Genomic DNA, 122,814 nt, shown 5'->3' with positions numbered 1-122,814 from the left:
CTTGCTCTCTCCACAAGGAGATAGTTATATCCAATCAAGCGTGTTATGTACAGTGGGATGCACAAGTATTTGCAAATTGGCCATGACTAATTTCATTAAATTTTCTCTTGTGTCCTGTGTATTTTTAAGGACTAGATTTTACGAAGGCTGGGTAGGGGCTGTCAGCAGCTTGTTTGGCGTTTTGCTTCAATTTTTAAAGCCCTGACTGCGTAAAGCGAAGGCCATAAGCATGGTAATACATAATTGGCTTGGTAATATTACTGTACTTATGCATCCCACTGTACGATCGGCTGCAGAATATAAACCCGCTTAGTACCGATATTTCATGAAAAACTCAGCTATGAATAATATCATTAACTATCTCATGTTGATTACTACTGGATATTTTTCTGCTTTCCTGGTATACTTCAGTCACTCAAAGCGACTGTTGGGACGGTGTCTTTATCGAAAGCCACGACATTTCCCTCCTGTTTTCCTAATGTTTTCGTGTCTCCTTGATGGCTTAGTGCTAACGCTATCATACTGTAATCAAGGGGTCCAGGGTTCTAGCAACGGTGGGGGAATATAGTGATTCCAATCCCACTTTACACTGACTGTTCAATCCCAATTAGCATACGTATTTGGGCATAAGGAGAAATTAAACAAACTTTGTTTTTTTTCTCTGCGTTGTCCTATGGTCTTTTTCCGTAGCGGTTAACAAATAAGTGACATATAGGCCTATATATTTCCATAATCTAAATAAACTATTCCTCAGCAAACGTATGAGCTTGAACGACAAACGTTAACGCTTCAAATATACATTCATATTGTGCAACTAGCTTCTTTCGTTGGAATACAACATAAGCGATGGTCATGAAATAGTTCATTTTTATCACATACTTTGCATTTAATCTGTAACAGACTTAGATTTTGATGCCAAGTCTTCATGTAATTTCGTGTTACATTCGAACAAAGAGCGTATACGCCCTTTGCTTTCGAAGTAATGATTGCCGTCTGTTCAACTGATCGAGAGGTGGCGTTCCTGTCTTATCAACAGCAGTGCCATCTACAATCTTGAAATGTTTTGCCACTGTAAGAAGTACAGAGTGTCCGAAAAGTCACGCAACCCGGTGTTTACGACCGTATAACGGAATAGCGAAACGGAATGAGAAGAAACTCTTTCTGCCAAGAGAATGCCCTGTATATTGGGAAAATTTAGAGAGACAAACATATGTAAGAACATGCATGTTTTAATAACAAATAAGCAAAGTGTTGCCAAAGGCGGAAAAAAAATATTTGCAAATCGTGTGTATTGATGCACAGAACTCATTGAAGTAAATTATTGCAACATTTCACAATACCAACGAACAATTTGGATGGCCATCTATTGAATTTGACAGAAAAAGAACTTTGACGAAGTTTCAAAAACATTGCAGAAGGGAATAAATGGGCTGTTCCAAAAATCGATGTTTTCACAATATTACGAGGGACACTGGCAACACTGTTGGTGTCACGTGTCACTAACAGACGTGTTTCACCTCAGGCTATCACACTAAGGCACTTTTAACGACAAAGAAGAAAGTTGGTTATTCTCGAACATATGCAATAAATTACATACACCTTGCAACCCTGAAATGTGGGACCGTTCGCGGCAAACAGCAACCACCTAAGGCACAGAAAACATAACAATTGATGCACGTTCTTCTGTACCCACATTTCAGGGTTGCAAGGTGTATGTAATTTATTGCATATGTTCGAGAATAACCAACTTTCTTCTTTGTCGTTAAAAGTGCCTTAGTGTGATAGCCTGAGGTGAAACACGTCTGTTAGTGACACGTGACACCAACAGTGTTGCCAGTGTCCCTCGTAATATTGTGAAAACATCGATTTTTGGAACAGCCCATTTATTCCCTTCTGCAATGTTTTTGAAACTTCGTCAAAGTTCTTTTTCTGTCAAATTCAATAGATGGCCATGCAAATTGTTCGTTGGTATTGTGAAATGTTGCAATAATTTACCTCAATGAGTTCTGTGCATCAATACACACGATTTGCAAATATTTTTTTTCCGCCTTTGGCAACACTTTTCTTATTTGTTACTAAAACATGCATGTTCTTACATATGTTTGTCTCTCTAAATTTTCCCAATATACAGGGCATTCTCTTGGCAGAAAGAGTTTCTTCTCATTCCGTTTCGCTATTCCGTTATACGGTCGTAAACACCGGGTTGCGTGACTTTTCGGACACTCTGTATTTCGAAGTTTTCTCGGCTGTGAAAAATTGGGCCATGATTTGATTCCGGTTATTGCGTTTTCACATACAAAAGACAATACTTGAGTGTTATTAACTATACAGTATTCTGATAGTGTGTCCCAGCTACGATGTGAAAGCAAAAAAGGGTTGAAGTTGCAAAGAAGAAATCTTGTACAATCATGACGATCTGACCTCGACCTGTACTACCATTGCCTAGTTGAGCCGATAAGGTAAGAACCAGCATTATTTCCAGGTATTGATGCAGTGTAGAAAGCTATACGCTCGTAAAACTTATGTACATGCTAGTAGTTTTGTAATCAGAATAACACGAAATTTTGTCTTGTTTAATAATCGTTAAATATCGATACCAGGTCGATTAGGAATGAAGCAATTATCAATTGAATACACTGCATGATGAAATATTTACTGTCACTTAGAGTACGATATGGAACTTTACATTGCTGAATCTTGACATACTTTAAAAATGTAACACGTACGCTGTGAAGAATGACTGGCCCTTAACCGTGCTTTTGCATTGCTTCTGTATTTAAAAAATCTTTTTAGTCCTAACGAATTGTGCTTGACGGTTTACATTTAGTTTCTTTATGCCGTATTTCACTCTACCAAGGGTACCTTTGATCCTCTATACCTCTTCTAAAAAGTGAAAAAAATTGCATGGTTTATGAAGATTTAAATTGTTTATGACGTTTATGTTGTTTTTAGTTTGAGGAGATGTGTTATTGTGAGGTGCCTCTGCTACCTTAGCCTGAAGCACCTTCTTCACCATGTGTCACTACCGCCATCTTAAGGCGATTTTGGACAATTGTACTGAAGGAATGTATCAGATAACATCCGATAAGATCCCGCATGAAAATAATTTCTTCCTCCTATTTACATATAGTATATATAAATAAATAGGTCCTTCGCAAATATTAACACACAAGACAACACAAAACTCTTCCTCCTATTCACTATTGTAAATAGGTCCTTCGCGTTATGATAGGGACAAACACAGCACACACGTCCGACCCGTACCGAAGCACCAAACCAAAAATCTTAGCCTGAAGCAGCCCAGCCCGAAAGCTTCGCACAAGTGAATGTAGCACCCAACACGACAATATAAAACAACAACAGACGGAACGTTATCTACCCCTTCATAGACACAAAATATTAATGACGAAAGTCAATAAATTTACAATAAATATTAATTACTTTGCATTGAAATGTATTGTAAAGTAAATCAAACACGGAGAACTAAAAGCGAACAAAAGCAAAACTCTCGCTAGTAGTGTTAGATTTATTGATGTTTATAATTTTACGTTGTTGAGTGTGTTGGGTTTGACGCTGATAGCAATTTTCGACGTTTTCGTTAAGTTAGTAAGTAGTGCTAAGTTTGAGGAGGCCGTTATATTTTTGTGTGCATATTTCGATTAAAAACTGGCGAAAGTACTCCTAGATATGTTTTACTTACGGGGGCCATATTTTCAGATGAAATATCTCTTGTTATTTGTGATTTCCGCACCATGAAACACACAAATATCACATTGTTTGCGATAAAACTCTTACAGGTTTCGTCTCAAATTGAAAATAATAAAGTAATTGTTCATATATTTATTAACATTTGTGGATCTTTCGAAAACGCAGGTCCATTTCTTACTTCCATGATATCTGAAGTGGTGTAGCCTAGCCAGAAATTTCATGAGGGATACGAAGGCGCAAGTTTCTTATGTTAGATGAACTTTCTTCAAATATATGCTATTGTTTGTTCTATATATGAATTCGATCCATACTTTTATCAAAAGTGTTCTTTAAGTCGCTTTAGATTAGGTTACATACGCCTCAAATTTCCGCTGTTTTAAAGAAATCGTGTTTAACCGAATAGTACAGAAAATTAGCAACATTGGTTAAATCATGATATTCACACATAGGGTTATGAACATAATTTTGTGTATGCATTCCCTCGTTAAGATAATATAACACTACTTGAAAAAAAAATCATAAAACTTTATTATGTTCGGATAAATTAACTTGTTCATTTCGAAAATGAATCACTACGACTATTGCAAACTAATAAATTTTAGCATATACATACATTTAACAATAAGATACTACAAATTCAGAACCTCCAAAACACTAGAAATGACAGATAACTGTTAATCTTTTATAACGATATTTATTATAATTGTACTATAATCACATACATTATGTACAACAAATATTATTGGAATGCATGGCATGGTATGCTTGTTAGTGAGTTTTACAATAATTATCAGTTGGTTAGTTTAAATTACCTCTCATTATTAATTTATTGCACATGTACATAGCACACTCCAACCGGTAGACTTACACAAAAAAATTACAATTTTTTTTATCCATTTCTGAAATTCTTTTCAATTGCACTGCAAGGGAAAATAATTATTAGTTTTACAAAAAGGGGAAAGAAATATATATATTTTCTTGTTAAATAACTTGTCAATAGCACCTAGTTAGTTTACACGCCCCTAACATACGTTTTATTGAGTAAAGTCTCTGCTAAGTTAACTGTTTGTTAAAAGTTAAGAATGTCATTTGTTGTTCTTCTCGTGTTCTATAAAGTAACTTTTTTTTTCTTTTTTTAGTACAAAAAGAGGCTGTTTTGAAGATGTGAAATGGCAGTATAAATGCCCAGAATCACTTCTTTTTTTCTTTTTTTTCATTAACACTACACATACTATGAACAGATAAACTGCTACATGTGTAGAACTTTTTTTTTCTTCTCCTTAAATACTGGTGTTCTGTACAAATGTTCATGATAGCTTATATTTTCAGCTGCACACGTAGATTTTTTTTTTCAAAAATTCATTCATATTTTATATCCTTTTGTATTATAACTCAGAAGTAGATCTATGCTTTCAAATATCATATCTCTCCTCTTCCTCCTCGTCTAATGTGCTTGCCGTTCTGTTTTAATAGCTGCAGCTAGACAACAAGCTAAAATTATCCCAACAATCTGTAAATATAATAAATGCATAATTAGATTATGTAAATCATAGGCTAATTACAAACATGGACGTACATCGTCATTCGAATGAAACAACCAGGTAACAAAGAGTTACAATTAATTTTATTTTTATTTCACAGTCAAAACCACTACGGTTGTCGAGAGAACATACAGAAGTTCGAAATTTGTTTGCATAACATGTTCAAAGTATCCACGGTGTCTGTTCAACTCTTTCCGTGTTGGAATTAATGATGGCTAAATTCGAATAAAATTGTATCCGGATATCGGATAATTTTCTTTCCGAATTTGAAATATCTGGATATCGGATATTCTGATATATGGATTATCTGGATATTGAGTATTCTGATATACGGATATGCAAAATATTTGAATGTGTGCATTATCCAGACAGCTTGATCGTTTATCCGTTTTATTATTTTGTTCACGGTCGTATATCTACTGTACTGTACTATATAAGTCTGATGTCCAGATTATTCTGATATCTGCATTGTTTAGATATCCGGATATCCATTATCCGGATTTTGTGACCATCCGTCTCGAATGCACATGTTGTCAAAAACTCGATTCAGAGTTTCACAGTGACTGTTCCAGCACGTTGTTGAATCTTCAATCTCAGTTCGCCTAGTGTCCTTGCTGCTTGTTTAAGGACTTCTTGCTTTGAAAAGTGGCAAGTAGAAATAACCTTGGTCACAGTATCAACGGTTGTCCAGCATATCGGGTTGCTGTTTGATCAAGTTGGAAAATTCGTTTACGAAGAGTTTGCGTTTTTGTTTCGCAAAGTTTGTCAATGCCTGATGCACCTGAATTTTGTATTCAAACATGCGTAAATCGTGTCACAAAATAAGGCACAGTGTTGCCACCGGCATGCCAGCCTCAACTGATAGTAAATATATATTTCGTGGGCTGTTCACGACAGCTTGCCGCACTGCTGCAACACGAGCCGATGTTCTGACTGCTGGTTGCACGCGATGTTCAGGATGACCTTGCACATTACCTGTCTCGTTAAACTGCTTCGCATATCGCCTCATTGATTTTGGATCTGGTGCCTATGCACATTGATACGTTGCACCGTGTCGTTAAACAACAAATTTTGAACTGTGTTCTTTCGATAACTGTAGTAGTTTCTCCTGTTGGAGGCAAATAACATTTACTTGAATTTTTGTTATCGGGACGTTTCATTTGAAAGGCCCCGTACAATCAGCAGCAAAAGAGTAGAAGTAGGCAAATTGCCCGTCCCTATTTTCTCTATTTTTCTTTTTAACTAGGGAATGGAATTGTGGTTGTGCTAGAGCAGAGCATTGTCCTGTGCTGCTTTGTGTTTTAATTGTTGAAAGCCACATTTCGGAAAATATAATGAACGAATATGGTAGACAATTTGCTTACTATTTATTACATCTGCCGTTGGCTGTATCCACACATATAAACCGAAAGGCACACAAACACATAACGTTACGCTTAAACATAGTCCAAACAGTATATATTAACGATAATTTCAGCTGAATTATTATTAATAGGGTACATATCATAATTTTTGTTCCTGTGCCTTACTTTCTTGTCATTTTATGCACACACGTTACTTAGTTTGGGGAGTCACATTTTTAATTCTCATTATTTAGTACATGAAATTTTAAGTTTTTTTAAAAGTAACAATTTAGGAGGAGGCATCAATTTTAGATGGCAACTTGTTCCGAAAGCCTGCTGAGGTAACAGTAAAATAATTTCCACAGAAGTTGGATTTGTAGAGAGGAATGGACAGCAGAGGCCTTTCGCGCGATCTGGTGTTGCGGCTATGAAAGTCAGAAAGATATTGAAATCAGCGACAGAGATAAAGTTTTGTACAGCAAAACTAGTTTGTGAAAACTATCGTTTAATTTAGCAGTTTGTTTCTTTACAGCGTATTTTCAAAAGATACAATTCAACTTAATTTTGGATTACAACAAGGCAACCTTCGGACACTATATTTTTGATTCTTATTATCCAGTACGAACTGAGGTCACCCTTCTCAATACCTTTCCAGTGATCCCTTCAGACTGTCCGGACCTTCAATCATCTGTGAAACTTCGTTAATTCTTAGACCTTAGAAACACTGGATAAATTTCACCCACACAGCGCTCATACGTTTCAGCTGGGTATTTCATTTTCTATTTTTTATCAGTTGCCTAACACAATACAAAATGTTCACACTTAAACTTAGTTTAATCAATAAAGACATTGTTATTTATATAGTTTAAAACAATTATAATTTGGATCAAAGAAGTAATTTTGCTTGTGAGTAATATTTACCCAGCGCGCTTCCTGTCGGGCTGATGACGAGAAAAGCTTCAATGAGGGCGTATAGTCAACGGTAATAATAATAATAGGACACCTATATCCTGAAATGCTCGCTTCCCTGCAAGGCGTTATGTGCGTTGCCTAACTCTGCGGTGAAAAGTGGATTTAAATAGCAAAATTTCAATGGCAACTTCTACCACCTCCGTAGAGTGAGGCAACACACATAACGCCTTGCAGGGAATATAGGTGTCCCATTTTTATTGCCGTTGACTGTACAAGGAGTGAAAAATAAGTACATCAATATACAATATGTACTTCTTACCTTATGCACGACGTCGCTCCACCGACACCTAAGTTAGACTGCACGTTACATTTTCCCTATTGGCTGAGTTTCCAAACGGAAAAGGAACCGTACCCTTTACTCGATATATTTCTGGTTCAAAGGTGCCAATTTTAAATTATGTGTATGTCTATGTGCCATAACGTCGTTGCCTTGCAATCAATGGGTCCCAGGTTTGATACCCGGTGGAGGCGCATTGAACAGTGGTTCGGATATCAGTTTAAACTGTAGGTCCAGTCTGGATTAGCCTTTCTGTGCATTAAATGGACTTATAACAACAATTCAATCAATCATCGCTGTAGTGTTCAGAAAAAAAATGCACCATGTTAACGAAAGGAATGCGTCTTGGTTTTTGATTGATTTGAATTATTTTCCTTCGCTTTTATGCCACTTTTTCTAATCGCATAGATGAGGATGGGTGATAATTTGATTAAATTTGATGAAAGAACATTCACAAAGAACACCCATGCCCAGTTCCGGATTCGAACCCGGGACCCGTAGCTAACGTCATGGAAGTCGGCGTCATCTTGATTTTAACTTCCCCCTTAGAAAAGTTTATGCAACTTGTTTGCAGTGTATCAATATTTCTTCGCTATGATGAGCTTAGCTAAGCCCGACTTGAGTGAAGGTGGTGCTACCGGCCCTAAGAAATGAGAGAAACTTCAGAATAATTTAAACATTCTCTCACCTTAACAAAGGCAAGTCCAATGCCGATTCCTCCAAGCAGAAGTCCAGAGTCTGAGAGAAGGTCTTCCAGCTTTTCCAGGCAACCGTGTTCATACGCGTCGGTGGTCGTGCAAGCTTCCTTCACCTCTTTGTCACAACAAGATGGCGGTGTCTTATCCATTTTGCTCCAATCCTCCGGTCCGCGAGCACCACAGCACTTCAACTGAAACAAAGACAAAACAAAGTGACGACAAGAAAAAAGAAACATTTTTCTTAACATTTACGCCATGACCAAAATGCTACGTGAAAAATCTTATGATTAGGGCTGGGAATTTGATTACCTTAAAATTGCCAAAAACTGACCTTTAAAAAATGTATTTATGACCTAATACATGCAAGAAAATGCCCTATAAACTTAGAAAAATTACCTAAAAATTCTGAAAGATTTGTAGAACAAATTTATAAACTACCAAGAGAAATTCAAATTACAAATTAACATTACAGTATCTATCACATGTTCACTGTGTATGGTAGTACAAGTAAGAAAGTTCACTTTTTGTCATCTTTTACACTTTTAAGTACCGAGTTGCAGTACACAACGAAAATCATATGAAAATTTTCAAAAGTGAATGACTGTCGGTTGTCGGACAAGAGAGCCTTGTACAGGAAAAAGTTTTCTCGACTTCCACCGACACAAGAGGAGCGTATTTGAAATGAACAATATCACTTGCTGTTAAGTCACTTTCAATTTCATGGAATGCAACGATAGAGGAATTTTGAAGAATAATCCGTTCGGCGACAATGTATTTACTGATAGAGGGGGAAATCAAATTGTTTGAGCTGAATTGTTACTCAACAGCTTGTGTTAACAATACCGCACAGAAATTCTTTGTTTCTTCAAACACAGTCGTTCAGACCTGCGCTGAACGAAAGTCGGGAACCTCTCTCCTTCAAAGGGTTACATTTGCATGTAAAATGTTCCTTCTTTCACCAAAATGTAGAAAAATGCATAAAATGGCTTTTAAAAGGCCGAAAAATGACTTAAACGGTTTAAAAAGTTTAAATAATTACCTTTACGCCAAAAAGGGTAAAAAAATGCAAAAAAATGCCCTAACAAAGGCATCCCAATTAATTCACTTACGTGTAAAATACGTTTCTATCTACTTATGCAATGTTTCTGACTTACCAAAAAAAGATGCATTTGCATCAAAATCCTAGCCCTACTTATGATATTTCAGATGCCATGGCATATTTCATGGCATTTTTTCAAGAATAGAATAGATCCTATTTCCGTAGAATTTTTAGTAGTATAACCAATCAGAAGCGATCCCTAGGTCACGAGTGCAGATGTAATGGCGGCCGAGTAAGATGTAAACAATGTGCCACTTCACATTTTTAATAGCCCATAACTTTTGAACGGAGAGGAATAACGTTTCCTATAAAAAGGTATTAGGTACAAATCAATGGCACTGCTTAAATACATACTTTATAGCCTACACAGCACACGTATGGAAGGATAAATTAGTTGTTTTAATTGTAAAAGCTGGGCACTGGCTCTCCTCGTATGCCTTTCGTGCTGTAGGTATTATCTAACGTTCTCTGAACGCTTCACATCGCAAATGCTAACCGGAATATTCACGAAATGTTTCCGTTTAAAGTATTGTCTGCTATAAAAACGCTATAACATTTTTGGAAGCATTTATGCTACCACAAAGGGAAATGCTTCAGTCTAAAGCGGGTCTTATTTAAGGTTCTGTATTTAGGTTAATGATGTAATTCTACCTTGTTATAATGTAGCGAATATTGGATTAGTGGATAGATTTAAACGGACACCACTTACATTTTTATCTTATCAGTTTGTGTATTTTATACAGCATCATTGGCGTACGCAGAATTTTATTTTTGGAGGGGGCTGGAATTGTAATGGTGGATATTACATAGCTACGTTCTAAGAGGGGAGTACACAAATTCAAAATTTCCTAATTACCATTTGTAACAGCTTTAAAAGCTGTTCCAAAGGGGAAGGGGGGAATCTAACCATGCTTACAACGCGTAAGTGGATCTTAACAGGATGTGCAGAGAACATTTTTTGCAGTGGGGTTTGGCAGAGTGCCACTTTAGAGACATAGGTTATATTCCCGGCTGGGGAATCTCTGGTTGAACTTTTCCAACAGTGTCTCTGCGGCTCTAATCCAGTGTACCTTGGGTGTCACCCTCTGGAGTAAAAGCGGCCTGAGCGTGGCGCTGATCACATCATCTCCAACATGACCTAGATTAAGTATGCGTACAGCTTTTCCTCGACATCCTCTATATGTCTTCACAGCACGGTGCTATGCCGTTGGTGCATTCGAAATGTATTTTATTTAGGGATTGTGTCACAATACTGAAATATTCTCCCTGCGATGTGTTTGATAGTATGACTATTAGTTTTTATGTAACTCAATACTCGATTAACTCATATGCGGATATGGTCGACTCAATAGGGGCATTCCAACGTGTGTGACATTCACACATAAAACGTAAGGTTCTAGACATGCGATTGGATGAAAACATTCACAATGAACTGATTTCATAGAATTATGAAGTTCCTGGCGCTGACTACTATGAGTATGATGGCACACAACACGCAGTGTGCGAATTAACGGGGGATGCCGGAGATTTCCCCCTCATAAAAAATATATCGGATTGTTTAACTATGTAATAAATACATTTCTTAACTATGTAAGCAACACAATTGAAAAATCATTCCGTGTCCATTAATGATGCAGTCATCAAAGATATCCCTGCCAAAAAGTATGCAGCCCTGGATTTGATACCCGGTGCAGCCACATGGCACATTGGTTCGAATCCCACTTAAAACTGTAGGTCCATTTCCGATTAGCCTTTCTGTGCATAAAGTGAACTTAAAAACAAAAAAAAATCAATCAATGAATCAAGTATGCAGCCGTGTGGATTGAAGAAAGACACTATTCTGAAACTGACCAACCTAATCTAGCCGAGGCAATAGCAAACTCTTTTCCACATAAGTTTTCATAGCATAGTGCTGATATTTTACTAGTATTCAAGTACTCACAAAAAAATTGTAAACAAGTTAGATGGACATTAAGTTTGAACTTGGCAATGGAAATTTGGTTAAGTTTTCGGCGTTACAAGTTCGATAGCTCTTTTTCAGTATGAGTTTGGGGTTTTCTTAGAGTGTAAATAAACTATTTCTGAATTACGTGTAAATGTTATAAGTTACGTAAGGTACCTAACAAGGTACGTACTGTACTGACTTGTAACATATACATACATACATGTGCATACTCAAAAAAGCCCAGCTCCCAAAATGAAACGAGAAATACGGACTGGGTGGGCATCCCCATCCAAAGTCAGAAGCTTTGATGGCACAACCTGAAAAGTATTAACGAAAATGTGTTAAGTGTGTGACGCTTTAAAAATCTAGCCAGGTGTGACTTCATTTGTCTGTGAAGCTAAAAAAAATTGTTGGTGAAATATGCAAATTATATGCATTCACAAGCACAATGCAATTAAAACATTAATTATTTCCAGATTGATTCATTTTTTTTATTTACATGGAGTAGGACCCCTTTCGTGGACTGCCCCAATAGTTACTAATTGCCTTTGTAACGTGGCAGTTTGGGTTAAATGGTGTAAACGGGTGGAAGCTACAGGTGGAAACCGCGGATCGAAAATTACCCCCCCCCCCCCAAATTAACCACATACAAGTCTTTCAGTCGAAGGCTAATTCCACACTGTTATATGGCGCCTTAAATCTCTTTTGAGAATCAGCAACTATTACAAGTTGATTAAACTAAACTAAATCAGTAGTAGAATCCACAACATAATAACTGCAATTAATCGTAAGCAACAAGATTGAGAAAGGGGCAATTAACCCAATCATTCAAAGAAACGCAAAGCTCTTCCAAAATACACAATCCTGTAATATAAGTACATAATTATCAATACCTCTAACTACGTTTGTCACTACCAACGTGCAATCGAACAAAAAGGGCTTCTGGCACCTACTGCGCTAAGAATAGTTTTAGAATTTCACAAAGTCATTATTTTCACACGCATGTATTTACTGTCTGACCAAATATTTCCGAGTTGTTAAAAAAAAGGATCGTTGTCACCATTTTCTAACATGGCGGATTTTCCTCTTTTAGAATATTACACTTTTATTGAGCTTTCAGATCAATTGGACACGGGTCATTTGGAAACGAACCTTCAGAAATAAGTGCAACCTTCCGCACCAAGCTCACACAACAACCCACTTGTTGCTAAATTCGATGTCAATTCTTTCTCATCAACCGGGACTCACAGGTCGCCGCCCCCCGACGCCTCCACGAGTGTAGAGAGGAAGGCCCTACCAGGCCCACAATAGGAATATTATTTTTTGCGGGTTGTGAACATTAAAAAGGGTACAATCCCAATATTATGTCTATTTATATTAATGGTAATAGACATTGGAGCAATTGGAGGGTTAAATCAAACTTCGTTACGAAAAATTATAGCCTTTTCATCAATTAACCACATATCGTGAATCATCAAGTGGCGTCTAAGAAACTTTGAAAATCATTATCACTCCTGCTTTTTCAAAGCGCTGATATGTTTGCAAGAAATCATCTAACAGCATCTAACACATCTAGATTATTGTTTTGAAGACATTTTCTCGTTACATTACGTGAAGTAAAAAGTCATACCAGATAATTGGTGATCAAAGGAATGTAAAGTCACGCAACTGGTTTGCAATACACTGAGCCTCATACGCGACCATTCGGACAGTTTTATTGTCGCCAATTATTTGAAGGAGCGCATCATAGACCTCTCCACTTGATATATCAACGGAGTTAAGGCATCGAATCTGCTTTCCCTCGTTGTGGCACTCAGTGGTTTTGAAGTGAGACTTCTGATATGTTCCTTCAAAACGGTGGCTTGGCATGTATTAACTCCCAAGTTATAATATTGTATATAATATTGTAACTTCCAAGTTATATAATATAATATTACAGCTTTCAAGTTTTCAATATTCTTATTTTTTTTCTTCTCTTCAAATTTTGCCACCCTGTAAATTTACCGCTCTGGGCGGTGGCACAGTTCGCTCCCCCCCCCCCCCTTCTTCCGCCGGCCTTGAATTATACCAATCCTCTTGTTCCTGCCGTAATTCAAGGAGCAAATTGCCATGTGAGAATTTACCCCTCTTAAGTAGCCACTCTCGAGACCACCGTGAGTTATGTGCAAGTTTCAATGTTTCAATCTCATCGCGCACCCTGAAATTATACTTATCAAATACTGCTTCATCCATGGTGTTTTTGGAATGACTAAAGAAAAGACAGAGTAAGCATAAATAGTGTAGCTGCGTGTTTTGTGTCAGTCTTATCTGTTCAAACTTATCTTATCATGCAAGACTCACGACAAAACATTACGTGTGGACCAGGCTTCAATGGACATTCTGCCACAACAATCATTCGAGTTGCACTCTACAGTTATATAAGCTTGAGTTTTGAAAGACAAAGAGGAAAGATCTATTGTATACATACGCTCTCCTGTACAGAGTCCCAGGTCCTCTTCTGCTCGTTCGTCGTGTATTTTGTTGGCGAGGTGTCCAGCTTTCGACTGAGCTCCTCCACCAGGTTTCTCAGGGCCAGGATCATGGCAATTCCCAAGGCCAGTTGCAACACGAACAGAATGAAAAGGAGAACGGAGAACTGAGAAGAAAAATGGAACGCAACGTTAGAAAGACTACATCAAACATAAATACCAGGACACGGAAGTTGAGAACCTAAAAATTCTCAAACATTGACCTTAAAATTTTGAGAAACTGGCCTACCAAATTACCTCTGATATTAAAAATGTATGCTTGATTCTTTTGCATTAAAAGCAAGAAGAAAAATAATATTTGTAAAGGTATTCGAAAATTCTACACATAGTCTGATGTTTGGGTGTTTAAAATATAGATGTGGTCAGGTGTCTGTGGAACAACGAATACAATTTATCTGCGGAAGTAGTGACTCGACTCAAGTGAGAGCTCGACCAATGGATTAGCCAAAAGTGGCAGAAAATATCATAAAATGAAGAAAACCAATCAACAAACCGCAGGTGTCATGTCTTAAACCGTTGGTTCTCAATGTTCGTAAGACCGCGACCTGGTATATTCTTTTCTTAAATGTGGATGCCTTGATTCGAACAATTTTACTCGTAACTATACCGTGTCCCAGCTAACTGTGGAGCAAGGCCGCAAATAGCGTCAGAGAAGCGAAGGAAATCTATTGGCCAGAGCGAAGGCTACTGCGAAGGCTGGTAATTGCAGTCGCTTTCCCCCACTCCACGCAATTCCGTTCCTCTTGCGTGTTCATTGGTGGAGCCGTCTCGCGTCACTACTTGCGCAGAGACTTGTTTTCGTTTGCCTGCTCCACAGTTAGCTGGGACAGAGTATACTTTCCTATTTTTCTTTTAGCTTTACACATTAATATCTAACTTTGAAACTAAAGTAGTAGATTAATGGTGGAATAATCATAAAGAGCATTAGTTCGATTATGTGAAAGTTTTTTTGACAAATATAAATGTGGTGTAAATCACTTGTCGACCATTGGATATAATGAAATCTTGGAGTTTCCTCAGGCCAACATCATTAAATTAATTTGATCGGCGATTTTCACGTTTTTCATGTTGAACGCAGAAAAAAATCCTATTAATATTAATTTGGGAACCGATTAGTATACTATTATAACTGGTAACTATATTATTAATTTGGCCTAAATGATATTGATTGGAGAAAGAAAACTGTTTCAGAAGAACCTTTCGCGGCTCGGTAATCATTTTTTGTCTCCCTTCCTGTCGTTTTCAATCATACTCCTTGAACCAAAGTGAATAATGAAATTTGCGTTAGATTTTCAGGAGACCCAAATACAACTAAAATGCACATGAAGCAGCCAAATGCAGTTAAGAAAACTAAAAAGTAATTAAAAATTCAATCAAAACTGCAAATAACTAGCGAAAAGCCACAAATAAGCAAGAAAATTTAAAATGAAAACATAGGCGTCGCCAGAAATTTTTCTACGGGGGTCAGGCCATAAAACTTGATTAGTAGAAATAATAACGACAATAATAAATAATTCTCCGGTTATAATTGTTATTTTACAATAATTATTATAAACTAAAAATTATTAACAATTATTATTATTATTATTATTACATGAAGGGCGATACTTCGCTACACGATCCACTTTATAAGTGAATATCCAGCACAACTGATTGCTGTTATTAGCTGGTTCAAGGAAAGTCTTTAAAAATTGTGGAAATTTTATTCATAAAGTTTATTGTGTGTGATCGCTCAAATAAAACTATAATTTTTGGAATTTTGGAAACTGTGAAGCCATTCATTATTTAGATTCAATGGTAGAAGAAGAAAGTGTAACCTGGTTGGTTCTTGTATTTTACACTAAATTATTTCGATCTAATGCAGTTTTTACTTTGGCTATAAAATGAACTTTATTTCTGTTATTGACAATAAAAATAAGAAGCTTCTGCTTTTTTGTAACTTGGCGCCCATGAATGAAAACAACGTCTAACGGTTCTAGCTGAAGGAAACTGACTACTATTGCGTTTAGAATTGGCTTCAAGGCTTTGAAAAAGAAGAAAGATAAGGCTTCCTGCTCCTGGCTATTACTACCTTATCTTCTTGTCTTATTAATGGAAGAATCCAAAAGGGGGGAGGGATTTGGTGGAGCACACTGGATATTTTGTAGTGTGTGAGGGTGTTGACATGGGCTCCCGCAGGGAGGAGATTTCTGAATTCGAATGGTGAAATTGCAGAGAGATTTAATAACGAAAATTATTGTTTTCTGTGACAGTGACAGCAACTACTATTATTATTTTTTTATTATTTGAAATAAGGTTACATTTAAACTTACAGTCTATTTTACACTGATTATCTCACTATAAGAAACAGCTTTTTGTCCTACATGAATAAATGTTATAAGTATACTGTTATGTAAATTGTATATAGATATACAGAATATGGAAATTACAAATGTATGTAATTTTAAAGAAAACATAACTAGTAGTAGTAGTAATAGCAATGTAATAATAATAATAACAATAATAATAATAACATCAACAAAAATAATAGCAGTAATAATAGCAATAGTAGTAGTAGTGGTAGTGGTAGTATTAAGAGTTTCTGTGCCTCTGCTCGCCTTGAGAAAAATCCTGCGAGTGCCTATGGGTGTTGACATAAAATTTATCATTATTACTAGTAGTTGCAGCAGGTGGAGAAATCAGAAACAATAAAATAGTAATATTTTACAATTTAACACAAAAGGCTTCCCGATGGCGCGGTGGTAGCGTCGTCGCCTTGTAATAAAGAGGTCCCGGGTTCGATACCGGTGGAGATACATAGTGGTTCGTGTCCAACTTTAAACTGTAGGTCCAGTCTCAATTAGCCTTACTGTGCATAAAGTGGACTTAAAACATCAACTCAATCAATGTAACACAAAATATTAAATTCAAATTTGTGCATGCTAGTTCTTACAATTATATCTTTACAAATTCTACAAATGTTAATTTATTTTCGTGCTGGTTTTAGTGTACGCAAGATTGTTCTTTGGAGGAGGCTGACATTGTAAAAGTGGATATCATATAGCTGCGGCCTAAGTATGATGGCATACAATACGAGATAAAATATTTCGTAATTATAATTTTTAAACTTCGTTTGCAAGTTGCTCGAAAACAAAGGGGTAATCGGGAGTAATTTTAAGCAGAGTTTGTATTTACCACTTATGTGTCTCCCCGATGGCGTAATGGAGACGTTGTTGACTTGCAGAGCTGCGATTAGGGGGGGCGAGGGGTGCTACCCCACTTGTGGTCCTCCAGTATGCTAAACCTTATCTACCAAGGGAAAGTAAACTGTCCTTGCCCCCAGTTTTGGCACCTTGCCCCCTAGTTTTGGAACCCAATCGCCGCCACTGTTGACTTATAATCAAGGGGCCCCGAGTTCGATACACTGTGGAGACGCATAGTGGTTCGGATCACACTTCAAACTGTAGGTCCAGTAAAGTGGACTTGAAAAGCAACACTTTCGTCTTTCCCAAGTTTCTTTACTGCTGTCATTTGAAAATTTTGATATTGTCAAAATTTCGGAAAGGGCGGTAAGCACCATCATCTCCCTCCAGCTCACGCTAGTGGGTTCTGTAAATAGTCACGTTTTATGTACATGAGAATATCCTACGAGGATTATTTTAGTTTTGGTAAGGGGCTGTACCCCATATATCGTGGAGGGTGCAAATTAGCCTAGCCTATGTGCTGACGCACCCAAAATTTTAAATTCAGATTCAAATTAAATTCAAATTATGATGCTAACGATAACTTTTCATGTGCATTTCAATTTTTGGTTCACTATAAAGGGAATTTGTAATGTATTTGGGTCTGTACAGTGGGATGCACAAGTATCGCCCATGGTTATTTTTATTATTTTTTTCTGTTTTATGTATGCTGGTGCAGAAGTTGTCTGCTGGTTCTTTGTTTTAATTTTTGACGCTCTCACTGGGTAAAATAAAGTGCATGAACATGTGATAGACAATTTGATTGGTAATATTTATGCATCCCACTGTACTATTGATTAAGATCCATTATAGCGAATTGTTCACTACACCCAGAGTTGACTGTAAGTTGAAATATATAGAGGTGAACCCCTCAGAGCCAGTAATTTTCGACTTTTTTCGGTAGTGACGTAATTCAGAGGGTACCATAGTTCTCCTCGAAAATCTTCAACTGTATGTCTAATAATTCTAAAAAATACAAAAGGTTTTTTTTTATTTTAGAACTTACTATGAACAACATGATCCTATTCTGGAGTATGGCAGCTCCAAGACCAAATGTTGCCACCGTTATAATTATGGATCCAACGACGATGTAGACAATTGGTGGTAAAGAGATCTTGATTTCCATGAAGTCTTCTATCTTACCTAGGTCATTGTATGTTGACGCCCCAACTGCTACCATAATAGCACCACTTATCTGAAAACAGCAAGAAAAAATGAATATTAGCCAAGAATTTATATACAATTTAAAAAAAAAAGAAAGGAGTTATTTGAAGCACCATTTAGATTCTAGAATCATTCTTTAGGAAAGTTAGAGGTGACAATTCAAGGAAAGTCAGAGTATTTCGTGTTCTCTCATTGGCTCTAACATACGTAACGTCACAGCTAAGAACACCTATCCAACTTACTCAGATAGGCATTTTTCCAACCGGAAGTACGTAATTGTCATCAGGTTTTGGAAAGTGACTTTCTAAACTTAACTTTGCTCGAAAAGTAACTCCGCTACACTTACCGTTACTTTTAGTTACTGTAACTCGTGGACGTCATCGCCTTGTAATCGAAGGATCCCGGGTTCGATACCAGGTAGAGCAGGTATGGTTCGGATCGCACTTTAAACTGTAGGTCCAGTCCCGATTAGCCTATCTGTGCATAAAGTGTACTTAAACAGCGCCAACTCGTGGAAACTGTTGCGTGAAATTCGTGCATGTGTAATGTTTACTCAGATCCATTTATATCTTTATTTTAATATGTAAACATATGAGGATTATTTTCACTTCATGCAAAATGGTGAGAAAACTCCCTAAACAGTTCAAAACTGGAATGCCATCTACAGGTTAAAATGATCTACTCAATGTAATGGAAAAAAATTACAAATATAATATAATATTGCGATCCTCCGACACAGAAAGCCCCTGAACCAAAGCGTAAGAAGGGGAATTGGTGAGGCTGCAGTCACAGACGTATTTAGGGGGGGGGTCCGGACCCCCCCCCCCCGAAAGACTTACAAAGTACCTAAATTAACAAAAAAAATATATAATTGTTTAGCATTTTTTACATAATCGATGGTTATTTATTTACTCTGAACTTATAATATGCATAAAATATTAATCAGCACGTCAACTGTAATAGGCAATTAAAAGTGATCACAGTACAAATATATTTGCCTAGTACAATTGGATGTAACTCCTTTTTTGTTTTTCAATAAATATTAAATTCTTTATTTGACCTTAATTTCCTTGCCAGGGCACTCATTTTCATACAAATTTTCGCGATCTTAACTACACTTAAGTTAGATAATGAATACATCTCGTATATCTATTATTTTACCACCTCTTTACCAATTCATGTAATAATAACAATACAACGTTAATCAGTTTACGTATTTAATTAATATTATTTTAATTTAATATAATTCTAATTATGTTGTTATTATTATTTATTATTGAGACACTTGGTCGGACCCCCCCCCCCCTCGAAAATGTATTTCTAGATACGTGCTTGGCTGCAGTCCCTCCAAAATAAGACGATGTGGATAAAAATATCCAAACTGTGATAAAGTATTTTGAAGAGCATTAAAAATAAATTCACGGAAGGTCATTTTATGAAGTAGCCAATCTTAATTTCTATAACAAATACTTGAGTAAACAATCAATTTTCACTGCCATCAAGTCGTAAAAATGGCTATGACCGTATGTAATGGCATCGACGGCCATTACATTCAGTTTTTAAAAATATACATACGGTGCATTTACTGTAACTTATAATCATTATCTATATTATCCAAATTTAAATAAGAATCGGTTACCTCCAGTTTTCATATTACTACACAGTATTGTAAACTGACTGTAACTTCTAGGATTGTATTTGCATTACTACACTAGTGTTAATTCAATACTTTTTACATATTAATTAATACAAGAACAAAGGAAAATGCCATTGAAAGAAACAATTGGATAACATTAATATTAGAACAATTCCAGAGGTACATATACACGGACACTAGAAAAAGTTTTATTTATAATTTATTTGTTTGTATTTGATTCGTCAAACATATTATGAAAAAATATAACGCAGGAAATTTACAAGTTGTAGTCTTTATTCTTCCATACCAAAATTTCCTCCTATGTATTCTGCCATCACTACATAAAAGTAAATAAATAATTAAATTCCAGACTGACACAATTGGTAAAGTATCAATCTGGATTTTCTGAATCAAATTTAGTGGAATAGTAAAAGATGAGGCATTTTTTTACAGACAAATTTTAGAGTTTAGAGAAACATGTATTGCATATTCGCATTCTGAAGATGTTCTAGTTTATAACATTGGTCTTCACTGACATACATATAATTGTGACCATCAAAGTTGGCATTTTTGTGAGATTCCTAATTATTTCAGTGAATTTTGAATTGCAAATTTAATAGCACATTTGCCCAGTTGAATTCCTCTGAATTTTCGCACAAGGAATGTAAAAGCGAAAGATCCGACCCTTCCAAAATAAAACATTGCCCTTCTTCTTTGTTTTAACGTTTCGCCGAATTGTAACTTCCATTTCTCGAAATTTATCATTAACTTACCCTTCCTCACAGATCTTTAGGAGAGTGACGCATAGTTTCTTGCAGCTGCGCTTCCAACAAGGGTAATATCGAATTTGCTCGCGTGGGCGGCGTAGGACAATGGGCATGGAGGGGAAATGGGGCTTGAGTTCCCATTTCTGGAAAGATAAATTGTTGGTTGCGCGAGTAAATTTTCTGGAATAGCCCAACCCTCTTCCTTCCCCAAGAATGGACACTCATTGTCCCTCGTTTCACAGGGCAGAGGGGTCGAGAAGAATTGTGAAGAAACTCTCAAGGGTTGCATTGCTATTCGGGCAGTGGCGGATTAATGGCCTTTTCTCGTCGGGGGGCGGATGGCCCATTGTCGCTCGCTAGGTTTAGTCATCTCAGGGATAACCACTTCATTTAAACACTATTTATTCCTACTCACCATTATGTTAAAGGTAAAGATAGGTATTGTTCCCTCTGCAAATTGCACCATGCAATGAAGGCACATTTAGGGGTTAGGGGTACTGTGATCAGCGCCACGCTCCTGCCCCCAGGGACTTATTTATTTGAGGCTGGCTGAACCCCAGAGCCACCCTAATGTTGCCTGGTGATTTATTGCTAGTTTTTGACAGTGACTGGAAGTCACGGGGTAACAATAACGGAGCTCGAATAACATATAGTTCAGATACGTACAACACGGGTTAAATTTTAACTGTTAAAACAAAATAGCTTAGTAATTTAAATGTAATAGGCTTTTAGAGTTGACGAGCTATATCTTTGTGGGTGCCTTGGCTACTCCGCGCAGAGTGTGAGAGAGATACGTTTATGTAGTTGCCACCTAATCACCCTTTGGGTGGTCGACAGCAAGGATAGAACGCAAGGATAATGACGCGCAGCCGGTAGCTCCTCCCCCTTGCTACTGCGCAGCCGGGCTTGGGCAGGGTTCACCCGCAAAGATACAGCTCGTCAACTCTAAGACACAGTAAATAAATATTCGAGCCCGACTTCGTGACCCAACAAACACCCTCTCGGGACCCAACAGTGGGTCGCGCCCCACAGATTGAGAGACGACGTTCTAGGGGATTGAAGGCACATCTAAGAAACTCCTAAATACCACACAAAAAAATTCGTATTTAGGTTAAAGAAGCATTTGTTTTTAAATTGTAATTAGACCATTTATTTATGTACGTCCCGGGTTCGATACACAGTTCGGATCCCACTTTAAACTGTAGGTCCAGTCTCAATTAACCTTTCTGTGCATAAAGTGGACTTAAAACACCAATTCAATCAATTTATGTACGTAGTTATTCTAATTTTACTAGAGATCAGTAAGCAAGCGCGCACCCTGCCCCTCTGCTCCATTTAGTGACGTCACTGCCTCCCTATCGATTTGAAAGTGTTAAAGCTTGCCTATAAATATATTTTCTACGCAAGACCTTGTGCTATTTTGTGCGGGATTAGATTTTTAGATGATTTTTACTAAGTTTGCACATACTTTTTTTGTGCGCTATGCTGAACTCTTCTCCTCTGCTCTCCAGATTGAAATTTCCATCTCGTTTTCGAAATAGGTTGCCATTTGCATCTAATTTTCTGGACAACTTTCACTTTCCGGGCTCTGACGTCATCCTCAAATCGTAACGATTTGTCTTCTTTGGAAAAAAAAAAAAAAAAAAAAAACAGGCCAAGAATGACCACCAGAGGCATTCTTTAGCTTGATTCAATATATCCCTCGTCTTGCGGAACTTTCAGCCCACGCCGCAAGATGGAACCACCATCGCAAGTGCTACACACCGCATCCTCGGTTTTGTAAATAGTATAGCCGCTGCTTAGCCTGCGCCCACGCTTGTAACAAATTGTCTCTTTGGGCTCCAGAATCCATAAATCTTTGGCTCTTCTTTCGCGCGTTTGGTCGTTTCCATGCAAAACGCGCGTTTTTGTTCTTTTTTTTTTGTCATGATCCTCGTATCAGGCCAAGAAACTTCCAAAAGCGCAGAACGATAATCTCCGCATTGTCGTCTGGCGGTAACCTTTGTCGTATGCGGGAAGTCAATTTCCTTACGTCTGGCAACACTGCGGCAATCATCGATCGATCCGTCTTATCAGCAGAAGCCAATGGAGAAAGACAGTCGGTTCCTACGAAGAAAGGCGAATTATACGAGGGTGTGTGTGTGTGTGTGTGTGTGTATGTGTGAGTGTGTGTGTGTGTGCTTCGTAGCCTTTCGGGAAGTATTCCAGGAAAGAGCGGGTTTATGATAGCCCGCGGGAGGGAACGTGAGCAAGAAGGGGGAACTTAACAGAGAATCCAGCAAATAAGAAGCTCCTGGGGATTTGCAGGAGAAAGAAAGGGAAGGGACAGACAAGTTAGGGATTCTTTTCTCATCAAACTTTAACGGTACGCCATTGAACTGCCGGGCTCAAAATTCTGCATCGTTCCGCGAAAGGTGCTTCCTGTTCTGATATTCCCCGAAAATGGCGTAACAAGGCAGAAGCAGACGGGGTGGGGAGGGGTGGGGGGTGTTTGAAGAGAAGGCCTTTAAATTAAGAGTGGCAAGGAGCTTTATGAAAGTTAACGTCCAAAAGTGGTTAAACTAAAATGGACCTTCGCACATTTTTCATGGTTATAACGTTCCACGATATGGTTTTTTAAGAAAGCCGTACAATAGACGTTAAGACAGCGCTTCAATCTACGGTTACAGCCTAAACACGAACAGTTCAAATGTACAAAATTGGCGGAGTTCCGATTTCTGCCGGTAGATGTCTCCCAGAAAGGCAGCACGAAAGTAAATACGCGAAGACATTTTGTAGAAGCGTAGTCGAAAATGATGATTGTGAAGAGGACTAACGCAATACCTATTACTCCTAAGCAACGCCTATAGTCTGCTATTTTTTTTCAAAATACAGCATTAGAATCATATACACGGTTTGCAACGCTGATTCCCACATAACATTTTCTTCTTGCGCGTAGGAAACCCTGGGAGTTTGAATGTAATCTGGCTGGAATGGTGAAAAGGGGTACAAATTGTTATTTTCTCTATGGATTCATCGTTGATTCCAATAGTATATACGCTAAATTGCACTTGATTATACAGAGATATAAGAATATACATCGTGATTCATGTCTGTGAAACATTTCAGAAATTGGCCACAGAATGATAAACTATGCAACAGATCGGCAAACACTCCACGTTTTTGTAAAGAACAGCACGAGAATTTGTTTACCATGGATTGTCGCTAGGAGGCAGTGGTAGCAGTAGTGGTAAATTTGGCGCTAAATAAACGTGAGAAGGCATTTTGTGTGTTGGAGGAATACGCAAGAACCTTGTTCGCTCTGACTGTGGAACGACGATTTGGAGCAGAATTTTAGAAAGAGCCCCCATTTCCCGCCATCTCCAGAAACTTCGCAACTGTATCACTGCAGCAGTGGCACTGATCGACCGAGATATGCCTGCGTGTGGGGACGAAATGCACTATCGGTTAGATATCTCACACATCAGCAAAGGTGGACACATAGGGCATTTGTGAAATGTGTACAAGAAGCTTAGAGTGTTTATTGTTCTATCGGCATCAGAATTACCACTGTTATTTGTATCGTTTATCTGTAGTAAATTTCTAAGATGTTTGAGACTCATGAATCCCCTGTATTATCGACACGTGTACTCTTAACGTGAAAAGAACTCTAAATTTACAAATTTAAAATTTGGATTGAGGGAAGAACACACAAAGCTTGTCCGTCATGTGCATCAGTTCCATAACGACACTAGCCAAATCGAGCTTTAACGGCTTATCGTTTTAGCGGTATAAAGATTATAGTATATTGAATTTTGCTCTGAAGATGATTCTTTCTGATGCATGCCGTAAGTCATGTATTTCACAAGATTATTCACATTCTTTTCTCCGTAAAGTACTAAAACAGACCAGCGAGGCTCTGGCGACTGTCGCATCTGTTGTGTGAGAACGTAAGTGCAACATATAGATAGATACATAGAGAGGGGGGAGGAGAAGGATGTTAAAAAAGGGGGGAGAGAGAAATGTGGACAGAGGGGGGGAAAGTAGAAATAGCCAGTGAGGTAGGGAGAGAGGCAAGACGGAATAGTAAACAAAACAACCAAGTACACTATAATTCTTAGGGTCTTTAGGTGTAAGTGCAAAATAACAAATCCTTCAATACAACGATTTATTATATTTATATTGTTATATTTGTATAACATTTTTTACAGTTAAAGCAAGCTTTTCTGTACGATGATTCAACAGTTCTTTTGCCATTGTTGCATCTTTATTAAATACTGAATACATATTGATTCTATGCAAGCACAAATGTTATTGTATAACCAGGGGAAGGGTACGAAATTCAAAATAAAATCTGTATTATTAATAGTAATGCAACGTTGTAACACTTTTCCCACAAAAATATATTTTGAAATGTAAAAAAGAATGAACTGTTTACTTAAATTATAACAATTCCTATAATTGTACAATAAGTAAGTTACTTGTCTAATTCTACATCTAAGTTTCATCTACAAACATCGATATCACATTATGCAATCAAAGAGTAGAAGATTTATGTATGTATTGAATTTAAAATATGTAAATGAAATTGGTATACAAATCGTTATGAAGGTATAAATAGGTGTAATCTATACAAATAGGTTTATTACGACTGAGAATTTATAGTGACAGTCATGGTGTAAAGAGAAGCCGTATGGAATGAAATGCAATTAAAATCACACTTATAAAAAACTTATTAAAATTTGGAAGATAAACTAAGATTCTGCTATGCGCAATTGAGGGAAAGAATTGAAAATCTGTCTATTTATTGAACATTCGTAGGCGTTAATGTATGCCAGGGTCGCCGTTAGGGGCGTGCAAAGCGTGCCACCGCATAGGGACTCGTGCTTCCATAATACATACAATGTTATCGAAGTGCTTCTTCATTTATTTCTTATGTAAACGCGATTACGTTTGAAAGGAAGAAAAGAAACATACATTAGTGATACAGCGTCATTTGTAGTATGTACACTAGTACAGCCGTTTTCTCCAATGTCAGTCGCTCTTATTTATAATCTGTGAACTTTACCTTTTACAAACATGTTGTATAAAGAAGGATTGCGGTATAGTCGACGCGTTAGCTACGTTAACGACCGGCTGGCTTTGAAGCCCACGGAGCGCGCCCACTAGCTGCAACAATCATATTCAACGCACAGTGTTGCCACACATCTACTCTACGCCACCTTGTCCCTCCGCGCACAAACACCTTCCCACGGTCTCCACATTGAAGTTGCAAAGTACGACAACAGCGTATCCGCAGTCATGTGACTGAGACTTCACGTGGAGTGGACGAGCAGAATGACGGCTGCGCCCATTGGCTGAAGGTTGAGTGTGATTGGACGAAAACAAATCTCGCCCGCTATTTATCCCCTCCCACGTTCGTGGCGGCGGCTTTCTTCAGTTCTTCGACGTTAACGAAGTAAATGCCTGGACTGTACTACTAAGTGTACTACAGAGAAAAGGAAACCGTGTTTTCAAACAATAACCACAAGAAATGGCAATAATCAAATACACAATATTGCTGCGAAAATATGTTCTGAAAGGAAACCACCTTAACACAGTTGAATTCTTCTTAACGACAATATGTGTCAATCAAAATACTGCTTTCACTGTGATGCTAAATTGTGCTTGAGCTTACTATTATTATTATTTGATGGCTGTTTCAATGTAAAATGCTGTTTCAACTGTGAATTAAGGAGAGACCTAATAATGGGTAACAATTAAGCAACAATAATAATATTAATAACCTCGTAAAAATTTACAGCCTCGCGGATACAATTCGCACAGGGCCTCGCGTTTCTTAACAGTGGCCCTAATACATATCTACGTTATATACTGATAAATGTTTCCCTGTATTTATTGTTCTCTAATCTCACTTTTGTTTTTCGAATAGGTGTGCATTATATCAAGCAACCAATTCTCACGTTGGAAATAGTTATGTTATTTAGTCAATTTTCCGTTTGTGCTGATTTCTTTATTAACTATCAATATTAATTGCTCACGAGAAAGTTTTTCAAAATTCTTTGGCTTTGCACTTATTCTACCTGTGTCTCCTTTCCTGTTTTTTTTTAAATATTTTAATAAGTGCACTTTCTAATATTGATTTTGAAAGTAAAATGCATCAAATTTAATTTATATACTTCAAATATATGTGATGATACATCTGCCAGTGTAATTGTGTTAATTTTGGTTCTCCCTTGATCGAAACGATGCAATTTTTTATGCATAAGCTGAAAATCACAGGTTTAGATGCATCAAGAAACATTCTGGAAATGCTTTTTTGTACTCTAATGCATTTTCTTGCATTAATGGACTTCGTTGCATCATTGAGTCGATTGGTTCATTTTCCATGCGTTTTTTCTGTGTTTTTTAGTATAATTATTGTTAGTTTTGCTTCAGATCTGATAAACGTTCACTCACACAAAAACTTTATTTCTTTTAGTTTATTATATATTATTTATATTTATATTATATAGTATTTAATACGCCATGCAATATATGACATTAGTTTCTGCATATCTAAAAAAAACATGCATTTTAATGCATATCAAATATTTCATATATTTAGACGTTACCCTGCGGCTACAACTTTATTTTCTGTGTGTATCTCCAATATTTATAAAATATAAAATGTAAGAAATTTCTTTAAAATCTTGTGTTTTCTTCCTCAAAATGAGCAATTTTAATACACATTACTGTTTGCATTGCTAAATAAATAACCATCCTTTTAGAGTAACCTGTTAACTTTTTAGGAGTAACTTATGACGAAATCAAGAGTTATGCTTTTTAAACATCAATTTCAGGATAGTTCCTAAGAAAATTGGAAATAAAATCATGCTTTATTTTTATCTTACATTTTCCCTTGAATTGTGTTAAGAAAGGCACAACGTTCTACACTTCTTAACTGTTAGAACAAACTGATTTTCTGTGTTAAAATTATTCACTCTAGAAATATTTTGATTCATATTGGTCCAGCAAGAATTTTTACCATTTCCTCTTGTATTTATGCTAGAATAGGTTGGCAGGGAAACATGTGTACGGATTTATGGTTATTTAAGAGGCGGTGAAATAAGCTGCATTCACATTTTGTGTTTTAGGACTCCAACATAGAAGAAGATTATTTACGAGTTTTTTTAAATGTAAATAGAGCAAGAGAATTAAACACTGAATATATGTCTTCAAGCGAGTACATAATTCACACAAGAATTACATGTTATGCTGTATTTTTTTTACTTACAACAAGCAATATTTCCGAAAACAGATGCGCGCATATTGTTACATGTGTTTTGACAACGTAAGCCTATATACACTCCGTGAAAACTGTTTTGACGCGCTGGACACAAATTATATATCGAAAGTGAATTAGTGTCATTTTAAATTTAAATTTACAGCAATATCACGCTGATATTAAAGAACTGCATTCCTTTATAGTTTGTTTACATTACAATACATCCTGTGTAGAAGTACATAATTCCCTATTGTTCATTAACTGAAAGATTGGTGTCTGTTTCAACTAATTTGGGAACCAAGATTAACGTAAATTACATTTTATACCGACAATATGTGCCCCAATTGAGGACACCTCTGAGCTGAAGTCACACTTATATTTCAATTATTTAGCAATAGAGAACATTGTGATGCTACAAAGTAATTTATTGCTAGCACTGTACAAGAAAGAAGGCAAATTTTTAATTTTTGGAAATCTATATTATGGTTATATGATTTAATGTTTGTGAAACAGGTGCCAAAGCTTGATTTGAAAGTAGAAACATGTGAACGTTTTGAAAACCAAATTTTCAACAGAAACTAGTAAGCCTAATAACCCTGTAAACATGGATTGTTAACGTTATAGATAAATGAAAAGTTATTGCATCGTGAATTGTTCTAGAGTTTCAAGTATTGTAACTAACTAAAGTTTTATACGTAAAAATTAACGTGCTACTTGTCGCAGAGTCGTGAATTAAAGTCATGCTCATTCACTAGCGACAGTTCATCTACGAAAATCTAACGCTCTGCTGTTAGATACAGAAGAGGAAAGCAACAGATTATTTCATGAACACTCAAGGAAAGGGTACGATGTGTTGTTGCTGAAATCATATTCCTTATCCAGTACATTCGAAGAGCATGTGCTTGTAGAATGGTGTAACGTTAAGTGAGGCAGAATATGGTAACATTTTAGTTGCCTGTTTGAGATTTGTCTAGAAACATAATTTTGATAGTCTATTTTCTCTAAATATTCAATTTAGTTTGCCACGAAGTAGGACAGCACAATCCATGACTTTACATAAGGGGAGGGTTTAACGGGTTCAACCCCCTCTCATTAGTTTAGTGAGCATTTTCCACTAATTGCCTAATCAAATAAACATCTCAAAACTGATCAAAACTGATCGAAACACTATATTGGTTGAAAAGGTTTGAAATGTATTTTAATATTACGCACATACCCTCAGGTAGGTGTTTTAAAAATGAAAGCCGAATTCTGACAAAATTAATGTAAAGAATATGCTATTATGATTAATATAATTTAGGTAAATTCAAATTGTTTAGATATAATATTTATTGGTTATAATTTTAAAGTGTGTATAAATAAAAAATAAATAATAACAATGATAGCTTTAAAATTGTACCATTCATGCGCTGCTGTAAGTTGAACCCCACCTTTACATGTGTGTATTATATAGGTGTGTATATATATATATATATATATATATATATATATATATGGCACAGTCCAAGAGATGTTAACAGAAGAAGCAATTAACTTCCAAGATCATAGATGTGTCTGTAAGGAAGAAGTTTCTAATAGTATTCGTCTGGAGCACAGCACTACGTATATGAATGCCGAGAAGGCTGAATTGAATTGAAAAGCCTGTGAATTCACAAAACTTTGATACCTTCGAAATGTGGTGCTAGCTGAAAATATTGGGACTACAATGAATATGCAGGCATATGTCTTGAGACACGTACAATGACGCGGAAAGTGAATGAACGATTCAACAATAATTGAAGAGAAAATAGAAATATCATATTGGTGTGCCCAGAATGGTGTACATCCAGCAAATCACTACGGCTGCATATTTCGATAGCTACTAGAAGATCTTAACAGAAGACAGGGTAAATGGAGAAATGCTAGAAAGTAAAAATGGGGTAATAATGGGGCGAGAGGATGTACAGTTTTCATAATTCCTAAAGAATGGGTTGGACTAAGGATCAGGGTTCAGCCATTAAGAAGGAAGAGAGGAGAGAGAGAGAGAGAGAAAGAAAAGTGTCTACACCCTGTGGTGTGCTTCTATGAAGACAGCATGGCCACCAAATGTACTGTAGCAGCGGGTATTAGCAGAGGAATAACATAACTAACTAACCAACTCTCTAGCTTTCTTGAACCCGAAAGGTTCATGGCTGCAGCAACACAGGCCTTTCATCTGTTCCTATCCTGAGCAAGATCTATATACTCTTTTCCATCCCTACCAATATCAGGATCCTGTTTTTTCAATTGTGGAAGAGGTGTGAAGAGCACCTTGCAGTCTCCTTTGTAACTACGAGCAATTCTCTGCAGTGTAGCAAACTTATTACATGAAATGCACCCCTAATTGATGAAAAACTAAACTACTATTGCCACGTGGGAGTTCTCAATATTTTTTTATTTTCCCAACAGATTGTGTGCTTGTAAGATGATGTCAATAGCAATTGGATACCATCGCCACTATTGAAAATGGCTACTTTCCTTCAAAAGAACTTTGTACATAAATTTGTTATGTGGATTTGATTTTCAGAGTATATTTTGTAAACTTTATTATGTCAATGTAATCTACATGCAGACAAGTAATTCTTCTGAAATTTGGGAATTAGGCAGCTAGAAAATATAAAGAGGAATGTTATCTGTTTCCAGAATTTTCTTTATGGGATTTTGGCTTTCGTAAAAGTCTTCAGACGTTTAATTTATCATTCACATATCTGACGTTCTTCTTTATATTATTACTATTGAGGAAAGTTGCACCAAGGGGGTTTTAAGCCTCAACTCCTCTCTTGGACACGTCAACTTACTGCACAAACCTTGTACCTTGCAACTGAAGAACTCGTCACTTCTATATCTAGTTGTAACAGCTAATACCTTTGCAAAGTGACTAAATTAATTCCGTTCAGATCTCGACAACAACTACGGGTACCCTTTCTTCATAAAATAATTAATGCTTTTATTAATCTCATGAGCAATTATGAAGTTGCAGTCATACATTTGTATTTCAAACCACGGAAAATCTTGCAGTATTGTGCTTAATACAATTACCCATAATTTCTCCACATAGCTAAGCCCAGGAACAAAAACCATTTGCACCGTGTGGTTGTGAACTAAATGTAATCAGTTCCTGAATTCTTCATGCAATAACGTGAAACATTTCCCTCGGTGAGAATAATAATGTAAATAGTATACAATTTACCACGCAGGAAACCTTATAGCCGGGAAAGGCACTAGTATAGTTAATATAAATACAAATTTCTTCGCGAAAAGCAGAAAGATGGGTAAAATTCACTTAATTAAGTTGGAATTTTAATTAATATATATCCAGTCGCTTATAATTAAATCGAAATTTAATTATATCTTCACCACAACTGAGTGGTTTGACTGAAAATCACGCTGTGGTTTCCAAATTTCACACATTTGTAAATCAACTGTAATAATTCACAAATATATCTGTAAAATGTTATACTTTTTCAATACTTGTATCTTATCAAAATTCTGAAAACCTTCCCCTTTGAGACATGCGTATATATATATATATATATATATATATATATATAATTCTATTTTATAAACAATTCAAGTACAAATTCATTATTATGAAATAAAGCACTACATTTGTTCCTTTCAAAATTCAATTCTTCATGTTTTGGGATACACAAGCAGAGGAATTAGGAACCACACTAAGCATGGTTGTTGTAAACATTGTCGTAGTCCCTACAAGGTTTCATGTAAATTACAGGTAAGGATTTTTCCTGAAGACATTTCACAACACGTAGTAAACAACAATCAGCATTATTTTTTTTCCTTGGAACTACAGGTAGATCTCTTCCATCTCTCTTTAGTTGTTTTTTCCCATACTTAGCATCTCTTATAAATTGCCAAGATTATACGGCATATTGTCCAGGGTTTCCTGATCTTATTGCCGATATTAAGCAGAAAGCCAAAATCAAGCCAATGAGCTGAAAGAAAGATAAAGACAAGTATTATGAAATTATAATGGCAAGTAAAGCTGATTCACCGAACATTTAAACAAATTGATAATCATTTAAAAAGTAAGTAATGTGTAACATTTTTATCACAAAAATATGGCAGGTGGCACCACTGCAAGAGAAAATTATAAGTACACTTCAAATGCTATACATGCACCAAATATGTCTCTGCACGTATCTTGTTAGGTGCACCTTACAATGTTCTTTTATTTAAAATTATTCGTATGTACGTGGAGTGAGAAGAATGCCGTGTTTGGATATTTAAATCCGAACAGATCCTAACAAAGTGTGTAGTTATGTTTTTAATACTAAGTGTACACTAATTTTTGTCAGAATTGACTATATCCTCGATATTTGCCTCATTAACATTCTAGTTCTAACTTGAGACTTAAAATTAAAAGATCGAAGAGGGGGTAGGAGGATCATCAATATAGCAGGAATAATGTCTATACGTCAGAAGGTTTCTCCTGGTACAGTTCACGCCACTAGGTACCGTCTGCTGGCAGAACTTGGTCACGTGAGTGCTTCCACCCATTACGAGGAACGCTGTGAACAACACGTGCTTTGTTCTCTGCCAGTCAGAGTTCGCCTTTTCATTTGCGAGGGGAATTTGAACTCCCCGTTGCCACAATCACAGCGGATGGGAAGAGAAAACAAGAGACATTTAAGATGGCGAGAGGAATGGAATTTGCCATCTAATGGTTCAAGAAACTTATTATTATTATTTGCTTTCCCTTTCAAAGGACTCGTGAAACAGCGCTGTCAGTCTTCATATTTGCACCAAACGTACGTTTGTCAAGAAAACCCACAGACGACAGACCAAGCAGTGTATCAGAAGAAACCTTCTGGACTATCCCAATGCATCAAGTCAACCTCCGTGGTGGAGCGCATTCCGGGCCGGGGCTATGGGTTGCAGCTTCGAATCCTACTTAAGACATTCAAGTTTCATTGCGTTTATTTCATCCAATTTCATTGATATTCCTGTTCATCCTCCACAAAGCTGTACACTTAGAGCAAGCAGTGTTTCTAAACCACTGGACCGCGGCAACAATTATACCTGGCCCACTAGAGCTTCTCCTGAAACAGTTTTTCTCAAACACCTTTAAAAATCAAATCAGGAATATAGCTATCAATTTTCCGAGTATAATACTCATCAATTTCACAATTAGTACTAATTGGAGTTTTTCGGTGTTCTAAATACAACATGCGAATGGAAATAAGCGCTTGGATCTCCCCGCAATGGTAATCTCGTCGCCTTGTTATCAAGAGGTACCAGATTCGATGCCCGGTAGAGGCACATAGCGGTTCGGATCATACTGTCCAGTCTTTGTTAGCCTCTCTGTGCATAAACTGGTCTTAAAAAACAGAAACTCAAACTCAAGGAACTCGAAAATCATCACTTATCAAATCAATTTAATGGTACTGGCCTGAGGAAAATACAGAATTTCATTAGATCAGTGGTTGACAACTTATTTAAACTTAATTTTATACAGAGTAATTCACATATAACTAACACATTTATTTCTAGTATTATTTCAACAGGAATACATCGTAATACACACCATAAAAGTGAAATTGAATTGAAAATACCTCAGCATTGTTCTCAAGTTAAGAATTGAGTACTATTTAAACATAAATGGGATTCGAGTTTCCTTCTACAAACATCTATCACTTTGTTGATGAACATTTCTTTTGTACTTCTTCAAGATACACCTATATCAAACAGAGGCAACTTCATATCCTGTCTTTCTTGACACCACTCATTCATGTTTTCAGGCTCCAATTTCCACATTCAAATTACATGAAGTTTTTCCTGATATCTCAGGGATCAGTCCCTCCCCCCCCCCCATTGCCCCACTCTGCAGGAGCCCTTGGCTGTCAGAAGGGGAACATTAATTCTTACCACCTGATATATGTAGTAAGGTCACGGACACTTCTGGGTTGTAATGATCCCATTGAAACTCAATGGGATTGTTACAACCCAGCAACGTCCGTGACTGTACTAGGATATTACTCACTTGAACGACAGCTATCCCAAAAGCCACAGCACCCAGTACTGTTCCTGCCAGAGTCCCCAGATCTTCCATCTGGGTCACGCAGCCTAGCTTGTAGGATTGGAACTCTGTGCATCCTCCTAGTAAGGTAAAGCTTCCAGGCTTACAACAAGACTCCGGCACTATGAGTCCAAACGTAGTCCAATCTTTGGGTCCGTCAATACCGCAGCACTCGAACTGGAAGAAATAAAAATTTGACATCATTTATGGGGGGACAAATTCATTTTGCAGAGCCAGAAATGAACCAAGAATAAAGATGGACACGGAAGAGTTGAGGGTAGTGGAGAGTTTCAAATATCTTGGAAGCATAATTGAGAGAAGTGGAAGAATAGATGAGGTAAACAGACGAGGACATATGGGTGGTGGACTATATCAAAGCGTTGGAAGATTAATATGGAACAGGGATGTACCTATGGAATCCAAGAAGGTAATATATAACACATACTATGTGCCAATAATTGCGTATGGAGTAGAGACTTGGACAATGGCAGAGAGAGACAAAAGCAAGATGCAGGCAGTGGAGATGAAATTTTTAAGGATTATATTGGGGAAGACTAGAAGGGATAGAATAAGGAATGAGGAGATCCGACAGACAGTGGGTGTAGTGAAGCTTCAGGACAGGATAGATCAGGCCAAATGAATGGTTCTGATACATGAAGACGATGGATGCAGGAGACTACCAGTAAGAGCTTACAATGCACAAGGCCAAGGGGGAGACCAAGATGTCGGAAGAAAGAGCAGATAGCGAAGAGTGTTAGGAGAAGAGGACAAGATTGGAACACCGTGTAAAGAGAGGAGTGGTGGAAGACCAGGAAAAAGAATGGAGATACTTGACTTCTATGCCGATCCAGCCAGGGGCAGGAAACTGCAAAGGATGATGATGATTATGAAATTTAATTTGCCAGCACTACTGAATGTACAATTTTACTGTTATGTACAGAGCATCTAATTTGTATTTCGGTTACTGTGCAACGCTTCTTTACCCCTTGGTTTCATCGCGACAATGAGAATAAATAATAAGCTGATGAAATGCATGGTGGGACAAACACAATGATACATCCATGCGTTTAACCGGGGTTCAACATCTGGCTTTCTTTGATTTGTTCTAATTACTTCGCTTTTCTGTCACTTTTGCTAATCGCGAAGATGAGGACGGAAGATAATAAGATTAAATTGGCGAAAGACTCACAAACACACATGGACAGACAGAACAGAATATTAGCCCCACAAAGGATTATTATACTGGCTGTGAGTCCAGACACCAGAGCCTCGCTAGTCTGCAAGAATGAAGTCCATGGTGTACCACGCGGAAGAGAGGTTGACAATTGGGTGTCTTCAGAAAGCGTCACCCCTTACATCCCGGTGCTTAAGCGCGGTTTAACCGGGAGGGCAACCGCCCCTCCCCAATGCTAGGCTCTTGAATAAATTATTAAATAAATATTTTTGAAGACTGAAATGCTCTGCCTTTTATCAGCAAATTTAAAAGGTTCGATAATATTTTTTAAAGTTTAATTTAAATCATTGTGCACAAGATAGTTTTATCGGAACTGCACCTACAGTTTAAATTTGTACCGGAACATCAAATGGGGATCGAAACCGAGACCCTTTGAGGAAATAGGTTTTTGTTTTCTTTGTCAATTCACTTTATTCCTCATATTTGAATGATCAGTTTACCGTGACATTGGGAGATATTACGATAACATCCATCTATTCCAGCCATGGGCCCCTATTTCCGTAAAACGATACTCTAATCCCTATAACATAAAAAGTCAGCCTGGTTTCTGCTTACAGTGTGATATATTGTTTCATAAAAATAGTGCAAGTGTAGATTAGAATCGACTCTTTGCAAGGCGAGGTACCCTACTGAAATTCTCCCCTCCCAACTTTAACTAACATCTGGATCCGTCACTGCCTTTACCTCTGGCTTCGTAGCTCCAGAACTTGACACCAAACTGGAAATTGGCTTCTACCTTTCCAACTGGCTCGGAAACTGACTCTTGGCATTATAATATGCGAATAGTACTTTACAAAATGATAATAATTAGGCCCACAAGTTATGATTACTTCGAGGACATTTTCAAGGGAGCTCAGGCCTATATTCCCCATAAAACCATAAAATACGCCGGGGAGTAGTAGTAGTAGTGACTATTCGATTTCACTGTATCCAAAAAGACTATTAGTACCTAACATGATCCCCCATTACCTAGGTACTTTAATCTTAGACCAATTATCATAGGACATATTTTTTTGTGATATATGTAAATTTTCGGTTAGTGTATTATGGGCCAATCCATGAGTTCCGGGTGTGACAATCACACGCTTCAAATCTAAATATTTTGTGAACAAAGACATTGAGCTCATCCATATCATAATTATAGTATTCCGAATGATGACATTGTTACTGTCCTGAAGAGTGGGCTCTGTGAAAAACATTGTTTTGGAGCAATTCAAGAATGGGAGTTCCGGGTGTGACTCACACGGCGGTAAAAGGTTTACCTACCATCATACAACTTGAAAACTCTGTGAAATTTTTACAACTTGTTTTATCCATTATATTTTTTTGGGGGGAAATGCTGATTGTAACCTTCCATGTCATGTATTTTATTCCAGCGAAAACATTTTTACTTTTACTGTTATTATTATTTAAAAAAAGTTCCGGGTGTGACCTATGTGAATACCTCATTAATTAACTCCATTTAATACCATATTAACTGAACAATATCAAAGGGGAAAATAACTTCCTTAACTCATAAATTTTAATAATAACCAAATTTATTTGTGAAAATTACAAATTTATTGAGCATTGCTTATACACTCAAGTCTTAATGTAAAAAAGACAACCTTTATAACATTTTCCACTTCTCTTTGTTAATCTGAATTCTTAAAGCCATTCAAGAGCATGTAAACATCAAATTAGTAACTATTTAGTGTCCTGCACTAAACTAAAATTAAAGCTTAAGTTTAATGTTGTTTAAATAGTATTTGGACTAATTTTACTTTTTGAGTGGTAGGATCACTTTGTCATGGATTGGCCCATATAATCAATACAGGGTGACTCCCCTAAAATTACCACCGGAAATATTTCGTGAACAACAATAAATATTGCAAAACTGTTTTCGCAGATATATGAGTATGAGAGGGGTTCATGAAATTAGTGGACATAATACGTTCAACTACGTAAGGAAATATGGTTTTCAACACAAACTTAGTGGAAACTCCATTTTATTTTTAGCTCATTTGAAAGTACGGAGCAATTCATGAAGAATGGCGTTTGTTACATTGTAATACGTCAAGTAGTTCTCAAGTAATTGTAACCTGAAGTTGACGCTTGAAACAAACATTCTCATAAGTTGATTCATGTGTCGTAACATAAAGTACATATCCCCCTTTTGACGCCATTCGTGTATTGTAACAAACATGTTACTCTTCTGCATACTATGCGTTGTGCTTAGGAAAGTTGTTACGTTCGAACAACTGCGGGTTACAATAAAATGAGTAGTTTGTATGTACTACATAAGTAAGCTTTGACAAATTAAAAGGTTCTGATACATCTTTCTGAGTTAACAAATATTTGTTAATTAAAATGTATAAATTTTAAACATTCCGCCAACAGTTACCGTACATAAATGTTAGCACATTAACATCTTTATAATTTTTAATTGGCGTTCATTCATTTACCTTATAGTTTTTAGTACATCGGAACAATCAACTCATCTCGTTTGGTCATGACAAATCTTTAAGTTTTCAAGTTTTAAACTTTGCACCTTATACATTTACTCTTTTTCAAATTGATTTATCAAATTTATCAAATGAAGCAAGGGCATTACAAAGTACACTAATTAAGAAGACGTTTGTGATAGTGTACGTACAACAGAATTGTTGCTGAGAAAATAGTATTTTCAAACTCTGAAAAGGTCGGGATGATACTTATCTATGGCGAGTGTAGGAAAAATGCAGCACAAGCGTGCGGGCTGTATGCAAGACGGAATTTACGCTCGGCTCTGCAGAAAGGCATAGTGGAAGATTCGTCTTCACGCTCAACTTCAGGTTACAATTATTTGAGAACTACTTGACGTATTACAATGTAACAAACGCCATTCTTCATGAATTTGTCCGTACTTTCAAATGAGTTGAAAATATAATGGGATTCCCATAAAGAAAAAAACTAAGTTTGTGTTGAAAATCGTACTTCCTTTCGTAGTTGAACGTATTGTGTTCACTAATTTCATGAGCCCCTCTCATACCTATATATCTACGAAAACAGTTTTTCAATATTTATAGTTGTTCACGAAATATTTCCGGTGGTAATTTTACGTGACTCACCCGGTATATATGTAAATAATAAATTGTTTCCCACACATTAATAATGCTCATTATATAATACACATATAATGTATGTACCATATTCAGTTTGCAATAGGCCTCCTCGATGGCGCAGTGGTAGCGTAGTCGCCTTGTAATCAAGTGTCCCCAGGTTCGATTCCCGGTGGAGGCACATAGTGGTTCGGATCCCACTTTAAACTGTAGGTCCAGTCCCGATTAGCTTTACTGTGCATAAAGTGGACTTAAAACACTAACTCAATCAATTTGCAATAGCTAAAAATCGATTGTTATCTACATGCAAAGTTTCTTAAATAATGAATTTGGAGCGTTTTTATAATAAAGTAAATTTTCTATAAGCCACGAAAAATGTATGGGGTGCATGTGAAAGTTTCGAAGGGGGCAGTGCCCTCAGACCCCATTAACGACGTCTGTGGCATTTAGATAGCAACGTGGAGGCATGTTTGTTGCTTTGGACTGGTTGGATTTTAAATGAATGCATGCTGATAAATTAATTCTAGGGGCCGGAAATTGCGGATTTCCGGGAATTAAACGTAAATTATACGTTGATTGTGTTCACGAAGGTGAAAAATTGGTCGAACTGAGACTTTATTGTAAACGAATGCAACAAAACAGTTACAAACACGGGCGGCCGTGGGGGGAAAAATCCAGGGGCGGTGGGGGGTGGGTCAGAATTGGAAAGTTATGTACCTAAGTGGCGCCATATTTACCTGTCACCAGAGTAAGTAAAGTTATAAGCAGGGAAAGGATTTATATGTAAATACATATTTATGTCTGAAATCAGTTAGCCTATATTTTGTATTATCTTTGCGCATCATGGCATGATTATTCGAAAAGTAAGTTTTTATTTTCCATATTTGTACATATAGTCTATTAGGTTTTGGCTCATATCTTACATATTTTAGTTATTTTTTTACATATTATTTCCATATTTCAGAACATTTCTCAACATATACTCCATCTTCGCACAATAACTACATGTTTGCTGCTGATATTGTTAGACATTTGAAATTCCTGTTTATTTACAACCGTTGTCAACAATAGAGAATGAGGCGTCAAGCATGGGCTCCTGATTGTTACAAACGTTATTTGGGCACCGTTGGAAGAGAGTTCCAAGTCGAGCAGTCAATTGCTAACCGCACAGCAGCACCAGAAGCAACGATTTTGTGGCACACGTGCAGGATTCGTTTCTCGTTTCTCTTCAAGACAGTCACGGTAATAGTTACAATGTCGAGGCTGTATTTTATCTCGTGTTGTCTTTCATATTATTAAAAAGGTAAATATTTACAATTTTCAAGTCCATATTTAACTGCATATTTTGATTAAAATAATTAACACATTGACTGCCACCGTGTAACTGAAAATGTATCTCTTCTGGGCCAATCCGATTTTCTTGTTACTGACCGACTGTGAATGAAATGTGTATGCATAATATCTCAATACAATTGAAATTAAGCCCATTGTTGAGGTTTTTGTGGTGTGTATGCATTTCTATACACGCGGCGTAGGTTTTCAATTTGACGTTGTATGCCACGTGTATATGATTTCATACACGTAATTATTCGCTTTGTGTTACCACATTTTGTCTTGTTCTTTCCGAATATCACGCTGTTTTAAAATTTTTTGGTGATCAAAGTACCAAAATTATCAGACTACTGGAGCACTAGTGCTTTGTTTGATTTTCCTCTTCCCCGAAGTATAATGAGTAGAAACAGTTTTGAACTGCTTCTACGAATGTGGCATTTTGCAGACAATTCACGTGCTGTCCCTAATGATAGATTACATAAAATTACGAACATCACCAACAAACTCATTTCACAATTCCAAGAAATATACACACCAGGGGGAAAAATTGTGTCGACGAAAGTATGATACCATGGCGGGGAAGACTTTCATTTCGGCAGTACATCCCTTCCAAAAAGAATAAATACGGAGTGAAAGTTTTCAAGTTGTGTGCCAGCAGGGGCTATACATGGAACATTATTCTTTATGTTGGAAATATAAACGTCCGGTAACATGTTAGTTCCTGAAACTGTTGTGTTACAGCTTGTAAGAGATCTTCTCGGTGAAGGCCGGCGTCTTTACACAGATAATTATTACACCAGCGTTCCTCTTGCTTACCTTGCCATTGACAATAATACCCATCTGATCGGTACAATTAGGTCTAACCGTAAATATTTGCCAGCAGATGTTGTTCAAGATAAATTGAGAAAAGGTGATATTGTAGGAATGGAAACTCAGGAAGGTGTGACTATTCTGAAGTGGAAAGATAAGAGAGATGTGTTAGTCCTATCTACAGCTCACTCTGCTGAAGAGGTAATTGTAACAGAAAGACGTGGTTCAGAAATTAGAAAGCCTACTGCAATTATTGATTACACTACTAGCAAGTCCTTCATTGACGTAAGTGATCAATTCGCTTCATATGGGAATGCTCTGCGAAAGACTACAAAATGGTACAAGAAAGTTATTATTGAATTTATATGGGGAACGGCTCTCGTGAATGCCTACATTCTCTACAGTGACTGCATCCAGTCCAGTAACATACACATAAATGAATTCAGGAAACATGTAATGTTCCTGAATTCATTTATGAATTTAATATTCTTTCTGAAAAATTACCTCTTGGACAGCAAACTCACTTTACCTGTGCAACAAGCAGAAAAACTCAAACTCATCAATTGATAAACAAAGTAGGGGATAATGGAAGAAAGAAGCAAGGACGCTGTGAACATTGCTACAAAATCTATGGCAGAAGTGGAAATTCTGACTCGACAGGGAGGAAGTTTGCCAGGTGGGTGAAGACAGTATTTGACAAATGTCCCAAAAATCCTTTTATGTGCCGGGAGTGTTTCAACAAAAATCATTGAACTTCCAAAGTGTTCGGTATAAAATATGTCATCCTTATATCTATCTATATATCTACAAGGAACATAAGTTTACAAAAAAATATTATATAACGAATCGTTTTGTAAGAATTATGATGTACTAGCAATGTATTCCATAATGTATAATCGTTTGCTGTGAATTCAAACCAGAAAAAAATGTATTTACACATTTACCCTTCCTTTTTTAGTTGTCAATACATCTGTACTAGTGAAAAGAATACGTAAGCGTAAATAAAGTTTTGAAGATTTTCTTACTCTTGTAAGACATTACAGAAATTAAAATTATTACTGCCCCATCTTAGCTGTACGCCACGGCTATGTAACAGTCATATAGTTTTGCTTGAACTGTGTATGCGTATCCATACACGCGGCCAAGAATCAGGTTCTTGTTTGTGTATGGAGTAGCATACACGTGGCCCAGAAGCAAGAAGCCATGTGTATGACATATCATACACACGGCAGTCAATGTGTTAAATACATATTTACATATCGTACACTTTTTTAATACATATAAATCCGTTCCCTCGTTCTTCTGTAAGTAAGGCTGGGATGAATTTGAATGTTTTTTTTTTTTGGTAAGCCCAATACATTGCTCAGTTACATGTTATTGGGTTTCATAAGAAAGGGAGCTAAACGAAGTATCTTTGATAGGGCATTATTATTATTATTATTGCATTTTTATATCTTAGGGGTTTCGTGGCTTTTTGGTGCATTTTAAACAAGTTTTAAAACATTATCTAGCTTTTTTACGAGGGAAGGAACATTTCTTAGTGTTTTTGTTAATTTTTTTAAAAACTAGCTACTTGTTTCTTGCCAGTATGAAGGTATCAGAACAAGAAATTTGGTTCCAGGAAATCTGGCGAATCATTCCTTCTGGAACAGAGAGATCTAGTGAAACAAGTGACTTAGAAAAATTTACGGAAAAGTGGAAACGGATAGCTGAGAAAATTATTCTGGTTTTGAACAAAAAGAAGGGTTTATTACGTCACGTTCAATTGCTGATGTTTTGTCTGGAGTATTTTTTTCTACTGGAGAACTACCAGGGAATTTGCGAGCTGGTAACATGGTGTACTTCAAGTAAGCTCCTCTAGTATTGGTAGAGGTGGAAAGGAGCTTTTCAATTTCAATGTTCCAGTCTTTGTTAAGAGGCAATCGGAATCAATTAGCTTTGTTGTTAGTATTGCAATGTAGGTCTCGTGAAGTGAACACGTAAGTTTGTTATAAAAGAGCATTTTGTAAATTTTATAGAGCATTATTTGTGTTTTTTAGGGCTTTATTGCATTTTTATAGAACATTTTCTGGTGTTTCATTGTGCATTAAAATCCTAGCCATAGTTATAACGAAGAGAGATGAAAGAAACATCACAGGAAGTAACGAGGAACATACACGAAGAAGAAAGGTACAGAGAGAAAGAGACAATTGGGGAAACGAAACAGAAATACAACTCAACCAAAATAAGAAGGTCCCTGACAAACTCTCGGACTAAAGTGCACAGTCAATTGTTTTCTCTTCTCGCGCCACAAGGTTGTTGTTATCATGATCAAGCCGTAAAAGAAAGTGTCTGTGAGGGTGAGGGGGAAGCGAGAGAGACCGAGTGAACGAGAGAAATAAAGAGATACAAATAAGAAAAAATATAGAAATAAAGCAGTGTGAGAGAGAATAAAGATGAAAATGAGTCAGAAAACAGAGAAGGAATAAGGACAAAGAAAGAGATACTAAAACTGAAATGCGATCGAAAATTAAAAGATGATACGAAAAAAAGAAAAACTCAAAAGGGTTAAAAATAAAAGGAAGATGAGAAGCAAATATTTCACTTTTCCAAAGTTGGGGTTAAGTGTTCATTTGCTGGCCATTAATTCTGATTTTTTGTTTTTTGGCGTCGCTTTTCTGCCACATCGAGACGATGAGGATGATATGATGAAATTTGCTTAGAGTCTCTCACAAGGAACACCCTCGCCCAGACCGGGATTCGAACCCGGGACCTCTGGCTTCGTAGCGCGCGGTGCCGCCATGGAGGTCGATAATCCTGATTTTTAGTCAAAATGGAAACATAGTACAGAAATGAATGTCTTCATAAAAATATTACGAATAAATATATATGTTATGACTGGCTTTGGGATGTTGAATTCCAGATAATATACCGGTATTTAAAAAAATAGAATCCCAATTTTACTCTTAAAATTCTGGGTACTTTAGTATTATACGGACTACCTCCAATTAGTACGCTAAACGTACCTAACTTAACTCAACCTAACCTAAATTGCACATCGCCATTAGAATCTAACCTAACTAATTCTGTTTTATCGGTAAACGGCAATGAAATTGGTCATCAAGTTGTCAGTATTTGCTCAGGTTTTGAAGAATTTTTATCAATTAAGTCATTCATTTTGACTCTTTAACTAAGTTTCCACCTCTTCTTTTAGATTTTTAGTAGTTTTATGAGAACAATAAATGGAGGTGACCTAAACAAATGCAAGAAATAATGTGAAATTTACAATGTAAAAACTTTGCTTTGGCGAATTTTTCCAGGGAAAAGTAGGATTGTACTTGAGTTTTCTGGTCTCTATTGAATGACAAACTTGAAATTGAAAGAAGGGATGCAGTCATTTAGAACTTACCGTTCTCTGCACGTAGTCCCATGTCTTCTTGTAGTCATTGTTTGTGAGGTACTGCTCTAAGGAGACTTGCATATTCTTCTTCACAAAGTCTGAAAATGCGTTCAGCAGTATGAACACCGCAACGCCGAGTGCCAATCCAAGGAAAAATATGATCAGGAGGAGAGAAGTGTACTGAAAGAGAAAAAGAGAAAATGTAAACTAATTCCAGAGAACGCACAAATCGTCTACTAAGAATGCAAATGTTTTTTGTACAATTTTTAATTTTTTTCAGGAGAGACCTTTAAAGTTGTACCTTTGTCACCATTGCAGAGTTAACTGGAGCAGAGGTAACAGACCATTACAAGCTAAAAAGTAGGTCACACGTAGGTTATTTTACACATTCATTCAAAACATTGGCAGTTTTCCAATGTACTACATTGCATTATTTTAATTATATTAATGTTGTTTGCAACAAGTGAAAAATATATTATAATTCCCACGTTTAATTCTCAGGTTTGCCACCAGTGGCGCTAGTAGAGGCACGTATTGGATTTACCTGTATGTCATCTGTGCCTACAAAAAGCAAGTCCTAAAATTTGATAAATGTCGATTTTCAGCAGCATTAAGAGAGAGCTCGATATTCTGTTTCATGGGGAAAGACTTGAATAAGGCACAGAATTATGAAATTTGTCGCGGTCGGTAAATTCCAGTAATTTAGTTACTGATCAAATAATATGTGTTAGCGTGCGTAGCATGTGAAGGTTGGATGTTTATAATTCAATTCTTTGGAAACAATGATAAAAACTGTCACCGAAGTTGGTTTCATGTTCAATTTATTCTCAGGCTGTTCAAGGCTTGATTTACAGTATAAAACGGGATCCATACCACTGTGCAGTCGACAATGGGGGGAATTTATATTCCTGGAGATGAATAATAACATAATTCTACCCACCGGCGTGTGTAATAATTTATAAATGGTGGGGTGTAAGAGATAAAGAGTCCTTGGCTGTTACATATTTTCTTCATTTTTAAGCATCCAGGATTTTTTCCTCCTTTGAATTTCTGGTCCAATGAGAGCGGGGAGGGAGGCGAAGGGGGTAGTCCAGCATCTGACTGCTCTCCCGAAAGGGAAAAAGTCACACGTAGGAAAGTATACATTTTCATAAGGGTAAAACAATAGTAATAATCAGGGGTAGAAAAATACAGGGTGCCATGCCGCCTGGAAATTTTCACCTGGCGCCTGAATTTTCAAATCCCGTTCTAATTTTTTTCATATTTCGAGCTCGCTTATGAAAGTTTCCATTACATTTTTTTAAAAAAGTAACTAATACATTGTGTGTTTTCTGTGTGTCTGTATTATTAAACCAGAATAACAAACAAATCTGCCATTATCATGTTTTTCACTGTCGGTAGCCGAATCTTAATTCTGAAGCGATATGGTAGAGTCTGCCATATATTAGAATGTATTTCATATTCATTCATGATGTTACCGGTTGAGGCATCTTTACGAAGGCCACTCTGGCACAATAATTAATTACTTTTAATCAAATCTTGTAGTAATTGAAGGGCTCTGGTGTAAAACATGGTAAGTGATATTTTGGTCATTTCTGAGTTTATTAAGAAAATAGGTTACTAGAAGCTATACTGTAGATAAATTGTTTTCGTATTGTGTTTACCAATTTCACAAGGCTTCACTGAGTCCAATGCAAATTGTATGACATGGCAATTTCACTCGAAAATTGAAGGATGGCACATTTTTCTTTGTAACTCAAAAATGACCAAAATGGCACTTACCATGTTTTACACCCGACCCCTTCAATTAATAAATTTAATGTTTTAAGTCCACATTTTAAAATGTGTAGCATTATCTTAGTTGGACTCGTGGCTTTCGTAGCCTCCAGGCTCCTGAAAAAAAAGGCGCTGCCCCCTGATTTATTTTCAGTTTTGTCTAATATATAATAATAATAATAATAATAATAATATGAAACTTCTGTGTAATTGTCACCTACCCTCGATTATACCAAGTGACGCAATTCAAAATCCTGAGAGATTTTTCACATGCCCCCTCCGTCAATTCAGGGGAATGCTGAGATGGTAGCTTTAACTAAGATCACTGACGCTTCCTTTGTTCTATTTCCCTTGACTTTTCTTTTACCCTCTTGGCACATTTGTCTACATGATTTCAAATGTTACAGTGATTTGATCAAATGTTGAGGCGATTATTTAGTTAATGCAACGTCTTTAGGGATTTGGACGTGATAAAGCTTTCCTTATATTATTACACCATATTAGCGTAAAATATGTACTAGTAGTGTACGTTAGCTAACAATAGTCTTGTTACTTACCAGTCCCAGAAGGCATCTGTTCTCAGCAAGAGCCCCGCAACATCCAAAGAATGCGATAAAGAAAATAGTCCCTCCAACCGCTATCAACACGATCTGCGGCAGACTCAGCTTCTCCTCCAAAAAGCTCGAGTACTCATCGAGCTGGTCGTAGAAAACGACGCCTACAGTAATGAGCGCTATTCCAAGAAGCTGCAAGGGAAAAGACAGGAAGATATGTTACCTTAGACGCAGACGGAAAAGTACTTGGCACCTATTCTCTAGCCACTGCAATATATTACTATGCAATATCTTCAGTAGGGTACAATTATTACAGCATACAGACAATTGTTATTGTAATAGTATTTTAAATAGTACAACATTGTATAAATTGCATTATAACTTAACATTAATCAATACTAATACTATTTTATGTAGCAATAGTTTATACCTTAAATTCACTTTATCGAAAACGCCAAACATGTATTTCAAGATCTTTAGTCATTGCTCAATATTTTATACATCACACCATCATGAACAAATCCTGCCATTATTTGTATATGGCAGCATTGTGAGCGAACCGAAAGAGAAATCTTCGATTTCTGCCACTTTTGGCTAATCGCGAAGATAAGGATGAATGGTACAGTTGAAGTCCTGATTCGAACGCCAGTTCGTTATCTTTGACAGCTCGAGAGGGAGCCGACCAGGACGCGTATCTGCTTTCGAGCTAGCACCTGTTTTCTGAGAAGCGCTGTTGTCACTTCTACTTGCAGTGTTTAGACATCCAACACGAACTGCGAGGACGTTCTACTCCCAAGATCTCTACATTTGTATAAAAAAAATAGCACAACACAATAACCCAACCTAGCAACCTCACCTTATGAAATCTCCAAAGAAACTGAATTGGTAACATCTCATTTAGTTCACGTGGAGTTGACAAGTACTGTGAATTCCTAAAACGGACGCTATTGGTGTAAATGGTTTGAGGGGAGGATACTGGGCTCCACGTGGACTTGACATATGGTTGTCAAAGGGGAAATTGATCATTTGCAACTTTCTTTGAAGTAAAGTGGCGTTCGTATCAGGACTTCAATTTTAATAATGAAATGAATGAAACGACAGCAACAAACATATAGGGACGACACATCACAAACACCACAGAGGATTGTCCGGGCTGCAGGTCTAGGCGCCCGAGTCTCGTTAGTCTGCAAAATGTAGTCAAGGGTGTACAATTTGGAGGAGAGGTTGACATTTGGGTGTTTCTATGAAAGCTCACCGCCTACACCCCAAGAAAGCTTTGTCTATTTTCAGAGCTTTTTTTTCAAGCGGGCAATAATTGTAATTTAATAGGACGTCAGTCCTGTCACAGGGCTCTAAAGTTTCTCATCTCCTTGACGGAATGGTTATCACAGCGCGCTATGGCGCCAGAGGTCCCGGGTTCGAATCCTAGACTTTGCATGGGTGTTCTTTTTTAGTGTCCTTTTGTCAATTTCGTCATATCAGCACTCATCCTCATCGCCGAGATTTGCCAAAAGTGGCAGAAAAGCGAAGTCAAATAACCTAATTCAAACAATCAACTTGTTTCTTTTCTCTCTTCTGCTCTTTCTGTGCACTGAACGAACGCCCCTCCCTCCCGTAGCTCTCAAAATACTGAACCACTTCAAAATCATATTCAAGGTTCCTTTTACCGCCCGAAATAATTATAAAAAATGGGGGGTATCCGACCATCCCCTTCTTCATCCGCATAATTTTGGAGATATACGCGTTTAAAATATATAGGGACGCCTGTTACGCGAGTGTATATCGCATTCTCTCGTTTTCCTTGTTCTTTCTCTTTCTTTATAATTTCCATTTTATTACATGGTGGTATGCATGGCTGTAATGGAGGCTATACACCGTGTACCCTGTGGTTAACCGTACCCGTTAGCGTATACCCTCTGTTACAATACGCATTTTAGTTTTAAATCACAGAGAGAACGAAAGAAAAATAATTTTTACTTTTTCTGTTTATTTATTTATTTACTAAGTTTTCTCTATTTTTCATTTTTATCGTAATTAGCAATATTATTAAAGTTATTAACAGTATACATACTAATAATTTACAAAATCAAGATCAACAAGGAAATAAAATTCAATAACATGATGTACTGTAGCTTATGAAATAATAAATCATTAAAATACGCGCCTATTTTTGTATTTTAAATATACCTTCTCTATTGTAGTATGCCTCTTTTATGCTGATTATGCATAAATCATCAGTATTCTACAACGAATTACATTTTTGTAGAAAATAAGTGCTCTCGTCATATTTAATGGAAACATGGTCTTCTATTGTTTCAAGAAACTTAGCGTATACTGGTGGTATGATTTTAATATCATACCAGAATGACGACCAATGATTATTCGGTATCCAGAATAGTTATTGGTTTCTTGGAAACGTGTGATTTAGGATTAAAATTGCATTTAGCCATGGTTACAGATTAACAGAGAACTAAAGATTGGAAGTGTAAGGGAGATTTCAAACCTAAGCGACAGGTGAGGATTTAACCAATCGAACGCAAGCTTGTGTGGCATGTCATGCCGCTACGGTGTGAAACGTTTCTGTTGCATGTGTCGCTTCAGTGTGAAAGCTTCCATAATGTTAGCGATAGGATTGGAGGTGTTAGGTCTACAATTATTGACCATTTATCTTGTCTTAAAGTTATAGGAGAGCCGACCTCCGTAGCCGAGTGGTTAGCATAGCGCGATGAAAGATAATAGAACGTAACTGTTTCGGTGTGTAAGTGTTTAAAGCTATACGAACGTGTAAAAATTGAAAGAAAAATAATTAAAAATGGGCACGTAACGACAATTCTTTTTTTTAACTTTTCCTAGGAAGTAAAACTTACTAATAACTCCCACTAGATGACTCTAGCGTCGTGCCAAGCCAAGCCAGATGTTCAATGGCAAACTGAATATCGCGAGGGGGAAAAACAACATCAATAAATTAGGGATCCACACCGTGGCAAACTTCGTAAACGATCTTGTTGGGAATTCGATATCGGCGGACAACGGCTACAAATGGAATATTCATACCGGTTTCCAGTCACATTTCCACAATGACAGGGTTCCAGCCCCCTCCCCCCTGCATCAACCTGCTTTCTCCCGTTGTAACGACCGAACGTGATGTGTGTACAAATGCATATGTGCGCGCCCGGCTCGATACAGGTCACTGGTATGTGCTCGATCAATACGGGAAACAGGGATATCATAACCTAATTTCTGGAGTTGAACTGTGCTCATGTGTCGCTTATTCTGTTTTACCCCGTCTGAGTTTCAGCTCTTTGTGTGAATTTGTGTGTGAGTTGGATACCTGTGCTCGTTTTTTATTTTCTGCAAAGGTTCCGGTACTCTTCAATTCAACTTGGAGTAGGAAAAATTGTCTACTTCCTTTCTTCTTGATCATTTCTTTTGCTGTTTTCCTCTAATTTTCTGTTCTTTTTTGCTTTATTCTTTATGAGCCATTCCATTTGAAATCAACCAATAAAGAAGCACTTTCCAACCTCACATTTGTTGATTCATTTGCAATTTCGCATACTGGCAGCGCCACCTGAGGTAGCAAAATATGTTGAGTTGGAGATCCATATCTTTTTTTATTTCCGAAATTACAGTGTTGAAAACTGTGCGACTTTGATCATTCTTTTCAGCATCTTGTTAACTTTGAACTTCAATATTTTGGCAATCAGGCCACTCTCAGGACTATGGAACTGGAGTTTTGAATCACCCTATATATTTTCTATGTGATAACTGGGAATGCAAATATCAGCTTCATGTGCGTTAATTCAAACAATATTGTAGTTCATTTCTGTTAAGCTTTTACTTCTTGATTATAGGAATTTGTCTATCAATTATGTTATCATTACGGATGTGAAGCTTTCGTTTTAATTTTCCCTAAATTTCGATGTTATTTTTTACTGCGATTCGGTGTTATTTCGCGCGGTTTATGGCAAAATTCAGTGATATTTTTACATGCATTTTCACTGTTCCTTCTTTGCTTAAGATTCGCACAATGTTTTAGTTCTGGAAAATTGAGAGAGATTGTAGTTTTAATGACAAGAAATTATGGCTTAACTTTGTGAGAAATGACCAAATTGCTTCCATTTGGAAAACTATTTCATCTCATTAGCCAGTAAATATGAAATGTTTATTGAATGATAACATCCAAATCTTTGAACACAATCATACACATAACATTTCCCTAACAATGCCAAAAATCCCTCTGCGAACTCCAAATACCGTTTTGTGAACACACACATACACGCTCTCCCCTGCCCCCTGCCCCCTCACCCCCCCCCTTCCCGAAACACAACAGGTGCTTCTCCCTGAAAATTTTCCAGTTCCTTAGAAATATACCTTCAGGGATGATCCCCCGAGCGAATTCTATTTCAGGACGAGGTTAAACAGTCAGTCATGTCTCCGCCAAACTGCAATAAATGAAGCGTGACAATCTCTTTTGAATAGAACTATCACCAACTAGACTACAAATGACAGAATGGCGCTTCAGGTAGTTCATTTTTAACAGAAGAAGTGTTATCTCCAGTTTATATTGAATATTTCGCGGCGTTTTCGCGTTAAAGTGTAAACTTCGGTGTTATTCTGAAAAAAGGCAGAATTCGCGTTATTACGCGATTCCGAAAAAAAGAAAACTTGCCTCCTTTACCTATCCAAATACATTTCATTAGTAGCCAGATGATTGTCTTTGGTGCGAGCGGTCCCAGGTTCGATTCCCGGTGCGAACGCACAAAATTTCGGCGTTGGCCTAGCGTCGTGAGGATAATTTAGGAGGCGCTTGAAGTAGCGGGGTCTGGTCTCGAAAGCCAGAAAACAGCGGCGATGGGACTTAATGTGCTGACCACAAGGTACCAATGAAAAGTCGCTCTGTGAGGCCCTTGCCCTTTAAGGACAGTTGCGCCATGGAATTTAGTCTTTAGGTATGTATGTAATCACTGGCATACGCAGGGGGAAACTGATGGGGCTACAGCTCCCTTCGAAATTTTGAGACATTCAAAATTTTCAAATGAAAGCAAAACTTGGAAAACCAAAGAGAAAATACCACACGCCCCTCTTAAAAAGAACAACTCGTAAAATGAAGGTTACAAATGATAATTACGATTTTTTTAATTGTGTATCCCCCCCCCCCCTTCCAGATCACAGCTATGTAATATGAACTTTGACAATTCCAGCCCACTTCCGAAAAGAAATCCTTTATACGCTAGTGATATATTTACAAGCCTACTTTATTGGTCTACATATTTTCTTAAAAACTCTACTGACTGAGATGTTTGAACTGATTTTGCACAATTTGATGTCAGTGATTTCAGACATGCAACCGAAATTATATGTCAAGTCTAAAATTTGCACATTTCACAGATATGCATTTACGTCAGCCAGATGCCAATAGTTACCTAATGCCTGCACACACGCATTACAAATTACTGATCACTGTATTGACAGCAAACAAAGAAAATTCCATACAAGAGTCACCACAAGAGAACTTTGTGTGTTTCTAGTTAGGCAAGAATTGACTTTCTTTACTTTTCTCGAGTATCTGGAATCAGCGGTGTCACACTGCAAGCATCAACAATAGTCGGCTATCATATTTGCGTTCTACCTGCTTTGATATCGGTTTCGCATGGTTGATGTCTTATTATTCCCAATAATTATCGTTATTATTAGCAATAAATATAACAATGCAGTAGGAGTTTCTGTTTGTCGCGGGAAATTTTCCCTCATAGTGTTGGCAACACTTTATTGATTGTCATTTGTTTAAATCAAATTCGATATTTCAGAAATTTAGGTTGGTGGAATGGATTGAAATATGCGGTTGCTGTTATGGCATTATTTAAAGATAGTGATTGTGTGGTCGCTGTTAACTCACCCGATTAAATTGTTAATGAATACCGATTACCTCCTGTGTGGGAGAAGCAGGACATTTGTAAACTGACCACAAGCCATTGAGGAGTTCAAAAATTGAACATCAGCATCGTTTGCTAAGATGTTGGAAAGTGTCATGGCTGTTGGAACGTCTCAGGCTATTTGAGCTGAACGTGATCGAGGTGTTCCGTCTTTTACCAGGAGACATGGGCGTAACTTGAGACTTAACTTTGGGGGGGGGGGGGGTATGAACTTGAGGCTTAACTTTTTTGGGGGGAGCAGAGTCGAAAAGTTTTCATCCCTTAAAAATAGTGTTACATTTGCGAAATCATAAATATTCTTTTTTATTACTTAGCTCCTCAGGTCTTAGGATGTTAACAAAAGTATCCTTAAATTGTAAATTTTAACAAACCTGAAACTTTTGGGGAGTCAAGCACCCCCCTTGCCCCCGCCAAGTTAAGCCTATGCCAGGAGAAGACTTGAAGACTTGCAGGTGGCTGTTAATGCAGATTTGCAAACTTTGAAATTCTATTGAATGTTCCGATCTTGTACTCCTCAGGCAGATATTTCATATTCCCAACTATTGGTTATCCGTTTTGGGTTTTAACAATGTTTTTAGCTATTTTTGTTTATTCATATTCTTTAATGTGTTGTGTTTGTCTTGTGCAGGTCCCTTTACAACTTCGCACTTCTACCCTTTCTCAAGGGCTTCTTACACCCCTTGTTTTAACATTTTAGATAAGAATTTTAGGTAAGGGGATATTTCCCCCTATACATTGAAGGGTGAAAAATGGCCACGTATGCCGACATACCAACCAATTTTATAGCAATCAATAAATCAATCTTGTGTTTGTAATGTTCATGGGCGCGAACTTTTGAAATCATTAGGTGGGCCAAAAACTTGGGTTCTAAGTTAACCAAAAAAAAAAATCTAAATTCTCTTTTCCATGTTTAATGCACACCAACACATACTCAATTGTTATTTACTGATTTCAATAACCAATCCACCACAAATCACAATAACAAATATAATAATGATAACAACAACAACAACAACACGACAAATTATTGTACGGGCACTGGCCTCACGGGCCCATATCAGTTGGAGCCACTGATAATGTTTTTCCAATCTTTTGTTACATTTGAAAAACGCTCATTTTATAGAAACTACTTAAAACACATATTTAATTATTCATTCCGTCACACACATCTTTCTAATACATCCACTATTCCACTGCTGGCCTACTATGATACGCCACAGCTTTTATGTGATTTGCCTTACAGATTAACTCTATAACTTTATTTTGAGGCGTTATCTTTAGTGTAAATATCAAGTAATGTGGCCGCGCCCAAATACTGGCCTTCACAAAGTGCTATTGTACAGTACAACACATGTATTGATCATCTTCTTGTTCTTCAACAGATTTAGCTGTTTTATAGAACCTCGTATGTTCAAACTAAATTAACTGCTAAACGATGTAAAGTCGATGTAGAGTGAAGTGTACAATAGAATCATCATTCTTCTTATAAAACGGTTTTATTAATGGAAAATATTATACACAATCCCTGCTTTTGACGTTCTGTCAAGTTACATCTATATTAAAAATGAAAAAAAAACACAATATAATCTGACAACGAGAAGGTCAGTTTCGTATCATGTAATCTACGGGTACGCCTAGGGTGACCAACTCTCCCGCATTTCCCGTGATTTCCCGTATTTGAGCTACTTTTCTTTATCCTCCCGGCTCCCGTATTGACATTTTATATCTCCCGTATATTTCATTAACAACTAAAATCTAAACTCATTTCGAGTTCGACGAGCCAAACAAAACTTCAAGTGGACTGCAAGATCTTGCACGTTTAACCTGAAGTGACGTCATGTCTTATAATAGTTGATTGGTGCTTAGTTCTGCAGCAGCAGCAGTAAACAAATGCATATTGCTTAAGACTGGGGATCTGCGGGACGGAAATCTTTTCGGTCGGGGCGAGAAATTTTTAAAATCGCGAAATTCGGGACGGGAAAAAAAATCACTATTTCCCAAGTCGGGAAATTATCTGGTGTGGAAATCTCCTATTTTACACACCATTTTCCCCTTAAGTGAGTGTTTTTGTATTTCTGGAATAAAAATTAACAATTTCCGAGAAGTTTCAGACACTTACAATGTAGAATATACTGCAAATTATCCACTTTTAAACATGACCATTTTAAACCACTTTTAAACTTTCCCTATTCCGGTAACGACTTTTCGAGATCCCGCACGCCCCTAGTTAGGACTAAGAAATATGCAAATTTATAAATTTTTATTCTCTATTGTGATCTTTATATTATATAAATGTAAATTAATTATTTTCTTTAATATTATCGATTCCATAAACATTTGCTTGAGTGATGCCGCACTGCTAAAAATGTGCAAAATTTGTTGCAAATAAATCTCCTGTAATTTCCCATAAAGTAAATGCCGAAAGTTGGAAATCTCCTAGCCGAAATTTAATCATCCTTGGTACAAATATCATTAATACTAATTGAATCTTCATATAAAACATAGATAGCTATTTAACTGCTTCTACTTCTGCAAGGATTATGTTTTAGACTTCTTGCAGTTAATTTACTAACAGAGTGCTGTTTTTTTGTGAACAAATTCTTAATGTATTGTTGTATAGCTATTTCTGAATATTAAGCTTGGTACACTCACCAGCAGCTTTGGCAACTTTGAGCAGTGACCGTTCTATTCACCATCTGCTGTGCACGCTATGTTAAAACCACCAAACCTACTCGCATGGTTACTGCTGCAGTTACTTGAGCCGCCACTACCACCTGGCTCGCAGCCGCCACTGCTGAAGCAAGATTAAGTACCTGCTCGAAATATTACCTAGTTCCCATCTCCGTCAACAGATGGGTCTGTCTGTGAAAAATGACATACCAGTGAATGGATCATATTAGTGGTGACGTCACAGCGGACGACAAACCAGGATTTGAGTCTATACAACGGGCCAACGTGTTTTCTCCTATCCAAATCAATGATATTTTCCATCGGAAGGGATAGCTTTAATTATTGTGAAACCAGTTATGAATCAAAATTGTGATGCATATCGTATATCATTGTAAAGATGAGATTTCGGAGAATACGTGGAATACTGTGGAGAATTACGGAAACATCCTGATTGCAGATTCAACTCTTGGTTGTGCAGGATGTACCAATTTTTAAGTTCTCTCACAAAAATAACCAGAGGATATATATATATGAATCAAATCATTGCAATGTAGCTCCACATTTTCGAAAGACTTAATCATTATTTGGTATTTTTACGTAACATCACCAGTTCTTAAATCTAGGATCATCATCCCTATGAATATTATAAACATCATTAAGAAAATATGCAAGTTCTGTCATACAAAAACAATTTCAGAAAATATGGGTGTAACATTCCATACCTATCTGCCGTTCCTAAAAAGGAGCTAAAATGCTATATATTCACCTCATGTACACCTGACAGTAAATAATAGTAATCCATAACTTATAATTACAATACATGAATTCCAAATAACGTACTTCGGCATTGCATTCTGCTTTAAAATCGTAAATTCAGATAGTGAATATTGTTTTCTGAGTACCTGAATGAGAAACATTTTGATATACATTTTGATATATTTTAAATCAGACCCAATTATATTTCTGTGCATTATTGACCTCAGAGAGAGAGAGAGAGAGAGACATATGATGTAAGTACTTACCATATTAATAATTCTTGTAATCTCTGTATGGAATAAAGACAGTACAAAATATGCATAATGATTTGTTGCTTCAATCTGCATTTTGAATATAAAAAAAATAATGTGCTCTAAAGGTATTAATCATATCACCTTTGCCAAGCATGGTTCATAACAAGTAGCAGCTAGATCATTCGGATTGTACTGCGATGTATATTCTACTTTCAAGGTAACTAAAAACTTACCTGTGCATTTACAATAAATAGTTTGCATACTACAATATAGCGATATGTGGTAGCTATAAATTGCACTCCCAAAATTCCAATCAAAACGGGTTTAATTTTGATGCAAACAAGGGATAGTTCTTTCATTGTCATGCAAGGGTACAGAGGTATGTAAAAAAATAAAAATAAACCAAGCGTCTAGGTAATACATTTATTGCACTTGAGAGAGTCTTTACAACAGGTATGCTAAACTATAGGGGGAAGAACAGCGACCACCTTGCATTACAAAATCAGGTAACAAAGTATGTAGTTCGAAAAAAGGGGGCGGGGTAGTTAAGCCGAAGAGCTAGCAAATGCACGTTAAAACTGTTCTAACAAAAGCACGCCAAATCCAAATAACATTGCCCATTCTTGACAGTCAGAGGTTCAACGATTACTGTTCAAGAGCGTACACCACTTTCACATTTTTTTTTTTTGTCATGTCCATTCGAAAAAGCGACCACTTTAATGGTGTCAGTATTTTTTTTGTCCAAGATGGGTACATCCTCTGTTGGAAGTGTCTTAAGAATTACTGTTTTCTATCTCTGTTCCTCCAATTAATCTATGATAGATCTTCTGGCCTCTATTCATTTTTGGTCTTTCCGCAAGTCTTATGTTGCAAGCTAAAAAATCAATTTTTGGGTTCAATTCAGTGACAGAAATTTTGAAAAGATTTCAACATTTTTTTTACACAAGATGAATTAAGAAATATATTTATACTTCAAAATAGTGAAGCAAAAAATGTAATACTATAGATTTTTTTAAAAATGTGCTTGTGATTAGTGCTTCAAAGCAAATATCCAGGTGCTATTTAAAGAATACTTTTGCAGCTATACAAGAATGTATATCAGCACCACATCTACAACAATTAAAAATATAAACATCGACAAAACAGCTGGTGCTTTGTAGATATGTGACAGAAAAATTAAATGTTAAAATTCTTTTTTTTTAATTAAGACTAATTGAGAACGACCAGATAAGTATGGTTTTTGTCTCAAATTAAAGTCACCTAATTACGTCACTACAGTTGTAGTCAAAATCAAGTTTTAACGAAAGCCCTGAATTATATAAAATTGTTAGAAGACTTCTCTTGTGGCGCTAATATTGAAGAAAATTAACGTTGTCCACAATATTACCTTTCAAAAAACTGCCATTGTAACAAAAAAAATATGATTGCTATGCATAAATGCTCATTAGCTGCTGTGCAAAAAAGTAGTAAAAAAGAGTAAAAACTTGTTCTTGCTGCGAAGCATATCCTTCAAAATCATCACCGCCATTGTGGAAAAATTTTAGCATCATTAAAAAATGTTTAAAAGATCTATGCAGAACAGTAAGAAAAACATGCAGATTTTCTAAGGAACAAAAAAAAACTGATTGGCAGTGATATAGTAATGCCAAATTTGGCGAGAAAGATTCATATTTTTAAGTGTGCTAAGCAAACATATGTTATTTGCTATTTTTATCATTTTTAAAATTATATATCACTGTCACGTCAGTATTTTTTTATAAAAATAAGGGAAACATTCATAAAAATATATATTTACAAGCCATCTGAGTGCAAAATGCACGGTAGCGAGTGTTAATTCGTAGCAGCTGGTTTTTGAACATAACCTTCATGCATATGGGAATATGTGAGACATATATGCTGCACTATATCTAAGTACACCCTTAGGATAACAAAGATAGAATAATAAATGATTAAAATTTACCTGGTTTCTGCTAGTCCCAATAATTGTTTTCCATATTAGGAGAGAGAAATTCATTGTAAATAGCGTCTAAAGCCATTTTGTATTTTTGTAAATGAGCAAAATTTCTCATTAAAACCTGAAATGGAAAATAGATGATGAAAGCAAAAGTAATGTTAGTTACATTCGGGTTTCCTTTACACTTGTAATCTTGGTGCAAAATCCTATCTATTAGAAAAATCACATTCGTTGTGAGTTATGCAAAACCGATTATTGGAGATAGCCGAGTCAATTAGTACAAGTTCACTCGGAAACGATTTCTTTAATTCTATATCTGATAACGTAGTTAGATCATTTTTCATTGTTTATCAGTAATCAATGGATATGATAACTTTGTTACTAGGTATTATTCAACGAAAATAGTAAAAAGTAAGTCAGCAAATTAGATTTTAGTTCACTACATAAAATAGACCCAAACCGAGCCATATAATTATTGTTTCTTTAGAAAATTACAGATTCTGTTGCTAAACATATGAATTACACTTCAATATAAATTTGTTTTTATATTTAAGATTCAAAAATGATCTAGATTCTGTCGCGACGTAAGGATCGAATGCCTTTCAAAGATTCAATCATAACTAAATTTAAATCTTACATTATATAAGAGCATTCAACAGCTGTGGACCTATAGTATTTCAAACGCTGTTTCTCTTAGGCATTTGAAATATATTTTTTATATTATTGGTGTACTTACCTGCTAAACCATCATGCTTCTTGTATCACAGGCTGCTTCAAACAAATAAAAGTCAACAGTAAAGCGAAAACAACATTATTAGCTTCCTTCCGCCCCGGTGTTCATACATATCAAATCGTAGTTAATTTTTGCCAGAGCTTGATAAAAAATGGTGAAGAATAAATGAGAATGGAATTTTTCATTTTCCTGCGCTATATCATTTTGTTTGTACCTATTGGGTCGTTTGTACAGTTAACGGCAATGAAAATGGGCGTTGTGTGTGTTGCCTAACGCTACGGTGATAAGTAGATTGTAACAGCAAATTTTCAAATGGCAACTTCTACCACCTCCGCAGAGTTAGGAAACACACGTGACGCCTTGCAAGGAAGCGAGTATTTCAGGCTCTAGGTGTTCCATTTTTATTGCCGATCACTGTACTTGGTGCGGCATAGCGTGACAGTTTCTCGCCTAGGGAGATTTCAGACCAAAGGGACACGTCATTTGGAAAGGAACCTACAGAAACAAACGAAACCTTTTGCATCGATGCGACACAAGATGCACACGCCTTCGGTCGTTCGTCGCGCATGCACAATAAATGCGTTCTTTAGACTGAAACCTTCGCGCCGCGTGCCGCTTTGGTCTGAAAGCTGCCGTAGGCTAATCTATAATGTACTGGATAATTTTTTTTCGCGGGTGTAGGTCAATAAATTACGTAATTGCGTGGCACAGGAGTAGGATATTTACAATTGCATAGCTGATGCCTAACAGATAAGTTTAAACTAGCTTTAATTCACACATTCATGTCTGAAGGGCCTTCACTTTGACTTATTTCATTGCTTTAATGACTTCGTTGATGTTATTACATGCTACAGTCTGTCTACGTTAATAACGCCAATAGAAGTATTCGCGCATGCGTTAACTGAACGAGTCCACTGCAAAATAGGTGTGACGTTGTGATGAACGCCCACGACCGGTTTTAGTTCTCGTTGATGCGTTACAGCCATTCGACTCATTTGCCGAGGTGAAGCGAAGTTTGCCGAACTAAGTCGAGCGCTCGTAATGGGTTACTTCCCATTTGTTTTCCTTTAAATCAGTTTGACCGGTCGAGCATTTCAACGGTCGGCGGAGCACCGGACCAGCCAAAATGGAGAGCTTAGTGGTGCAGTTTATGCGAGGGAGCGGAAACAAAAGGAACAGAAACATGGAATGCAGAAACACAGATATTGCGTGCATGTTATTTTTAAAGAGAAGAGAAGATGGTGACCTTGGATCGAAGGCGTCATAGGGGAATGGATACTACAAAACTTATCCTTTTCACTTCTCCTGCTCATTTTCTCAAGACAACAACTCAAGAATGTGTAGAGAAAATAACAAATCTACACCGGTGTGTTCTGGATGGTTCGAAGACCCGGAAGCTGTTTTAATTTTCGGGCAGGCACTCCAAATTATGACTCAAGTTCAAGTGAGCCGAACAGGTCTGAACCTGGCTCTGATGGATTACTTCCAGATTCATTTCCTTTCTTGCAGGCTAACGAATCTCTGGTGCCAGTTCCTTAAAGCCTTATCTTTTTTTTATCAAAGTTATGGGCATCTTTGAGAAGTTCTATTACATTCCTTGCACACCCTTATGTTGATTACGCCTTTGGTTGTTCACAGTAATTCACACTCCGTAATATTTCTGCTATCGATCGGACAGGCTGACGTGAAGTGTGACCCGCAAAGGCCACACGTGGCCATAAAACCGCCCATAAAGAGCGGAAGAAACTCTAAAGGTCCAACCCATTGTTCCCGCATCGAAACGATTGAAGCTTTCGCCGCAGCGTGGCGGTTGACTGATCGACCCCAATGACTCATATAAAACGTTCCGTTGAATCGATAGAGAGAGATTGCCAGATGAGGGCACCCTTGAGGAGTTTCTTAGCCGCGCTGAGAATACACGAAACGTTGAATCATACAGAAGAATAGTTCCCGAACGAACTGTTCTCGTGAACTTGTCACGATTAACTGTTCACGACGAACCGTTCACGATGACTGCCTTGTCTGCACTGAAAATGACGCAGAAAATTGGGGTAGAGTTTGTTTGGAACAATCAAAGAATAGTTTCTTGTAATCGAATATTTGAAAGAAACTAAGCTAATTAAAATTTATTATTTGGGTTATATATGTTGTTTAGAATATCTAGGATGTAGTAACTTTCCAAACACTGCTACGAACATAGATTAATTCAGCGGGATGAGTATATAGAACAGTCATGAGACTCTACTCTCTATCCTATCGCTCTGGAATTAGTTGACGGATCTTTTGCCACATGTATAATACGCACTACTATTGGCTGTTGCCATCAGCCACGCCCATAGTGGCGATTTGCAAGTTGGCTTTATAAATGTGTGTCTCATCGGGCCTCGCCAGAAATGTTTGTAGTGAGGGGCCTGCCCATTGATAAAACTTGAATAGTATATATAATAATTATTATTATTACATTATGATTGTTATTATACAGAACTATTATAAACTAACAAAATAAACAAATTTTATTCTAACTTTATAATAATAATATTTATAATTATTATTCTACTCGATCCACCATCTAAGCAAATATCCAACAAAACTATTTATCATTATTTCCTCACGTTTCATACAGTTACTGTCCTGAAATGTTTAGTTATTCTATTTTGTTATTAACTTTTACACATCTCGTATAAGATGAAGTTTTAAAAGTGATAAGAAAATTCTGCTTCTAATGTTTTATATTGTTTAACCTCTCACATAAAACTCCATTTTTTTGGAATTTTGTCAATTGATTGATTGAATTGTTGTTTTAATCCCACTTTATGCACAGAAAGGTTAATCCGGACAGGAACTACAGTTTAAACTGGGATCCGGACCATTGTGTCATGTGCCTCCACCGGATATTGAAGAATTTTTTTTCAATCGTGGAGCCATTTATTCTTTGGATTAGGATAATAGAATCTAACCTGGTTTCTGTATTTTACAGTCAATTTTTCCGATCTAACTAGAGTTGACGAGCTGTATCTTTGCGGGTGGCCTTGGCTACTCCGCGCAGAGTGTGAGAGAGATACGTTTATGTAGTTGCCACCTACTCGCCCTTTGGGTGGTCGACAGCAAGGACAGAACGCAAGGATAATGACGTGCAGCCTGTAGCTCCTCCTCCTTGCTACTGCGCAGCCAGGCTTGGGCAGGGTTCACCCGCAAAGATACAGCTCGTCAACTCTAGTGTTACATTTGTTACTAACTAATTGCAGTGTATTTATGTAGCTAACAATAAATATAACAAACTTTCTGCTTGAATGATGCCGATTGCCATTGTTGACGTATTGCTGACGTATTGTTAGCTCATGCTAAACATCTACAGCCATCGTAAGGACTAGCCTAAAGAATTAGAAAAACTTTGTAAAATAAAGAAACTGCAAATGAAGACGAAGAAAATCCTTAATAATGAACTTGTGGAGCTCGGAATTTAGTCTTGGCGGTTGAAAGTCACGACCTAAGAATCGAGTTCGACATTGCTGATGTATTGTGTAGCCATGCCACCGGTATGCAAATTCATAACATTATTGACCTTTTCCTTCTCAATGCCAGGATTCGTCACGTGACCACCTTGCGTGACCGCGAGAGATGAGGGTGAACAGGTGGGTTGGCAAAGCAAGCAAACTGGCGTGTTAATTGTTTCATGTGTAATTTATACGCTTTCTTTAGAGATCGATCTTGCAGCCACGTGGACTGCAGCATATGCGTACATATTCGTGCTACTGTTGTATTGATGTCCGGACTGAATTCAGTCGGCACAAGACACGCGAGAAGGGTAAAGACTTCGAAGGTATCAAGAGCGTTCGTTAAATTTATATTTACGTGTAGAATATCTCCCACGTCTAGTGTAAATCGTGACAATGATGTCGTGATGAGTTCAGTGGGTGCCGGAGCGTGGTGCCGACCTCCAAAATGGCCGAGATCGAGAATATGTGGGGCACATCCCCTAACTGTGCCTTCATGGCACGGGGAATTTTACCTTTACAACTTCTAAAGGCTTCTTTTTAATATCCACATGGTGGTTCAATTTTTTATGCAATATTTGCGCAAGACTAGCGAGTAGAGATTGTTGCTGACGTTGATTGTTGATATTTTATTGATTTCGTCTACGTTAGGCACAAAAAGGCTAATCGGGACTGGACCTATAGTTTAAAGTGGGATCCGAACCTATATGCCTCCACCGGGTATCGAACGCGGGACACCTTTATTACAAGGCAACGACGATACCACTACGCCAATTTTTTTTCAAAAGGAATACCCCAAAATGAGCTTTTCCTCAGTTTTCACATGTATCGATTTTGACAACTCTTCTGTTTTTCTCATTTGGTCAAACACAAACATCGATGTCCTAACTGGGATTCGAACCCGGAACTTCTGGCGTCGTAGCGCACTGTGCTTTCACCTCCACGGAGGTCGGCAACCATCGGAGTATTCCCATAAGAGAACCTGTAGCAAAACTACTTTTAAAATGTAGATTTCTGTGTGTGTGTGTGTGTGCGCCTATATAAATAATGGAAGCTTTCCTCAGGTAGAGCCGCAAGGGGGGAATTCTACAAGAATTAGGGTCACCTAAGACGACCCTAGGGTCACATACACTCCTCAAGTGAAACCTTTTTGGTCTTCGGGTGCAAAGAGGGAATTTGGGAAGCGGGATGCAGATTCTGCGAAGCGGGAATTCCTGGATTCTGCGCCTCTTCCCGGTTCCAGGATCTGCCAAGGTTTCCTGACAAGCGGAAATATCACAGGCGTTGCGCTAAAATTCCTCCTTTCCCTTTCTCTACGACAACCCCTCCCACCGCGAAAAATAAAATATAATGCGAAATACTTGCGAGAGCTGACACTTCTGGGAAAAAGCCACATGAGCGGAATAGTATCAGAATAAAAGGGGTAATGTAGCCCAATGCGAAAGTAAAGTTCCGTTTTTGTTCTTTTTTTGAAAAGAGGAACTGTATTTTCGACAAATTCTCGTACGCGTTGCTTTTTCAATGTTAAGTCGGGAAGTTTAGTGATGTTTAAAAGCAGTATGTACGACACAGCACGTTTAGCCACGCTCTGTGGCGGAGTGGTTATCTTGTGTTAACGCGGAAAGAGTTTCTAGGTTCGAATCCTTGGTAAGGCAAGATGTTACATTGACCTGTTAATCCCGAAAAAGCAGGAAGAATTAAGGAAATGGGTGACCAAGTAATTGAAAAGTGAATTTTAAAAATACGACAAAACCTGTTTAAGTCAGCAAAAATCAAGTGTTTTTGTGAGAAGGATACTTGTCAGGACTTGGGGATGAATATTAATTCCACTCACTCTCGAACTAGCTTCTTTTATGAAAGAGTGGTGCTGATCACGTCACCTCCAAATTGGCCTAAATCGAGAACGTGTGGGTCCCTACCCTAATCATTTTGACTAGATTATTCGGTAATTCTAAACAAACTGATTTGATTTTATCAAACTTACTAAACGAACTGCGTTTCATGCCAATTTGAACAAACTTTCGTTTGGTTACCAACTCTTATTTATATGTTTAATCTAAGATGTTTGATATAATCCATTTATTCGTTCTAATTTTTCCTCAAGCTGTAATTACATAAGATCCGTAAATACGTATCCAAAATGTAGACGTGATAGTCTGTACACAAGATTGTATTTCCTCATTTTACATAATTTAAAAGCTAATGTCTAGCATTGTTGATGGTATTCACGGTATTATAGAATACAATCTAATCTGTTAATCTATTAATCTAATCTGTAAACTACAATTCTCGTAGTTTAGAGCTAACTTTGCTTTCATTTAGACATAATCGAACATCTACATCCCATTTGACAGTCGAATAATTGACATTTTCAGCAGACGTAATGGATTACTTACATTGCAATATTGTATAAAAGTACGCCTGTCACTTTGGTCTGACATGATATGTTGTTACAGTTGAATTGAGTTGAGTATAATCGAATAGACAATTCTCGTGTTCAAATATTGAGTCACGCATTAGCTGGAAACAAACGATTAACTAATTTTGCTGAAATTGTAGTGTGATCGAATATTTATACTAGTTCTCTTCTTCGTATGACGTAGCACAGCAGGGAGACTGTCAATTTTGCTAATTTTAGTTTTTCAGTAGTTTAGTATTAGAATATAGGGAATTCAGTTGTCTTTGATACTTATAACGAAGCACACAACTCGGATATAATCGGTTCATTTATAATTTCTGTTCTGTATAATCAAATACATATATCAGTTTCTGCCGGCTGTGACAAATTTATAAGGATTGACCTATCTTTGCATTTCCTGTTGGCACGTCCAGAAAAATTAATTCCCATTACTTCTTTTAAGTTAGTGATGGTGCTGAGTCGAGAAATGTCTTGATTTTGTCTCGTTTTCATCTCGACAGTCGAAGATAATTAAATAATTTATTCGAGAACGAAACCATGCCCTTTGAGACTTTACAAGACCCAGAGCGATTTATAAATCGAGACGAGATTAAGTTAAGAGAGACTTCAGTATATGAGAATGGAAATTAAATACAAAACTTTCGTCTAAATCAGATTTTTTTAGAGGCTTAGAAGGGTGTAAGGGAGATGACGTTATCGCAAGGAACTTAAATGTGAAGCTTCCTTGCACTTGTAAGTGTGGGAAAATATTTTAACTGCATTACGTCGTTATTGATTAACAACATTCACTTGTTTATAAAGCTCCTTATAAGAAAAATGGAAGTTCAGACATCTTGAAATCTACAAACACGACACCACACGGTGCACCCAAGGTCCTATTAGGTTATAAATGACTAACTAACTAACTCTCTAGCCTTCTTAAACCCCAAGGTTTATGCATGTAGCAACAAGCCTTCCATCTGTCCATATCCTGGACAAGATCAATCAATATTCTCCCTCCTTAACCGATTTCCTTTAAGTCCATCTCAACGTTATCCCTCCATCTTCGTCTTGGCCTCCCTACAGGTCTCTTACCATCAGGTTTCCCAACAAGAATCCTGTACACTCTTCTTTCCTCTCCCATTCGTGCCACATGGTCTGCCCACCCAAATGTTCTTGTTTTAATTATTCTAATAATATCTGGACATGAATACAAATTATGCAGTTCTGGGCCTCCCCGATGGCGCAGTGGTAGCGTCGTCACCTTGCCTTCAAGGGGTCCCGGGTTCGATACCCGGTGGACACACATAATGGTACGGATCCAACATTAAACTATAGGTCCAGTCCCGATTAGCCTTCCTGTGCATAAAATGGCCTTAAAACATCAAATCAACTAACCAACCAAATTATTCAGTTCTAAATTATGTTACCTTTTCCACTCACATGAGCCGGACCCTTTGGCCGAGTGGTCAGCTCATCGCGCTGTAACGCTAGGGGTCCCGGGTTTGAATCTCGCTAGGGCTTGGATGTTTGTGTTTGTCCGAATAATGAGAACCAATGTGAATACAGTGAAACTTGACATGTGTGAAAGATTGTGAAAATGTGTGAATGACGGGGATACTGCCGAATGGGGGTATTCCTTTATGTAAAAAAATAAATAAAAAAAGTGGTTAGCATATCGCGCTGCAACGCCAAGGGTCTCGGGTTCGAATCCCGCTAGGGCTTGGTTGTTTGTGAATGTCCATTCATCAATTTCATCATTTCATCACTCATCCCCATCTTCGCAATTTAGCCAAGAGGCACACAACGCGAAGTAAAATAACTTAAATCAATCAATCAATCCACTCACCTATCTCCTCATCCCTTTTAGGTCCTAAGGATTTTATTTTCAAATACTCTTAATTTATGTTTCTCTTTTAATGTAAGGGACCAAGTTTCACATCCATATAATACAACAGGCAAAAATACTGTTTTGCATATTTTAACTTTGTTTCTTAGATATATGAGTTGAGTTGAGTTGGTGTTTTAAGTCCACTTTATGCACAGTAAGGCGAATCGGGACTGGACCTACAGTTTAAAGTGGGATCCGAACCACTTGTGCCTCCACCGGGTATCGAACCCGGGACCCCTTGATTACAAGGCAAAGACGCTACCACTGCGCCATCGGGGAGGCCCTCTTAGATATATGAAAAGATAAAAGTTTATTAAGAGAAAAGTATAGGCTATAGGTGACTATTTTGGAACATATTACAGGTGAATCGCTGCTTTTTATGGTAAGAAGTATATACTCTGTGGAATATATTTCGCCACCACAGGTTATTGTAATCCCCCTCCCTTCCAGGACGTTGTTTCAGCACATACTGTATTACAATTATTCCAGGATAACCATCAAACCCCAACCAAAATTCTAGGACAGACTGTGTACAGCTCAAATTTGTATGAGGTATCAACTAGTTATTAACAAAACGCCCTCAATGCTGCAACACTGCTCATGTTAGAGCCATTTTTGTTTTTTTGAAAGATGACACCTCCTCCACACATGCACCAGTAAAGAGCAGTGTTCTATGGAAGCCTAAAACTTATAGCACTTCTCTGGCAAGTGAAATTCAACATCTCTATGCATGTTTACAACACGTGCAAGTTTACCAATGGAGGAGCCAGTTCGACAATGGCCTCAGTTTGCAGGCAAAGGGGTGGGAAAACCTTCGCAGTGGCTCCTAAGTGAGTGCATCCCAAAGAGGTGTATGCAGGCACTAACTCAGACTCGAACATTATATAGATCAACAGTCTATGCTAAAACCGGCAAACCTGTGTAACCCTACATGCATAAAATTTACTAGATAAGGAACAAAAACAAATTAAGGTTTCCACTTGGCGGTTCTCCCTCTCGTAACTACCTTACTATATTTGTATGTATTGTATTATGTTTTAAAAGCACTGTATTATGTATACAACGGTGCTCAGTTATCCACACCCTTCCTCCACGTTGGAGCGTCTATATTTTTATATTCCAAACGCAAGTATGATGTAGGAACAATGCTTTGTTCACATATATTTAAGTCATTCATACTATTCCACCCCGTCAAATATTTTAAGCTAAGATGTTCAATCACTTATTCAGGTAATTTTCTTTAATGCTACATGTTCAGTTGCTCGTTTATCCGGGTTCGGATAAGGACCAGAAGGGCCTTCTATTAATCTAGATATAGTTGCATTATCTTTCATCCTACTGCATTCTGGTTCTGGAGCCTGAATCCACAGCCAGTATAATCTTCTGAGTTTAAGGCCTACGTCTTGTACATTAGTATATGTCTCTTCATGCATTTCATCCAATCGTAGTTAATCCCCAACGTAGCGACTGGCCAAAAGTGGCGGATGCACGAGAACGAGACAAGACGAAACCGTTCCAAGTCTCGTTCCGTCTTGGCAAGCTCTCTGCTTTTTTTCTGAGCATCCTCACTCACTCCCCTCGAAATCCCGCATTCCGTAATAGATTTTGCAACGCCGCTCCCTTAAAGATTTTGCGAGATATAACTTCTTCCCGTGCCCTGCTCCTCCAACCGCTCCCCTCACTCGCCCCCCTCCGCCCCTTGTGTCGCAGCGTTGCCACGCCACTGTCTGCCACAGCAGAAAGGCGCGGGGGCAGGCGGGGGAGAAGATGGAGCCTAACCATGTCGGCTTGGCTTTTGCAAAAGATGAAATTGGCGCAGAGTAGTCCGAGATTTGGGATCCAGTCTCCTCTCGGTAATGATGGGCCGTCCGCTTCTCTCCCCCAGCATCCTTTGCAGAGGAGAAGCTTTTCTGGCCCGAATCCATCTATCGATCTTGGGATGCTGCAACACACGGGGCGGGAGATGGAGTATGGAATCGATGTGCAGCCTCCAGGACTGGCGGGGACCCCCCGTACCCTCGCCTCTCTCTCCTCTCCCCCTCTCAACATCTAGGTGAATTGAGGTAGGCCATTTGGTCGATACGGAACTAAAGGGTTTTCGATTGTTTTTCCTCCTCGCTCTATCACACATAGTTACTACCAAAAGTGCTCGTTTTTCTCGATTGCTCTCCGCTTTCTGTCATCGCTACTGCCGGGATGCTCATTCCGAGATCGTTCTCCCGCCACGTTGTTGCTCATCTTCGTCGCTAGAATCAAAATTTTATACTTTTCGATTGCTTATCTCGCATTGTTAGTGTCGAAGTGGTGATTTTCCCCCCGTTGTTCACCGCCCATTGTTGCAGAACAATGCTACTCTTTAAATCCATATCTATAGATTGCTTCCCTCACAAAGCTACTGCCAAAGTGAGTTTCCTGTTCAAATCAATATTTTCCACGGCTGCTAAATTGCTACGGTTCAAATTTGCATTTTCCTATTAATTTCCCCGTATTGCTACTGCTAAAGTGTTCTCCTACATCGCTACTTTTCAAATTCATATTATTGTCGTTTTGCACACATTGTTATTGCTGATGAAACCTTCATTTTCCAATTATTTTCCCGCCATGTTGTTACTGCTAAAGTGTTCTACTAAATTTTAACACATTGCTCAAATTTCTAATCATATTGTTGTCTTTTTCCACATATTGTTACTGATAAGTCGCTACTGATGAAATTCATATTTATATACTGCTCTCCCCATAAAGCTACTGCTAAAGTGCTCTGCCACATTGGTTCTCTTCAGACTCATATTTTCCCCCGCGCATTTTTACTGCTAAATAACATTTGCATTTTATCATTATTTTCCCCGTATTACTGCTGCTAAAGTATTATCCTATATCACTACTTTACAATTCACATTCACAATATTGTGGTACTTTTCCATGCATTGTTACTGATAAATTACTATTGACGAAATCCATATTTTCAGATGGCTCTCCTCACAAAGCTACTGTTAAAACGTTCTTCCTGTTAAAATTCATATTTTTCCCTGCACAATGTTACAGCTAAATTTCTACTGATCCAATTTGCAATTTCCGATTATTTTCCCCACGTTGCTATTGCTAAAGTGTTTTCCTACACCGGTACTTTTCAAACTCATATTGTCCTTGTTTTCCACGCATTGTGGTGTGTAAGGGGTGACCTTTCAACGTAGTGCACCCAATTGTCACCCTCACTTCCACGTAGTACACCCTGGACTGCATTTTGCAGACGAACGAGGCTCTTGCGACTGGCCCTGGTCAGTATAATTCTGTGTGTTGTCCTGTGTTTTATCCTTATGTGTGCTGAGTGCCTCTTTACAGCCTCAGCTTTTAACCGAAGTCAGAATATTTTAATATTTTAGTTACGGCACGACATTACAGTTATGTTTATTTTAGTTCTGTTAACCTAAGTCAGAATATTTTAGTCTTCCAACGTTAGTTATGTTGTTTGTTACATTTTAGTTCAGGTAAGGGGCTGGACCCAGTATAAAGTGACTGGTTCAAAATAGCCTAAGTACTGACGCACCCAAGATTTTTAATTCAAAATTTTAAAAAAATCCACGCATTGTTGCTGATAAAGTGCGCTGATCAAATCGTTTCGTTACAAAGCTAAAACTAACATGTTATTTTATATTGTTCCTGTTTAGATCCACATTGTTATTGCTGAAACCCATATCTTCCGATTGCTCTTACCACACTGCTACTGCTGGACTGCTTGTCTTAATTCAAAATGTTGATATCCATACTTTTTTTGTTTCCCCACACTGTTACTGCAAAATTGGTTTGTGATTGAATACATATTCATCCATTGTCTATTGCTTCCGCCACAATGCTTTTGTTTAAGTACTCTTCAGCATTGATTCTATTCAAATTCATATTGTTTTGTGATTTTTCCCCTCTCTTGCTTCTGATTTGTTACTGTTCAGATACATACTTTCAAATTATTTTCCCTATTTTGGCAACTTCGTTTATTTTATGCGAGTGCATTACTTTGAATTCTATTCCTTTTATCTTTTGGAAACATCCCTGTCGATATATAAGGGTCCCCTGGGAGATTGTTTTCAACTCTAGCTTCAAAATTTACGATTCCGCTGGAGATCTCCCTTTCGGCATTGTTTGATATATTTCAAAATCCACATCATTAGCGCCCACTACTGTATTCATTCAGCAATCTCACGATTGGATTTATGAGCACCAAGAGAATACATTGGAACCATGACTTGAACACTAAATGTGATTGCTAAACAGGTGAAAAACAAATATTTGTTCACCTGAACCAAATTGTTTTAGTAATAGTGTACATTTTCTTGTGGTCAGATTCTTTTTCTAGCCACTAAAAAGCATAACCAATTGTGTTTTGTTAATGGTTTGAAATCTAAGAAAACGGAAACAGAGTTGCGCTTATCTGCTGTTCCGGATAAGAGATAAAAGAGGCAAAGAAGAGTTTGAGAAAGCAATTCAGGTTTGAAAATTAATAAGCATTTTTTATTATATTACTTTTATTATCGTTATTGTTATTACTACGTATTTAATTTTGTATGAACGACCTACCCCGCTACAAAAATCAATGGCGACACATAAGAACCCTTACGGAGCTCGTAGCAAGTTTGATTAATTTTTAACCACGGTTGCTCCTTCGAGGATCTGGTCTCCCGCTACTAGCTCCCAGCTAGAGAAAAGGTTCGATGACGTCATCGATCTTTTCCGAGAGCAAGTAGGGCATGAGTTTACGGAGCGTGTTCTGAGGACCTGAAGCTTTCCCAGACAGTTGCTAGACAAGGACTGAGGAGCCAGGACACGCCCTGTGCCCCAGGACTTCGTCTGCACCAAGTTTTGGAAGTCCCAAAATGTCTGTTTCCGGGTTGTCAGGCCAACCGGTCCTGAAGTATCGGGGCAAGTCTTTTCTTTCGTTTGGAGCCGGATAACTTGGCATTGTTACCATACTTTCCAAACTATAACGGTGTGGCACAATCTTACTTTTCCAGCTTGTCAAAGTGAGTTGGACACGGCAAGCTCGATGCAAGTGTGATGCAAGTTTGTTTCAAGCTTGCTGAAATTTTGATACCCGTCAGTAGTTGGTTTGATTCAAGTCTGATGCAAGTTTGCAGCAAGCTTGTTCACATTACATGAGAAGCTTGTTCCAAGCTAAACGGAGCTTGCTGTGCTATTTGGGTTGGTTCTCGCAGTGTGAAAATGTGGCGATAAAGATTGATTGCGGGCAGAAAGTAGCCATGAATGTATGAGAGGACATTCTATGCAGATTCCTTACGAAGAGTAAGTCGCGAAATGAGAAGAATTTGGGTCTTTACGCGATTCGAGTCGACTTCCGTGGTGAAGTTGTTAACACAGCGCGCAACGACGCCAGAGGTTCCAGGATTCGAATCCCGGTGTTCTTTGTGAGTGTCCCTTCATCAATTTCAACATCTCATCACTCATCATCATCTTTGCGATTAGCCAAAAGTGTCATTAAAGCGAAGTAAACTAAACCAAGTCATTCAAAGCTAGTGTTTTTCGTGAATTTCACAACATTTTTACGCCTGTGTACCCGATAAATACTTCGAAATTTGAAAATTTGAAGATACACTTTCCTCTCCGGTGGCGTAGGGTAACGTCGTCGCCTTGTAATCAAGAGATCCCGGGTTCGATAAACGTGTAATTTTAGTTTCTTTGAAATGATCGTATCAGATCTCGTTTCATACATTCCTAGTGTATCACACGGAACCATAGTTGCAAAAAGTGTAAAAGGTAAAAAGGTAAAGTGTTCCCCTGTGCATAGCACCACGCCATGAAGGCGTATAGGGGGTGTGGGGGTAACGCCCCACACTTTCTTGATCCGGTCATGAGTGGGGGTGATGTGATCAGCATCACGCCCCTGATCGCCTTTACCCCCCAGGGTTTCCCCCAGGTACCCATGTTATTCGACGCCGGAGCCGCTTCCAACGTTAGAAAAGTTCCAGGATTTGAACCGGCCGGGGATCGAACCCGGGACCTTGAGCATGGTAGTCAGACGCGTTACCGACTGAGCCACCGCGGTATGAATTTCTGTATGTATTTTGATGCATCAAAAGTGCATCCTTAGCAGTTTATCCACTACTGGAGTCAATATATTTGCGTCAATTTATACAACTTAGGTTCTGCGTGAATTGTGCAAAGTACTTGAAAATATCTTCAATCCTCGATTGCAAGTTATTTCCTTTTTCCAAGTCTTCTAGTTGATGCTTTACAATAAGAAAGATCTTAAGAATCTAATACAATATTTTTACACCAACTGCCCTTTTGTAGTAGCCATTCATCTTGAAATAAAGGACATGTCACATGCTTCTCCGTGAATGTTACGTTAATAATACAACTTACTTTCAGGGCCGGATTAAGACGAAATTAGACCTGATGCTTGAAATCTTTGGTGAACAATAAACACAACGACGTTATAGTTACGTCACAGGCAAATAATAATAGTAACTGTATAATAAGTAACGCTGTGTCTAGGCGTCCGAAATTGGGGCTCCAAATTTCATTCTAAGATCTATTTTCAGGATATTATAGTAAAAGAAAACTGTTCAGATTTCGGAAAATTCTCGTCTGTTTTCATCTGGGTCAATTTCAGAAATGGGCCTAATGCTGCAGCATCAATAGCACCCACCTTAATTCGTCACTGTTTACGTTCCAAGTAGAACAACATTTCCATCCTTAGGCCCGCTGTAGACGAAAGCATTTTCTTTGGCAGCTTTGATTAACATTTCTGCCACGATCGAATTCCACCATGTAAAGTGAAGTAATCTTACAGCCATGGCATATTTCACAGACAGAATCGGTCCTGATTTTCTTAGCATTTCGCGTAGTATAGCCAGCCAATCAGAAGCGAGCTCTACAACGCGAGTGCAGTAGTAATGGCGGCCGAGTGAGATGTAACAACGTCTCACTTCATATTTTTGAAAGCCGATAACTATTCAACCGAGAGGAATAACGTTTCGTATAAAAAGGCGTTTGTTATAAATCAATGGCACTGCATAAATACATACTTTATAGAGCATACGAGGGAATAATAAATTAGTTGTTTCAATTATAAACATCGGGCATAGGTTCATGGACAGAAATATCTTAATATGTAGGTGAGATATAACGTTACAAAATTGTGTAGATTTTCAGTTTGTCCCCACTAAATCTCGTCAATTAAATAACCATCTTCTCTATTAAATTACAGCTCTTCCTCTTTAAATTTATTAGTTGTTAAATTAGAAAGGCATCTGCATTACAATTTCGTGCTGTATATTTCGTGCACGTATTATTATCTAATGCTTTCTGCACACGTCGCATCTCAAACGTAAATTCTAACCGGAATCTTACATGAAATGCTTCTTGTAAAGTATCGAGTGCTAGAAAAATGCTATAAACGTTTTGGAAGCATTTACGTGGCATTTATGCTAAAAATGTTAAAGGAAATGCTGCCGTCTAATTGGTGCCTTAGAAATTCATCTCTCTCTCTCTCTACATGGTGTTATTTTAATGGCGCCCACGGACCACAGATTCGTATATAGGACATCAAAACAAAAAACAACTTTTCTCAGTAACATTTTTCTCATTGATGCATCGTTTCGGCGCTACAGTCGTTCAAAAAAGCCCGTTTTGTCGCCTGAAGGCTGGCAACCACACACAACATTTGATTGCATTTCTGACGTCATATCCCGTCGTGAAGCGATGTGTTCTAGGGTTGCTAAGGAACACACATTTTCTGTGAGAAATGACATAGCTACAATCAGCCACGTTATGTGCCGTAAAATAAAACGAGTAAACACTTTCTGTAACCTAACAGGAAGTAAACAAACGAGAGTAGAGAGAAAATAGAATTCAAGTAGAAGTGGTCATATCAAAGTTTGCCTCAGCTTACATGTCAAATATTTGCAAATCTAGTTACCAAGTTGGCATCTACAATTTAGTCTATCCACTTCGTCCTTCTGATACTAGTTGTCTGTGACACACTGAACAGATGACAAAATATAAATGAAAGAACTCAAAATTCTAAAGGTAAGCAACACATAATATAATGTATATTCAGGGCATTATGAGTCAAGTGGCAAAAATGGTTGAAAATACAGGGATATAAGTAGTAGTAAAACAAACTCTCCGACGACTGTGTTTATCTATGCACCGGATACACATGTAATATTTTGCAATTGTGAACAAGGCAGTATATTCGCTACTGATTCATCATTACATTGTTACTGTGGTTGTACGTGTTTTAGCCGTAATGTAACAACGTGATCCTCGGATACTTCCGTTACCAGCACAAAAGTACCACAAGGCATCTGGACACAAACCTGTAGATATCAACCTTGCAACAAGATAAGCAAATATAATTGACATGTAGCTGGGCGTAAGCAGCCACATGTAAGCTGTAAGTCCAATAACATTTATTGTTGTTGATATTTGACATGTAGGCTGAGACAAAATCCGATATTGACACTTCATTTTGAATACGTATCTTTACCATTTCTCATATTGTTGCTTCACTTCCCCCTTCCTCGAAGATGACTGCTGATCTTCTGGTTGGTAGGCTATGATGTTCGGTCTACTGGACGCGTTTCTCGCTTCGTTTTAAAACTAATATGGTTCGTAGTTTATCATTTTTAACAAAATTTGTGTGTTCCTTGCAACCGTGCCGTGCGCTGTGTCGCCGCAGGAAATCACGTCACAGATACGATCAAATGTTGTGTTGGGTTGCCAGCATCCAGGCGGCAAAACGCTCTTTTTTGAACGGCTGTAGCGTCGATTCGACGCACCAACGAGAAAAATGTTACTGATTAAAGTTGTTTGTTTTGATGTCCTCTATATGAACCTGTGGTCTGTGGGCGCCATTAAATTGACACACACCCTATGTATGTGTGTGTGTGTGTGTGTGTGTGTATATATATATATATATATATATATATATATATATATATATATATATATATATATATATATATATATAGGGTGTTCGGGAAAAACACTTAATTTACAAACTGCGTTTTTCTGTTGCTTTCGTTTAAATCACACTGAATCAATCAAAGAAAATATTATAAGCATAATTTTATATTAGCATGTGTAAAGATTTTAAACAATGATTACCCATGTTTGTAATGGTTCCTAAAAGAATAACTGCCTGTGATAAAATTTCATTTTTTGACCTAGCCTTATTCCTTTTTCCAGATATTTTTATATATTTTAAAATTAAATTGAGTTTAACAAAAACCAACATCAAGTTAGTCGACGATAACGACTCTGAGAAATGAAATTATAACAGTTTTCTCCTGTGTTTGGCTGTTACAAGATGGAACTCCACTTCCAAAAAATAAAATAGAAACGAACACAGAGCTGAAGACCATTTCCACACAGATCCTGACGGCTGCGTTAGAACTGCTGTCTATTCTCCTTCCTTGCAAGACCTAAACACAGCCTCAAATAGTTTTGAGAAAAGTTTCCCTTTGCACGCAAACTCGCTATTAGAGTGGAAACGCGATCTAGTCTGCGTGTGTCGTGGAAAAAAATTGAGACAATATGGATTTTTCTCGCACAGTTACGAAGGTCACCTGTTCCGAGTCTTTGTAATGAGTGCGTGGGAACACACTCTTAAAACTTAGCCAACTTTTGATCGAAAGGCGAATCGACTATTCCCTCAGGAGGGCAGAGCCTTGTGCTAATCACACCATCCTCCCATCTACGGCCACACTCTGGTAATTATTGTGTTCCTGCTTCCGCAACCATTTTATCACAATGTTCTTTCGCAACAAAGAACATGTAACGTGCCCGCAGTTACGATATCTTTTTCATTAAACGCACTGTTTTGGTTTTGTCAGCGAAGATTTGATAACTTCTTTCTTTTTTCTGATTGTTGAAATGCTGCATAATCGTTATATTATGCATATGTTATATTCTCTGTGCTCCGCCGAGCTTCATTGTTGTCTAAAAAGCTTAGTAAATGCTTTATATCAGCTGTGTTTCGCTGTCATGTATGTTTTCTGACTTTTAGGGTTTTTAACAGTAAGGATTTGGGTAATCTAATTTCCCACAGTTTGCAATATGTAAATATATGAGGTTTGCTACGTGTAAATTTGTGACGTAGTTAGGTACATCAGCGCCACCTGCTTTACCTATATAAGTAGCTCACACGGGCCGAAAAATCAGTCTCTTAATGGCTCCCTGATGTCAACTGGCAGACATCCAGGAAACGGCCTACTTGCCAGAAAAGCCTAGTAGCAGCAAAGGAGGACTTGGTTCCCAGGTTCAAAACCCGGGAAGTCAACGGCCAGGTCCCTCCTTAAAAGATGAAGCCCTTAATGACCCGGTTCCCAGGAGAAATCCTCGGGAAGCCCCCGGCTGGGTCCCTCAAGGTTTCTGGTTCCCAGGTTCAAACCCCGGGTAGTCCCCGACCAGAGACCCGTAATAGATGTGGCCCAGTAAATTTCCGGTTCCCAGGTTCAAATCCAGGGTAGTCCCCGGCCGGTTCTTTTCTTTCCTCCTCTCTTTTTGCTTTGTAATTTGTTTCTTTGAAGGAACCGACTCCCAGGTTCAAACCCCGGGAAGTCCCCGGTTGGTTCCTTTCCCTTTTTGGATTTTCTCAAATAAGCATATGCACATGAAAAAGGGAAGAAGTTTTGTCATTCTATTAAGCGGCAAACGTTTCAAGTAAGTGTGGAAACCTAACTGAAATAAACGTGTTTAAATTTAATATGAGATTGGCTCATCTAGGTGGCTAACTGAGATAAAAAGGTTTATTTAGGATCTAACCCGTTAAAATAGATATAGAATATTTATTATGTTAAATTTCGAGAACCTGTTTTAAGTAAGTAATAAACATTCCTTATCCCATGTATTTTCCTTTTCTCACTTTGTAACGGGTCACCTGCATCCTGGTCACCTTGTTGGTCCTACGACCCCGCAAGCCCTGAGGTATTTTAGAATCTTGTGTTCTCCGACTGTTGTTAAGGCTAGTAATCAAGGGTAAACTTTGCAATGCCGCCCACTTTGTGAAAGTGTTAGAGTAATGTAAACGGCTCTGCGCGGCCGGTGAATATCCATAACTTGTGCTAACACAACTGTTTGTTCGTTGCCAGTTTTATGGCGTCCATATCGGTGGGCTATGGCTGGCTGTCCAGTCCTGGTAGAGTTTGTTTGTTTGAATTGTTGTTTTGAGTCTATGCAAAGTTAGGCTAATCGGAACTGGATCTACAGCTTACATCATACTATAATAGTTGTAATTGTATTGTTGTATAGAATCTCAATTGTTGTTGTCGCAAACAATGGCTCAGACAAAGTTTCTACTTTTAAGCGGGTCTACAAATAAACTACAAACAAAGAAAGTGATTTTTTCAATTAGCAATTCACTTTCGGTTAAACCTTATTGTAACGAACAAAACATTGGTAACCAATACTAAATTTGATTACTTTGACCAAAATTTGAACAATTACTAAACGAATGTAGTTCTGGTGAAGGATGCCTAGGGTGTTAGGGAAAGTCACAAACTGCGATTTCCTGTTGCTTTCATTGAAGTCCTGCGAAGTGCTTAGCACACCGCGCTACAACGCCAGGCGTCCCGGGTTCGAATCTTGGCCTGGGCATGGATGTTTGTGAGTGTCCATTCATCAATTTCATCATATCATCACTCATCCTTATCTTCGCAAATTAGCCAAAGTGGCACAAAAAGCGAAGTAAAATAAAGCAAATCAATAAACAATTCATTGAAGTCGCACTGACTCAATTAAATAAAATATTATACGTATAATTTTATGTTGGCCATGTGTAATGATTCTAAGCAGTGATGATCCAACGTAACATGTTTGTAATGTTTAATTTTGAAAGAATAAAGAAAAATAACTATGTGTTGTAAGATTTGGTTACAAGAAGCAGTGTTTTACGTAATGAGAGAATCAGAGGATAATTAAATCAGAAGCCAATAGAAGTAAAACTGACACAAGGACAATTAAAATGGTTCGGACATGTGGTGAGAATGGACGAAGATAGAAAAGCAAAACAATTTATGGAAGCTAGAACAGAGGGAGAACAAGAGGTAGACCCCGGAAGACATTTGAAAAAGAAATAGAAGAAATAGGACAAAAGAAAGGAAAAGGAATAAGAGAATTGAAGAGGATGGAAGAGGAACGGGAGAGCTGGACGGAGTAGATAGAGGCAACCCCGACGCTATGAGGCAAAAGGAAGAAACAGTGTTTTGGTTATTTCTAAAAAAGCTTTTTTTCCGTGTATAGAGAGAAGACACACCACACTTATAATACTACATATTGTTCTACCAATTCTAGCTACACGAAGAACATGGCCATAAGAATGTTAAAGTATGGATATTGATTGATTAATTGATTTGGTGTTTTAAGTCCACTTTATGCACAGTAAGGCTAATCGGGACTGGACCTACAGCTTAAAGTGGGATCCGAACCACTATGTGCCTCCACCGGGTATCGAACCCGGGACCCATTGATTACAAGGTGACGACGCTACTACTGCGCTATCGGGAGGCCCTAAAGTATGGATATAATAAGTTTACCCTAAAGAGGCAAAAATAAACAATAACTTAGGAGAGCTTTATCCGGATACCCAGTTTATCTGGATATCAGAATTATCCCGATATTCCAATTTCCAGATTATCCGTTGCATCCGAGAAGGATATCGGATATTTTGAAATCCGGATATCCGTTATCCGGATTTTGTGACCATCCCTAGTAGAAATATGCACACTCTAAGTTTTAGATTAATTTTATCGACACTTGTGTAAGTTCTGGTGTTCATTATCGCACATTTTTCTGTGGTTGTAATTTGTGGTGTCCGTTACAACTAGCAACAAACCATCTTGAAGTGTAACAAAGATCATTTTCGCGTTCCACTTGTAGCCGCACACCCCTATTTTACTGGTAGACTCGTCCAGTTTATTGTATGCGCAGGCTGCGATTTTTTTTTTCAGTCAACTTGTGAATGCGGGTTCATTTCTTGCTCTCTGATTGGCTGTTGGAAAGTTACGGTGCTCATTGTGAGAATATCTTATTTCCTATTTCCAGCGCAAATTTGCTGATTTCTAATCTAATCTAACCTAACCTAACGTACAGCGCAAATAAGATATTCTCACAATCAGAGCACCGTAACTTTCCAACAGCCAATCAGAGAGCAAGAAATGAACCTGCATTCACAAGCTGACTGGAAAAAGAAAAAGCGCGCGCAGGCTATGACCACGACAAGAAGACTTTACAGATATCGTGGCGTCCGGCTTATCTTCAACAGAAGGCATTGTAGAAACTAAGGGGAATTACCCTGTTCCCAATTGTGGAAGACAATTTCCACCTACCACTTTCGTTATTCGACAATTTACATTGTCTATGTGCGGTATGTAAACAAGACAACGTAATCTACACGAATCACAGTTTTGTTTTTCCTATCCTTGATGCTCAGCAACCCGTCGGTCACCTAAGTTCTTCTGGTTGCATAACATGTAGGCGTTTGAATAAACCGCTGTAAAAGCAGTGACAAACTGATTTTGGGCATTTAGCTACCAATTTAAAACCCTGAAAGTGGCATTTTTAACACCAGTCTGTACTAATTGTTAATGTATTCATTTAGTAAAGTAGGTTAAATATAAAGCTGAAATAAGTTAATTGCTGAGTTGCTCCTTGAAATTTGCACTAGAGAATAAGGCCAGGGATCCCGGGTTCGAATCCAGGCCTGGGTATGGGCGTTCTTTGTGAGTGTCCCTTCACCAATTCCATCATACCTTCACTCATCCTCATCTCCGCGAGTAGACAAAAGTGGGAGAAAAGTGAAGTAATATAAACCAAATCAATCAATACAATACGAAATAAGGGTAGTAATGAAGTGACAGAAACGTTAACCTGGTAATTGCATATATTATATTTAATTGAGAGGAATTTTGCAAATAGTCTGGAGTTAGTCAATAGCCCCTCACCGTTTGATATCAATTCGATTCGGCAGAGCATTATTATGCGACTGTTATGCGTTTCTGTTAATTGTCGTCTCTCGCTCTGTGTGTGTGTATCTCTCTACCTGGGAACACAACCCTTAATAAGTCTTTCCCTCCTCCATAAATCCACCTCGAATTCATTCTGCAGTCTCTAATCTCTCTAGTTTTCACATCTTCACATCTTTACATCATTCATGTCATTCTTGATCTTCGTGTCCCTTTTGGATACAGTTTTCTTCTTCATATTCTTTAGGACATCCGGTATTCAACCATTTTCTATACAGTTCTTGCCCGTTGTTGTATACATACAACCGAGAAATGAGCTCATATATTTCTAAGCACAAAGAGCAAGAGAACAATTTCATAGTCACATACATTCTACAAAGGAATCGTATGAAATCTTTGAATTTACTTTACAAAGTTATTTTTCACATCCATTTTACACAGATATGTTTTGTAGTTTTAAGCTCTTACGAACGTAACTCATAAAACATGAAAGAACACACCTTCACTTAGTAACTCTCATATTTCTGTGAGATTAACGGGTAAACAAGATGATGATGAAAGATCAAACTTTTAAAATTGGACCCTCAATATAATCAGTTGTTCATATCTCATAATGACGGTGCAATTAAAATATTTCGGACGTAATGTTTGTGATGAGTACTTCGCAGCGATAATAAAGCATTATACGAATATAATATATTTCCATACAAACATTATGTAGTCAGTCATTGTTGCTTGTTTGTTTCATTTTAAGACCACTTGACGCACATCAGCTACTCGAGACTGGGCCTACAGTTTGTGGGATCCGAGCCACTATGTGCCTCCACCGGGTATCGAATCAGAGAGCCGTTGATCACAAGGCAACAACGTTACGACTGCAGCATCGAGGAGCCTCTAGTCATAAGGCATTAAACCATTCATACAAAACATGACGCACTTAAGTTAATCGCGAAGTTGAGGCAGAGTAATGATATGATGAAGAGAAACTCACAAAAAAACCCATGCTCGTACCTTGATTCTAGCCTGGGACCCCTGGCAGCGCAGCGCGCTGTGCTAACCACTTCGCCACTAAGGACGGCTTAACACTCATTTCAGTTCTCCAAGAGTATCCATCTGAAAAACCTACATTTGGGTCACCATCCTTTCTGCACCGGAAAAAAAATTAAATCCTTCATCGCCAATACCAGTCTCGCTTCTCTCGCACGCCAGATACCGCGAAATAAATTCAATGACGTCATCCCGCGGCATTAAGCGCAGATTATTCCTCTCCATAAGCCCGAATCATGCTATTAAATAATTAGTGGCCAATGAAAAGTTCAGAGGTTCTTTTTTCCGTGTCTGCAGACGAACGAGCACCAGCACAGTTAAGGCGATTTCACGAGCGATCTCTCGCATCAAATGGTCAAATTTTGTCATAAAATTCCACCGGCCCTGCTGATACTTTTTCTGCTTTCCTGTAGCATCGAATGTACTCTAATATTTTGAGCGCGTGGAGTGAAACCACAGTGTGTCGAAGTTTTTCCTAAGAAGTGTTGGCAAGGAGAGATTGAAGAATTTTCTCCCAAAAAAGAAACAAAGAGGATGATTTGTATTCAAAATATGGTTTTAGATTTACTCTTGATGAATTTTGATCACACTTTGATGTGTCAAATACAAGCACTAGCAAATAGCTGTTTCCAAACATTTACCAAAAGATGGTTCCCAAAACAATTTCTAGGGGGTCCTCATTTCAAGATAAGCTTCCTAAGAGTCGGTTTCCAAACATTCATTTTGAAATTAGTCTGTTATCAAACAATTATTTTCACATTTATCAGTTTTGAGACATTTATTTTCTAATGAGTCGGTTATCAAACATTTATTTTCAAATAAGTCGGTTTTGCAACATTTATTTTCAAATCGGTCGGTTGTCAAACATTTATTTTAAGTAAGGCCGTTTTCAATAATTTACTTTCAAATCTATCGGTTGTCAACATTAATTTTAGATCACTAAGTTTCAAAAACTTATTTGAAAATCTTTCGGTTGTCATAATTTATTTTGACATCAGTCTGTGTTTCAAATATTTATTTTTACATTAATCCATTTAATTTTTTTCATTTATTTTCAAGAAAATTCGTTTTCAAACCTCTATTTTTCAAATCGGTTCAAATAAGTTGGTTTAGATACATTTGTTTGCCAAAGAGTCTCTTTACCTTTATTCATTTCATGAGCAATCTGTATATACACGTGTATTTGCTGTAAATCCGATTTACGAGCATTTATTTTCTCAGTAAACAATTTTAAAATCTTTATTTGCTGAAAAGACTCTTGGCAAGTATTTATTTCCTTAGCATTGAGTTATCTGGCATAAATTTTCCCCGTTTCCAAATATTTATTTCATAAGCATTCACTTTGCAAGCATTTATTTAATTAAATGTCGCCTTATGAATTTTCTATGTATTTATCCGATTTCAATGCATTAGAAGTAGAAAGTTGTGGAAGCCTACCCAAAATTTCAGATCAAAATAGCGATTTTTTCTCACAATTGTATTAACATTGTTGTAAAATGTTTATTTACCGTAACTGGTAAACTCCTAACCACCTGGTCTTTTCATTATCAGTACTTATATCGTTGAAAATCATGCGAAGACATAAAATTAGGCGTCTTGCAGAATTTGCACTGTTGCCAAATCGTTGCTCACAACTGGATTTGTTTTCAGGTCGAAGGCAAGTTTGTACTTGTTTTGCAGCCTGTCCATGTAGCATATGTGATACAAAAATGGAGTCAATACTTGTCGGGAAGATAAAAAGATGAAAACTGTCTATAACCTTTTATGGGGAATGTTGACGCTTCGACTTGGCAACGCTGCATGGTGAACGTTGCCAGATCGTGCAGGTAACCAGCTATTCTTGGCCCTCGCTCGCTTTGCAGGGATTGTTGACGCTTCGACTGAGCAACGCTGCCTGGTGAACGTTGCAAAATCATGCAGGGAACCAGCGATTCTTGGCCCTCGCTCGCTTTGCAGGGATTGTTGACGCTTCGACTGGGCAACTCTGCATGGTGAACGTTGCCACATCGTGCAGGGAACCAACGATTCTTAGCCCTCGTTCGGTTTGCAGGGATTGTTGACGCTTCGACTAGGCAACCCTGCCTGGTGAACGTTGCCAAATCGTGCAGGGAACCAGCGATTCTTGCCCCTCGCTCGATTTGCAGGGATTGTTGACGCTTCGATTAGGCAATGTTGCCTGGCGAACGTTGCCAAATCGTGCAGAGAACCGGCGATTCTTGGCCCTCGCTCACTTTGCAGGGATTGTTGACGCTTCGACTGGGCAACGTTACATGGTGAACGTTGCCACATCGTGCGCGTGGATATCGCTAGCTCTGCCTTTCTCATATGTGGTGCACAAGTCCAACCGCCTCATTTCGTGCATTAGTCATGTAGAAATTATAATTTAAAATAGTAGATATTGCATTTTCGTGTTTAATACAGATGGCTATTCCTATATATTAGGAACCCACTCATGGACCATACCCTAAAACCGCCGGTGGTTAGAGAACCCCTGCCTCCCTCACATCTTGTCGACCGTGTTTGACGCGAAGTGACGGACCATGGAAGAGGTTACGCACTCCACTACGAAATTACGAAGGGGGGAAAATGAGCTCGCTCGCAATCAATACCACACGGCGCCGCAACACATATGTGTTATCCGCAATGTGTACACGCGGCAGGTAGAAAGGTCAAAAGTTCAGAGACTGTTTTACAACTTTCAGGAAGCATCACGCAAAAGATAATGAGGGTATTATCGGACTCGGTCCTGTTTGGATGATGATTTGAGCGAGGACAACTTTATTTCATTCTCAGTTCCACCCACCTCCTTGTCGTGATTCCCCATACGGTAGAAATAAGCGGCGTTGATTGAATCAACCGAGAAACAATCGCTCTGATGTTGTAACGACTCCTCCAACGTGGTTAGTTGTTCCTGAGGCCAGTCCCTGCCATTACTGCAAGTTTTGGTGCAATAAAACTTGGTTATAGTGTGTCGTGCAGTAATACTATTTTGAATTATTGAGGAATATAGTTTGTAGTGCAGCAATATAAGTTTGAATTAATGTGCCAACATATTTTGTAGTGTAGCAATATAAATTTGAATTAATGAGCCAACATATTTTGTAGTGTAGCAATATAAGTTTGAATTAATGAGCCAACATATTTTGTAGTGTAGCAATATAAATTTGAATTAATGTGCCAACATATTTTGTAGTGTAGCAATATAAATTTGAATTAATGAGCCAACATATTTTGTAGTGTAGCAATACCACTTTGAATTTTAGAGACAAATTTTGTAGTGCAGCATTGGAAATTGAAATTGTTGGGGGGACAGAGTTTGTAGTTTGAATTATTGGGTGGCATATTTGTACCTGGTTGATTGACTTGCTTTATTTTACTTCGCTTTTTGTGCCGCTTCTGGCTAATTTCCGAAGATGGGGATGAGTGATGATATGATGAAATTGATAAATGGACACTCATAAAATATCCATGCCTAGGCCAGGATTCGAACCCGGGACACCTGATGTTGTAGTGCGATGTGCTAACCACTCCGCCACGGAGCCTGCGATTTGTACTTGGATTTCTAAGTCCACTTTATACTCAGATAGGCTAATCGGGACTGGATCTACAGCTAAAATGGGATCGAAACCACTATAAGCCTCCACCGGGTATGATACCCGGAGCCCTTTGAATACAAGGTGATGATTTTACCACTATGCCAACAGGGAGGCACGACATGATTTGTAGTGCAGCGATACCTCTTATAGTTATTGAAGGAACGTACATAGGTAGTTCGTAGTGCACCAATTCCACTTGCAATTTTTGGTGGTTATTGTGAGGTGCATGGCAAATGTTCATGCGTTGGGTGACATCTAATGTAGCGAACTACATATTTCAACTCGAGAACCAAATGTAGGGAACAAATAATTTAAGTTCAAACTACGAGCATTTGAAGAGAAAATTGCGTAAAAAGCAAATATATTAGAAGACGAGTATACCTGTGTTTTGCATTAAATTTTGCAAACCGTAAATTGTAATAGTTGTCTCAATGATATCATTTAAATTTAGGCAGACTTTTTTAGTAAGGATTTTAAAGTTATCATTGTTACTAATAACATGGTGAATTTTGGTAAGTATTTTGGCAGAGGGCGTCTGGAAAATTAATATGTCCAGATTCCTCCTGACGACGGGAATATTCGAACGAAAATTAGTACCTGGGACATATCACGTATGTACAGCTTCTCCTCCAAAACAATGTGTCTTGTGACGCCCACCACTACCCGGCCGCCCGTATTGAGATGGACCGGCAACCGAGATGCTGCGAACGGATCACTGGGATAACGCACATCCAGGTCTGTTCCCGAGCTTCGCATCATCCCAGAGCCGAGATAAAAGCATGCCGAGATGAGGTTCAGCCCAACCCCGGAGGATGGGAACAGGACAATTCCATTTTCGCGCGGGTCGCTAGGAAGAACCGATGCCGAGGCGAGTCTAGTCGATGCTAGCTTTTACTTTTTGCGTCTATGTCTGGTTCATAAGCATTGCTTTTACACGGGCTACAGTTTGATTTTGATTTTCAGTCGAATGATCAGACTGAAAGAGAAAAGAAAGATGGAAATATACGAGGGTCGTTCGAAAAGTAGGCGGAAGAAATCCTCTTCATTTCTGTTTAACTCGCTATCTTGTAAGTAAACGGCAAAATGTTCTGCATTCATGTGTAATATCTGGAGTGCAGAATTACTGGTCCCGGTGGCGTAGTGGCAAAGTTGTCGCCTTGTAAAGAAGGGGTCCCGGGATCGATACCCAGTAAAGTCACACAGTGGTTCGGATCCCACTTTAAACTGTAGCCCGATTAGGTTTTCTGTGTATAAAGTGAACTTTGAAACAAACTCGAAACAAAACGAACAAGGCACTAATAATGTGTACAATGGACGCCAATAATGATACATTTCTACTTTTACTTTCCGCAGTTCTTCTGCTACTTTTGGCCAGTCGCGGTGATGAGTGATGCTTAGATGAAATTGATGAAGGGACATTCGCAAATGACTCCCATGTAAAGACCAATATTTGAACCCGGAGTCTGGGCCAACTTATTGACTTGAATATTTTGTATTCTATTGTATTCTTTAGTGATTTTCATGTTGCTTTTCTGTTACTTTTGGTAATGAAATTGATGATACCTTCTACGATGTACTTTGCATATGTAATCTCAAAGAGAGCAGGAATAAGCTAAAATACCTCAAAAGGCATTTTAGGCAATATTATCCTAAATGGGCATTTATAGACACTATATAAATGCATTATCAGGCTCGAAACGACGTGAAACGAATTTAAAACATTGTTAAGATTAGCCAAAAAGACATGCGAAGCAAAATAAGAAAATACAAAATTCGCCCTTCTTCTTTCTGTACTTCCTTAATTCCTGTCTCTTTCTCTCTGTGTGTTTATTTACTGTCTTGTTCTCCTGCTCCCTCACATCTCTCTCTCTCTCTCTCACTCTCACTCTCTCTCTCTCACTCACTCACTCACTCACTCACTCTCTCTCTCTCTCTCTCTCTCTCTCTCTCTCTCTCTCTCTCTGCATATACAGGGTGGGAAATAACCTTTTGCTAGGGGTCCACAGTAAAAAGTAATAACAATTAAGAAATTATGGTAATACCAAATGTTTACTACGACAATTGTGGTTACAAAAACAAAATTAAAAGTTAGTATGTCCACCGTTTGCTTCTCTCACAGCACGAAGACGATCAGGGTAGGAGCTCAGAAGATTCGCAAACAGTCCGTATTCCATTCCATGTCACGGAGAACTTGTTCCAGATGTGCAAGGAGTGTTGGCCGGGAATAGTGGTCCGGTCTGCGTTCCACTATTATCAAGGACTCAACTGCGTCCTTCAGAATAGCCCCAAAGTGCTCAGCTGCATTCAGGTCCGGTGATGCACCCAGCCATTCAGAACTGCTGAAGAAGTCAATTCCACTTCTCCGAAGAAGGTCTTGGTTTTAGCATTTGCCTTGAAGCAAGGTGCTTTGCCGTGAACTAACTTATAATTTTGTTTTTGTAACCACAATTGTCGTATTAAACATTTGGTATTACCATAATAACTTAATTGTTGTTACTTTTTCCTGCAGACCCCTAGCAAAAGGTTATTTCCCACCCTGTATGCATCTGTGTATTTTCATTTGCTTATATATTTTTTTTCAGATTTTCCTCTTAGCTCTGATTCACCTTGGCTCTTATTCCTCATTCAGGAGTTATTCACTTATGACTCTTATTTCTCCCTTAGAAGTTTTTCACTTCTGGCTCTTACTACGCATTTAGCAGTAATTTGTATCTGGTTCTTACAGCAATTAGCAGTAATTCACTTGTGACCCTTCTTTCCCCCTTAGCAGGTTTCTACTTCTGGCTCTCATTGTCCCTTTGCAATTTCTTTCTTTACTTCTGGCTCTTATTGTCCCTTTGCAGTTCCTTTCTTTACTTCTGGCTCTTATCGTCCCTTTTTGCAGTTTCTTTCTGTATTTCTGGCTCTTACTGTCCCTTTGCAGTTTATTTCTTTACTTCTGGCTCTTATTGTCCCTTTGCAGTTTCTTTCTTTACTTCTGGCTCTTATTGTCCCTTTGCAGTTTCTTTCTATACTTCTGGCTCTTATCGTCCCTTTGCAGTTTCTTTCTTTACTTCGGTGGCTCAGTCGGTAACGCGTATGACTACCATGCTAAAGGTCCCGGGTTCGATCCCCGGCCGGTTCAAATCCGGGAACTTTTCTAACGATGGAAGCGGCCCCGGCGCCCACCCAGCGTCGAATAACATGGGTACCTGGGGAAAACCCTGGGGGGTAAAGGCTGTCAGGGGCGTGATGCTGATCACATCACCCCCATTCACGACCGGATCAAGAAAGTGTGGGGCGTTACCCCCACACCCCCTATACGCCTTCATGGCGTGGTGCTATGCACAGGGGAACACTTTACCTCACTTTACCTTTACTTCTGGCTCTTATTCAGTATTTAACAGTAAATCACTTCTCACTCTTGTCCCTCTTATCAGTTCTCTTTTTTTACTTCCGGATCTTTCTCCGTATTTAGCAGGCATTGGTTTCAGGCCCTTATTTTCCATTTAGCTGTTTTTCACTTCAAACTCTTATTCCAAATTTATCAATTTTTCACTTTTCATGTGGAGTGCAAATAGCAGTTTCCCTTCTATTTACCTTTCAAGGTTATTGGCTTTGGGTTTTTTCCTCTTTCTCCTTTATTGATTTTGAGGATTGCTTCATATTCTGCATCCGCAGTTAGGTCCTTCAGGAGTTATCATGTTACCTTATGTTGTAGCCACAAATATTATCTCCAAAGTCTCATGTGACGCAAAAGAGAGAAAACATGTTCTGCGCCAGGCCATCATCTCTCGCTATCATGCGCTTCCGGTCCAAAGAAATGCCACGAGCTGTTTGATATCACTAAGATCCGTCTAACAGCCGTTAGGCTAGCTATCTATATTCGACATACAAGGAAAGAAGTCGTGTTATATTATTATTGTTGGATGTCACGGAATGGTCCAGTTCTTCCGTTTAAACCACCTCTAAATATGGAAGGCGTTGCGTGCAGAAAATGGTGATCGGTAACATTGATAAATTCTAGGTTTCGCCATCATGTTCAAGGTCCAAAAGCGTCTCTCGTGTCTCTCTCTCACTCTCTCTCTCTCTCTCTCTCTCTCTCTCTCTCTCTATCTCTCTCTATCTCTATCTAGCCACCCCGATGGTTTGGTCACTGTAACGTCATCGCTTGTAATCAGGGAGTTCCGGATTTGGTACACTCTGTCCCAATAGTTTGTGGAGCAACGCTGCTCGTGACATTAGAGAAGGGGAGAAAGCGAGTGTGCGGAATGAAACAGTATACCCTGCTGCAAACGTCTGTAGCTCCAGGCGCGTTATCCCCTCCAAGCACCTACTTTCCCTCGCACTTGTTCATTGGTCTTGCGCGGAGGACGTGATTTCGTTCGCTTGCTCCGCAAATTCCTGTGACAGTTGACCTATATAGTGCGGGTGGGGCGGTCACCATATTATTATGTATAGATTCGGTAACGTACAGATGGTTGCGTTTGTAATTTATTTAAATAAGTTTTTTAAAGTTTTTTTAAAAAATTATACCCAGATGACGTCGGGACCAGACCGAGACATGTTTTCTCTTTCACGAAACTATACTTTCTAGCCTCATTGGCTCGGCATTATTTCTACAGAAATACACTCAGTGAGTTAAGTCAGGTGTCCTAGTTGGCCAAGCACGAAAATGCTCACCAATCGTTTTCCCCTCAACAGTGCTGCTCAGTTGGCTGCAACACTGACAGCATCTTAATTCAGTAAGTGAAAAACGTTAACAAATTAAACATTGAAATTAGTTAATAACTGTTTGCCGTTAATTAAAAAATATTCTTTTTCTTAAGGAAAATTAACTAATTTCAATGTTTAATTTGTTAACGTTTTTCACTTACTGAATCAAGGTGCTGTCAGTGTTGCAACCGACTGAGCAGCACTGGTGAGGGGAAAGCGATTGGTGAGCATTGTCGTGCTTGGCCAACTAGGACACCTGACTTAACTCACTGAGTGTATTTTTGCAGAAACAATGCCGAGCCAATGACACTACGAAGTAAAGTCTTGTGAACGAGAAAACATGTATCGGTCTGGTCTCGACGTCATCTGGGTATAATTTTAAAAAAAAAACTTTTTAAAAAAAACAACTTATCTAAATAAATTACAAACGCAACCATCTGTACGTTAACGAATCTATACATAATATTATGGTGACCGCCCCACCCGCTCTGGGAAGTCTTGAATAAGCCGGGTAGTAAATAAAGTTTTGATTTCCTAAGACCTCAACACTCGTGCAGTTGGTCTTGCTTCTAGACGTTCTCGGCTCCGTTTCGACAAGTCCAGCTGAAAGGGTGGGGGGGGGGGGTTGTCTTGACTCTATTTCTTAAACTGATCTGCGCTTCGTCTCGAGAATTTTTGTGTTCGGAAAAAAAAGGTGGGTTTCCCCTCTGCCTCTGAATGGTTATCTGCTTAATCTTTACGAAAAATGAGTGTAGGAGGCGCTCGGTGTGTCATACATTAAAAAAAATCACTGACACAGCTACAAAGTACGAAAATTTAATCCACAACTTGAATGCAGTTGTTCAAATTTACTGAGGTTTGTAATTTCTAGCCCAATTATTAATAGAAATGACACTAACCTGCATGCTCTCTCTTGAATTTACCCTCTCAATGACGTTTAATTTGTTTTATTTATTAACATGTTGTTTGTGTTGAACAAAAGGCTAGATAAGCGTACAAAGTCAACAACATTTTGCATTTTCGTCCAATGGGTTGCCAAGTGCCTGGGCTTGCCGGTATAACCCTTCGATCACCTATGTAAACTTTTTGGTTTGTTCAGGTGTGGGTGCTCATAAATAAATTTGGCAACAGGAGAGACGTCACTAGTGACGTCACTAAAGGGCTCTGCTTGGTGGACGAGTTGAAGTGCATGTGCAGAAAAAAGAAAGTGGGTCCCGCTCAACGAATTAAAGTTATCCAAGTCAGAGTAATTTCCGTAAGCATCCTCTCACCTTCTTCATTGTCTCTATCTTGATCCAAAGAAATCACCCACCTAGGAATTTTTCACCTCTAGGACGGTGTTCATATTGTGCCTTGTGTTTTCCTTAGCTTAATTCTTAAAAGTTAAGTTCGTAAAAATTCGAGGCATAATATTAGCACTAAAAAAAAAAAAGTAAAGTGCTCCCCTGTGCTTAGCACCACGCCATGAAGTCGTATAGGGGGTGTGGGGGTAACGCCCCATACTTCCTTGATCCGGTCGTGAGTTGGGGTGATGTGATCAGCATCACGCGACCGCCTTTATCCCCAAGGGTTTCCCCCAGGTACGCATGTCATTCGACGCTGGGTGAGCGCCAGGGCGGCTTCCAACGTTAGAAAAGTTCCCGGATTTGAACCGGCCGGGGATCGAACCCGGGACCTTTAGCGTGGTAGTCAGACGCGTTACCGACTGAGCCAGTATTCGAAATGGAAATTCCTAGTTGGTGGGGGTGGGGGGAGGGTGCTTGTTTGGTTCAACATAGAGACAATCAAGAAGGTGAGAGGATGCTTACGCGAAAATCTTCCCTGGGGAGGATGCTTTACACACACTTCCTTTATCAGGGGGGGGATGACTGTTAACACCCAGTGTTTAGTTGGAGAATCGATTGGCTATTGCCTATTTTGGGGGTAGCAGGGTAAGGTAAAATGAGTGTTGCCAGTGCCTGTATTTTCTCGAAAATTCTAATGTTCAAATAGATTAAGTGAAATCAGAATGTCTGATGAGATGAATAAATAAAGTCGTTATGAAAGTACGGAAGCACCACTATGAAATTTGATTAACCGGCTGAAATTTCTAGGTCTAAAACGCACTTCCGATCTTCTATTTGTCATAGATTCCCGGTTCTATTCCATGTCGGGGCACTGGCTTCCTGCGTAAAAAATCCATAAGCTCAGTCACGATTACCCTCTGCGCATGAACAGAAAAATCGTTTATTCCTCGTACATATGCAACCGTAAGGAACAATGTATATATTTTTCTAAGCATCAGGACTTCCTCTCTGAAAAAAATATCCTAAATGGCCGATAACACGTTTTACCTCTCTGTAATGCTAGGTCGCGTATGTATAAAGGGCTGCAGTGGCTCGTTGCTGTTTGGAAACACACACAACTTTTTTTGTCGATTGTACAATGGTATGTAAAAGTCGTGGAAATGGTACCCTTACAATATTCACTCACAGAGAGACTGTGAATTATACACTATACTGTACTACTCTTGGGACAAGCACTATTGTGAAATGCCACCTCCGTGGCCGAGCGCGTTAAGTAGTTTTCGATCTCACCACCGAAGTATCTGGGTTCCAATCCTGGGCTGGGCAAGGCCGTTCCTTGTGAATGTCCGTCTAATTATTCATCCTCTTCGTCGCGATCAGGCAGAAGTGCGATGTAAAACAAGGAAAGAGCATTTCATTGATTGATTGATTTGGGGTATCCCCGATGGCGTAGTGATGACGTCGTAACCTTGTAATTAAGGAGTCCTGGGTTCGATACCCGGTGGAGGCACAAGTGGTTCGGATCCCAACTTGAACTGTAGGTCCAGTCGCGTATTGCCTTTCTGTGCAGAAACTAGACTTAAAACAACAAATCGAATTAAGATTGATTTGGTTTATTTTACTTCACTTTTCTGCCACTGTTGGTTTATCGCGGTGATGATATGATGAAATTGTTGGAGGGACACTCGCAAAGAACGCCCTGCCCAGCCCTGGAATCCTTGCCGTCATAGCGGCCACGGAGGCAGGAAGAGAAATACATTCAAATTCACTATTATGAGCTGAAGTGCAACGACTTTTGACGCCCACTGTACAATCGTGGTTGAAATTAGCATTCTTTATTCTACAGACACAAAACGTTCACCGTGTATGCATACTTAGCACTGTACGGGTACGCCGAAAGTACCGTATGTGCGTTTCGTTGCTGAAGACCGGGCAGCATAGCTGTTGCAGTAGCGACAACTCGACGCTTTAAAGCTAACCAAGAAGCAATTTAAAGTCGCGACCCAGCAGAACAGGGCGAAGCAACGTAATATTCCCGCGCAAATCAATAGCTAGCGTATCTACTGACACAGTAGACCGGCCGGTTGGATCGCTTGGTCTCTGCAGGCAGACCTGTACGCCAGACCTTCTCCTCGTAGCTCTTCTGATCGCAAAAACTGATCATTCTTATCCACAGCATGCACCGTGGAGCCAAAACGCTGCAAAGAGATTGCAAAACACAAGAAAAACATGACAAGAACACATACGCTATGGCTGATCATGCTGGGATAGACGAGGTACTTACCGCAAACACTACGTTGAAGGCGAAGAGGGCGTATTTGACACATGATAACTCGCAGGTCTCCATTTTTGATGTCTTTCCAATCACGGATCCTTCATTCGAGTCACTCGATACCCGTCACTTAGTGAGATCCTAAGGGAATGCCAGTAAACCAAGATTTCTTCCACTGCGGTTGGCGACCCATGACATCATCCAAGCGCTGGCCTCGGTAGCAAGAGAGAAGGACTGGCGCTTCCCCCGAAATCAATATTACAGGGCTGCAAGCGGCGGCGCGATCAACGATTTCGATATCTCGAAACGAAGACCTCGCGCGGCAGAGTCGAGAGCCGACGCGTCCCGGCGCAACCCTCTGCCACCTCCCCTTGGCTTGTCTTGACACCGCTAACCTCTTTTTTTACCTTGTTAGTACCGAGGCGGCGGTTTTTATCAGTTTTTAGGTAGTGAGTAAGTAAAAGTTGCCTATGCCTACGCCAGGACAGTACAGACAGCAAAAACAGTGTAGATATAGCTTCTAATATAGTGTGTAAATACAGACAATGTAAGCACCATACTCGACGTTTCAGTCTAGACTACCGGTTCCTAACCTATGGTCCACGGACCGCCAGGTACCGCTAAGGCTTGAAGAAATTTTACGAGTTTAATAAAGCTAAAAAAGACTTTCGAACAGGCCTCATCTCCAGGAAGGTATCAACTCGAGGCAAGCCCGTCACCTACCGACCTTTTGGGTGAGAATGAGTCAAGGCTAGAGCTTAATAAACCTTTTCCTGCTCCCCCCAAAATAGGCAATAGTTAGGCTAGAGAATTCAATGAACCGTTTAATATTACGAGCTTCTATAGACTAGAAGTTTTATCCTGGTACATTTCCCGCCACTACTTGGTCTGTCGTCTGCAAATCGTTGTTGCCAAACGTACGTTTGATGCAAACATGGTAACTGATTGATTAATTTGGTTTATTTTACGTAGCTTCTTTGCCAATTTTGGCATATCGCAAAGATGAGTGATGAAATTGATGAAGAGACTTTCACAAAGAACACCATGCCTAGGTGGGGATACGAACCCGGGACCTCTGGCGTCGCAGCGGGGTGTGATAACCAATCTGACAGTTGGGACTGTCTCCCGCGAATCTTTTAAGTCCACTTTATACACAGAGGCTAGTCGGGGCTGGTCCTACAGTTTAAAGCGGAATTCAAACCACTGTGCAATGTTCCTCCACCGGGTATTGACACCAGGAACCCTTTGATTACAAGGCCACGACGTTAGCACTACGCCATCGGGGAACAAATTAAAAGGCCATAGAGAGCAAATTCTTTTCCTCTTGTCATCTGAAATACTTGATCGAAATAGCCCCAAACGGCAGATATTTTTCTCAAGGTTGGCTACCCTGCAGGCATTAGAAATATGTCGCAAATATGGCGGGCGGGGAGAAATCTGTCTCCCTAGTTAACACAGCAAAGCAAGTCGTATCTGTTCCCTTCCCCTCTCAGCCGACCTCTGTGGTGGAGTGGCTAGCACAATGCCAGGGGCCCTTTCGTCAAAATCATCATATCCTCATCGTAGTCATAACTGGCAGAAAAGTGACGTTAAATGACAAGAAACAAATCAAATCAAGTCTTATCGTCCACTCTGCCGTGCATGTCGCAAGCAAGTGTTCAAATTCCCCTCGCAAAGGAAACTGCGAGCTCTGACCGGCAGAGAATAAAGCACGTGATAGCAGACGACAAGGCACCCATTGGCGGGAACTGCACCAGGATAACAATTCTGGGGAATACGAGGAAAATAGACCGTCAGTTAAACAGTTATAAATAATTAATATGCTCCACGAGGTGAAAAGTGAAAATATTGTTTATTCTTTTCATTAATATTAGATTGATTAATGTTGTTTATTTTGCTTCGCCCTTCTGCCACTTTTGGATAATCGCGACGATGAGAATGAATGGTGATAAGATGAGATGGATGAATGGGCAATCACAAACGTAATAGGGACGACACAACACGAGCCCCACAGAGGATTATACTGGCTGTGTCCAGACGCCAGAGCCTCGTTAGTCTGCAAAATGCATTCCAGGGTGTGCTACGTGGAAGAGTGGTTGACATTTGGGTGTCTTCGGAAAGGATCACCCCTCACACCCATTCATTAATATTATACACTTTAGCTATGATGTGTAATGTTATTATCCCGTCAGTAGTGTGATCTTGCACAAAGCAAAGTGTCAGTGTAGCCATCTTTTTAAGGGGAAAAGGTCTCTTGCGAGACTATGACACCGATAGTTAGAACTAACATACGAGTGTTCATAAACAATTTGCATTGTTGAAATTATTCTATCCGCCGACAAACAAGGTTCCAATTAAACAAAGGAAATCCTGAAGAAAGGAAAGAACTGGATTCGCTCAAGCTGTCCACATCAGCGCACATCCTGCCAATACTCCATGAATAGGAATGCAGGAAGTTGGCTTGATGCCTGGGGAAAACATACTCTGGAATTGACGGAAGCCATGAAATATGCATGGATTCTTATTAGCTTGTTTGTGGATTGAAGAGGCGACCTCTTTTTCCCAAGAAGGGGGATTGAAACTGTAAAATCACGCCTACGTTTCCTTCCAAGTGCTTTAATACTGCGCCAGGGCATTCATTGTTTCCATTGATTTGGCTTTGGGGTTGCGCAGCCAATGGGTTCTTTTGTAATGGTATTATTTTGCGAAACAGAGAGGAGGGAACAGAAAACGAAGCGAGAAGCATAGAGAGAAAGAGAGAGAGGAAGAGATAAGGGAACGAGAAACAGAGAGAGGAAAGGAGGAGAAAACGAAGCGAGAAACATAGAGAGAAAGAGAAAAACTAAGAAAGGGAAGGAGGAGAAAAGAAAGTGAGAAGCACAGTGAGAGAGAGAGGAAGAGATAAGGGAACCAGAAACAGAGAGAGGAAAGGAGGAGAAAACGAAGCGAGAAACATAGAGAGAAAGAGAAAACTAAGAGAAGGAAGGATGAAAAACAAAGCGAGAAGCACGTAGAGAGAGAGAGAGAGAGAGAGAGAGAGAGAGAGAGAGAGAGAGAGAGAGGAAGAGATAAGCGAACGAGAAACAGAGAGTGTAAAGGAGGTGAAAACGAACCGAGAAACATAAGAGAGAAAGAGAAAAACTAAGAGAGGGAAGGAGGAGAAAACAAAGCGAGAAGCACGGTGTGTGTGAGGGAGAGAGAGAGATGAAGAGATAACCGAACGAGAAACGGAGAGAGGAAAGGAGGATAAAACGAAGCGAGAAACATAGAGAGAAGGAGAAAAACTAAGAGAGGGAAGGAGGAGAAAACAAAGCGAGAAGCACGTTGAGGCAGAGAGAGAGAGAGAGAGGAAAGAAGTAGAAAACAAAGCAAGAAACATAGAGAGAAGGAGAAAAACTAAGAGAGGGAAGGAGGAGAAAAGAAGACGAGAAGCATGGTGAGACAGAGGAAGAGATAAGGGAACGAGAAACAGAGAGTAAAGGAGGATAAAACGTAGAGAGAAAGAGCACAACTAATCGAGGGAAGTAGAAAACGAAGCGAGAAAGAGAGAAAAACGAACGAGAAACAGAGAGAGAAGGAGGAAAAAAGAACCGAGAAACAGAAAAACAGTATACAATATTATTTTTAACTGGAATGCTTAGCAATGCATTAAATAATCGTGGTAAATTTACTTTTCCTTAAAACTTAAAATACTTTGTGTGAAGCCTACTTTAAGGTTCCCTTGCTGACCTCTATTACCGTTTAATCGGTGCTTTTAAAGTAAAATTGTTCACAATATAAAAATATATAATCTGATATAAGCGAAAAACAACTCTATTTTCAGATGCTAACCAACTACTTTATTGTATTAGGTGCATTCAAATGAAAAGGTCCATTTCCTTGCAGAAACTTTATTACAGTAGTTGGCTACACATATTCACCGTATGAGGTAAGACACTGGTTCCACTTTGAAACAAGGTTATGAATTCCTTGGTAGAAGAAGTCCTTGTGCTGGGAATGAAACCATTTCCTGACAGCTTCCTGCAGCTCAGGACTCGAGGCAAAGCGTCGTCCTCTGTGGTGTTTCTTCATAGGTCCGAAAATGTGATAATCACATGGACTCAAGTCAGGACTGTAGGCAGGGTAGTCTAGCACTTCCCAATGGAATGATTGCAACATATCCTGTGTCTGTCTTGCTGTATGGGGACGAGCATTGTCCTGGAGTAAAATGATGCCTTTGCTGAGTTTTCCTCGACGCTTATTCTTGATTGATGTCCGTAGACGATGCAGTGTTTCACAGTACGTGTTTGCGCTAATTGCATGTCCCTCCAGAAGGAACTCCTCTAGCAGTGGCCCTTGGTCATCGAAAAATACTGTCATCATAAGTTTGCCGAGTTTAGGTAGTGACTTGCTTTTCTTTGGTGTTGGTGAACCTGTATGCTTCCATTCCATACTGTCCCTCTTTGATTCTGGCTGGTAATATGGGCAGATGGATTCATCTCCAGCAATGATTTTGCTGAAGTCTTCACCTTCATTCCTGTATCGCATCAAATGAGCCAATAACATTCCCATTCTGCACATTTTTTGTTCCTCTGACAAACACTTTGGCACCCATTGTGCGCACACTTTCCTGTAACCCAGTCTGTGCCTCACAATGTCATGCACACTACCCAATAACACGTTCACTTGTTCGACAATGGCTGCCAGGGATATTCGTCTGTCTTCTTGCATAAGGTTGTCAATAGCAGCCACTGTCCAATCAGGAATGCGATTTTTCAACTGTCCCGGCCGAGCATCGTCCTTCAATGTGTTTCGTCCACCACGAAAACGCCTACACCATTTTCTCACTGTTTTGTCTGATACACATTTTCATACACAACTTTAATTCTCCTATGAATCTCCGCTGGATGTGCTCCTTCGGCATGAAGAAACAAAATGACACCCCACTGTTCTTCCTTGGACACGTCCCTTAATGGCAGCTCCATTGTTCAGCACAGCGTTCCACCTGGGGGGAAGAAAGTGAAGGTGATTAGATAACGGACACGTGCTACCTGGACACACTTGCGCATGCGCAGATGCCTCATTACTAAAACGTCAGATATAACTGTGGGTATACAAAACACATGAAATTACTGTCTCGTATAAAACGCTTTTTCAGAAAAAATAAAATGGACCTTTTCATTTGAATGAACTAATACAAAGCACACTCTAAATGGAGGTGAATGGCTTATGCAGAGAAACCTTACGATGTATTTTATGTAACCTTGAAGTAAATATAAAGAAAACTACATTAACACAATTGCTTTTAAAGTACCAAAAATTGGTTTTATCGAATTATTCAACTAATCTCTTGTAATTTATTAAAAAAATCTAGTTTTCATTTTCAGAGCGAAAATTTTAGGCCATTTTTTAAAATATTTTTTTTAGGTATTTTTAAAATAATTTTGAGGTCATTCTATCGGTCACTTTTTGACAATTTTTAGGTCATCAAATTCCGAGGCCTACTCATAGCAAAGTCGTCTGATTCCTGCCCTAAAGAACAGGCATTTTAGTCCTCTTCAAGTTTTCAGTAGGGGAGACTTTCAGGTGAAATATTTGGCGATAGAAGTTGTGCGAATGACTTATTTTTATTCTCCAAGACACATATAGAGTTGCAAAAGGGGAAAGGATCAAGTTCTCCCCTGTGTGTTGCACCGTACCATAAACATAACATAGCGGGGTGTAAAAAGGGGATCCTCTTTGGAGACACCCAAATGTCAACGTCGTTCCACGTAGTACACCCTGCACTGCATTTGCAGACTAACGAGGCTCTGGCGTCTGAACTCGCAGTCAGATTAATCCTCCCTGGGGTCCCATATATGTTTGTCATTGTCGCTTCATCATTCTCATCTTTTATCATCATTCCAGATTAATATTTCAATATTTTACACTTTATAAGATTATGAATTACTTAATAGATTAGCCTGAAGTGTTGCAATATTTTAAACTTAGTGTTAAGCCAATAAATTTTAGGTGTCTGCTTCCTTTTTTTATTGATAAATCGAAAAATAAGACACATAAATCTTCAGTTGATATCAGACTATGCACAAATTATAACAAACTTGTTCAAAAGGGAATTAAAGTAGACTTCGCGCTTCCTTTTCTTGTAGTTCAATAATAAAAATAAATATATTGTCATTGCCTAACCCCACACCCCCTATACGCCTTCATGGCGTGGTGCTAAGCACAGGGGAGCACTTTACCTTTACCTTCATTGCCTAACATTTAAATTCACATTAAATTTGATTGTATTAAAATTATTTGGTGTTTGGTTTGGTGAAGCTGTGTTTGTATTATATTATCTTTATCGATACTATGTATTCAAAGTCATGCTTCATTTACTCTCATATGGATTTGATATTTGTACAATTTGTGTAATTAATCTTACTGTTTTTCGACTATTGTGTGATGTATAATATGTTCGTATCTGAAAGTATTTAGCGATACTCTGTTGTGATTATACTATATTGTGTTTGTATTTTGTTCTGTTACTTTGCATAACATAGTTCTGTAATTTTTAAAATGTATATTTATTCTTTATTATAAATGTTTTTAATATGATCCTTTATAATTGGAACAATATGTTCTGTTAAGGATTTTTGCTAAATAAATAAATAAATGAATCCTCATTTTCGCGATTAGTCAAAAGCGGCGTAAAAGCGAAGTAAAGCGAATCAATGAATCACAAAGAAACATAGCATGATTCACGATCTGGACCAAAATGGAAGTAATATTATCCGCTCGACGCCTTTGCTTCCACGTGACCATTAATAAGATTCTTGGTGAATACAATAGTCTTACAAAGGGAATAGGTGTGTCCCTCCTAATACTTTCGCTTAGAAATTTAGTGTTGGTGAATCGTATTGCCTCTATTAAACAAATCTTAAAGAAAAATGAAGTGTTTTCAAGCTTGGGAGGGGCTACATTATTTTCCTATGTAATTGAACTCTATTCTCTATCAAATTTATTGTTATTAACACTTCCAAGTGGTTTAATATGTCGCACGTAAAAACTAAATTGCGATCAACATCAGATAACCGTTTAAGTTATCTTAAGGCTTACGTTAAGCAAAAATCTTGCTTCGCAGGTTTGTGTCAGTGACATAGTGAAGGTATTTAAAATTCTTGTGCTAACTGAAGGATAGGTAATATTGTAGTATAGGATATTTCCGTAAGACTACAGTTCATTTTAATGTTGTTACGCTATCCAATATTTATAAATACTCGTATGTGTCCTTAATTTGCAACCTTACGCCTAAAATTACACCAAACGGACTTTAGGCGTGTCCGGGCACACACTATATACGCCCCTGTTTCGTACAATAAAACAGTGAGATGCTTTCCTCACGGACCTCTCATCATGACTTTGCCCCCTCCCCTCAGATTAGAGGATCTGCGCACGCTTGTGACCAAGGGACGGGCGAAAAATAGTTCCTGAGATCACCAATACGAGTAATCGCACACGGACCTCCCGGATAGTGGACACATTGCGACTGATATCTCGGTTATTGAAAACGGAATTGACAATTTGAACGTCACGACAATCCTTAATCTCCCCATACCTTGCGGGCATCTCCGACGAAAACACGACGTGGACGAGGACTGTTCACACCCACGGCATGCATCACGTGACCTCGCCCACACCCACTGAGGGTCAGTTCATATCGGCAGGATTCGATTTTACGCCCTGAACCCGCGCATGCATTTCTTCCCGAGAAATCTGCTCCGGGTTTGTTTCGGTAGTTTCACTATGATTCCGGGAACTATTCTGCCTTTCCAGGAATACGTGGGCGGAGAATCGAATTGATATGCCGGAGCACGTACCCTGAAGTGGTGCCAACCTGGAAGGGAAGTAACCAAAAGGTAAAGAGGTACGGACATTGTTGCCAACTCTTGACAACAAATTTTCCTGTTGTGTAATAACCAGGCTGAGGATCGATAGGCACTAAAAACTCTGAAAAAGGCGCCAAAATATACAAAAATAGGTGCTCCAAAAACAGTTATCTTCGAGATAGGCACTTATGAATGAAAAAAGGCAACAGCACTACAAAACTTGTGTATTCTATTCAGAAAGTCGCACACATCCTCTCTAATGAACGAGGGGTTAGAGCTTTGCTCTGATAAGATGCAATCTGATTAGTTATAGATGCGTTTTTCCTCACTACAGTTCATTCTGATTGGCTATTAGCAACAGGTGCACAATTTATGCACCACGCATGATAAAATTGATCGTGGTCAAAAGAAAGAAAGGAAATTCGAAAAAAACTTATAAAAAATGAAGCTAGAGATCTTTAAGCCTGTATGGTTAGTTATTCTAGCTAGCATTTACAGTAGTTGTAAGATAATATATTCAGAGTGCATTTTCAAGACAATAATAACAAGCACTGCTAAGCAAACATAAATTATATTCCTCTCGAGACGTCTCTTACGCTTGAAAGCCGGTATTTCAAAATTTTAACAAACTATGTCTTTTATTCCCGTTACACTGTTACCTTGTTTATTAAGGCCCCTGTGGGGTTAATGACGCCACGTTCAGGTTCTGTCAATTGTATCTCTACTGATTAAAGTTCTTTATCACAAACAAGCACAGGGTAAGATAGAGTCGCCTATGTAGTACACACAGAGAAGTAAAAGAATAGCTGAAATGTTGTAGGGAACTTTAAAGAAAACGTTGCAAACTGGAATTATTATTACGCAACTATATGGGTAATAACGCCACCAGGTAAGGGGAAATAACCAAGGCTGCCCGCAGGATTTTTTCTCAGGGGAGCAGAGTCACAAACTTTTATTATTATCATAATTATTATTATTTATTTATTTATTATTGCTATTATGACTGCTCTTATTATTATTATTATTATTACATTACTATTACTACTACTACTTCTACTTATGTTTTTTTTAATTACATACATTTGTAATTTCCATATTCTATACAATTTGGATAACTGTATACTTAACATTAATTCATGTAGGACAGAAAGCTGTTTTTATAATTAGATATTAAGTGAAAAGGGGTGTAAGGGGTGCTCCTTCCACGTAGTGCACCCAATAGTCAACCTCACTTCCACGTAGTACACCCTGGACTGGAGACTAACGAGGCTCTGGCGACTGGCCCCATGGCCAGTATAATTCTGTGTCGTGTTGTGTTTTGTCCTTATTCGTACTGAGCGCTCCTTTACAGCCTCAGCTTTTAACGAAGTCAGAAGATTTTAATATTTTATGATTTTAGTTATGCAACGTTAGAGTGGTTCTGTGTAACGCTAAGGGGCTGGACCCCGTATAATGTGACGGGTGCAAAATAGCCTTAGTGCTGACGCACCCAAAATTATAAATTCAAATTCAAATTCAAAATATTAAGTGTAAAATAGACTGTAAGCTTAAATGTAACCCTACTTCAAATAATAATAATAATAATAGTTGCTGTAATTTACGGCCTTTAAGTCACAGAAAAAATATTTTTTGTTAAAAATTGTCTCTACAATTTCACCATTCGAATTACATTAACTCTTTTCAGAAATCTCAGGGGGGAAAGTGCCTCCCCTCTCCTTGCGGGCACCCATTGTAATAACGCCAAGTTCTTAAATTGGCAGCAAACTAAGGAGAGTACACTTACACACAACAATATTAAATCCTAATCAATAGCATTATAGTTGGGATGCATTTCGGACAAATACCAATTATGTGTACAGGTTACAAATTATGAATTTTCAACGAAACATTGTAAATGAAATGCAAAGCATTCGTTGCAAGAGATCTTCACTACAATATTATTGGATAGTAAAAATCGCTGTTTTGTACGTTAGAAATGAAAAGTAATGAGGCACACACATTTTTCTTTATCCTTTTTTTGATAATCCAACACAGATTTCATGAACATAAGCATTGAACATTATACACTATCTAATGTCAAGAACTTTGTCCTCACAGCAAACTGAACAGTAGCATGATCTGACAGCTTCCTTGGACGATATTTCTTCGATTTCACTATAAACTGTTTTTATTTTGTGTCCTGTTGGTTTTGAACAGTTTCCAGTAGAAGTTGATGAAGATGCACTACAGGTCCCATCGGAAATCTTCTTTGGGAAGATATCTGTCGATAGAATTGTGGCAAGGTTATCGATAGCTTCAAGCACCTCTTCGGGCTTCCAGTATGTAAATTTTGTATTTTGTAGGTTTTTTTGCATCTTCAAAACAATACTGATAACAATATCGATTGTCAGGTCCCAAATTCATAAACTGAAAGCAACAAAACTTGGCTGGATCACTTATTACACTTTCTACAGGTGTCTTTAACGTGGAGCCGTGGAGCGGCGGCTAGCGCGTCGGTAAGTAAGAGCGCGTCTGCCGGCATACTGGATGCAACATCCGCGTAAGTGCAACAGCTAGCTATGTATTGAAATAAGCTCGTACAATTACATGGACAGTTACAATTAAAATGAGCACTTACCTTGTGCAGTTGTTGGAAATGTCCTCCTGCTTCCTCACATTTACGGCATTTTTTAAAGGAAATTTTCACTAACGCGCATCAGTTCCTTTTGCGAAATTGCTTCAATTTCTCTGCTGATGTTTTCTTCCAATTCTTCTAATGTATATCTTCAGGTTTAAAAGCTTGGTAGCTCGCCACGCAGACGTCATGCAAATGTCTGTTTCTTGTGCGAGGCGCCGGAGGGATTTGTGAGGAGCATGTTCCGATCGTGCTTCCACGTCATCTAGTTTCTCCTCAGTAAGCACGCGCCACTTTACCCTTCGCTACTTATCAAGAACGGACCCTTTTCCCATAAATTCCTTCACAATTTCTTCGAACACTGTCTCTGTGTGGAACAGGAACATCTGGGCATTCTGCTGCAAAACGCCTTCCAACTTCCCTACAAGAATTCGTAATAACGTAAGAGTAGTACATAACAATTCGTTGTTTTAAATTGTGCGGATAGCGTGGCATTATTAGACTGCAGAAAAGCACCAGTAATACGTAAACTAAAGCAAAACAATCTAAAACACGTATTAACACCTTAACACTTCACAAACACGTGCAAACTGGACACCAGCTATTTCGATACTGAAGCACTGACACGTTAAATGCCAAGGTCAGCGTACAGCTGTGGGTCTAAATGCCGGCAAATGCGATCTTACTTCCCACTAAGCTAGCCGCCGCTCCACGGCCACCTCGACCGTGAAAGGCACTGTATATTAATTGCGAGCTCGTTCTTGAACATATGCATGATCACTTAGCATATAACGCTAATATACTAGGAACATATGTGCAATGTAATTGACAGACATTTAAATTACAGTCTGACATACAACGGAGTTACCTTGTCCAATTTAGAACAGACCGGAAATAAACTGTTATCTACACAATATAGAGAAAACCGGCGCCGCAGAGAGTATTACAGAACGGGTTATTGCACTCGTGACTTCAGAAGCTTCAATCAAGGTATTGATTGCATACGTCATCTCTCTGATTTCTTACCAACTACGCTCTTTACGAGCACTTGGCGTTATTACCCCGTATGGCATTATTACCCCAAGGGAATATGCCCACTAATGTTATGTATGTATATGCGTGTAAGAGTACAGATACTCCTCACGCATTGTAACTTGTCCTGAAAGCATATGAGAGAGGAGTGTGGAGGTAGGGTCCCTCACATTCACAATCTAAGCCAGTTGTGCAGGTGATGTGATCAGTACCATGCTCCAGCCGCCTTCACTTGTCCCCAAAGGTACCCTTTCGCTGGCCGTGATTTTAGGATAAATTTTCCAAGCCTGGAGCCAGGCGTCCCGGATTTTAAGGGACAGTCCCTCCCGTATCCCCCTGCAAATCTTTTCCAGGACTTCGACTGTCCCGTATTTGTAAATTACATTTTCTCGGCTGTATCCATAAGATCAAGAATGACATAGTACCTTCCATATTGAAAGCATCCATTAGTAGTTTTTCATAGGAATGTGCCACGAGCCGGTATTAAATGCTAAATCAACAAACACCAGCCAAGTCCGCGGTGACGAGAGGTCGCCGGGACAGTCAGAAGTGAGTGGCTGAGAGAGTCGGAAGCTATAGGTATTTTCAGTTCTTACTGCGGGCGCTCTAGAAGCTGACAAGGGAAGCGGGGAAGCAAACAATCTAGCTCGATAAGAAACGCAGCAGCCTGTAGAACGAGGTTCACGTAGTACTTATTTCCGCCACGTTGTATCTCTCGGCGCCCCTGCTGTTGTCTGGTTGGTCGGCGGCGAATTCCCCGCTCCCCACTTCCCTTGCCAGCTTGCAGAGCGCCCGCCGTAAGAACTGAAAATACCTATAGTAACCTAAGTGGTGCGACTCGTGGAGTGTGTCCGTGCAAAGGTTGGGCAGTGCCCAAAGTACGCACCGTCAACGGACCACACGGCGCCGACGCGACAAAGCCGACGAACCAGATCAGGTACAGTGATGACACTAGTAATTTAAGTATCAGTGTTTAGTTGTTCCAATCCGGCTCAGGCGTGTTCACCCCCTTACCTGTTCGGCTTGTACATAATAAATAGGTGAAGGACAAAGGAGCATTAATTATTCCCCCTTCTCACGTTTAAACCCCTCCATTAGCCAAGCTTTTAGGCCGGCAAAGAACCTATATGTAACATATGGCCTGTGTGTTGTGTGTATGCGTGTGTGGGTGTGAGTGTGTGTGTGTGAGAGAGAGAGAGAGAGAGAGAGTAATATCAGATTCAACTTCTTCCTTCCCTAAAATAAATGTATTTGAGGTCACTTGTTGAAGCCAACGTTCAACCGGCTGGCTACCGCTAGTTTTATAACCAAATATCCGGTTTCAAAGCCGACATATACATCACTGGCAACTGTCACTTGAAACTTCCCATAGCCGCAATTCCCATGGCAACGATTTTGATGGTGCTTTCCACGAAAGCATCAGTCACTCTTTTATAGCCGAACTCCCACGCTTGGAACCAACGAGGGGAGCTTGTTTTTGCACTTCGCGCTAACTTTTCTTCCTAGTTCTGATACTCGGTGGGTTTTTTCTCACCTATCTCCTTCCTTCGCTCTTCTCCGTCAATTGCTTGCCGCTTGCTCTCATTCTCGCAAGAAGCGGCTTATATAGTGTAGATGTATTGATATACCTAATCTGTGATTGTAACCAGGGTTGTTAAAGGTCAAGAAATTTTAAATAAATTCAATTCCCGTTCAGGATAGAAAATCAGCAAGTGTAAAGAGGTTCTTTTTATCTATAAAATATTTCAATTCGATCCAGGAACCTTTTTTTCCGAATCAATTTGAACACGGTCCAGGAAATCAAAATACAAGGACAAATGTCTGAAGAATTTCAGGTCAGAAAAGGTTTAAAGCAAGGGAACGCCTTATCGACTATTCTGTTTAATTTAGTTTTGGAAAAAGTAATAAGAAACATAGAAACAAATCCCAATGGAACTATTTTAAATAGAACAAGACAGTATCTAGCTTATGCTGACGACGTTGTGATACTCGGACGGTCAGTGAAAGCAATTGAAGAAGTAACCACACAAATTCAAGAAGCAGGGCAAACAGCAGGACTTCTGATAAATCAACAAAAGACTAAATACATGAGAGTCGCAAAAGTATCCCCAGGAGACAGATGTTAAATGTAAATAATATGCAGTTTGAAGAGGTTAATAGCTTAAAATACCTGGGCTCCTTGATAACAGAGAGGATGATACAAAGGAAGAAATGAAAACAAGACTTGTTGCAGGTAATAGATGCTACTATAGTCTAAGACACATTTTTATGTCTAGAGCAAACAGCAAGAAAGTTAAACTATAAATGTATAAGTCTATGATAAAGTCAATAGTGATGTGTGGGAGTGAGACATGGTCCCTAACAGCGAGTGACATGATGATTTTAACTACGTGGGAAAGGAAGATATTGCGATTATTATATGGACCAGTGGTAGAGAATGGATACTGGAGAATAAGAACGAATCAGGAACTGTATGATTTATACAACGACTTGGACATAGTAGCAGGTATTAGACGGTTAGGGCATATTATAAGGTTGGATGAAGACAGATTGTTAAAACGAGTGTTGGATGGTAGACGTGGAGGAAGGAGAAAAGTAGGAAGACCTAGACTGAGATGTTTGAAGGTTGTAGAGAAGGATTTGAAGGAGTTGAAAGTTAGAAACTGGAGGAGGAGAGCAGCAGATGGAGAAGATAGATTGATTTGCTTTATTTTACTTCGCTTTCTGTGCCACTTTTGGCTAATTTGCGAAGATGGGGATGAGTAATGATATTATGAAATTGATGAATGGACACTTACAAATACCCATGCCCAAGCCAGGATTCGAACCCGGGACCCCTGGCATCGTAGCGCGATGTGCTAACCACTCCGCCATTGGCTAGGCAGGCGGAGAAGAATGGGCGAAGATCCTGAAGGAGGCCAAGGCTCTCGGAGGGCCGTAGAGCCAAGGAGTAAGTAAGTAAGTAAATGGGTTCTTGGCCGTAAGGAACCTTTTTATCTATAAAGTATTTCAATTCGGTCCAGGAACCTTTTTTTTCCGAATCAATTTAAATACGGTCCCGTATTGAAATGCAACAATATGCAACTTGGACCGAATTTAAATTGTACGAGAAAAAAGGTTCCGGTCCTGTTACGGAACCCATTAGAATTTATCGATTCCTGGACCTTTAACAATCCTGGTTGTGAAATTCTCACCTTATAATCAAAGTGTCTTTGGTTCAATCACTCGGGATTGATTGATTTGTTATAGTATGGGTACATCAGCACATAGGCTACTTTTTGCCATCACATAATATGGGGATAACCGGGGACAGACCGATAACAACAAAATAAAATATGTCTTGTTAGAAACTTTCTCACTCAAATTTTCAAACCAATTCATTCATTCACTCTTTAACAAGAACTAAAAAGGTTCTGTCTTTGAGGACTAAATTCAACAGGTTAAAAGCTGAGGCGCAAGAGTCAGTTTACCCAAAGAGCACATTGATAATAGTTTTACGATAGTGTATGTGCTTCTTGTGCTAAGTAATAATGTTTGGTTTTAGTTTGGGAACCTTTGGAACTTAAAAACACCTCCACTCATTCAGATCACTGTTTTGTATTGCAGCAAGATGGAGCTCCTCCACATTATGGACGTGATGATCGATTTATTTTTAGATGACACATTCGAAGAGTGGATAGGATGCCGTGGTACCATTGATTGGCCTGCGCGTTCTTGTGATTTGACGCCATGTGATTTTGCTTTGTGGGGAATTGTTAAGGATATGGTATACTCATCATCACCGGCAGATTTGGATGCACTGAAAGATCAATGCGTTTCATGTCATCAACAATGATACAATTTAGTACTGCATCGTATTTGCAATTCTGTTGTTGATCGTTGCACACAATGTATTGCAAACAATAGAGGACACTTTGAACAAAACCACTGAAACTGGAATTTTGTGTATCTACTTGTATTTTGTATGTATACTTGAATTTTGTGTATGAACTTGAATTTGTTTATGGGTAAACTGACTTTTGCGCCACCCTATAGTTTCATTAGTGGAAATAATAATAATTATTATTACCATGGTTATGAATATTACAGGGGTGTAAAGGGTGCTCATTCCATGTAGTGCACCCAATAGTCAACCTCACTTCCACGTAGTACACTGGACTGCAGACTAACGAGGCTCTGGCGACTGGCGCTATGGCCAGTATAATTCTGGGTCGTCCTGTGTTTTGTCCTTATTTGTGCTGAGAGCCCTTTTTAGCCTCAGCTTTTAACCAAGGTAAGGATATTTTAGATTTTAGACACGCTTCTAATTTTGTTATGATAAGGGGCTGGACCCCGTATTGTGTGACGGGTGCAAAATAGCCTCAGTGCTGACCCACTCAAAACTTTTAATTCAAATTTAAAAAATCAAATGAATATTACAATAATAAAGATTATAAACTGTTAAAAGTAACGCTCACCTCCGCTACGACGCCAGGAGTCCCGGGTTCGAATCCCGGACTGGGCATGGTTGTTCTTTGTGAGTGTCGCTTCATCATATCATTACTCATCCTCATCTTTGAGATTAGCCAAAAGTGGAAGAAAAAAAGTAAAAAAAAAAAAGAAAAGTAAAGTGCTCCCCTGTGCATAGCACTACGCCATGAAGGCGTATAGGGGGTGTGGGGGTAACGCCCCACACTTTCTTGATCCGGTCGTTAGTGGGGTGATGTGATCAGCATCACGCCCCTGACCGCCTTTACCCTCCCAGGGTTTCCCCCAGGTACCCATGTTATTCGACGCTGGGTGGGCGCCGGGGCCGCTTCCATCGTTAGAAAAGTTGCCAGATTTGAACCGGCCGGGGATCGAACCCGGGACTTTTAGCATGGTAGTCAGACGCGTTACCGACTGAGCCACCGCGGCCACAAAAGCAAACTAAAATAAATCAAATCGATCATCAAAATCATTGATAAAAAGAAACATATTTTATCATTATCATAGAGGGTGAGTAGCTATATTCTTGGGGAGACTTTTCTACTCGACCCACAAGCCGGCCTCCGTGGCGGAGTGGTTAGCACAGCGCGCTACGAAATCAGGGCTTCCGGGCTCGAATCCCGACTGGAGTGTCCCTTCATCAGTTTCATCACATCATCACTCATGCTTATCGTCGCGATTAGACAAGAGTGGCAGGAAAGTTACGCTAAGTATCAAAATTCTAATCAAATAATTCATACCCATCGTTCCGTCCCGATTAGCCAAAAGTGACAGACACGCGACATAAAATAAAATAAATCTCTGTTGAGTTAAAATTGCAATTCAAACTTATCCACATGGAGATCGATATTTTCGATCCTCAATATCTTTATTCGATATCGAAAAATCAGTATCGCACAGCACTAACAAGAATGTCAATTTTGTTTACTATTCGGTTGAATAGTAATGTAGAAAAACTTTTCTCGTGTTATCGTGTGTCCAGAGTTCCCTCGTGCTTTGCTCTCTTGATCCAGCAGTCCTGACTTATCTAGAATTTCAAAGGCCAAAGCCCATGTATGCAAAACAGTGTAAATTTGATAAGAATTCTGCTGTCACTACCCTAGGTTCCCATACTACCGTAACTGTTCGTTGCTGAAGGTTCGCCATGAGTTTGCTCGAGGAAAACGAAGCGTTGTCCAAAGACGTCATCTTTGGGATCGTGGCTAAGTCGCTCAAAACTTGCGATTTCGCGGTGAAGGACTTCTTGTGCACCGCAGCCGGTCCTCAGGTGACCGGTTTCATGGCGTCGCACGGCCGGTTGCACGTCACCGTGGAACGGCACGACGAGTTGGAAACACTACAGTTCTTCCTTAAGTGCCTTCCTCATCAGGAGAGTCAGAGGAGGGTCGTGCTGGAATTCGGCGCCTTTACCATAGAGGTCGGGTTCTACGCTGAAATCATCCCTTCCTTGTTCGAGATGGGTGTCCAGTTGCCGTACCCTGAGTGTTACCTCGCTCGAAGCGACGGAGTTGATGACTTCTTGGTGCTGGAAGACCTCTCAGCAAGCGGGTACAAGATGCTCGACAGGCGAGAAGTTCTGGACTTCGCACACTGCTCCCTTACCCTTCAGGAGCTGGCAAAGCTGCACGCTTCCTCTGCAGTCTACCAGGAACGGACCGCAAAACCCTTGAACGAATCTTTCCCCTTCCTCAAAGACACAGTGTTACCTCAAGATGGCGCCCAAGTCGTGAAGGAAACATGCCACGCCAGTATGCAGACGATACTGCAACTCGCCCAGTTCATACCTCGTTACGAAAACTCCTTGGATGAGTTCCAATCCAAGATCACTAACTTCTACGCCTTAGCAGAGCGAATGGTGAAGCCTTGGGACGTTCTCAATGTGATAAACCATGGCGATCTGTGGATCAACAATATGATGTTTAAGTACAGCAGTTCCAACAAACCCTTATCAGTGAAGCTCTTGGATCTGCAAGAAGCCCGATACGGTCCACCAACTCTTGACGTCATAGTTCTGCTGTTCGTGAGCGCCAGTCGGCATCTACGCGAGACGCACGAAGTAGATTTCCTCAAGATCTACCACGACTCTTTCGTGGAGGTAGTCCACCAGCTGGGAACCGACCTACCAGAATTCACGTTCTATAAGTTTTCAGAAGACTACAAGTCCAAAAGGTTGTTGGGAGCCATGTTCCAAGCCATTTATCTGCCGTTTGTTCTAATGGACCAAAACGAGGCTGAGAAACTGGTTGACCCGTCCACCAACGAATTTGACTCTTTCCTCACTGACACACAGACAGATATAGCTTGCAGCTTGTTCAAGAACAACGAAACCTATAGGGAAAGACTAACTGAAGCCATAGATCTCTTGTTCGAAGAGCTGGCGGTTCAAAGTGAGGTTTAGGACTGTTCATAACAAATATATAACGGTTAGTTCACTGTACATTAACCTGCTTGAATAGAGTGTAAGTAGTGCCGATAAAACCTCATGTGTATGTATAATTTTAACTAGCTTCTTAATCTTGTTAGGTTAAAATTTCTGCAGCATTAGTTTGTTTCTAATTCTAAATTAGATTGTTTTGTAATTCAAAGTTGACCTGTGATTTGTAAATATATTTTCCCCGGGCTCTCTGGCGGAGTGGTTAGCGCAATGCACCACAAATACAAGTGTCTCCAAGTTCGTATACTTCACAAATCATGCATTCTTATATTTGTATATTCCATCTGCCCTCTTGCCCCCTAATCGCCACTGGTTCCATCACACGTAAAAGGTTTCCGCCCAGAAAGCCCGAACAGTTTTCTGCGTGTGGACGTGTGTGATTCTTGCTTTACTGTAAACTACTCTAAAAATTTCTCGTGTAGCCATTTGGTTGGTCAATCGTCAGGGGAGGGGGTAAGTTAAACAATTGTAATAAGGGGAAATTCCTACTGATTCTTTTATTTGTATCACTTTTTGCGTATCTTTTTTCTGCCTTAGAATCTACGTACTTTCTTTTCTAGGGACGTAGGTTCCTGATGAGTTTGAGGGTGTAAAATGTGTATATGTGTGTGTATAGTACAATAGCTAAAACGATGAAACCGAATGCGATCTAAATGCATTTTTTTAAATAAATAATTTGGAGGGTTTTCCTAATATAAAGTAAGTTTGCTCTATGCTACGGGAAATTTCGGAGAGCTCGTGGAAGTTTCGGAGGGGACAGTGCACCCCGGCCCCTTCTTACTTCCTGTGTTGTTTCTTTTACTATTTTTGTCTACCTTTTTCTGTCTTCTAATTTTGCTTTATTCTTTGCATCCATCTGATTCTTCTCCTTGGCTTTTATTTTCCTTTCTCTCATTGCTCTGTGTGTAACTTTAATTTTATTTCTCCCTCTCTGTTTTTTTTATTTCTGTTATTTAACGGGGATCTAGTGCCCACCAGCGCCAGGTGACGCCGCCAACTCGTGTGAAGTATCAGTATTAAATGACTGTGTCCGAAGGTCCGAAGTGTCTAAAAGAAATAGGCTTGAAGTACGCTCTTGTCGGAATCGACGTCACCGGGTGCAGTTCGAAATAGCCAATTAAACAAGAAATCGAGCCCGCAACATGCAGTATGCGACAGTGCATTCTCGTTTACAACACGGAAAAACAACATGTTCTTACTATCTGTGACAAAAATATTGAGCCTCGGTTTGCATGCTTGTAAAATTGTACTCCGTGGGAGGAAAAAGTCAAATATACCTCATTGGAAAGCTACAAGTGTCTGCTTTTAGACAAAAGCAAGACAAAGTGATTTTAACTCTGTCTGTTTTCTATTCAGATAAAAATGTTCGTAAAAGTGTAGTTTTTTCGTGTGTTTTTTACATAAGTCGAATTCAATTGTGTGTAGCTTCGTGTAAAACCGTCGTAAAAATATGATTTTCTTTGTGATTGAAGCTTGTTTATGTGGAAATATCTCAGCCAAATATAATGCTGCTATCATCTGTGGTACAGCCACAATTAATGATTAATTATGATGTTGCAATCTTGGAAATGGTCAGCCCAATGGTCATGAAAGGCATATCAGAATTATGGCCGTGGAATAAAAATCAAATTTCCATATCTCATTCTTGCACACTGTGCGAATTGAAAACAACAGAGAGAATTGTTTTTCTTGACAACCGGTTCCCGCGCAATTCACATCGTTGCTAAGAACGCACGTAGAGCAAGTGAGCTTTGTTGCCAAGCGTTGCTGCTTACTCTTTAAACTCCGCGTCCAAGCAGCTTTGATACGGGAAATGAGCCGAAACAATGTGTTGCGCAAGGAAAGCATTGTAGATATGCCGAACTTTTATTTTGTCACTTCTGTGTTTACATTCCTGCCATGGATTATTGCCTGAACTCCCACATAGCCAGAATAATTCTTACGTGCATTCCATCCAGGCAGTCGGTCTCTCACAAGTTCGTGTTTTTTGTCGTACGCACAGTATTGAGTGATGATAGGTTCTGTGAAGTGATTTTCTTGTTGCATGAAAACGGCAAGACGGTAATATCATAGTATTGCAAAAGAAATGATGATCAGTGCCAAGAGATATTTCGACCAGGAGAAACGAATGGGCGCATCTCACGACATAAACCAAGGTGTCAAGTGCACGGCGGAGTGTTTAGGGGTTACGGCAGCACAGTGAAAAAGGTATATAAAGGAAAAGGGAACAACAAAAATTTGCATCGACCCAATATATATAATTGAGCGAGTTTTTGCAAGGTGTGGTTTGAAGAAAGATACACGACTATTATTTTAATTATCTAGTTCAACAGAATCCATTATGAACAGCATTTTATACTTTTACCTTTCACTCTTTATATTTATTGAAAATGTATTAATGTTTTTAGCCCTTCTGTCTCTCTTAATGAACCCCCAACTCCTTGCTTATTACAAGAGTTGCAGCTGTGAAACAGACCAAAATATGAAAGCAATATTTCAGGTGGAATGTATAGCAACACGTTAAATGCTGAAGCCACCCACACTACTCGACACGATGATTAAGTGATTTTTTCGAGATGAATACAATTTACATGCGTTTTTGCTCGAAATATATTTTAAAATATAGTTGGCGTAAAGGCTTCAAATGTGTATTTTTTTTTAATATAATTTTTATGCGTTGCTATCGCTGGTACGAACCTCGCTCTGTTTCCCTTTCTTATGAAATCGCTGTACACAGCAGGTGCGTTATTATTGTACAGTATACAGAGAAGACTGGATCTCTCATCGAACATCGTTGCACTCAATATATCCGTTTAAATGTGCAACATAAAACAATACTGGGAAAATTATGTTCATATAAAGCCGAGTTGAGTTGTTTTCTCTCTTTAAGTCCACTTTATGCACAGGTAGGCTAATCGGGACAGGACTTACAGTTTAAAGTGAGATCGGAACCACTATGTACCTTCGCTGGGTATCGAAGGAGACGACGTTCATATGTAGATAAAAGCTCGAAAAAAAATGCAATAAACCCTGCAGTACAGCAGTACTCCATTTGCAATATGAGAAATATTTCATTCATAATTTTATGCTGCCACAATACTTTGGATCGGCTTGACGGAACGCGCTTCCGCGATTCTCGCAGCGAAGTGCAACGATGCGGCAACGCTGTGGTAGTCGCCTGCAGCCCGCGGAGTCTGAGATTGGCCGCACCCCGCCATACGTCATACACCCGTTTACCATATTAGGAGTGCGAAAGAATAATTAATATCTGGAGCCATACTTGAGGTACACACGCCAAACTTCTGGAATTTGATCAAATGCGTTATATCAACAATTTCTTGCAATTTCATTGAATTTGTAATTATGCATTTCAAGTTTGCACGTTTTCCTAAAATGCCAATTTTTTAAGTATCTATATTCCTTTTCCGGAATGTCTGGAGTAAGAGAACGCAAAAGCGTCCTGGGCGGACGTTGCGGCTGTGTGCCACGTCCAATGAACGCGCTGAAGGGAGGGGGCGACTCGACTGGTCCACTAGTTCTGTAGTAAAGATGACAGCTCGCAGCCCACAAGCTTTCACCTCTGCGCGTAGCTACTCCAGACATTCCGGAAAAGGAATATAGTAAAAATATGCATTTGACTTTTTCTACAGAGGTACAAAAATAATCACACTTCAGGTACACAAAATGTCAAGATTATACGTATGTACAGTCGATTATGAACTGTATGGTGTTAAGTTTCCCGTTCGTGAAAATTGAAAGAAAAGATACACTTTTCAGTGAATTTTTCGTTATAGTAAGAAAACAAAGTTAAGATTAATTTTAAGATAACGCTTATCGAAAAGTAGATACTTGAAGCTTTACAATGAGGTATATTTGACTTTTTTCCTCCCACGGAGTACAATTTTACAAGCGCGTAAACCGAGGGCTCAACATTTTTGTCACGGATAGTAGTTTTATCTACTGCCGTATTAGGCGCTGCAGTCGAAGTGCAGTTTTCTCTTCCAGTCCAAGGTTACAAGACTAAACTACGAGACCATTCTTCGCTTCAAGTACGGTCTTGCACCTTTCGGACACGGCCAATGGTAGCAGACACGGTCCACTTTTGCAACCGACTGTACCTGGCAACACTTCCTCTCAGCGACGCTTCTCCCTGGAGAATGTGGGCATCGCCTGTGACTGCGGATTAAAATGTACTCGGCCAGACAAATTAAAATTCTGCCGCTTCTCTTTTTTCCTTCGTGACCACCCCTCACCACCCCTCCCCTTCCACTTCCGCTTTCTATTTCCCCTTTCGGTTTGATTTGTTAACTTTGGTCGTTCGCTTGCCAACGCCGTCCGTGAGTTTTCCCGGCCGACTCCCTTATCTGCGGACCGCAGGACGTTTGAACGTGTTAATCGAGGAACGTGGAATGGGGCAAGCAACGTGAAAAAAGAAACTAGGAAATGGGCCGGATTTTAATTCTTTGATGAACAATTTTCACAACGGTCAAACGATTCCATTGCAGCTAATGTTTAAATTTGATAATGGCGAGTTAACAAGACCCTCTCCTTTTTTTTATACAACTCTTTAAAAAATGATGAGTTTGACTACGACAGGGTGTACACTCACGGACACGTCTGGGTTGTGAAAATCGTATTGACTTTCAAAATGGCTGTACAGTGGAATCCATGAGTATTACCGTGCAAATTGTCCATTACTATTTTCATTATTTTTTTTCTCTTACATCCTATGTATGTGTTTTTAAGCGATGCATTTTTATGTATGCTTGTGCAGAAGTTGTCAACAGCTTGTTTTGAGTTTTCTCTTAATTCTGGAAGCTCTTATTGGGTCAAATAAAGTGCACGAACATGGTGATGGACAATTTGTACGGTAATACTCATGGATCCCACTGTACAAGACAGGTAAAGGTCGAAACGATCTTACGCTGGTCGTAGGAAGTGTTATATGGTCAAGGATGGAGTCCCATTTCTGTAGGTAGAGTGGTTAGCGTATCGTGCGTTCGGATCTTAAGAAAGGCATGAATGTATGTTTGTCCTATCATTTCATCAGCGTCGTGATTAACTTAGAATACTAAAAAGAAGAGGCTAATATGTGCTACAGAGCTTCTTTTTCCCAAACGAATGTACACGACCGATTGTTTTTCCAACTGCAGTTTTTATTTATTAAACAACTAATGCAGACTAACGAGGCTCCGGCGTCTGGACCTAAGGCCAGTATAATCTTCGTAGGACTATGTGTGTGTGTGTTGTTCTGTGTTTTGTCCTTTATTGTGCTGAATTCTCCTTTACAGCCTCAACTATTAACCAAGGTAAGGATATTTTTGTTTTCAGACACACTTTTATTTTTGTTATGATAAGGGGTTTGACCCCGCATAGTGTGACGGGTGCAAAATATCCCAAGTGCTGACGCAATCAAAACTTTTGATTCAAATTCAAAACTGAATATGCTACATGGGTTGCCTTTTCAAACTGAATTAAATGCGATCGAGTTGCCTCGTAAACTGAAGAAGACCCATTGTCTGATTTTTCAACTGTATAAGTGTCATCTAGCTGCCTTTCGGACTGAATAATTGCGTGGAGTGTGCTATTCAGCTGCTCTAGTTGCCTTTTCAACTGAATAAGTGCGATTGAGATGCATATTCAACTGATGCAGTTGTATATTCAACTGAATAAGAACGATCAAGTGAGCTTTTCAACTTCTAGAGTTGCCATTTCAGCTTAATAAACGTGATCGAATTGCCTAATCAACTGAATAATTTCAATCCAGTTGCGTTTCGGACTGTACAACTGCGATGGAGTTGCGTATTCAACTGAATAAAAGCGATCCAATTGCCGATTGAACTGAATAATTGCTATTCAGTTCTTTTTCCAGCTAAATCAGTGCGATCAATTGGGCTTGTTAACTGTCTTTTCAACCGAATATTTGTAACTCAGTTGCCTATTCAACTGAATATTTGCAATTCAGTTGCCTGTTCAACTGAATATTTGCAATTCAGTTGCCTATTCTTCCGAATATTTGTACCTCAGTTGCCTATTCAACTGAATATTTGCAACTCAGTTGTCTATTCAACTGAATATTTGCAATTCAGGTGTCTATTCAACTAAATACGTCATATCGAGTTGTCCTTTCAACTGAATAATTGCGATTAAGTTGCCTATTCAACTAAAAAAGTGCGAACGACTTGTCATTTCAGCTGAATAATTGCAATCGATACCTTTTCAACTGAATTAGTGCGAACGAGTTACCTTCTCGATTGGTGTAAGTGCAACCGAACTATTTTTTCAGCTGAATAGGTGCGACTGGACTACTTTTTTAAAGTACCTTTCTACAGCTCATTGTTTTGTTTGTTCACATATAGTGGAAAAAAATCTCTTTTGGCACGTACCTTTGCTGCGCATTGAGATAGAGAGCTCGGGGCGGTTGGTGTTGAAAAGTTGAAACCAGAACGCGTTTCCTGAGGATTGCACCATAAGAGTCAATAGAGCGAATAATCCAATGTTCTGTGAACTTTAAAGCGAGCGCCGGTACAACAGAGAGAAGGGGGGGGGGGAGAAAGAGGTGGAGGGGAGGGGAAAGCTCGACCGTAACCTGCTGGGGAAAAAGATAAAGAAGATGTACATAACATCATTGTGAAAAAGTGGTGCGCTCCAGCGACCCACTGAGCAGGCGATTGTGTTTTATCAACAAGGTCCGGCAAGTGGGAGGGGTGGTCAAGGTCACGATGGCATATGTGCTGCCTTGCGGGACGCATACGCTGCCAGGATATGCGAGATGGCTCAATTGCGGGTATATTGGGTGTTCTACTTGTAGCCCTAACGAGGCTACAGAGGCGATCAGTCCTCCTTTTAAGGAAATGGCACCGCCCTGCATCACGCGGGGGATGAAAAGAGATAAGAGCCAGGCAGCTCTTTCGTCTATACCTCAGAAGGTGTTTTCCTGGTTCACTTCCCGCCACTGGGTGTTCTGTCGCCTGCTATTTTGCCTCTATGAGTGAGTGGCGGGTGCGCTTGAGACACGAGTGTTTTGTTCTCTACCAATGACAACTCGGAGTTCTCTTTGAGAGGGAATTTGAGTGGACAGGATATGGGTTAGTTTGCTTGTTTTAAGTCCACGTTATGCCCAAATAGGCTAATCGAGACTAGACCTACAGTTTAAAGCAAGATCCGTAACACTATGGGCCTCCACCTGGTATCGAACTCGATACCCCTTGATTACAATGCGACGAGGTCACCACTACGCTATCGGCGAGGTCCGGAAGAGAGGATAAGAAGGTAAACAGCACACTGGGAGCAGTTGTGCGGTAAAGAATTTGCCCTTTAAGACTTGAATAAATCATTGATATCATATGCTTGCTATTTCAGTCGCCATGTCTGCATCCAATATAAGTTTGCCATGAAACGTCCGCAGACAAACCACTCAGTGGCGGTAACTGTACCTGAATAAACATTCTGCCTTATACATTGCATGTTCCCTGGTCTTGTTGCTCTCAATACATTTTCCATTGTTATGTAAATTAACAATGTACTACGAATAGCAAGGTTCACGAATTGAAACAAACACGGTAGAAGGAACAGAGGAAATTCCATTCCTTAAGAGAACTTGAGATGTTCGAAAAAAGTAAAAATGTCTGTACATTATTTTTTTTTACAAAATCACAATTCTCGCTGCAGTTACAATATGTTACGTTAAGCTGTACTTTTTCCAAAACTACGTTCCCAGAGAACATCTATTCTCTACTTCAGGCAAGGACGTATTTAAGGGGGGACAGGGTGTCCGAACCCTACTAAAAGTCTTATCTAGTACTAAAATTAAATAATGAGAATATACTTGTTTAGCATTGGTTGTATAATCGATGGTTATTATTTTCCTCTGAACTTATTGCAAAGCAAAGATTATATTTGTATCGTACGGCTTTGAAGGACAGTACCAAGATTATGCTTTCACACTACTATTTATGATAATATGCATAAAATATTAATCAGGAACTTTACGTTTCGCTAACTGGATCAAACATCCTTTTTTTGTTATTCAATAAATATTCACTTCTTCATATCTTTTACAATTTATTTGCCAGGGCACTTGTTTTTATACAAATTATGTCGATCTTAATTACACATAGGCCTAAGCTAGATAATGAATACTTTCTGTGATATATCTGTTCTTATACCGTTTTTTAGCCATTCGTGTAATAATTAATATATGAAGACTTACCAAACTTCCTTGCACTCAGTAATGCCAATTCCTCTTCTAGAATATTGATTTGATTTAATAATTCTTTGTTCCGTTCTCATATCTTGATATATGTAACTAATAAATCAGCATTCCTCAATGATAACAAATGATTCTTGTTATTTAAAACGGCTATAATCTTTTGTAAAGCATCTACTTTAGATTCCAATATTAATTAATGTATATATTTTAATTATTATTTATTTTATTTAATATTATTATCATATTTAAATTGTATGATTATTATTCATGAGACACTTGGTTTAGGCCCCCTTTGAAATATATCGGGTGATCCGTTTGAGATATTATAAAAGTAAACCGTTGTGTACAATAGGTTAATGTACGTATATCTCAGCAGTTTGTTGTAATATGTGCAGAAAGGATGTAAGTTTTGAGTGAGTGCAGGTTTTCAGACTACAGCCGCGTGGCGCTAGCGTTCATGGTAGATAAAAATAGAGGTTACGCCACAACAGCCCACAATGTACTGTATCTTATGGGATGTGAAATTTTCGAGTGTTATATGCACACTAGTAGAGGCAAATGGCTGAAGCCTGTAAACCTGCACTCACTCAAAACTTACAACCTTTCTGCATATACTACAACAAACTGCTGAGAGATACGTACATTAACCTATTGTACACAACGGTTTATTTTTCTGACATCTTAAACTGGTGCCTGTCTTCAGATAAACAAATTTATTTTCATTCGAAGGTTGTCTGTTTGGAACGGGATGTTTCATGTAGCTATATCTTGCTAAGTAGCTATTGCCATACCCTCTCGTTGTTGGTAGAAGACATTGTCTGTTTGGAAGTATGTCGTCTTGATGCATAGGAACAGTAATTCTATGATGGATTCGAGCGAGAGTGTTGTCCATCCCTCACCAATAGCACCAGGAAGCTCTAAAAAATTGACTTAGGTATGTAGATGTTACATTTGTAATATAGCCACATGGAGACCACACACTATCAGATTTTCAGCGTTAACGCGTGTGCGAAAAATAACGTTCTTACATGCAGTGGCGCAGGAACGGGTAGGTACAGGAGTACATTGTACCCCCCCTAAAGTCCCCGAGTAGCTTTCCCTTCTTCCGTTCAGCTCGGACCATAAGGAAGCATGGTCCACTCTCCCCCTCCCCTCCACGCGGGAGTACGGTGCACAGGAGTCGCGGGTGTGCGCAGGTTGTTTTACTTGTGGCTCCACTATACATTGTGGTTGCTACTAGTTAGTTCATTGACCTAAGTTCTTGGAAACCTCTTTAAGGAGATGAAAATTGTTTAAAATGTGTGTGGAACGATGGAATCAGATTTGCTCTCAGAAAATCACGCTGCAGACGAATGCTCCTTTGCGTAAGGGGGGGGGGGTACACTTTTCTAAAAAAAATGATCGCGTCGATTCGAAGATAAGATACAAATCTTCATCAGAAGGGTATATGACTGATCCCATTTTCTTTTGAATATTTAAAATGGAATTTTCCAAAACGAAATACTTACACGAACGAAACGAGACACTACAGACCAACTTGGGGGGTAGAATGTACTGCTGTACCTCACCCATATTTTTCATAACTTTGTAAGGGTGTTCGGAAAACTATACTTAAACCTACTATATATTAATTATTTTTACCTATGTATTAGATATACTTATAATTGGACATTAATTGCTTAAAATCTAATTTTGGTATCGAATGCAACACAAACACAACGCCATTTTAAGTTAAACCCTAAAGTCAATCTGTAAGAAAATTACATTAGAACAGATGAATGCACAAGATAAATGAAACTCACTGCAGGTTCTATTGGTAGATTTTGGATTGGATTGGCAAGGTCTTTGAGTGAGTGGGAATGCTTGATTGATTGATTTGGTTTATTTTACTTCGCATTTCTGCCACTTTTGTTTAATCGCAAAGATGAGGATAGGTGATGATATGATGAAATTGATGAACGCTCACATGCCCAACCTTGGACCTCTGGCGTCAAAGCGCGCTAAGCTAACCCCTCCGCCACGGAGGCTGGCGAGGTGGCAATGTGTTTTGGATTTTCTTTGTAGATGCGAAAATCTTTAACTGTGACGCACACATGCTTTTGCTTACATTAAAGTTTACCTTTTCACATAAACGAGAAATTGACATGTCACCCTAAAACACACGCATGTATCTGCATTTAATACTACTACATACGAAAAGAAACCTTGGGCGGTTCTTCTTGTCCACCAAAGATTGAAACGAAAAAAAAAAAACATTTTGAGCGTATGCCTTTCCTTGCTTCCTCTGACATCTGAAGGATTTCGGTTTTGTATATGTAATGATAGTACTTTCAGTGCTTGAAGAGTGTCATTAGGTACAACTAATTATATAACAAATAAATGCTTTGTGAAATGTTTTACAAATATTTCAAAGTTAGAATTCTTACGAGTTGGTTGGGAACCATCTAAACTCAGTTTTTTTTCTTTTCTTAATACAACGACCTACAGATGTCTGAGAAAATACCAAATACATGGCTTCTAAAAGACATTGGATGTGGTACACATCTGCCATAAATTGTTTAAAGATATTTTTATGCGCAGCTATGGGACTTTAAAAACAGAATGAACTGAACTGGAACTCTATTAAATATGATATATTCAATAATGTGGTTTCTATATTCAGTGGGTGGGAGATGATTATTCCTGGTTTGGGGTGGCTCAAGATCCTCCTCATGCCTTTTAATCTCAACCTGCATTAAAATGAATAGATGTATCTTTGTTCGCAATTTTCACATTTCGAACTCCTGATTTTCCGTTCCATCAAATTCAAATAAGGCCAGAACGAAGTCCAGAGCTTTATATGTTTCAAAATTGTTATCTGGTTTTAAAATCTGTTTTAAAAA

General features: G+C 38.8%; 2 protein-coding genes across 2 annotated transcripts; one reads left to right on the top strand and one right to left on the bottom strand.

Moving 5' to 3' along the window:
• Window positions 1-4,401: 4,401 nt before the first annotated feature.
• On the bottom strand, window positions 4,402-93,561 carry LOC146001100 (CD63 antigen-like). The gene is made up of 9 exons (XM_083138434.1): window positions 93,336-93,561; window positions 46,369-46,557; window positions 44,045-44,215; window positions 34,165-34,377; window positions 32,048-32,116; window positions 18,339-18,527; window positions 14,051-14,218; window positions 8,530-8,730; window positions 4,402-5,218 (listed from the first exon to the last, which is right to left on the bottom strand). Exons 1-9 carry the CDS (start codon window positions 93,396-93,398, stop codon window positions 5,153-5,155), a joined length of 1,329 nt encoding a protein of 442 aa, XP_082994560.1. The 5' UTR covers window positions 93,399-93,561; the 3' UTR covers window positions 4,402-5,152.
• A 16,854-nt stretch (window positions 93,562-110,415) lies between these two features.
• Window positions 110,416-111,824, top strand: LOC145988382 (uncharacterized). Its single transcript, XM_083123293.1, has one exon. The coding sequence runs from the start codon at window positions 110,431-110,433 to the stop codon at window positions 111,682-111,684; it is 1,254 nt and encodes a 417-aa protein (XP_082979419.1). The 5' UTR covers window positions 110,416-110,430; the 3' UTR covers window positions 111,685-111,824.
• The last annotated feature ends 10,990 nt before the right edge of the window (window positions 111,825-122,814 follow it).

This window comes from Lepisma saccharinum, chromosome 1 (genome assembly GCF_977018435.1).
Source record: "Lepisma saccharinum chromosome 1, izLepSacc3.1, whole genome shotgun sequence".
Lineage (NCBI taxonomy): Eukaryota > Metazoa > Arthropoda > Insecta > Zygentoma > Lepismatidae > Lepisma > Lepisma saccharinum.
The sequence above is the reverse complement of the archived record's forward strand: the minus strand, read 5'-3'. Positions and strand labels throughout refer to the sequence as shown.

What these genes read in the sequence shown, in the direction of transcription:
- LOC146001100 (XM_083138434.1), bottom strand. Translation starts at nt 93,398, where the DNA reads ATGGAGACCTGCGAGTTATCATGTGTCAAATACGCCCTCTTCGCCTTC. An exon ending in ACAGATGCCTTCTGGGACTG is followed by an intron (nt 44,216 to 46,368) that starts GTAAGTAACAAG and finishes TTTCTCTTTCAG; the next exon opens with TACACTTCTCTCCTCCTGAT. An exon ending in TTGGGATAGCTGTCGTTCAA is followed by an intron (nt 32,117 to 34,164) that starts GTGAGTAATATC and finishes TCTTTCTTTCAG; the next exon opens with CTCATTGGCTTGATTTTGGC.
- LOC145988382 (XM_083123293.1), top strand. Translation starts at nt 110,431, where the DNA reads ATGAGTTTGCTCGAGGAAAACGAAGCGTTGTCCAAAGACGTCATCTTT.